General features: G+C 42.4%; 2 protein-coding genes and 2 long non-coding RNA genes across 6 annotated transcripts; 2 read left to right on the forward strand and 2 right to left on the reverse strand.

Annotated features, from left to right (window-relative positions):
* Nucleotides 1–32,695: 32,695 nt before the first annotated feature.
* Nucleotides 32,696–47,079, reverse strand: XRCC2 (X-ray repair cross complementing 2). Of its 2 annotated transcripts, XR_012658815.1 has the most exons (4): nt 46,972–47,079; nt 42,705–42,786; nt 35,742–36,943; nt 32,696–35,635 (listed from the first exon to the last, which is right to left on the reverse strand). XR_012658815.1 is itself a non-coding variant. In XM_075082344.1 (3 exons), the coding sequence occupies exons 1-3, from the start codon at nt 47,008–47,010 to the stop codon at nt 36,228–36,230; spliced, it is 837 nt and encodes a 278-aa protein (XP_074938445.1). In that variant the 5' UTR covers nt 47,011–47,079; the 3' UTR covers nt 34,397–36,227. The 2 variants fall into 2 exon arrangements, 1 of the variants encoding a protein (XP_074938445.1); XM_075082344.1 differs by having other exon boundaries at nt 34,397–36,943.
* A 38-nt stretch (nt 47,080–47,117) lies between these two features.
* On the forward strand, nt 47,118–59,134 carry LOC142052380 (uncharacterized). Its single transcript, XR_012658817.1, has 3 exons — nt 47,118–47,239; nt 50,031–50,120; nt 59,049–59,134. It is a non-coding gene; the product is annotated as an uncharacterized LOC142052380 (long non-coding RNA).
* LOC142052379 (uncharacterized) lies at nt 57,973–60,950 on the reverse strand. Its single transcript, XR_012658816.1, has 3 exons — nt 60,883–60,950; nt 58,537–58,582; nt 57,973–58,064 (listed from the first exon to the last, which is right to left on the reverse strand). It is a non-coding gene; the product is annotated as an uncharacterized LOC142052379 (long non-coding RNA).
* Nucleotides 60,951–69,224: 8,274 nt separating this feature from the next.
* Nucleotides 69,225–96,626, forward strand: ACTR3B (actin related protein 3B). Of its 2 annotated transcripts, none has more exons than XM_075082342.1 (12): nt 69,225–69,420; nt 76,609–76,664; nt 78,502–78,626; nt 80,422–80,532; nt 80,924–81,019; nt 81,173–81,280; nt 82,593–82,736; nt 83,341–83,514; nt 85,962–86,054; nt 94,442–94,567; nt 95,011–95,094; nt 95,669–96,626. In XM_075082342.1, the coding sequence occupies exons 1-12, from the start codon at nt 69,377–69,379 to the stop codon at nt 95,762–95,764; spliced, it is 1,257 nt and encodes a 418-aa protein (XP_074938443.1). In that variant the 5' UTR covers nt 69,225–69,376; the 3' UTR covers nt 95,765–96,626. The 2 variants fall into 2 exon arrangements, with proteins under 2 accessions (XP_074938443.1, XP_074938444.1); XM_075082343.1 differs by having other exon boundaries at nt 95,673–96,615.
* The last annotated feature ends 22,716 nt before the right edge of the window (nt 96,627–119,342 follow it).

The following is a 119,342-nucleotide window of genomic DNA, read 5'->3' on the forward strand; positions in this document are numbered from 1 at the left end:
AAAGTCATTCCTTAGGTGATAATATTGCATCCAGTCACCGTATGTGAGTGTGAATGGCATACTCGCTCCTTTCTTCCCTAACCTGTGTTCCGGCACGCTAAAGCAGAGGGTCTGTGTGCAAGCCATAGCCTGTTCCCTACTTTTCACTGCAGAGGAGTGCCTGCCTTGCAGCATTCAAGGTCATCAGTCAAAAGAAGATAATTTGCCGATAAATGCAAAGTAAGCTTGTGCATTTATTGTTAAATAAGTGAACACATAATTACAATCTAAGCATAAGGCAAAATGAGGGACGGTACTTCCACTGGAAAGAATGCACTAGAGTGGTGATAAGTTATCCCCCCAACTGGTAATCTCAGCGACATATTTTCTCATGTTTTTCATTTCCCACTTAGTTTCAGCCAGATCTGTTTTCTATTTATATTGTAAGTGTCAACACATAAATAATTTTCTCTGTTGTATTCCTCACTACTAAATTCTTTTTCTTGATGGACTAGCAAAAGTAATTACATTTATAAATGGAATGCCTGTTTTGCCTGAGTACCACATATAATTCCCTTCTCTAAGAGGGATTTTTATAATTCCTCAAAAAATGTCTTGGCAAGGATCAACCCACCAGTTGGTAGTGTGGATCCAGCTTTTAGGGACAGAACTCAGGATTCTGATCCCTTTGGCCAACAGGCAGGAGGGCACCACAGAAAAATGCTCTGGTTTGTTTGAGAGAATGGTGCTGATGTTAAATATGTGCGGTTATTAAGCACCCCAGAATGCGAATTCCCTGAGAGTTGCTTCCCACCTGCGGATTTCACTATTCAGCACAGAATTATTTTGGCAACTGAAGCATTCTCCATTGTGGATGGCTGTGGGAAGATATTAATCCTTCTCTTCAAGTAAGATACACTCACTGATCTAGTAGACCTGTTCCACCTCTACTGTATCACATTGTGAAAGGAAATCAAACACATCCCAGGTGAAAGGATGAGTAATCTCGAGTCCTTCTTATCCCCTTTCTACCTTCTTTTTCAGCTGCTTTCCACAGACAAGTTCAGATGTCCCTTGCGCAACAGGAGTAGAGCAGAGGGAGATCTGTTGGGAGCTCTGCATTAAGGGAAGTTCAGTTTTTCATCTCTGGGCAGTCCTTGAGAAAACCTCAATCAAAATCATTGTATGGGGTTGGTGAATGCTAGCCATGAACAGTTCACAGCTTGCTCGCTGGATGAAACAGCGACAGGCCTCCTGGAGCTGATCTGCACTACGGGAGGAGAAAATCATTATTTTCTTACTGGGTTGTGCCATCTATATGCGCATGTGTATTCTTTTATTATAGTTTCTCGAATATTTGCTTTGATGAAAGGTTATTCCAGGGTACCTACAAAGCAGTGAGACATTCTGTTCCTACAGATGTGGCAAGCTCAAGGAAGGTTGTGTTGGAGCATTCAAAACCCATGTCCTGTGTGGTTTGGGAGCTGCAAATGTAGGGGTCTGTGTGGAAGAGATGTGGCTGATATAAGACAAGAGGTCTTGGCCTGGTGAAAAGGGTGCCTAAACCTCTAGAGTCTCACAGGGTTTGATACAGGGCCCTGGAGTGTGCGTGGCATTTCCATGGGTACCAGTTCCTCAGCTGCTGGAGCTTCCATTACCTGGTTTTCACTGAATCTATAGTATGATCAGCAGAAGCAAACACATACTGCTCCTGAAGCTCAGCAGCTCCCAGTCTGGTATCTTTAACATAAATCAGTTTAAACTAACAGAGAAGTTTAATAGCCACATCAGTGACTCAGCAACTAGCACACATTTGCATCTGCCATTTCTGCGGGAAGGGGTGTTCCGCTAGAAAGGCAGGGATGTCACAGCTTCAGCCACTGCAATGAAATCCATAAGGGTAGTGAGCATGAGTCCCAGGAGCGCCTGTGCTGCAGTGGCCTAGTTTATGCAGATGCTTTGAACAAGCTAGCTCATGTACCTCCAACAGCGTTGTGCCAGCAGTGTCAGCTACGGAATCCGTCAAACTGGGTATGCTCCTGGGTGGTTAGCCCCAGCACTCCACGGCTCTATCGCTATCCTCCTAGTAAGTCTGACTTGGCTCCTTTAAAGCTCTGGCTACAAAAGCTGCAGCCTCTGAAGTACAGAGAAACCCAAGTCCGTTTCCCACTTCACTGTACATTAATCAGAGGCCTCTCAGATGTTTTAGACTGTGGTCTTTCCTTTTCTGTGTGTACTCTTGCTAAGGGTTCATGTTTATTTAAGATTTAACTTTATGAGAAGTTTTCCTTTATCTCAGTAATTCATATACACAGTACAAATTTGGTCTGTTCCCTCAGCTTTTGCATTCAGCTGGTTTGACTGATCTAACACTGCTGATTTACCGGTATAATTTAGCTTGTCTGAAAAGAAGGAAGATTGATGTTGGCTAAAATAAAAATCTGAGATGCCTATGGAGTTTTATTGCCCTAGAATTTTTGATTGCTATTTATTTTAAAAAGTAGACAGAACTCTGACTTTAGATTTTCAGGAATGCCTACATTATGTCAATGTTGCTAATTCTTTGAGTCAAGTCATTGTGGTTAGCCAATCTTATTTTCTGTCTCTGTGGTAAGATTTTAAATCCAGAAGGCTAACCTCAATGCTCCCCCAAGAAAGCAGGCAGAGATGACAATGCATTTCCTTCTTTGACCTCTGCAGTCGGGTTTTATAGAAAGATGGAATCTGTCAACTTAGACTTCACGCCAAATCACCTGCATGAGAATGAAGGGGTGAAACCCTGTTCCTGTAGCAATATATGGAACAAAACTGTACTGAAACATATGTTTTAAACTGATTTCTCTTTAAAAATGTTTTTTCTACTAAATTCAGACTATGAACTGTAAAATTCTGTCATGCTTGTGAGTTACAGCTGGCTATGTATCGCTTCAGAGTAAACTTGAGGTTATTTGGATTTCTGAATTCTGCATTTCAGTACTGCAACATTGTGCATATATACTTGTCTTGAATTTCTCAAGTTTGTAATGTTTTGGGAGGGAAAATTATAATATTCTGATTTCCTTACATAACTCTGGCTTAACATCATTTCTTTGGGGAAGATTCCGTATTCAATATAGGCTTCTGATACAGGGAGGGGAGGAGGAAGGTTTAAGGGACAACCTCCCCTGCATTAACTTCTGCCTTCGCCTCCTTTCCTAGTGCTGATACTAGTTCAGAGTGCAGAGTTACAGCTTCACATGAGCAGTGCCAATGTTGTGGCTGAAAGGGTGGGCAAAAACACACCTTGCAGAGGGCCTGGACAGCCCTGCTGCTTCACACTGAGCGTCGAGCCCGGGCTCTGATGCAGCCTGAGAAGCAGGTCTGCTCCTGCTGGGGCAGCGCTGGGCTGAATCACTTCTGCTGTGACGAAGGCCACATTGCAGACCCTCAGCACCTCCTCTCGGTTCACACTGGGGTTGTGTCTCGCCTTCCAATTAGCAACATAATCATCCATGAATATGAACTAAAGAATGCGGTCCCACCCTGATGGGACTGGAGCCTGTTTAATCAGTGGAAGATATATAATATCAGTATTATGTCATATAAAAAATTTTGGCTTGTCACCATGAAATTCACTTGCATACTCTGCTTGTACCACTAGGGCTGCGTAAAGCAGTTGAAGCGAACTGGCCATTTGGACCAGGCTTAACTCCTACTTTAAATCACAGGATTAGCATGACAGCAGGATTATTCGTTGTGCTGGAGCTGCCTCCTAACTGGCCACAGTGCGTTTTTCAGAACAGTGACAGATCAGAGCAATGACAGCAGGTGGGTGACCAAGAAACCTACCAACAACTCTTTGCAGGTGCTGAATGGGCTGGTGAGTACACCATTTCCTCTAACTGGAGGATTTCAAACAGTAAAAGCATGGTTTGGAAACTAACTCCAATAGTGGAGGGACAGCTTGCCACTTTGTCACCACTGCCACTTAGGCATTACTTAAGACTGACCTGAATTCTTGATCTGGCCAGTCTGTTGATCTATAATCATAGTGATCCATTAATTGCTTGCTTAATTACAGTTAATTTATCCTAGTGAAATGTTTAACTAGATGTAGATTTTTAAGTTTCCGTGTTATTCTTCACTGAGATAATTTTGAGGCAGAAATGACATAGCAAGCAATGCTTTATAACAACCTATTTCACAAAGAATGTGGAGCTTTACTGGTAAATTCTCAATGCAATATTCTTCACTCGTGCAGTAAATATTGTAGCTGTGAGAAACATCCTGTATTCTTCACACACACAACAGGGGATTAGAATCCCTCTCAATACCATTTCAGCCATGCACTTATGACCTGTACTTCCATAATACCTCTTTGCTGTGATATTAGCACCAGGTGTACCATCGGTACACCTACCTTTTCATGTTACGCCTGATAGAAAGATGCCGTTAACAAATGGCATCAGGTATTAATGCAGAAGTGACCTTTTAATGTCATGCACAGATACACAAAGAAAGAACTGCCACTGAAAACTTCTGATTAAAGATAAAAGCAGACAGCCTGTTAAAACATTAAGATAAAAAGTAAATCCATTTGCCCTAAGTTTCCCCTGCTATCCCACCTCCTACTCTAAAGTGATGTTGTCAGCACTCATGATTTTATCACAAGTCTTGTGATGTTTGATGTTTCACTTACACTCCAGCTACTAGAGTTGTGTAATGAGGTTAGAAGCTCAGCTTTCCTCTTTCTTTAATTTAAAGTAAGTGTCTAGTCCTAACGGTTAGAATATAAAGCTTGCAAATGTGACCCAGGTGCACCCTAACGGCTCAAAAACCAGAACACAAAGTAAAAGAGCTCCACATTTATCATTTTACAGACAGGCTTATGATTTTGAGGGTCAAACTGTAGTTCTTGAACATTTGGAGTTGGCAATAGTGGCTTGAAAAAAAAGTGCCTGAACAAAGTACCACAATATGTTGCATTTTCCAGGGAAGCGTAGTAGTCATTTTACCAACAGCGACAATTCTCTTTTCAGACATGCACATTAGGAAAATGTTAGGCAGCATCTCAGGGATCAGCCCCAGTCTGACTGGGCTGGAGAGGATCACACTGATGCGTAACCATACTGCTTAATGTTGGAGGGCTTGTACTGCTTGCTTGTGCTAACACAGAGGAAAAGTTTTGCAGCACTCCTTAGTCCCCTGGCACGTCTCTGCTTAATGACTGTAAAACCAGGAATGTTCTGACCTCCAGTCTCAGAAGGTGATCTGCCTTCTGGTCCAGCAAGAAACTAGGAATACCCCAACCCTGCCAATGCAGCATCAAAAGGCAAACAAACCAAGCAGATGCAAATATGTAAATACAGTAACATTGGAAACAGTTGGGTTGACTTCAGGAGCCCAAAATGTACCAAGTGTGGGTTTTGATGTATGGACCAAAAATACTCAGCTGTTGGTTTTGGGAAACAAAGCTCCCAACAGCAACAACTCAGAATTGAAGGAGGCAAAATATTTAAATGGATTTCCAAATTATCAAAGACTTAACAGTATGTCACTAAAAATGTGAATTATACCTAGACTGAATAGGTATCCAAAGCAGTGAGCAGAGTCTGAGTGTTGTATGGGCACATTGGTCAAAACTTCCCTGCAGTCCAGACTCGTGATCCCAAAGGTCCCGCTCTGCTTGCCCTAAATTATTGTGTAATCCGTTCTGGAGGTGACAAAATTGCAGATAATTGTGGAAGAGTCTAATTGCAAAGAAGAGGTGGAAGTCTCTGAGATCCAACTTCAACATGAGTGAACTGAATACACAGGGATGTTATGGTTCATAAATATAAACATGTGACAAATGAAAATTTGATATTTTTAAGTAGTATTTGAAACCGAACTAAAGAAGCTCAATCAATCCTATACTGACACTTGTTAATTTTGACCTTGAATTCAGCAGTAATTTCCATGTCATAATTTCCATGTGACTGCCACTTTGCTTCTAAACTGCTTCTCCTGTAGAAAGCTGAAGAAACTCCTGTTGAATCTTGATCACTTTGCTGAGTGTTTCAAAGGGCACTGAGCTGGTTTTGGCTGGGGTAGAGGTAACTTTCTTAACAGTAGCTAGTATGGGGCTGTGGTTTGGATCTGTGCTGAAAACAGTGTTGACAGTACAGGGATGTTTTCGTTATCGCTGAGCAGGGCTTACACAGAGTGAAGGCCTTTTCTGCCCCTCACCCCACCCTACCAGAGAGGAGGCTGGGGGGGGCACAAGGAGCTGGGAGGGGACACAGCTGGGACAGATGACCCCAACTGACCCAAGGGATGGCCCACACCATATGACATCATTCTCAGCATATAAAGCTGGGGGAAGAAGAAGGAAGGGGGGGACATTTGGAGTGATGGCGTTTGTCTTCCCAAGCCCCCATTATGCCTGATGGAGCCCTGCTTTCCTGGGGATGGCTGAACACCCGCCTGCCCATGTAGGGAGTGAATCCTTGTTTTGCTTTGGTTGTGTGCGCGGCTTTTGCTTTACCTGTTAAACTATCTTTATCTTTATCTCAGCCCACGAGTTTTCTCACTTTTACTCTTCTGATTCTCCCCCATCCCACCGGAGCAGGAGAGTGAGTGAGCAGCTGTGTGGGCCTTGGTTGCCAGCTGGGGTTAAACCACAACAGGCACGTACATTTTTGTTCATCGTGACCCACTTTATTTAAGGCTATGGACTTCTATTTTTTATCTCTATATTAAAGCACTGTGTGAAATCTGTGTCTTGCAAGAGGTATATTCTTCAGCCATAGGAACTTCTAAATAACCTGGAAAAGTAGATTGAAAATTCATCTCCAGGATATGCAAAACATTGGAAGGGTCTACATCTTTTCGTATGTTAGTTTCTGTGAAGAGAAACTGCACCTTCCCTTCATGCTCCCTCTCTTTCTTTGTAATCCGTTCCAGCTTCTTTCTAGCTCTATTGTCTCTAATTACTTTCAAATGTACCCTGTACTGAAATGAGCTGCCTCTTACTCTCAGCTACGCAGGCCTCTGCTGCTGTGATACCAAAGTCAGGTGTATTTCTAAAATCTAAAATGAGTAAGGTTTAAAGATTGTCCCCCCTGTATTGTTCCTGCTTCCACTGCAGTCTATGGCAGGACTGCTGTTGCTCTGGCAGGACAATTTAATGCTTGTGGTTGTTTTTTAAATAATGGAACGTGTACAAACTCCTTGTGATATAGCTCTGTGTAGATAAAGCTGCACTCAAGCCATTGATTTGAGTTTGAAACTCCACGACATATGAATTAAAATGCTAGAATTGCCGTCCTGTGTGTCCATCTCCTTTTCTGACTCACTAAGCATTAATTATTGTGGTCTCGACACTCTGTTCTGCCCTTTTTTTCTTTCCTCCTCCCCGCTCCCCACTGTCCTTCCCAATGGCTGGGGTGTCTTCCCAGTAAAGCAGTCCAGTTCATCTCCCAATAAAGGGCCATCAGCCAACACATTCTGGGCCTAAATTCATCTCATAGATATTGGTACAGGCTTAAATAAATGCAGTCCCTCAGTTAATGTACTAGATTTCAATGAAATTACATGGGGAATTAATTTTCTTCTGCTTGTAGTCTGAAAAACAATAAAATAGGGAGATGCTTAGAATCTATGGCTCGGCTTTCCAAACAGGTTGAAAGACTGGTTCCAGCATGTTGCCCATGAATGTAGACCATAGCAAGATATTCCTGATGTGCATGTCCTTTCCTTACAAACACATAATGTCTTAGGACTTACCGATAAAGACAAAAGCACCTCTAGTTGGCAACTGCATTGACAGTCAGCCTGTAGACCTGTACATGTAATGGCATGTATTTTAGTATCTGTCTGTAATTTCTGCTACATGTGATGACACCTATTTTTGTATGTTTACCTCTGGATAATAACAAGAGTTATCATTCATGTAGCACTTTACAAAGAAGTGTACCAACAGCCGTTGCAGGAATTATTCTGACGAGGTCCAGCAGGGCGGATACAGTTGGTCTGACATGTGCTGGCATATGTAATGCTTTGTTAACTCTGTGTGGCTTGTGACTCGCTGTAGTACCTAAGCGAAAAGCCAAATATCAGGATATTCTAGTGCAACTGGATGGGAAGACACACAAATAAAGAACTTGTGATTAACTTTTCAGCGAACACTTCATTCCCTTTCCTTTTTATTAGTCTTTTATTCCGTTCATTCATCCCCAGTCCTTTCTGTCTGCATATAATGCACTGTTCTCTTCCTTTACCATCTTTTCCCCCATTGCCCTGTGCCTTCATCCCTCTTTTCCCAGTCATTGCCCTTAGTAGTTTCTCTCCATGTAGTTCATAATTTCTCTCCCTCACTTCCTCCACGCATCCCGACATCTTGGGCAGGATTGATTGAAGCAATGGTTTCTGAAAGAGCAAACCATTCTCCAGAGTAGTGTTTCTCCCTCTAGAGAAACACTACAGATCATTATCTTTCTCTCTCTGTAATGGAGAAATGGAAAATGTGTAAAGTCAGTTGATAACATAGTAAATATGTAGATGAAAGTCCTTTTGCTGCAGGAGGTATCATAAATATAAGGTACCTACAGGTATCTGATCTGAGCAAAGTCTTCCTTGACCCTTAGTATTCTCACTCCATATCTAAGTATAGCTGATGTCTGTAGGAACACACTGAAAGTCCAGATCTATGCATTAATTAAATGAATGGGCTTTTAATATGGAAGATGCAGGAAAATATTGTTTTATTTCTTCCAGAATAGGCAGCACACTAATTGTTACCATGATAAAACCGAATCTACCCAAGAGCCTTTTGCTGCCTCTGCGTGGATCGGTTAGGTCTGTTCTCACAGTGAAAAGTGTTTGAACTGTAGCATTACCATTTCAAATTATTTTCTAGCTGCTCTCTGAAAATAGAAGAAACATAAGAATACAATAGTTGGGACCCCTTATAAAATCTTCCTAGAGGAGTCCAAGCATACTCACCATTGGTCTCAATGGAGCTTTCACACGTCCTTGAAAGGAATTCATTAAGCTGGAAAAGCTGGCTGGAAACCAGTCTTCCTATAATGTCTTCCATAATTTGCTTCAAGGGACACATTTACAGTCACTCAGCCTTTTTTATAGATCTTGTGCAAGATGAAGGGCTGGGTCACAATTGCAAGACTTTAATGAATAGATGTTTGTTGCATGCCACAGCCCAAATAATTTTTCAGGCATCTCAGCACAGTGCAGTCTTTTCAGTATGGGCTTTCCCAAGGATATGCAACAGGAGGATAGCTGCAGCCTCTGGAGTCACAATGATATAGTGACCGTTTTTGTCCCAGGTGCTCCTTCTTCCACGCTGACCCGTTCAGATGCAGAAAGAAAGCATCCAGCAACTGCAATTTCTACTCTTGATTTTTTTTCAAGGACTTGGAAGATTTCAGCTATTTCTTTTTATTCATATTAACGTCTCTACAGGCTTGTATGGAGACAGATTACAGTAGAAAGGCTCTTCCGATTAAAAAAAGTCACTGAAACTCTGAGTATCTATCAGACGTTGAATATCCATCAGACATAGCCGGATCTCAGGATCACATACTGCTTTTCAAAATACTCCTACGATCTTCTTCATTATGTATACTTAAATTATGGAAATTGTTTGTGATTTCCATTCCACCAAATGCTGCTATTGGATTATAATGATTAGAGAGGAAGGGAACAACAACAACAAAAAAGAGATGTTTTTTGTGTGTGAGGCTCACAGGATTTTTACAGTAAGGAAGCAGATTTGGCTGCTGACCTTTGATTAGCAAATACAAATTCGGTCAGAAACTTTTTATCTGAAGGTAGCCCAAGTTAAGAACTAGCTCCCTTCCTAATTCTCCTTATCTTTCTGAGAAAAATGGGCACATTGGCACTGGACTTTATTTCTGGACATTTTCCACCTGGTCACAACCATTGGAAGTTATGTCTTAGCAGGCTAAGCCAAGTAGCTATTGCACAAAGAAACACTGAATGCGTTTGTATATGGCAACAGAAACAGCCTTGAGTCACCATATTGGGAGACAAAGGATCACATAGGAAACTTTTTATTAGCAGCCAGGAATTTCTTTTGAAAATTATTCTTTTTCTTTGACATCCCTACATATGTGCTGAAAGATGCTGGTACAGTTCTCTTTCTATCAAAATAGGATATAATGTGTGACTGTGTTCTAGAAAAGTGTTACCTTTTTTAACAGATTTATAATTTTTTAATGTCAGACCGCCACAAAGCTTTCAAGCGATAGCTGCTGGCCTAAATTACATTAGGGAAGTGCACGTTATGCTCCATTTCCCCCAAGGAAGAGGAGGTAAACACAGGCAATCTGGACTGGGAAGGCCAGAGCAGAGGTAAGAAAGCGGCCGGCTCCCCAGCATCTTTGCTTTTATTGTACTCTTCCTAGGGTCTCTGCTGGATTGATCCATGGCAGTTTCAAAGAAAGATAACCGAGCCTTTCCTGAAATGATCAGAGCCCTTTGCTTTCATGCCGGTGTCTGTATTTAAGAAAAATTTGTCCGTTATTCAAGAGCAGTAGCTGGTCCTCAGCTTTCCAGGGCAGGCTTGTTAGGCTCTGTGCAGACAGACACAAGTTTCTTCTGCCCATGCCTTCTCAGCAGGCATATTAGCTTGGGCATTGAGCCACGCTAATATAGCTCTGTGGCTCCTAGACAGGGGCTGGCACAAGTCCGGCTGGCTGGGAGTACAGGCAGGGTGAGCTCACATCTGTCTGCACCTGTCTGTGCTGACAGAGTTAAAAATCAGGGTGGAAAAAAAAACCAGGAAAACCTAAATGAGCATCTCTGAATCCACCTTGCGTTAGCAGGCAGAGTGCTTGAAGTCAGGGGGATGCAGGGGTGCAGCCACACGCACAGCAGGAGCTGTTGGGGTGGATCTTGCCTCTGCAAGAGAGAGACAGGCTCTGGAGCCTTCTTGTTCCACATTGCCCGCAGGAACTCAGCAGGAACAACAGCTCTTGCTGAGTTTCTGCAGGCAGCCCATACACCGATTTCTTCCCAAAATGGCAATACAAAAGTAGCAGTACAAAATACTGAAGAAGGGATATTGTATTTTGCTGAATACCAGCTACTCCGCGGAATGGCCAACACAGTGGGATTGTTGCATCCTGAAGGAGAGACAGCGACGGCATCCATAAAGGGGGAAACAATATTTATGGTGAATTAGCACTGCTGACAGATGTACCTGGTGGATGGTGGATGCTGTTCCTTCAGTCTGCAGGGAAAAGCAATGCACTGTAAAGCTCAGTGGCATTTTGAAATACTTGTAAAATCTGTGCAGCACAACCTGAAACTATTATTACCCAGTTAGTCACAGTGCTGCTAATTGCAACAGTCACCTTATACCGGGGAAGCTGGGAGAAGGAACTGAGCTCAGGAAAAAAGACCACCTAATTTAGGTCCCCGTTAGTCATTGCAGAAGCTGAAATTATGGGACTGGCTCCAGCAGGACAAGCCAGGTCACCTGGATTAGGCATTTAGGCTTCATATGCAGGGAGTCAGTCAAAAAGCCGATCTGCTTTCCTAAGTGAAGGAAGAGTTGGTGGGATGTAGCCAGTGCTAAATGCTGCATTTGCCTTCGCTCCCCTCCCTTCCCCTCCCCGAAGCTCCAGCCCTTGCCTCGGGGCTGCCCATGGGAACTGCTGTCCTTTGGGCTCCCGGCCTTGGAGGAACTTCTTCCACTGGGTGCCAAACTGAGCCAGGTTCACTCTTTTTTAAGAAAAAGCCAGTGGCACTAGGCTGAGCAGAGCCTACAGTATGCTCTTCTTGCTTGCCGAGCCCATGTCCAAATTGCTATGAAAAAGATGGGAAGAGATTTCACCTTCATCACTGTGTTTCTGTTAGCATTTGTTGGCTTCTTCTGAGGATGCCCTTCCAGTCATCTCTCAGGTGATTTGTAGGATTTGGCCTAAATCTAGGTTGCAGAAGAGTTTAGGAGGGAGACTGACCAGGCTTTTAAGCTGAGCAGAAGGGTTCCTCAGGGATTAGGCAGTGATGGTGGCAGGCAGTGCTCCCTTTGGCTCCTCTGGAACTAAGGTGCCTAAATTCTGCCTAAATCCAGAGGGTAAGGAGCATGGATAATACTCTGAGTGCCTTGCTAAAAAAGCAGCCAATACATAAATTGCTTCTCCTGCCCACAGGCAGCCTGCATTGTTTGGTTCTGTGGCAGAAGGAAGCAGGGTCAGGTGTTTCTTTTGTGCTCACTGAAATGATATCTGTGTGCCCAGGAAGCTGGAAGGGATATCTGAGGTCACCGAGTTCAGCCCTTCACTACTGCAGACAAGCATGATGTAATCCCTTTCATTACATGAGCAAACTCCCATTCTAAAAGTAGTCAGTTCTGCTTGTTTTCCTTTTTTTCTCCACTTGTTTTGCTCTCCTCTCCTCCTGCAGTAAAGTTATGCCCAGCCTTACTTTTGATTTTTGAGCCTGTGTTTATCCAAGCTGGTTTTACCTGTTATACTCTCATGTCTAGCCCTTGTCTCCACAATTTTTGTATTTCTGGTGAGTGGAAGTGGAAGATTAAATCCACGGGAAAAGAGCTCAATATCACCGTGTTTGTGCATATGAGATACTTGGCCCACTAGTGCTTGATTAGACAATTTTTTTGAGATACAGGCAAATGATAATTGCATTGGTCACAACACATTTAACCGAGCATCTGAAGTAGCCATTAAAAAAGAAAACCCTTCTAAAACAAGAAGAACTTTTATTTTATTAAACAATTCGGTCATATGGTTCTTGAAGATACTTATAGTGAATTATAAAGTAGCTTATTTCACTTAGTGTCACTTTACATTTTACCAGCTGGAAGATCTGCAAAGCATCTCACAAGGCAGAGATAAGTCCCCTGGAACCTTCCAATTGCATCTGAAAAACTTGGGCTTCTTTGCTCTCCCTTAGACTTAGCACTTTCCAGCTACCATCGATGTACCAATCAGCCAGAGCCCCCACCAGCAATCTGGCACCTTTTTGCTCTTCATCTCTGTCGCATCAGACTTGAGACATGATTTGAAGCCAGTTTTGTCATGGAGGTAGAACAGAAAAGCATAGGCTTGGGAGCAAAATGATGAGGGTAGAAAAATGTTCGCTAACTGTGTGCAGGTGACTGTGGTTAAAAAGAAGTGTGAACATTTGCTGGCTTGCCTAGCACAACAGAACACTTCAAGCGGCCTTCCCTTGCGATACATTCAAGTCAATTTTATTTTGAATTCCTTTCCAAGTAAAATTTTAAACTTGTTTTTTGATCAGTTTAACACATTGGTCCCTGGGACATTCTGCTCAATGCCTGTAAGACTGCTTCTTCTTCCTGTCCGTCCTCAAAGCTTGGCTCTCCCCCATCAGCTATAAAATCTAAAAACTTGGATAGGTATAATCAGCAATACATTTATTGATTCACAATAATACAAGACCAGTTGGAATTTGTATATGTGCATAATCAGCACTACACTTATTGATTCACAATAACACAAAGCCAATATGAATTTATATATATGCATAATCAGCATTGCATGTATTGATTCACAATAATACAAAATCAATTTGCAAATATGTACGTACTCCTGAGCTGCACATAGCCATTTGGATGACTCGACTCATAGTTTGTGTGGAGTAGTCACTTCTGTAGGCCAGTGCTGTGCGTAGTTACATAGACACGTCCAGATCCTGGGTGCACCGAGAGCCTCTGCAAAGCCTCGGCCCCCCTGCGAGGGTTTGGCTGCTGGTGCTCAAGCCCAGCTCAGACCTGGCGCAGCTGCAACCTGGGAGCAGGCTGCTGGGAAAGGAGCTGCGTGAGATGAGCTGGGAGGGGCTCTGTCGGGGGCCAACCCCTTCGCTCGGGAGCTGCCTTTGCTCCGGTCCTCACCCCGGGTCCTCGCCTGGGCCATGCTGCAGCTACAGCCACGTCCCTCACAGCCCCTTGCCTTCCCGGCTTGATCGCGGAGCAGCCTCACCCCGTGCCCAGGCTGGTGCTCGCTGACCCTGCACACAGGGCAGTTCACGCAGACGAAGCCAAGAGACGTGCTTTCCTCGCCTGCACCAGGGCGGTACGTGGGCCGTGTGCTGGGGCAGGGGAAGCACAGGCTCATATTCCTCACATTCAGGATTAGCAGTACTGGGCCCTGTTCCTGAGCAGGCACCTGAGTGCTGTGGTCATGTATCTTTCTATAAATTATTACTTCACTTCATCACTCGCAGCCTCTTTTCATCACCTCTTTTCCTTCAGACTGATGACTGTTTTGGGATGGAGGGCTTTTTTCCTCTATAGCTGGACCAGGGCCATTCAATGGAGTGAGCAGCAGGAGGTACTGAAAGAGAGATACTGTTAGCACTGTTTCCACATACCCAAAGACTGATCTTTATGCAGCTGAGACTACAAGGGATATCCCTTAAAATAAAGGCCAGCTTATTACCCATCTTCTCCAACTCCTGTGGAACTAAATATCCTGAAGTTGAGAGGAGCTGCTGCACAAAGCTTCTTTATAGCTCTCAGTGTGCCTTCTTTGCTGGCTCCAGCTGCCCCTACACTCTGTTTTTCCTCAGTCTTTTCTTCAATATTTTTTCCAGTTGACTTAGTTATTACAGTACATGGACCAGACTGAGGAAAATACACTGAAGGTTGGAGCTGGCAGAGCAGGGAGAGCTGCGAGGGAAGTGCTTTTGCCATCCAATGACATCATCTGCGCGTTAATTGGTCACATTCCCGCGGATGGGAGGCACTGGCCAGCGTCCTTGGGCTTACTTCCGTGATACAGAACAGAGACGGTGCCTGTCTCCTGCCAGCCTCTTTCATTGCCAGCCTTCTGGCAAAGCTTAGGACATTTATAAAAACAGTACAGTACTTTATTTAGCCTCTAGTGAGAAAAAGTCACTTCACGGCTCCAGTTTAGGCACAAGGCACTAACAAGCAGGTTAAAAAAAAAATCCCTTACATAAAAACATTTCAAATGAATACATGAAAGTTGATTTGTATTCCAGATGACCTCGCAAATCAGGAGATTGAGCTGTGCCTTTTATCTACAGAGAAATGGGTTCAAATCCTGATTAGCCCATAGAGGAAATTCCATTTAATGGTCTAATTCTGGTGGGCTGAAAAGCCGTTCCCTGCCTAGAATCACCATCTATTATGGCATGATTGGCAGTCTGTGTTCAAGACAGAACAAGAACTTCACCTCATCTCTACTCGTATTACTTTATCCTGCCATCAGCTCGCGCTACCTAACCCTCCACTTCCAAAGAGCCTGAGAAAATAGACAGGGTCTGCAGCGGGAACAGAGTCATGGCAGCTGTGCCCAGGCAGAGCAGTGCATGCGTGCAGTTAATGGGGCTGTGGTGGTGCCAAGAGGAGAACGGCGAGGTGGCGGAGGAGAGCCTGAGAAAACAAGAAGGAAGCTGCTGGAGGAAAGTTTCAATGGAAGGAGATGGAAAGTAGACAAGAAGGAGAAAAATAGGGAATGAGGAGGGACAGGGAAAGGATGCGTGGACAAGCAAAGGGTGGGATGCAGGTATACCCGGAGCTGAAGGCAATAAACTGAAACAAGCATAACTCTGTCTAAATGGCAGAAAGAGACATCAGCTGTGGGAGGGAGTCTCTCAAGGTCACGTCATGGAATGGTCTCACTGTGTCTGGTGGTCCTGGTTGGTACAGACATGCCCTTAGCTTGTGCTGAGGACTGTGACAAAAAATATCTTAGCATTGTTGTTTTCCCAAGTCTTCATTCCTCAGAGCACGAAATACTGCGTTCTGCAGGGGAGCACAGGATCTGTGAGGTTGATCAGCAGCCAATCAGGTCTTCCATCGGATCTTTGCAGAAGCTACAGACTAAGAAATGCCCACTTCCAGTCTAATCAGTACAGTATTTCCAAGATGCTTGGTTGTATTTCTTCTAGCAGCATGAGAAGCTCGCGTGGTGTCCTGCTAGGTGTTCCCTACAGGCAAAGTGGAGGAAAGCAACAGAAATTTGTACTGTGACACTAGTGGGCCTTGTGACCCAGTTCTGTGCAGTGCTGTGAGCAGACACAAACATTGTCACTCTAAGGTGGCTGCAGAAGTGGATGAATACCTGTAGGTGATGACTATGAAGGTATTGCTGTCACATTAGGAGGGCATTTCAGCCAGGCCTCGCTGTTCTCTGCATCCTTTTCATAACCACCTTGAGTGTGAGAAGAGTGAATGTACTTAAAATGTTTGGGGTGGTCTTACTAGGGACAACAAAATCTGAATTTAGAATGGCATTGGGTAAAAATGTTACAAAATCAGCCTGATGAGTAAGAGCAAACTACTGCACTTTGGGAGGAGAAGTGCAAGAAGGGGACCTCCCGGCTGGGCAGCAGCACAGGGAGGGGCCGGGGGCACAGAGTGGACTAAATGCTGAATGTAAGGACGATATCAGACATCCTTTTCTGGCTGCGGTTACTCCAGCAGCAAAAGCTGCTGTCCATAACCCTGTTGCACATCATCTCCTCTCATCTGACGTTTTGGCTTCTTTATGCCTCCTTGCACCTCAGCCTTACCTGGCTCTGTTAAACTGATGATTTAAAAAGACCTGTTATTTGAATTATTGACTCTAACCTGGATCATTTACCCAGATTGTGTTAGGGAGCGATTATAAGGAAGCAATGCCTGTTGACCTGGGAGGGGGGGAGCCTGCAGCTGAGGGGTGGTGATTAGCAGCTGGAGTGGGTGAAAAGAAATAAACTCTTCACCCAGCTCAGCTGCAGGCAGAACAGGATGTGTGACTGCGACCTAAGACATAGGAGATAATTATTCTACTCCACTTGGCACCGGTAAGGCCTCAGCTGGAATATAGTGTCCAGTTTTGGGCACCGCACTGTAAGAAAAATGTAGACAAACTGGAGAGAGAGTAGACAGTAGACAAACTGTCCAGGAGAGAGACACTAGAAGTATCGGAGGCATAGAAGGAACAACCTAGGAGGAAACATTGAAAGGATTGTTTGTTTAGTCTGGGAAGAGCAGAGTCTAAAGAAGAGACATGATAAAAATCTTGCAATATGTTGAAGTTTATTGTAAGGAGGATAGTGATAAATCTTTCCCTATGGCCACGGGGGGATAGGGAAAGAAGGAACCAGCTTCATTTGCAGCTAATAAAATTTAGATTTGACATTTGGAAAAACTTGCTAGATAAGAGGGTGATGAAGTAAAGCTAGCGAGGGAGTGCACGGGTCTTGTTAAAATTCATAATAAAGGTGTTTTATTTAAATGATGAGCATCGAAATAATAAGGATGTTTCTTGTTTAAATCACCATTTTGGGCTAGCGCCTGGGACTGGACTTCCACATGTCGACAGTACAACCATGTGGATGCATGTGCGAGACCCAGCTCTTGGCCTGCAAGTTTCAGGGCAGATACTCTTTTTTTCACGATCAGCATGTACAAAACCCAGCATCTGGTGACTGATCTCTTATTGCGGAATCTCTACGTATTGCTGCAATACAAATAAGCCATCATGTAACACAAGGATTTGTATAAAATTTTACAAATACAGGAATAACCTTTCTCTCATTATTTCATTTCTGGCTCCACTCTATTTTTTTCCTTGCAGGTTCGTATCCTGTATCTCTAATCCCTTCTTTGTAGATTTGCTCTGTGTGTGCAGCTAGAGATATATCCACTGATTGCTGTTAATCTTTTGAGTGTTTTTACATTATACGGCATATGTCCAGTGAAAGTTCTGTCTTACGGTTTTGGCGATACTTGCTGATCCTCCAGTGACACTACCAGAAACAGAAAATTGCACCATGGCGTTTCCATCCCAGGAAGTTCCATCCAAGTGCAAGGTCCTGCACCTGGGTCGGGGCAACCCCCGGCATCAATACAGGCTGGGCGATGAGGGGATTGAGAGCAGCCCTGCGGAGAAGGACTTGCAGGTACTGGTGGATGAAACACTGGACATGAGCCAACAATGTGCGCTTGCAGCCCAGAAGGCCAATCATACCCTGGGCGGCATCAAAAGCAGCGTGGCCAGCAGGGTGAGGAAGGTGATTCTGCCCCTCTACTCTGCTCTGGTGTGACCCCACCTGCAGTGCTGCGTCCAGCTCTGGAGCCCCCAGCACAAGGACATGGAGCTGTTGGAGCGGGTCCAGGGGAGGCCACAAAAATGATCCATCCGAGGGCTGGAGCACCTCTACTGCGAGGCCAGGCTTGGAGAGTTGGGGTTGTTCAGCCTGGAGAAGAGGAGGCTGCGGGGAGACCTTTTTGTGGCCTTCCAGTACTTCAACGGGGACTATGGGAAAGATGGGGCAATCTCTTTAGCAAGGCCTGTTGTGACAGGGCAAGGGGTGATGGTTTTAAACTACAGGAGGGCAGATTTAGACTGGATATAAGGAAAAAATTTTTTACAATGAGGGTGGTGAAACACTGGCCCAGGTTGCCCAGAGAGGTGGTCGATGCCCCATCCCTGGAAACATTTAACGTCAGGCTGGACGGGGCTCTGAGCAACCTGATCTAGTGGAAGATGTCCCTGCTCACTGCAGGGGGGTTGGCCTAGATGATCCCTAAAGGTCCCTTCCAACCCAAAGCATTCTATGATTCTGTAAAGTTCTGAGGCTGTGAGCTGGGTTTTCTTCCACAGGGGAGAGTCAAAGGACCTCTTAATATTTTCAGAAATTCGGTTGAATGTGTTTGCAAACTTAGAAAAGAACCAGAAGGTTGGTCTAAAGTCCGGATGTGGAGGTAGGAAGTCAGCCCACAAAGGTTCCACGCCGGGTCTTTGGACTTGCCTGTGGCCTTGCAGAGATCCAAATCTATGGCTGTAGCAGGTCTAAATTTTTTCTTGAGATGATGAAATATGGATTTTTCTTATGAAATAAACTCTGCCAGAGAATATATTTGCTACAGAATGCACTTTCTAATCTTAACCTGTTCAGATTTTAAGTGTAACTTTAGCTATGAGGGCTTTGGATTTTCTGCTGTTTGGTTTTATTTTAGCTGCAAAAATCTGTTAGAAGTGTTTTACTTCAAATTCTCCATAAATGTGCTTAACCTTCATTCCACCTTGAGATAATTTACCTTTAAATGAACACTAATCAAGAAACCTGAAGTCATGGCTACTGTGGGATACTTCTAATATTTTGAAGATGTTTCTGAAGGTGATATTAAGCCTAAATCCCATTTAAAGAGTATATTCATTGGAGTACTAGCGCAGTACAGATCAGCAAAACAAAAAAGCCAGTTAAGCTGGGTGTACAGTTGCTTTGCTTTCCACAAAAGCACAAAGCACCCACAGGGCATCAGTTACCATATTAATTAATAATCTTTTTACGGTTCTTTGTGGACGATAGGTGTCTACAGCATCTGTTGTAAGAACCAGGAAGTGGTCAGTCACATCTATTAAAATAAGCTGGGAAAGGAAACGGTATCTCATGAACCTCCTCTTTGGGGTGTCACTGGGTCACAGGAGAACTTCTGGAGATGGTTCAAGCCCACAGCTCCACTGGGAGCCTTCTAGCCCCTAACTCTTGGTTGTTCTGCAGGGGATTAGGATAACCTTGCACTCCCCGGTCTTCCTGTTACAGCTGCAGCAACATGAAAGGTTTACGGGGATAGAAAGAGAAGACAGGAAAGGGGTGGAGGGAGGAGAGGGGGAACTCATCTGCCCTGATTTAGATATTGAACAACTGGACTTCAAAGACTGCGTTAGTCACCCCAGGCTCCACATACAGTCAGTGGAGAGGAAAAGGAACCCAGGAGAGATATTTGTCTCCTTTCAGGACAGGAAGTGCCTGTTTCTCTGCTGCCTGTATAAGACATCTAGGTATCTACCTACGTATATGTGAAGTTAGCTGGGATGACCTTGCGTGGCCTATTGGTTATGGCACTCTCCTGGGAGGAGAGAGCCTGGGCTCTGGCCGCTGCTTCAGGGGCTTCTGGTAGAGTGTGCAGATTACAGGTCACACAGGCACAAGCCATAACGAATGCACAGTCTCCCTCCTTCCTCCTGCCCAGGACAGCACATTATCACAGGGGGCGAGGTATTGCTGAGGGAAGTGGGAGATGTGCGCTTGAACATCCTCCCAAAGTAGAAGGAACTCAGTCCATGTGTCACTTCCCGCAGAGTGCTTTTACCATTAAGCAACTGCCTAAAAGTGGGAACCACCTCCTCTACAGTCCCTGCTCTGTCTGTGGGGCAGTAACGACTACCATTACCTTTTGTAAGGAGGAAGACTACCATTGAGGCCTTGCCATGAACCAGACGCCCTGACAGACTGGTCACTTTAGGGGGTTTAGACTGAAGAGCTATTTGAGAGGCCCAGATGGACTTGGGCGTGAGCTGGGTGCTGAACTTTTCAGGCTCGTCAGGCCTGAGGCTCTACTTAGGCAGGAGCATGTAACGTCACAGTTAAAAAGATGCCTCTTCACTCATCCATAGCCGACATCTAGGCAAAGCAAACCTGACATCTCTCTCACGAGGGTATCAAACCAAGCTCTTGCTGGCCTTCCCCTGGGTTTCTGACAGCCCTTGGATGATCCGTGGTAGATCACAGGGATGAGGCACCGGCTGAAGGGCTCTAGGTGACGGCTACTCCAGGGCACTGCTGTTTTTCCAAAGCCTTACAGCACGCCGCGGTAAGAGCCTTGCAGGCAGAAAGCTGTGCTGCGGGCCGGCGGGAGGGAGAGCGGGAGGAGGAACGACACAACGCATTACCGCCAGAGAAGAGAAAAGGATTCTGCTTCAAGGATTATGTAACTTTTGACATGTCCTATATATCATGATCCAGTACCAGGGAGCTAATGCTGTGCCGTGCCATGTTAGCAGTGCTTGCTTTAGACAGTTATTGTTAAACAACATTACCGTCTTGTCAGAGGTTCTCCAATTTCATGTCTACTATGTCTTTATGGGGCAGCTCCTTAGACAATGCCGGCTGTGCGGCACTAAGCCAGAGCCACATGCTGCAGGTGCCTGTGCCTGGACAGTGGCAAGGGAAGCCACTCTCACCTCCTGTTTCAGCTCCTTGCAGAAGGACAGAGGCTTGCGGACAAGCCTTTCACCCCACTGCAGACCAGCACCCATTAGGACCTGGTTTGCATTTAATTGCAGCACCAGAATGGGCACCCTCATATTTTGGGAAGTGAAAACCCTTGGCACTGTAACCAGAACAAGCCCATCTGTGCTGGCTTTATGGCCCCTGATAGCTTTTCCACATTTCACAAGGGACTGGGCTCTCAAATGCCTTTTACAAGTTTGACCAACTCCCTCCAGCCTCTGGAGGGGTTTGTTTTCCCACTGATATTTTGCTTATTCCAAATGAACTCCACACCTTGATTTATTTGCTTCTTTTTTTGCAGCAGCGGCAGCAGAGAAATGGGCAAGTGGAAGTGCATCACGTGTAACGTCTGGGAACAGCGCGGAGGCAGCCAGGCAGCCGTTGCAGGGGTTTGGCACCTCGCGCGGGAATGAGCACATGCAGGTAGAATGTTATTCCGCTGCTCCTGCTGAGCGCTCGGCAGTTTGCTCTCGGCTGAATCCTGAAGTCAAGCAAAAAACAGCTGGTTAAGGTGGAATTCGAAAATCAGTCATAAGATAAACAGGTTGCAACATTAAACACTCTCCAAGGGAAAAGCAGCGTGCGGCATATGTTCTTACTTTGGAAGATATTTAAAAAAAAACCTTTAATGGACCCTTTACTGGCTTATGCTAGTGGAGCTGTTAATTAATTAAATAACTATATGTGAGCGGCATCCATTGGGAAAGAGCCTCACAGCTTCCAGATGCCAGTTATTGGCCCCATTATGGGCCTAAAACTATTACGGTAAATCATTACGTGCTCCAAGATGAACTGGCACACGATTGCTGTGAGGAAGGATGGAGCTATTCTCACTCGTGCCATTTTGTGCCAGTTTTTATCTAGTGAGATTAATTAGTACTTTTAGAAGTGCAAGTCAGAGCTATAAAATATTAAAGGATATTCCGTCAATGGAATGGAGACTTGCTTAAGCAGGGCTTTTAAAACTTTTGGATGTTGACGGATAGATAGGAGTTGGAAGAGATAATGAGTAACATCTGATTTTGATTTTAATTTTTTGAAAAAGGTCAGATTTATAGCTAGCGGGACTGCATGAAGTCTCTTCTGTGTGCTGTGGGAATACTCAGAGGAGGACATTAAAGTTTATCACTGAAGTTCAGGTGCCAGGTAAGCAAACAGCGTCTCAGGCCAAAACCAATCATTTAAGGCAGTTATTCCAAATACAAAATCAACCAGAAAGTATTAAATAGCCTTTTAGCCTGGATCCTCCGCCAGGAGCGGAACATTTCCTGACATTGGATGGCAGCCTAGAATCTATGATCTGGCCTGGAAATGGCTTTTTTTTTTTCCTTTTTTAATTAATAAGCTATAAATTTTCACCCCAAATGACCACTGTGGACCTTTCTGTCTTCTTAGGCTGTGAGAGGTAAAACCACTGAGTCATCCCTTGCCCAGACAGGCTGTCCTTTGAAAGTCTTGTTGCCTGCTTGGTCTCTTTTGAGCCCAAAAGCTGAGTACTGAAGAGGCACTCCAGGGACTGTTTATACAGTTTACCCAATAATTAGTTCTTAGAGACATTAATTCATGGGCAGACACTTCCTCTGAGAAATTATTCCACAGCTGAAAGTCCTCCTGCAGCTGGACAAGGAAGGCTGAGCACAAGGGCCTGGAGATGTTACAGCCCCTCAGCCCGAGGCTGGGAGGCGCAGTGCCGAGGGGACCCCCGCCACTGCCCTCTTGCTCGGATCCCCCGTCCGGACCATGCACAAACTCGCTCTCCTGACTGCAGTAGTTCAAGGGGGCTATAGGGAGCCACAGCAGTGCCTTTGCTGCTGCTGACAACCAGCGATACCCCTCCCACACAGCCCTGCCGGGGCAGACTGCGAGATGCCATTGCTGATAGACCTCCGCCGCTTACCGCAACAACCTGTTTGCCCAGAAGGATGGACGAGACCTCCCACGGCTCAGTGAGAAAGCACCGCAGACTGCTCCGGCACAAAGAGCCTCCACATACACCCCCAGGACACGTACCAGGGGGTGGCAGAGGGGCTGTAGTGAAATGCAGCTCTGCTGCTTGGCCACTCGTATCCAGGTCAGGCCAATTGCTTCGAGGACAACATCCCTTTCCTACACCTTGGTGTATGGGACACAGTGTAGACCACGTGCCCAGTGACTCTTCACCATGGGTAGAAAAATTAGGTCTTTATTGGGTGTGAGGAGTCACAGGAGAATCGATATCTCAGGCAAACCAACCTCATCTCGCTGCTTCTCCTGAAGTGCAGGTAAGCCCACAGTCAGAAACCGCATTCACACAAATGCTACCGGGAAGTGTGACTTACTGTATGAGAAATACGTGACTAAGAGTTTACTGACTAACCCCTGGTTAAAGGAAATAAATTGATTTGTTATAAGAGCATGACAAATTGAGGCACCGGTCTTGCAAGTTGGTCTGTGTGAGCAAATCCCTGTGTCCACGTGGCTCTGATAGGGCCCAGGAAGGCTGAGAACTGGGTGTTGCAGTTGCTAAACCAGCAATATAGCTGGCTCGATAGCGAAAGTTTGGAAAGTTTGTGTTTATATTTTTCTGATGCGCCTGAGATTTGGGTGGGAGCCATGGAACCTACGGCACCAAAACTGAAGCACAAGGACAGACAGCTGCTTTGTCAGCAAGGCAGCCTTCCCCAGCACGTGTGCTAGTAAGAAAGCACTGCCCTTTCTGTTTTTAAATGAAAACAAATTGCCTTTAGGACCTTGGATCTGACAAGGGGAGTGTCACTATGTGTCCAACACAAACAAAAAACAGAGCTGAGCCAAGAGCAGCCCAGTGCTTGTCTCCCATTCCCTGGCTGTAACCACAAGAGACTCCTCTTGGCTTGTGTGAGAGTGGGAGGGAATGCAATCACCGAGCAAAAAATGTTGTTTCTACTTGATAGTTAAACGTTATGTAGGCAGCAGTTACGCTTTTCTACTGAGCACACTTTTCTACTCTACAGAGTCTTAGACTGGCCCATCTTTTGCAGCAGAGAAAATTAAACTGAGATAGGAAAAATGCAGGTACTTCTTTTCTGTGATACAGACTATTATTGTTTTGGTTGGTTGGTTTTTTTGGAGTGGAAGATTTATACCAGAAAGACCAGTGTGATGTTAAACCATCAACACGATGACCGATGTGTTTGACAGGAAAGGACTACAAGTGACCAAGGGCATGAATAGTACAGAGGAAGAGAAGCAAAAGATGTTTAGATCGTGGATTTTGATCCGGAACAAGGTGGAAGTGAGTGTGAGTCATCACAGTCTGGTAACGGGACACGAGCCTCCGTGCAGCGAGGCTGTGGGTACCTCTACAGGCCTCTGAGTTGCAATGGGGGAGACAGCGACTGTCAGCACAGCCTGCCTTCCTTCTCCAGTCATCACCAGCTGGCTCGGTGTGTGCGTGCGCTTTTCTAGCCTGCACAAGAATTTCTTCATGCCCCAGGTTCTGAGTATTTTGGGAGAGAAGCAGGAAAAAGGAAGCCAGCCATATGTGATGGTTGTGCAGCCAATGGTGGATTTCGACTTTCCAGTTGGAGGAATAATGGACCACTGTTACAAATCTGGTTCGGTTACGTGTGTTCTGGCAGACACAGCTGGAGAAAAGCTTTAGGTGTAGCTGCAAAGTCCAGTGTGACTCTGTAGAGATGTATGCGCACCCTTAACTTTAAAGATATTATTTTGCCCATTGACTTCCCTGGAACTATTCATGCATTAAAGATATGCATGAGCCTTTCTAGAAATAGGGAATATAAATGACACTACCAAAATAGTTAACCAGAAATACTTTCTGTACAATGAAATAGGAGAATTTACAGGAGCGTGCACGTAGGAGCTCTTAAGAACAGATAAAATCTAAGCCACATCATTGTTAACGGACAAGGCATTGTTGCTTATGTACGAGAGGGTGTTTCCAGCTACCCATAGTGCAGACTAGGGTACACTCTGCATTTGTTACATTAATTAAGCAGCTTACTGGAGTTGAGCACGTGGCAGGAGGCAACTTGAAATTGGGTTGTGCAGCTGAGATCCTTTCATTGTGCTGACGACCCCGAGTCGTGCCAGTGGAGCAGCACACCCAGTGACGCATTTCTGTTGGTGGCTTCTGGGCAAAGTCAAACTCAAACAATGCCACGAGGGCCTGACAAAGCGAATTGATAAAAATGAATGGGATCTACATTACTTAAGCAGTCTGTTGTAGGCAAGAGATCCAGAGTCCGGTGATAAGGAACAAGTCATCATTCAAAGAATAGCTTCTCTGGGCTAGTGAGACTTCTTCTATTAGTTATTAGCTTCTAATTTTTTTTTTTTATATTCACATGGGAAATATTTCCATTTTTATTTTCTGTATCTCCTTCTTCACATTGTTTTAGGTTTTCTCAAGAGGTTTATTGTTTAGCTTACGCTGTAGTCATTAGCATTTAGATCTATAGGTTGTTCTGGTGTTACCATGGCCTGTGTTCATGACTGTTAGCTACACAGACTGCCAGCAAATAAACAATACTGTGTCTGGAGCTAGTGGTTGGAGATGAACATGAGCCCAGCCTACAGCACTATCGAAGCCATTTTGTGGCTGAAGACCATTAGTTTTTTCAAAGCTGTGCTATACTCCGGCCTTTTAGATTTGCGTTTGCTAAATCATCTGAAAACAGACCTTTAAGCTTTGCTGTTCCATGGCAGAAGTTTTGGCAAGCTGCATTCTCAGCTATCTTCTACATTTCCTTTCATGCATTAAAAATGGGTGCTTGAACAAGGCATTCAGCTGCAAGTCTACAAAAAGGCAGCTCCTTATTCAGGAGTACTTAAGGCTTTTATACAATTGCACGGGACTGGGGGGGAGTTGATTCTTTGTATCAAGACTACACTGTGACCTCTCTTTTCTTCTGCATTCAAAACCCAATCCAGGATTATCAGGATCTGCTTTTGAGTATCAAAACCAATGAACTAGAGAGAAGACCTGTGGGGAAACAAGGCAAGTCCAAAATGAGATGAGGCTCCCGTCTCTACTCCAGTCTCTGCTCGTATTTATTGTGGTTTACAAAAGGCTTCTTTTGGCACGGGGGAGGTGCACTGCCCTGAGCTTTGGCACACTGTTGCAGACGGGGAGGAAATCGGGGACGGGAGACCACAGTGTAAGAAAATGCACCTTGCAGTCAGTTTTCATTAAACATGCCAAAGCTAAACCATTCCCTTTGAATGTTCTGATTTGTATCATGAAGGCTCTGCAAGATGAGATGCCTTCTGTCCTAGCTCTGTGTTGCTCTCATTCACAAGGATCCTAGAGGCATCTAAATGTATGTTTCAGTGTGGGGATGAATTAACATTTTAGTTTTAGTACATCCTACCCCATAATTATACTGAATGGCTTTTGGAAAGACAGTCTGAAAACCTACATGGTTCTCATGAATAATGGTTTTGGCTTCAAATAAACGGCAGGACAACAGTGACGCTGAAATGCTCCAGAGCAGAGATTAGCCAGTCACCAATTCTAATTACTGGGAACTCAGCACATTTTGAACTTTCACACTGGTATTTGGTGATCTCTTACCCTAATAGAAAGCACTTTCCTTTGTGTTACCTTTATTTTCCTAGAAGCTAGACCTTGCTCCTGGAGAAAACAGGTTGTAGATCAAAAGATCTAGAAAATCAGCCTTGTTGTTCTGTGTCTGCACGTTTCCATCTTCAGGCTCTAACTCGGCCGTGCTGTGTATGTAAAAGTACAAATTCAGAAGGAATAGTTCAACGTTTTAGTCTTGGCTTTCAGTCGCTGCAGAATTCTGTTCCTTATATCCAGCGCGTTCATTTAAATACCTCTGTCGGTAGCTCCGCCTGCACTGTCTTTCAGTACTCCCCCCTGCTTCTCCCATTGCCCATGGTATCTCTGGTCAATCCACAAGCAGAACACCACCGCTGCGTAACACACAGTCCAAACAGAAGTATGGCTTCAGTCCAGAAAATAAACGCAGAGACTGTAGACTGTGTCTCTTTCTTGCCTTTCTGTGGGTAGGATACCACACACACTATATGACCTACCAGAAAAGGAAGTATTGGGAAATTTTGTTTCCTGGAAGAGATATTAGTAGTGGCAATAAAAACCCAAACACAAAACTAAAAGCCTGTTTTGAAATCCTTACATTCTGTTATGCTGCTCTGACTTGTTAACATTCAGTTCATGGCCAGTACTGCAAGGGTAGGGTGAAGTGTCACCAAAACTGGAGGATACAACCTCTGTCCTTCATTCGAGCAGCAAAACCACTTGAGTTTCTTTACAAAACAAAAGTGACTTCAACACAAAACACAGGCACGTGATCCCACACAAGCAGAGCCACGTGTAGAGCTAAGGAATTTGAGCAACATGAGGGAAAGGGGTTTCCTTAGTGGTTTCCGTACTCCGGGACGGTGGTTAGGAGTCACCGCCACCACGGTCAAGCATTGTGCTCTAGCAGAGACGAGCCTGCTCGCCCCGTGCCAGGAGGAATGTCTCTCCAGGAGCTGTGCTGGACCTCCCAGCAGGCACCTCTGGGTGAAACACTCCTTCGGGCTGCGCTGCTAGTGATCAGTCATTGGGGTAAGTTTACTGATGTCAGCCTGAGTTGATCTGCAGCCAGCAAAGACCTGAGAAATGTCAGAAATTCCCATTTCCACCGCTGAGAAAGGCTCATTTGCTACTGTGGCAAACACGGTGAAAATGGGGCATGTTAGGATTTACTTTCTGAGTCCAGGGGGGTCCTACTTACACCCTTGCCATGGTGGGAGATGAAACCTTTGCTGAGTGTGCAGCAGCCAGCGGTGCCTTCGGGAGGCCGAGCAGCAGATCATGGGCGCTCGCTGAGAGGCCCCACGCAGCTGAGCCCTGCCTGCCTCCAGCGAGCTCCGACTGCTGTTTTACATAAGCATACTTTTGGGAGCGAAGGAGAAAGTTCAGCCAGTTGTTAGGATGCTTTTGGCATCCCAAAGGACACTCCCACAAAAAGTTGTGCTAGCAAATACTTTCGTGCATCTGCTCTGAGGGACAGGGATGTTTAAGTTTTAATCTTTAGCCAAGGTCTTCAGGCTTAATACGCTCAGAGCGCTCATGCAGGCCATTTCAATCAATGGGAAGGGCTGCGTAGCATCAGCCTGCAAGGTTTGTTGTGAAAAGGACTGCAGGATAGTCATATATTGAATGCCTCCCTGGTTTTTAAAGATGGTGAGCCCCTTCCTTTTACCGCACGGGCTATTCAAATACGTGGCTCTACGCTACTTCTGTAGCTTTGCTGCCCACAAAACTGGTCTGTATCATTTGCTTAGGTTATTCCTAAATTTTATTAATAGCATCTTTTTCTCTGACAGGTGAAAATACAAGCACCTGTATAATTTCACAAAATGTGACTTTATTGTCAGAAAAGTGCCACTGATACGTACGGTAATGGAAGTGCAAGCAGTGGCAGTAGTCTCACTGCAGAACCACAAAGGTAAGATGTTAAAATAAAGGATGAGGGGAAGTTCAGTCATGACCTTGTAAGAGAAAGCTGCCCACCACGGGGCAAGCCTGCTCCGCAGCCACGGGGACAGGGTGGCCTCCCACCAGCCTCCCACTTGCCAGAAGGGGTTGAACTGTGTCCCATCTCCAGCTGGAAGGAGCTGCGGTAGGAGCTCCAAGTGGCAATCTGCTGCTCCCACCAGGACAAGCTCAGAAGAGTCCAGAGGAGCAGAACTGCAGTTCTGGTGGCATGTCCTTTCCAACTGGGTTTTCCTCTTCATGATGGCCACTGGCTCCTCCAGAAACCTGTTTGCTGTTTCCAGCTAAGCCGTTCCTCACCGCTGTGGGCATTTTTCTACAGGCTTGAGCGAAACGGAGCCCTTTGCCAGCTTTTGATGACCAGGCAGCTTTCCTTTCTCCCATGCTTTGGCAAAGCCTCACGGAGTTCCCCAAACAGCTTCCCCTCTTCTTCCCTACTTCTCCCCTTCCCCTCACTTCCCTACTCAATCCAGGCAGTTGTTAACACCCGGCTTCTGGATGGTTTGGCTGTACAAGTTGGTAGCCTTGTTGGATGAGAAATTAATAAGCTCTTATTCGTTACTCAGCTTTGCAACAGACAATTTTTTTATAATATTCTTCACATTGAGTACTGTGTGCAGTTTTGGGCACCACAGGACATTAAGGATATAAAGCTACTAGAGAGTGTCCAGAGGAGGGCCACAGAGTTGGTGAAGGATTTAGAGGTGAAACCATCTCTTTTCTCTGGTGACCAACGCCAGGCCCCGAGGGGATGGCAGGGAGATGTGCCAGGGGAGGGTTAGGTTGGGTATCAGGAGAAGGTCCTTCCCCCCGAGGGTGGTGGAGCCCTGGAACAGGCTCCCCAGGGAGGCATCACGGCACCAGCCTGGGATATTCAAGAAGCACTTGGACAAGGCCCTCAGAGACACGGTGTGAATTTGGGGCTGTCCTGTGCAGGGACAGGAGTTGGACTTGGTGATCCCTGTGGGTCCCTTCCCACTCAGGACGTTCTATGATTCTATGATATTTTTATACCCCAGAGCCTCTTCCCACTTGCGCCATGGCTCTATCTTGGAGCCTCTTTGCCAGCTGCCCTTCCACGCATTTGGAACCTGGAGTTCACACCTCCATCGTTTCAGGGGTGGTATTAGGTGCCTGAGACAAGCTGGGTTGTTCCTCCACAGTATTGTACTTCACGTCAGTGAGGCAGTATGTGATCAGCCTTCAGATTAACTGGGTAGGGAACCTGCTGAGGGCCACTGAGGAAGTGTCATTATACTGCACTGCTACAGCCAATACGTTCCTTGGAGGGCATGTCCCTCTCCACGAACAAAAACAGAAGAGACGTGCTGCTTTTTTGAGGACGGCTAAGGGGAGCCCAGCAAGTAACACACCACTGGTATTCACTACACTAACACCTCCTGACGTTGTGTGCAGCTGGGATGGCACAACTGTTTTGGCTCATGTCACAGAATATCTCCAGTCGGAAGGGACCCATAAGGATCACTGAGTCCAAGTGCCACTGTGCAGAAGGTTCTCCTGGCCTTATATGTTGGGGCCATACTAGAGTCATTTCTGTACCAAAAAATCCCATTTTATATTCCCTGGGAAGATGGTAATTTTTTTGGTGCTGCTAATGTCATTTTACAGCAAGTTATGGGTCTCTCTGGGACTGATCTTATTTGTGCCCTGTGAACTGTGGTGTGCCGTGTGGTGCCTTGTTTACTTCTGCAGTTGTTCTTCAACAGATCACAAAAACACTCCGCTGTTATTTTGCACGTCAAAAGCAGCTTCAAAGTTTTTGAACTACGTGAGATTTTACTGAGCAGAAATCAACCTGCTTTGACGAGATCTCCACTAACATACCCTGATTTTCTAAACCCATTTATTGCATGGTCCAAAACACGGCGTATATTTGTCACACGACTGGGGGATAATAGCTCAAGTTGTGCACTTCTGTGGAAAGGGCTCTTTGTTGAACCTGGTGACCACACAGCACAAGAGAGAGGGTGCAACTGACGTGCTGACCGAGTCCGCAGGACGGGCGTGCAGTTGGTCTGGCCGTTCAGAGGCTGTGGACTTGCTATTGCATTTTCACTGACCAGTGTCATTGCAGGGGATATGCAGAAGACTCTTGAAGTTGGAAAGCGTGGCTCAAACCTGCCCTACATGACAATACCCAGCACCATCTACCAGTGCACGCAGCATTGCTACGCCCAGCAGAGGCAAATGCGATATTGTTCACTGATCTCTGCAGCACTGCTGTTTGTATTACAGAGGAGGCTGGGACTCCATGGAGACGTTGGGCTGGAGACAGAACTGTCAGTGACAGAGCTTGAACAGAGCTTTTGAGATGCAACTCAGAGGCAGTACTGCCCACCGCAGCATGGCCTTCTCTCTCAGCACTATGCTGAAGTGAGAGAATACAGGTATGTCCTAAATCAAAAATCCTGTTCACCTCTTCATAATGTGGAGACTTGGTAAAGGTGACATAGAGTCTGTCCCTTGATCTTCGCCAAGCCACCTTCAAGACCTTGATGCCTACCTGCCACTGCTGGGAACCTCAGGGCCCTACTTGGCCTCTTCTTTTAGCAATGACCTAGAAATCTTGTCCTTCTTATACTGGGAAACCAAGATTTCTTCTCTTTCATCTCTCCCCACAGGACTAGGAGGCCCTTAGCACAGGCCCTGCTAGATATATGAGAAAGCAGCCTGGCAAATGGTTTAAATTAAAAACTACAGAGATTGTGCCAACTCCCACAGTATGAGAGTGCCAAGATCCAGAACACGGCTGTTCACCAGCATTTGGCAAGGCAGTGACATCCCGTCACTGCTGTCCGTGAGCACCGAGGCCCACACAGGTACACCGACCAGTTGGTCGGGGCAGGATGCAAAGCAGCGTGGGAAAACAGAGGGAACACTGCCAAACTTTTCCTGAGGAAAGTCACAGCCACATTGCTTCAAAATCATCTACTCCAATGTGACACTACTCCTGACTGCAAACAGGGTGAAGTTTCCAAAGCTATTCACCAGTTACAATGATGTGTCACATGGGTTCATCGTTATATATTCCAGTATCCCACCCTGTGCTGGTAATAAAGAGTATATACATAACCTCTCAGCAAATGAGAAAACTATCCAATTCCAGTAAAGCGTGGTCCTGACACAGAAAGCTGGGAGACTGCTTTTGGAGCTGAGTGCCGACTGTGGGCAAGGCGCCTCGAGCTGGCGGGGGGGGGCAGGGGGTGGGACAACACACGACACCCAACATTGAAAAAGGAGTCTGTTTTTACATTTAGTTCCTCCTGGGCCCAGAGGAGCAGGGCTTCATATCTTCATTATAAATAAGCTACACAGCATCTACATAGTGGAATCCAGCACCAGTTTCAAACCTTGGTGGGAAGAACCTGCAGGTCAACTATGGCCAACTTTATATTTGCATTTGAAAGCATTACCATACTAGACATGTTAAGAGTTCAAGAATCCTTTTGTTGTACTACACGTTATTCATAGCTCAGTGCCACTCTGCTGTCTTCTTTCTGGCACAGGGACGGCCAGACCTCTAATTGCAGAGACTGCTGCAGGGCATCAAGAGTTTTCTATCCAGATCATGCAGGTGCATTGTACTGATGCGCCTTTCCCTGTCTGGAAGTTTTTTCCACTGCCAAAAGCCTCCAAGCTCTTCCAGTGTTTCCCCTTTACAAAATGCTCAAGTCTTATGCTATTCTATAGTTGTTGGAAACGTTAAAGCTGTCTGCAGCTTTTATGCAGGTGAGTGTTCACTGCAAGCCCAAGTTTGGTGGCATGGCACAGCTTTCTCCCGAGGTGGGCACCAAGTTTGGCGTAAGGCTTGCTGATCACACAGTGATGTTGCCCATTGCCCCCGCTACGATATCTGCATGTCAAAATACATTTGAATAAAGAGATTCAAGAGACAATTATAACTGCAGCCACAGAAAAGAACCAAAATGTCACATTCCTCTCCAAGACATAATCAAAGCCTTACGTCCAGCAGCCATCAGATAGGTATTGCCTTCTGCCTTTGTCCATTAGTCTCCAGTAAAAATACAACGGCAGGTACGTTTCCACATGAGAACCTTTCTCTTCTGCCGCTTCCAAACTCCATGGAAAATTAAGTGGCTGGCATCAGTTATGTAAGAAAAAGGAAACTTTAATTTTCTGTGCAAGCAGAAACTTAAACCAAGCGAAGTGTTACTTGTGTTTTATTTGCTCTGTTAAAAAGTCTAGGAATACAAAAAGCTTTTTTCTGAATATAAAAATGACATTTTCTTTCCAGGTGTCCATAGAAATACCAGTTTATTTAAAAATAAATATAAAACCTGCAAAATACCTTAATTTGGTTTTGCTAAAAAGCTGTCTCATTATAAAAAGGATGGGGGAAAAAAGGGCGAACTAGTTCCTCTTTATTTCAGGCTTGCTGCTTTAGTTCAATGTTGCATATGAAGCAACAAGCAGAAATTGTAAGGAATGTAGAAAGTTCCTGTGCGTACCAAAGCCTTACTAATACAACACCGAGCTAAAGGACAATGACAGCGGCATGAAAGGGTTTTAATTTGCAAGAAATACCTGGATAAATCAGAGTTTAGGAATACACGCGTTCTACCCTCACACTTAACGATACGCGGTGGCACTTATCGTGGCAGGGCCGACTTCCAGCAGCACAGACCTGCTAACCCAAAACACGCTTCCTCCCTGGGGGACTGAGCTGCAGCAGCGCCGGTCGCGCCAGGTTAGACAGTGGGCTGGAGACGGGCGGGAACTTGGTCTAGGTGAAAGAGAGACTTTGGATTTAATGTTATATACTAAATGTAATGCTATGTTTAATATACTGCTCCTGGCTCCTGAGGAGAAACTGCATTCTCCACCAACTACAATTTTATACGTAGTTTTAATGGAGAAAATTGTTCATTAAAAAAAATGGTTAAAACCATTTTTAATACCAACAGTTAATTAAGGTACAAACAAAATCGCTGCTTCCCAGGTTCTTTATCGCTGCATCTTTCTTAGATTTGTATCCTAAAGGTTCATTTTTTCAAATGGCATAATTTTGGCAGAGGATAAGGTCAGTGCGCTCCCAGATTGCATACTGCCTATCCCTCCTGCAGACTTACAGGGACGAAGATGAAGATGCTCAGCATCCCTGAAAGCTAGGTTTGCTATGCATCTAAAACATGTGCAGAGCACAAATACTACAATTACCAGAGAATTAAAAAAATCTGTCTGCATTCAAAGTAAAAATAAAACTGGGAAATTTCAAAATCTCCTGAGGTGTTCCTTTTGATCAATTAGAACTTTGGCTTCATTTCAATTTAGGCATTTATTTTATAATTCAATGCAAAGTGTAAACTACGCAGTGAATAATATAAAAGCTTTTTTTTCCAGACAGGAACGCCAGAACATTTCCATTGTTTTTTATCAAACATATTTCTTTGCAAGTATGATTTTACAAAGCAGTTAATCTTCAGTGGAACTGCATTCTCTGACAGAAAAGGGGATTTTTTTTTTTTGGGTACTAGAAATTATGTAGTCCTATAATTTTCACATTTTAGAGTTCTGTAGCTCTACTTGCATCTTCCCACTTTTTTACAAAAAAATGCAAGTATGTCCTTTACCATAATTCCCAGTGGAAGTGTCTACTCACGTTAAACCATCTAACTTGGGTCCAGTCTAGGCTGAATGGTTAAGCTGTGTTTTTCATGTTTATGGGTACTTATGCAAATTCTGAAATAAAATAAATATTGGTGTTGATGGAAGAGGAAGCAGAAATGAAATGACAGCCTATAAAATCATCACCTCTGAGAGATGTTGAAAAGGCAAAGTTCGCTCATGCCTCCCAGTAAAAGAACTGACAGCATGAACAATGATCAGATGGCAGGTTTAAAATGAGGGGGGCGGGGGGGAAAGGAAGCTTTCCCACAGAAAGACTAATTAAACTGAACTCATTGTGAAATGACATGGTGAGACCCAAGAGGATAAGTTAAAAATGGACTGGATGAATTCACGGAGGGCAGGTCTGATCAGTGGCCATCGAACACTGGTCTGACTGCAGGCGCTGGCCAGCAGCTCCCCAAGCCCCAGGCTGCGGGAGGCTGTGCCAGTGAAAATGGATTGTTCTCACACTCCTCCCACAACCTTTGGTACTGGCTGCTGTTAGAGGTAGGACACTCATCGGCTTTGCAGAAATCCAGCCAAATCACAGCGATACCAAACTGTATAAACAACAGTATAGATATACGCCCCTAGCTCTATATACAGGAGTCTGGGAAGCACGCCAAACTGCACACTGCTGGGAATCCAGGTAGACATTTGGCTTGAAAAAAGCTGGCTTCAGAAGTCAGGAAATGAAAAGGTAAATGTCTCACAATAGAGTTTTTTAAGCATCTTCCTCAAAAAGATACTGTGCTAGATACTACTTCTTAATATGCATTTTTGTTAATAATCTGTTCAATCTAAACTATAAAACGTGCTGTACAACATGACTGAACGAATATTGCTGTGAGAAATATTTCCCCCTTGTTTGAGTAATTTAAATTTGTAAGCTAATGTAAGTTTTTGTATTAAATAATGTACTGTGTGTAATTTTCTTTCTTGTAAAGCACTTCGAAGCTTTCAAAGGGCACTCTAGGTTAATAAATAATATGGCATTCCTTGCCAGAACTGTAGGGCATTTCCCATAAATTCTGAATCTCCTTTGCCAGAACTGCAACATGTTGCATGCCAAATCCTGCACACAAATGCTCTACATGTGGCAAATACATATTGGTAAAGACCAGAGGCATGGCATTCCTGGATTTCTTAGAGAGAGTGGGGGAAGGGAAAGAAGTGGGAGGGAATAATGAGGGATGGCAGAGAAGAAAATCCTGTCTCTGCAGAAATCTTAAAAAAGCAAACCAACAACCAAAAAACACCCCGACCTGAAACAACCCATAACCCACACTTCATTATTTTCCAAGACTAAGCTGTTTGCTGCGTGCAGCACAAACTCACAGGTACCCAGAGCTGGGTCTTTAGTTTGCCTTCAGTTATGGAAATCAGGCTTCCATTTCTGCAATAGCTGTAGATTCTTCAAACCCAGATGTTTGCAAGGGTCAAAACACCTGCAATCCTTGCTCTTCCAAGCAGATGCTAACATAAACAGAAAGGCTGTGAGCTGGGAGGAGGATGGTCAGGATTACCACTATTTACCAGGCTGTGAAAATGAATCCTCTTCTTCAGGCAAAGTCGTGAATGCATTTCATGTGCCCTAGGCTACTGGGAATAAACCAAGACCAATATTTATATACAGCGAACACTCGCCTTCTTGCAGTCTCCCCCACAGACAACTAGGCTCCTATTTCTGTAGCTTGGAAGAGGAGGAGTGGAAAGCAGTAAGACCCAGAAATGAAGTCAGTGCATTTGGCCGCATACCACATCGGTCAGATTACTGAAGGATACTAGGAGTTTAAGCTGACTTTGGTCATAATTTTCTTGATTTAATCTCTTTATGTATTAGGCACAAACACATAACTTCATCATTCCTCCAGTCCAGTTTGGACTGGATGTCTACAGTAATACAAAACTTTTACCATTTCCTGCCATTCACTAAATTTTAAGATGGGGACAAAAATTCTTGATCAACCAGCAACAACCAACTAGTTTAAAAGGTACTAAAAACTACTTAGACCTAATCAGGCCTTAAGCACCAGGATTTGCTACACGCTTAAAAAACAAACTGAAGTTAAAACTGAACTCCACATTCTGCAACACTAAACGAACGTTTTACTACATGGTTTCTTTTGAGGTGGCAAGAAATGACTGCAAAACCTTTGCTGTTGCCAGAATTGCATTGCTTAGAGAAAAATATCCTGTGAGTTACCATTTGCTGCCATGATTTACAAAGATAAGGTCTATAGTCTGTATCAGTTTCATGTGGAATTTTTAAAGGAAAAAAGCTTTCTGCAGAGTTTGTAGATTTCTGCATAAGTGTCTGTGTTGTTGCAAAGAGGGCTAGGTGATGCTCTCTCACAAGCTTTTCAAGAGAGTTAGCACATTTCTTCAGATTCATCTCCTGCAACTTAAGACTCTCCCCTCCATTGCTTCTGTCTATCCAATAAAAAGCTGATATGCTATCTAAAATCAAAAGGCAGAGAGAGGGGTGGGTGCAAAACATGTTTTCTAAAGAGTAGAGAGTGAGGAGTAACTGAGTGCTGCTACTGCAGTTCACAAGAAAAAGCCTTCCCAGGCATTGCTTTATCATCTCTTCCGTCCTTTGTGCCAACCTGTGCTCAAGAATGGTAACTAGACGAAGCATGTCAAAATGGTAGTCTGTATCAATGAACATGACTTCCACTTCCAGTCCTCCTCCCGATTTTGGAATGATGCAGCGGGCTACTAGGTGATAGAGCATTTCTGTTTTTCCTGTTCCTTCTGGACCATGGAATTCAATGACATCTCCTGTTCAAAAACAAAGCAGCAAGCTGTCAGGTGAGAGAATCTATACCTCATTATAACCAATAGTCACTATTCTGCTAATTGGAAAATGCATTTTTTACAAGTTTGATATTCATAGAATTCTTTAAATCCTGACGAACACCTACCAAGAGAAATTTCCATTTTCGAGAAAGGTTCTAAGCTGAAGAAAATCAACTGGGAACAAAGGTTGAAAAAAAAAAAAAACCCAAACCCTGCCAATACCATCTAGGACACAGATCTCAATAAAAGGTTGGCAACTGGATTTCATCTATCATTAGAGGTAGGTGGAGGCTGAAAAGGAAGCTGCTACACAAAAGTGGCTAAGAAGCCATCTATTACGTACAGAAAATGAAGAAAGAAATAAAGTAGAGGACAAGCAAACCAAAGCTGACATATTAGAGGTGCAAATCATGTTGGCACATCTATTTTTATAGCGCAGGCTGTCCTTCAGCATTTCATGACTGCTATATGCTCGTTCAGTATCTGCACGTGTCATAAAATACCACCAGGAATCTGTGAGCAGTAAAGAGAACACCAGTATATTTATTTAGCACTTATATTCGTCTGTGGTGATCACAATACAAAACTGCTTCTTTTGATGAGGGGGACTCACGGATTCCTTCAACTCCAGGCAACGACTCTACGGTCTGAGGCAAAGGATCTCTGTTCATAAACAGACAGCCTAACTGCCTGATCCACATGGGTTACTAAAATGCACAGCACAGAAATTTAAAATGTTAATTAATAAAAGCATTACACTTTTCTAGGAAACTAGTTCTTTTGTTGCATGTGAATGCAAGATTCTCTAAAGCCTTTTCCAAAGTCATCTTATGTCTTATATCACAGACTTGAAAAAAGTTACTAATTGCTCTTTATGAATTTCCAATTTAGGAAACCGGATCATTTCTTTATGACATTTTGGATTTTAGGCAGCAGGGTAAAGACATGCAGTAAGAAGAATCACACAACTGTAACTGCAGGAAGGTGAGAGATTTCTATGGCCTTGGCAAGTGCAAATGGCATAGCAGCTTTTCATAGGAGGGATGCAAGAGTAGAGAATTAATTGCAACTTTACTTAAACATGTTTGTACCTGAGATAACAGGGTTTTTCAAGTCATTATGTAACTTCCAGAGGATGTCCTTGTTCATAAGTGCATATAATGTCCAGATGCAGCATGGGATGAGGGGCGGAGGGAGGGTGGTGAAGAAACTAAGCTCTTACTTTACCCATTGCAAGCGCTGAAAGCCATTTACACTTGATGTGACAATTCTGTCCATTTCAGTGACACCCAGACTGCCCACCTCTCCATAATGAAATTCCCTGCTGCTCTACAACTGCAATTCTGTTTTTATGATTTTCTGGTACTTGGAAATTTATTAAAAAGCTTGATTGCCTCCCAAGCCCTTACTTATCTGTTCTGAACGGCTCTCCCTACTTTTGAGATGGAAGATGGCTACACTTCCTGTGACATAAATCTTCATTTTCTCTTCCTGTTCAGAGGCTGCACTGTCCACCTCTGCCACTTGCAGCCAGCAGCTGCTCTGCTGTCACACAGACCATGCAGTGACATACCCACACCCTGTTAGGATGAGATATCAGCTTGGGAGAACTCCTCCTAGATGTGGTGGGTAGGCCATTCCCTCATACTTCAAGTCTACTGAAATATTTAAAACAATTGTGCAGGGCACCTCTTGTTAAGGAACCAAGCGTATCTTCTGTCTGTCGCTGGCTTTGGCACAAGCCTTCTGCCACCCTGACTGGTCTTTCCGAGTCCAGACCAATAGCTGAGCTGGGCCAGTATGCAATGCAGGTTGCTTCACCTACCTTCACAGCAAAATATGACTTGTTTAACGAAAAACTCTGTATGGCCACTCAGACACAGCAGTGGGGAAACCTGAGTTACTGTTTGGTAATGATCCAAACAAATTGCAATAAACGCTTGACTTTATCTATTTGAAGACATTTTATCAGGTTGTCTGTGTGTTACCTCCTATAAAACTTTACATAAGGGAGCTGTAGTGCACAGAATAACACTGGATGAGCTTTTATTGGCAGAACTAACAAATTTAAGTAAAAATTGTAAGTTGAATGAAAAATCATTCTTAGGAGTTTTTGTGCTGGTGGTTTATAAATTTCAACAGCAAGGCAGCTAAGCACCCTTCAAAGCTTGTTCAATATTGCTGAACAAGACACACATCCGGGTTGGAGTTTGACCAAAACACGTAAGTTATCTGAAAAGAGTAACAGTTTGGACTGTAAGATAACCTCAAGAGAGCTGGGGATTTCTGTGCCTTCATAATTGTCAAAGAGGCTGCCCACAAGATGAACGGGTGCAAACAGAAGCCATTTATAGCAACGTCTATAAATGTGGGGTTACATTAAATTAGCAACCAGCCTGTTACAGTAAGATAAGAGGGGAAATTCATCGTTCTGGATAAGAGCAGACAAACCATGACACAGCGGAGGAGGAACTGCGGCCAGCAGTGTTTTCAAGAAGCCTTTGACACCCTCACAATAATTCATGGAAGAAACATAGTGATCACTACTAGCGTCATCCATTAATGTCAAAATACTTCAAAAGGAGGATTAGTAAAGGGATACTGTTATGGGATGGAAACAGTCTGAGAGGCAGAGCAGGAACAGACACCTGAAGGTGGAAGAAAGTTAATGGGAAACTGTCCTGTAAGAACTGGTGTTGCCCAATGTTAAAAATAGCCGATGACTGTTCCATTAGCTTGGCATAACGTGTAGAAGACAAATTAGGTTAACAAAGACTTAAGGCTGTGAAGATTTAACAGATCAAGATGGACGAGCAGAATGATTCCATATGAAATTCAGCACTGACAAATTCAAGCAGTACATTTTAAGGAGCAACATTATGCACTGCTTGGCTCACAGTAGCTTCAACTGGCCCACCATGGTCAGACTGAAGAGTACAACGGTCCACCGCTATGCACCGGCGTACAGGATAAACTAAATGATGTTGCATAAATTCATTAATTCAGTGTTATCTTTTGAATGAGAAAAGCTCAAGATTTGTCTGTAATCATTGCACTAGCCAATGTTGGTTAAACTTTGCTGCTGCTGCGTTATAAACAGGCTATTTGAATACTCTGCAATAGCTCTGAAGTTTTCCCATCATCAGATACCTGGAGGTAACTGGACCAGTAACTTACAATACTATGCAGAAGCTGTCATTAATATTTGTACCATTTGTAAATGAAGTAGAAAGGCCCAATATTTATCCCAAGTTAATGCTGGGTGTCATACTATTGCCGAACGCCAGCGCTTTACACCGACGCCCACACCTTCATGCCGGTGGCATAGGAGAAACACGACTGGCAATACTGGAAGATTATTTAAAGCTCGTGTCACTTTTACTCCATTCCAGAAGAGCTTAAATGGTATGTAATTAATACGCTTATTTGTTCTTAAATATACAAGTCCATCATAATTAGAAGGAGCGACTAGAGTATCACAGCAGTATCTATAATAGCTGTTCCTATTTTATAGTACCCTGACATATGTGTCATGAACACTTAATTATGATGTAACCTTTGGATAGTTTAATGAAGCTTCATATATATTTTTTGTTTGTTTCAAATACCATCAGGAAAAAAGAGTAATTTAGGTCCTTGCATTACTTTAATCATATCATTTTAGATTGAGAGCCGTTCAGTACGGACTTCACGGGCAACGTGTTACAGTATTCCACAGTGACCTACTAAAGTCAAGTTCATAACAAATGGAGAGTTAGGTCTTCAACAGGGATTTAAGACTGAATAACGAGAACACACATCAAAATAACACATGGCCTCACAGAAGTACTGCGGTATTAAAAGACAAAGCAGAAATGCAATAAAAGGTAAAGTCCATTTGTGTATATAAAGCTAAAGATCTGTGCTAATACGTTATGTAACTTCACTAATGTCAGCCAAAAAGCATGACCAATACAAATAATAATTGATGCCATTTGTTAAAAGCAGAAGAAAAATAGAAGTGCTTCAGAAGCTCAATGACCGTGTTGGCACAGAGAAACCAGTGACAAATTTAGGTTTCCAGCCATCTCAGAAACGAGGTTCTGGAACAGTCTTTGGGCAGACATGAACAAGCCAACATAACTTTAAGATCAAAGCTGATAATTTGATGAACGGAATTATGTAATACTGTGGACTGTGACGGCAAGGGCAATCACTGGCCACCAGGAAGGCTTCTCATAGTCTGTTCTACCAGAACACAGCCAGTTTAGTCTCCAACAATTGTTTCTTGGGTGTAAAGTTCATTAAAAAAACAGACTGAAAGACCAGCATTTGCAACTACTGCATTTTTTCAAAACAAAAATATCTCACCTTTAAAAAAACTGTTAAGATTTCAGGAGCCTTGTGAAGCATATACCAATTTCACCATGCTTCTTTATTCTTCTTTTGGGTAACAAAGCAGTTCAGAATTGCGAGTATTTAAATAATCATCTTTGCTCCATTTGCACTGGCTTACCAGTATTTCTCTGCCCTTTATCTTTGTTATATCACATTTGAAATGTTTAGGGGCAAGAATCATATATTGCTAAACCCCTAATGTATTCTCAAGTGCTGCAAAATAATACACAAATAGTCTCACAGTGACTGCCTTTGTAGACTAAGCATCATCCCTCATCCAATTATCTTGATTCTTTTTATTGCTTTTTCTGCTATTTCTTCTGAACCTTCTATAATTTGTGGGAATTCAAATTGCAGACAAGTATGTTGATAACCGCTGCGGCCACATACTTTTCATATGAAATCCATTCATTCATACATATGCTCAACAACTGCAGTACCTCACAGCACGATCCTTGCAGTCTGCCATTTGGACTCCTTTTTTCCTATGTATTTCTAGTTTTGTGGAATCAGAGTTGTCTCTTCCATTGTGATATCCATGAAATTTGACACAATCTGGAAAACTAGCCCGACTCCCTGAGTAATCAAGGAATGACTAAATGTGCACATTTCTGTTTATCTCAGCGATTTCTTTCATTAAGACATACGATCTTGATCTTAAACCTTGCTAGAAGAATCTACCTTAAACTTGTCATACCTGCCTCACTGGGAGGCAGCTCAATTTGAAAATTTGAAAATCTCATTTATTCACCAAAGGTCTGTTTAAGCCATTTTGATCCTAACATCATCCGCACTCCTTGAGCTGGTTTGTGCCTATGTTCATAATGGAATTGCTTCCAAAGTTCCTTCTAAGTATAACCAGGACTTTTGAGGCAAAGACTGAATGGCTTGATGACTTGGCTTTATTGAGAAATCCTGTTTGCTCATGCCCCTCTTCCTCACTGATCCAGACAACTCCATATCACCAAACTCTGCTATTTATTGAACCTCGAGTTCTTTGCAAATTTCTGTAGTTATGGCTTTGTGGTGGTTTTTTAGGCCACTGATTAAAAACAAAAAAAGTTAAATGACAGAATCCAGAACAAATTTCTGTAAAACTACTAGAAACAGACCAACGTGCTTGGTACTTACTCCCCTACACCTCTGTTTTGATACCTATAAAGTAGATATTTTAAGGTCCATTTAATAAGTTTGGAATGGTGACTGCATTATTTCATTTTATCTAGTTTGCATAAAACTACATCAACAATTAAAATTCTGAGTCCAGGGCAAAAAGATCTACTTGTATGCTTATCTCTGTCACATTGCTCTGAGAATACTTGTACATCAACATTTTTCCATAAATGGGATAAAGATACATTTTTACCATGAACAGGAGATCCTTCCTCAGCAAACAGATGAGGTTCAAGATTCTTCAGAGAACTCCTGCCCTCAAGTCGTGCAAGTAGCTTTAAAGAAAAGACCGAAGAGGCATGCTGTTAACTCAAAATAATAGACCTTGGGAATCAAATTTAAAGGATTCTGAGAACTGGGAGCTTTCCATGACAGCCCTATCAAAAGATTAGTTTGATTTTAAAAAACATTTTCGTAAATACGTATGGAAAACCATAGTCTGGACTACAGCAACAGAAGGTTCCACCCTGACAAACAATTAGCATACAGATTCAATGGCAATAAGGAGGGGATATAAAGCTGAAAAAAAAAAAGTAAGAAAAAGCTGCACAGGTAGACTAGCAAGAGGGGCCACCTCTGGTATACAGCAGTGCTGCCACTCGACAGAAAAAGGGAAAGAATATGATTTGTAATAATCATCACCTCCACAACAAACTACTGGTTGAGAGGTGAAACGTGACCCATTGTTAGTCTCCTGAGTCAGCCTCTTTGCGCATTTATAAGTAAAAAGACACACATTTCATCTCAGAAGTTATACAGGACTCTTCTAGGCCACAATCCTATTATATCATAGTTACTTGTTCAAACATAGTATGGATTAAGAATGATCAAAAATAATTAGCCACCAGTGGCTCTGCAAGAACCTTTCTAAAACAAGCTCGAATTTGTAAAGCGAGTCCACTGTACAACAAATTAGTCCAAAGTTCATGTAAAATTTCTTAAATTGACAGGTATTTGCATAGCAAGTAGACAGGTATTCACATAACTTGTGTTATTTGTAGTTCTGGCATACATTGCTAAACCAAGAACAAACATTTCACCCAGTGCTAGAGCTGTTATTCCCTACATGTATTAACACACGGGAAAGGACGCTATCAGGATGCTCAGAGCATTGCCACAGCATGTACCCTGGTGCCAAATATTTCACTCTCCAAGACACCCAGCTGTCATTTAAAGACCTAAAGAAAACAAATCCCATTCAGTTTTATCCTGTCCTTCTTAAAACCAGTCACCAAACAAGCAGTGAGCACACACCTTTAAACACACACTGCCTTATCTCTCTTTCTTCCCTGCCACGTCGATGAGCAACATTTGCTCTGAGTTGTCTTAAAAGTTGTTTGAACAGTTGTGTGTGTGTGTGTTTGCCTTTAATAGCAGAATAAAACTCCATTAAATGGCCCTGAATTTACTTCAGGTGGTCACAATGGGAATCTAAGCGTGACATTTTCATTGACATTTTAACATCCCCTTCCATTAACAAAATGTCAATGTGTTTGCCTTTGTCTGCCTGTTCACACAGAGTTTTTCTGCCACGTCCACTGAAGGGTCATCACAGACCCTACATGTGCAGCCCTCCCGTGCAAGCGGCCACCTGCGCCTGGCCCTGGCCCCTGGCAAGGAGAGGCTGCACCCACTGCGGAGAAGAGCTGGGAATCTCTCACCCCCTCGTCCAGCTGTGGAAGTCAAGAGGAACAGGAAAACCACTGCCGGCTGCTGCTTTCTGATGCTCTTCATTTCTTAGCAAAGGAAGCAACACTCTGACACTCGGTGATCACGGGGGCTCGATTATCAGCGCTGCTGGGGCTGGGAGTCACAACTATTGCTGGCCTAAATATATTTCTGCAGCCTCCTGTTCCCAAATTTATTTGTACATCAGTGAATACATCCTCTGCAGTTTATTTCTTCTGGAAACGATGAGTCCCCATCTCTTCTTAGATATCACCTCTTTAAGCTTACTGCTAGAGCTTGGTAAATACACAGTAGATTGATCACGATCGTTTAAATATGAATCTGTGGTTATTTAAATGACAATTTCATATATTCATTTTAAATAACTACAGATGCTTACTCTGAGCACTGCTCATGTAGGTAATTTATGGTAATTCACTGATGATAGCACACCTGTGTTTTTATCAAACTTATATTTACTTCCGAGTTCTGAAGCAGAATCTCCAAAGGCACTTGCCTCATTAGTGTCACGCTGGGAGCAACGGGGTTCCTGGCAGAAACAGCTAACAATTTTCCTTCACATCTAACAAAGGTTTGTCCACACTACAGCAGAAGTGACAGAAACAAAGCTGAGATGAGACACCAGACAGGCATCCCTCACCTCTGCTGACATTAAAGGCAGGGACAACATGGGTTTTTCAAAATTGGAAAAAGCCACCTTGGCTCTGCTTCAGGAGAAGCATTTTCATTTCTCTTCTCACACTTCCTTCTGTAAAATGAGGAGTGGGGGGAAATCTATAGTATTTAAAGGGTGATTTGGATGGCGGACATCAGGCGCCCGAGCTTTGTCACAGAGAGCATACAGAGCACAGCACTGCTGAAGAGAGCCTTTGAGTGGGAAGAGCTTGGAAAAAAAAACCCACCAAAACAATTTCAAGTTACAAATTAGAGACTTCAGATTCTCTAGTTTAACTGTAGATGATCATTTCTTCTTTCATAATGCTCTTTTTATCTTCGTTTACACAAAAACCCCCATGTTTTAGCAACCTGTTAGTGGTAGGTCTTTGCTCTCAGGTGTTCCTCAAAAGTGTAATTACACTAGCAAGAAACTGCACGTATGTGCAGTTACGTGTAGAGAACAAGCTATGCAGCAAGAGTTAGGCAATGGGTTAAATTTCATTAATGACAAGGCTGATGGGACTCAAATATTTCAACTATGTCCTTTATAATTTATCGATTTCATCTTTTTAATAAAGAAATATGCATATAAACAGTCCTACTGACTAATACATTATGCGCTTCTACTATATTGGTTTCCACGAAGTTATGCATAAATGTAAGCATACACATAGGTCTTGTCAGGAATGAGATATTACTTCATTAAAATGTTACAGAAATTTAAATTAAATACTCCAGCTCTGTTAGAGGCTGTTAGCTAACCTACAGGCTATTTACAAACACAAACCTATCTTGAGTATGACGCAAAATTTAATTTTCAACCACTATAACTACTCTGACTGAGCTTTTGTAAACTTTGGGCACGAAGACATATGCAAGCAATTTATCATTTATTTTATTGTGATATACCAAAGGTGTTTTGCGAGAAGTTCTGATTTGTTGTATGAATTATATTCAGTAATAAGAGTACAAGATTGTGTCCAACCCTCACTACAACCTGATCTGACACATGAGGCTATTTGGGGAAGTATTCTTTTAAATGAAGTATTTTCTGCTTCAAGGCCTTCTACCATTTTTTTCTGGACGATGTACTTATACGTTCACCTTTCTTAACCGATCAGTTATCAGTTCCTCCCTCGTTCAGGTTTGGTTATCCATTCTGTCACGGGCAGGTGCTGCCATGTGCATTCCCTACTGGCACCACTCACATGGACAAGTAAATGCACATCCCCACTTGCAGACAGAGCACAACTCACGCCCTGAATTTGTGTAGATTCGCTGAAAGGGGACACTGAAAAAGCATGGAGCTGTAACAAGAAATAAATATTCACCACCACACGTTTCTATGCTTTTGCGTGCACTACTCAGAATATTCTGGCACAGTTACACACAAATCTCCAGGTAATTAACTTGCTAATTGCAAGTAGAAGTCACTACAAATAAATCACCCAGCAGAGGGAAAAAAAAAAAAAACAAACAGCAAAACCCCCGAACTCAAAGGCCTTTCCTCCGAAGAACAGGAAAGCAATTCCACCTTCCAAACTGTTTATTTAAACCAAACCTTCCTCACAGCTCTTCCTCCTTAACGCATCCACGCCAACGTTTGGGAGGGAAAGCGCGAAGAAAACATTTGTAAAGGGATTACTGAGACCCCTGTAACCCCCCGCCGCGAGAACCCCCCACGCACAAAGGCGGGACGGAGACCCCCGCTGCCCCCGCCCCGGCCGCCTCAGCCAGAGCCCGGCCACCCACTGAAACCCGACCGCGTCCGGGCGGCTCAGCGCGTCGGGGCCCCGCAGCGACTCCCGCCGCCCCCGCAGCTCCCCTCGCACCGCCAGGCGCAGCCCCGGGGCCGTACTCCCACACCGGCTCCGAGGAGGCGGGGCCCCCCTGCCCCCTCACGCAGGGGAGGCGGCGGGCGGGGAAAGGGCGGCGGAGGCGGGAGGGCACGGCTCCCCCCCTCCTCCCCTCACACACCGCCCCCTTTGCCGGCTCCGCGGCCGCCGGGCGCTTCCCCTTTCCTTCCCACGGCTGTGACCTCGCCTCGCCCTCCCCGCCGGCTGAGGGGAGCCCGGGGAGGGGGATGGGGTGAGGGAGCGAAGGCAGCGCCTCACCTGAGCGCCCGACTCCGCCCTGTGGAACGCCTCATCCATGGCGCGGCGAGGGGCCGGCGGCGGCTACTGCGCAAGCGCGCTGCTCGCGGGCCCTGCCCCTCCCCGCCCAGCGGCTCTGCGCACGCGGCGTTCAGCCCCCGGGGAGAGGGGTGGGGTTTGCGTGCTTCCTTGTCGCAGGTTCGAGTCTCGCCTCGGGCGCCGTCGGCCCAGCACTGCTGTACATTCCCGAAGGACCAGTCACTGCAGAGAGGTTGTTTATTTTTAAAAGGTCTGTCTTTTTATAGGTTAGTGGTTTGGGTGGGGTCTTTTTCTGCTCCTGTTGAAATGGGGGCAGGTGGCTGGGTTGCCTGACTCAAGGGATGCTCCTCTGTGACATGGGGGTTGATGTGACTCAAGGGATGTTCATCTGTGCAGCTGTGATTAAGATCTTGACGCCTACGAAATTGCTCTTTGCAAAAGGCAGCTATCAATTATGGCTTGGATTAAAAGGGGTCTAGAATATCTTACATACATTGAATGAACCCAATTTGTGTGGCACGTGATGCTCCGGGGCAGGAGCCGGCCAGCCGGTGAGTCCCTCATGCAGGCAGCTGCGTGCCCATGGCCGGCAGCAGGACCTGCTCCTCCTGAGGACCACGGCCCGTCCGCTGCGGTTGGCAGCGAGACAAGCATCGGAGAATGTGGAGAACCTGTTTGTGTTTTCCATAGGCTAAATGCAAAAACAGTAGGCTAAGAATAGCAACTCCCCGTATCTGCATATCAAAGAGCAGTAATGATATCATCCCTTTGGGTTTAGTGAGGTTATTGGCAATACTGCACGTTCTTACAGTTAGGAGGAGAAACTGGTGGTGGAGTTCTTTGTTTCTTCAAAGAAATCATGTTCGCCTGTATAAAAAGAGTTTTTTCTAGCTTGGTCCTGAATACCCAACAAATCAGAAAAATCTAACCTCAGATGCAAGGCAGTGGCTTTGTTTACTCTTTCAACCCTCTTTCAGCCCAAAATATGCTGCTCCCTCTGTTCAAAACACCCTGTTGTTGCCACCTGACTCTACTCAAAGTTTTAGATGGATGCCACCTGCCTCTACAAGGTCAGTCAGATTTAACCCAACTCAAAACAGGATTTTAGTGTCAAGTTCTAATACTGCTCATTAAAGTGCAGGAAGACGATGGTCTCTTTGGGCAGCTGTAGTAGCCTTTCTTTTTCTCTGTGTATGGATACACATGCAAAATTATCAAGAGCATGGAAGCTGGTTCTTTAGTGACAAAGTCCCCCCTGGCTGCAGGGGGGACACATGGCACAAAAATGCAACTACAATACTATTGCTTTAATTTTATTGAAGGATGTTTCTGCCTCACACTTTCACAGAATCACAGAATGGCAGGGGTTGGATGGGACCTCTGGAGATCATCTCGTCCAACCCCTCTGCCTGAGCAGGCACACCTAGAGCAAGGAAGAAGCCAACATAAGGGACAACCTTAAGAGCTGCGTGTCTGTTGTTACAGTACCTTAGAGGTCCAGGCCATGTTCCCTGGAAGAGTTCAAAAGACTCATTAATTAGCAGTGATTGCTGTTGAAGCTGACTGGTGACTGAACACAACCCAAGAGTAGAGTGCGACTCGCTGTGACTTATGACAAAGACACTACTCACTGCATCAACCACATGATTTTGTTGTTTGTTTTAATTATAGGTTCTTTGTTGCTGTTCTCCTCTAATTAAAGCCATCACACTAATTTCTAAAAAGGGGTGGCTACTTGAATTCAGAGACATAAAATATACAGCACACATAAATGCCAGTTGACTGAAACCCACTCCTACCTCATCACTTACCACTGCCTATATCCCAGCAGGGTCCTAGGGGAGCTCTTCTGCATGGGTGAACACGGTTTTGGTATTACAATCTAACGCAGGATGAAGTATCACAGTTCAGTGGAGATCAAGCAACAAAGATTCAAAAGAGGGTAAAAACATGGAATTCACCTGAGCAGTGAAAAAATGGAAATTTAATTGCTTGACATATTTAGTAGGTAACAGAAACAGGTAAATCAAATACACTGGTCACCTTGATAGGCAGATTGCTGTAACCACCTCTCATATATTACCTTCGCATTCATTTGCTTCGTACAGCGTGGCTGGCATTATGAAGTTAGAAAATTGATACTTACTTTGACAGCACTCTGCCTTAATAAAGACTCACATTGTGCTTTTTAGATTTATTTGTCAGTACTATCATTTCTCTTCTTTGCAGATCAAAAGCTAGATTTAGGCAATGATGCACACTTCAAACTTTAACCCTAAACCCGCCTTACGTAGATCTTTGTCTTTCTAAACCCCTGCCCTCTGCACTTCAGCAATCAGCATCACGTTCTTTCATCTTTTTTCTGCAGTGTTTCTGAGTGATAGCATATGATCCAAGGGTGCAGGATCCTACCTGCTCCTTACTCTTCCCTCTGAAACAGCAGAAACCTCCTTAACACAGAATCCTCCTTAATGCAGTATAGCTATAAGTAGCTCATAGTATCCAGGGACTCTCTGCCCCAGCACTCCTGTTTCTACAGGCAGAAAATTAGTCTTCCTTTGTTTGGCATGTGGGGAGCCTGAGGGTGCCCCTTGAGCCACAGGCACTGTTTATGTAGCAATTCAGCAGCAAGAGCAATGACTTTCCTAATAGCAGAAAGATCAGACTCTAGGGGTATGCATCCCTATCTCCATGAAATGTGTATTACAGAGAAAATTCCTGTTTCCCAATCTTGATTTTGAGCATCTTCCACACTGAGATGCTGCGTTTTCTACTGCACATGTTTAAGACCTTCATCGTAGGGAGAGAGAATGACAGGGCAAGAGAGGAAAGTATTTTAATTGGAGTTGCAGGCCTGAGCAAAATTAATTTTTTACTATTTTTTGGAGCGTATTTGCTCATTCATATGTTCACCATTGCTAATTTCAGCCAACGGAAGGAAACTGGGCTGGGTTCTGCGGAAAGGAGGACAAGCCCAGGTGCCCCAGCGCTGCAGAGAACCAAGTGTACTGTTTATAAAACGATTTGGTTTTTTTTTTTAGGGAGCAATGTCCTAACTTTAAATTGCCAGTTGGTCTACAACAGAGATCCAGTCTAAAGAATTAACACCCTATCCTGGAACAAGGCCTGAGGTAAGAGCTTAAACAAAAGGGAAAAGCATGAGGAAAACCAATGTGGTGACAAGAAATTCAGCATGTGTGAGGATGTTTGCAAAAAATACATCAAACTTTTATATTTAATTAAGTAATAGCTAAATTAGAAACTGGAATGTAAATGTTTCCTCCTTTAAGCATTTATTTTTCAGCCACAGAGATTTTGTTCCAACATAAGCTTCATCATTTTGAGCGTATTGTCACTTAATGTTCCCTCGCAAGATTTGTGTGGGTGACATTCCAGCATAAACCAGCTCCAAACAGATCTTCTAGGTTGAAAACAGTTTGTCTCTGTTCGTATAGTTGAATTAAACTCTTTCAGTAAAGTCAGCTGTTGTTTTTCTAATTAACCTCTAGACTCTTAAACACCTTAAGTCCAAACGTGACAAATTGACTAACCAAAAAGTCATTAAACAGAAGAATCACTCCAAGAAACAAAATAGGAAGGTCTCGTTTTCTACTTCTAGTAGTAGTTTTTACTACTAGTAGTAGTGAAAATTAAGACTTATGGTAGATGTTGAATCTGCATGTGGCAAAACAAATGATGAACTGCCCGGTGGATTATTTGAACCTCTCTGTTGCATGACTCCTCTAGCTTCATGCAGCTCATTACAGCCCCACTGTTCCAAGTTTCTCTCAACGAGTGAAGTGATCTGTCACTGGGTTTTATTAGATTTTTTAGAGCAGATGGCTGATTCTTTTTACCAGGAGAGCTGCCACTTTCTTTAGATGTGTCTCAGTTTTATGGTAGTCTAATTTATCTGTTTACTTCAGAAATAAGTAACTTAAATTACAAGGGTGTTATTATTTCACTGACCTCAGAGGAAGTGATAGATTTGCTGTGCAACCTGGGGAAAAAAAATTTAGTCCATTGGTAGATGGACTGCTAGCCATCAAAAAAACAGCCCAGGTCATTACTAAGTTCTGGCATCTGTGATAGAGTTCTATTGCTGGTTGCTGGATATTCTGCTTTACATTTCAGCTTGCAGGGTTACATCAGGAGTAAACTTGCTCTGTGCAGTCATTCACCTGCATTTATGTCTAGATTTCTTATCTCTGCAGGTTGCCTTTTGTCAGCTTGGAGTTGGAATTACCCTTGGAGTTGGAATTACTCCTTGTTTGCTTGTACCACATTGTTCTTTTCCTGCTGTTTGTTCCATCCTGTCTGAATAATTCTGCACTGCCTCGTTGTAAAGCTGCCAGATACTCCTTACTCAGACGTTAATCACACAGATAAGGACTGGTATTGTATTGGTGACCTGGCCAGGGGTATTTTCTTGCTTGTCTTTGGGGCACAGTTTAAGGTTAGCAATAAACAGATAAATAAAGGCTTACAGAGAAGAGCACGTGATTTGTAAAGACACCTTCATAGCCAGCAGTGACTACAGATGAAGTTTCATTTTGAGTCCTTGAGCTCTGACCTGCAGCCCACAAGACCGGGAGGTCTTATCTTTGACCTTGTGAACCTCCATCACTGCTCGTACCCCACTGACAGGAATAATGCAAATTTTGCCCCCATAAAACATGCTTGTGAGAATGTTCTCCACCTTCTACAGAGCTGTTCAATGAAGTATGAATGATCTTTCTAAATTCTGCTCTTGTGAGTTCCCCTTTGCTTGAATGTTGATGCCCTTACAAGCCCCAGATTTTACAGACATGACCAAGAAGCCATGCAGGCAGTGTGACCTTGCTGAAAAATTAACACAAATCCTAGGCCTGTCAATAGTAATGAACCAGTGTTTTAATTAATTAGCTATGTATGCCACCCTGGGTACTCTGATAAAAGATGCATCCAGGTAGCTGGCACCGAGTCTACACTAACTGGTATTCCTTGGCAAAAGCAAATCAGAATTTGCCCCTGTGGTGCAGAGGACTAATGGTACACTTCAAGCGTGCATTTCTAACCATGAGATAAAGCCCAAGCAGAATAACTGTATAATCCAGGCCATTTCCCTTTTTTCTTTTTCTTTTTTTTTTGTTTTTTTAAACTGACCAGGGAATCCCCATTTTACCCTTTTTACACAGATTTAGCATTAAAGTTTCTGTTTTCTGTAATCCCCACAGACTTCCTGTCAGAGTGAAATATACTTCTATTTCTTTTCTTTTTGATCTCAACACTTGTAAGTAATAAATAATTGATTGCCAAAGGAATTCTGGGAATATATTCAGCCTTAAAATTGAGCACTAAACTATTTGCAAATGTGCTTAGGCACTAGCCCAAAAGATACATCAAAAGAATGTATATTGGATATTGGGAAGTGAAGTGCCATCGTATATTAGAATTAGGAAGCATAAAGTATAAGTAGAGAGATAACAGCTGTCAGATCTGCTACTGGTAGTAATAGAAAAAGGTATGTTTTAATAGAAGGCTCTAAAGTTTTGTTCAAGCTAGACCACACTTTCACCTCAGTGATGACACTCCAGACCCTGTTCAGGGAATGCCTTGGTTTTGACTGTTGTCTTGAAACTGGGGCTTGGCAGTGTATTCACCCAGGAGGTATCTACAACTTAGTCTGAATGGTCTGTGAAGTAAATTTATTAGAAAGAACCGGGGTATGTTTACTGCAGTGATTGGCCATCTTTGGTACTGATGACAGATTTACTATGGCAGTCTTGTTTCACCACGGCTATAAGCCCCAGTGTAAGCTTGGTCAGTAAAGCTATACTCTGTGCTGCTGTGGCCACACTGTAGGGTCTGGACTAACTTAAGCACACCTACACTGCTGCACTTGCAACAGGGTCATACCCAAACGTCTGGATATCTGTGAATAAAGTTAGATGTTGTATGGTGTTGGCCTTGGTGTTTGCCTTGCCACTGCAACTAAAGCTCAAGTATGCTCTTCATGGGGCACATCCTCTTGGAATCCATCTCCAAACATGCAAATGACAAGAAAGTAATGACAAAGAGTGCAGATGGATTTATTTACCAATGGTAAATCATGCTTGACCAAGCTGGTTGCTTTTTATGGTGAAATGGCTGGCTAAGAAGATTAAGGGAGAGTGATGGATGCAATGTATCTTGTATTCTGTAAAGTTTTTGACACCATAGCATTCTTATGTGGGAGCTGAGGAAGTATAGGTTAGATGAATAGACTGCTAGATCAGGTGAAAACTGCCTGGGACCATGAGGTTTAAAGGACAATTATCAACAGCCTGACGCCCAGTTGGTGGCTGGATAGTAGTTGTGTACCATGGGGTTGATACTGGGGCTGATATTGTTCAGCATTTTCATTGTGATCAGTGAGAACACACCTTCAGAAAACTTACGTGTGATGCTAAATTAGAGAAAATTACTAGGACACTGAATAATAGAGCTTCAGTCTAGAGGAATCTTGGAACACTTGTGGATTGCACCTTAAGACATGCAGTAAGGTGCGTGAAGCTTGGTACCTGGAGCAGAATAACCTCATGCAGCAATACAGACTGGGAACTTACTATGAGAACTGGAAACTGAGGGCAAATTTGAGGCCAAGGGCCACGGCTTGTACCTTTGGAGATTCAAACAGGACATTAGCAAAATTTCTTCAGCAGGAGGATAGTGCAGCACAGCACTGGAATATATTATTTGGAAGAGTTGTGGAATCTCAATCCTTTGGGGTTTTTGAGACTCAGCCAAATAAAGCCGTGGCAGGTTTGATTTAGAGCTGGTGATAATCTGGCTTTCAGTGGTAGGCTGGTTCAGATGGCTTTCAGGAGCTTATTTCAGTTTCTCTGATTCTGTAATCTTTGTTTCCACACAGCAGCTAGAAGAGTCACAAGTGAGTTTGCTTACAACCTTCCCAGATCTGTTAGGTTTTTCTTGCTTAGAAGTTTCTTATGCATCTGTGCAAACTGGACATCTGTGACCATGGGTGTAAATCAAAGATGCCTTTGCACTGGCTTTGTCAGAAGCCATTCTATCTTCTGGTAGTATGGAAAGCTATATCATCCTTGATGTATGTTACACCAGCCTCAGAGATTCTCTTGTGTAAGGCAACTTGCAGTAACTCTTACGAAGTTGCGAATGTGGAGTGTTGCAAGGAGAGCATGCTCCATCCACGTTCATCTCGCATACTCATGGTTCTTCTGCTACAATGATGGAAGATGGTCATGGTAGTGACATAGAATAGAGTCAGTCAGGAGTTTACTGATAGTAGTTTTCCTACCAGGGTATAGAGACTGGTGGAAAACAAAAAGGTTTTTTGGACTCTCTTCTGATTGAAGGAAATGGGTTGGATGGATTTCTCATCTTCAGAAGTTTCAGGGGAGGTTTTTAGAAAGATGTTGAGACATCATTGGTTAGCAATTTCAATGTGAAACTGTCTTGTGAAACGATTTTTCTCATAGATCTTAATTATACTAAGATATTTGAATGAAAAAGGGCCATAGTTAAAATGAAACATGTAAAAAAAAAGTTCATGTTGGCTCACTGGTGGATTAGAGGACAAGACTTTGCTCTTTTGATTTTGAAATCCTGAAACTCCCCTAGGATGGGAAACCTCTTCCTACTGTTGTGAAAGAAAATAGCCATCTGAGGTTATATTATGTTAGGGCAGCGCAAAATAGCCTTATCATGGCTTGGGAAAATCGTCCTGTATTTTGATGTCCTATATCCGGTGCATCCTGACACTAGTGCAAAATGCCACTTTGGGTAAGTAGCATTTCTCTGATTATTCCATGTATTCACTCTGCTTGTGTTCATACCTGTTTCAATGCTTGATTTTCTGCAAATGTTCTGACAATAAACTGCTGATGGGAATGTTCACTGAAGCACCAAATTCATATGTGAACATTCAAGTATATCTGCAGAAAATGAATTCTAAATATATATATATAAAACCCTCCATTTTTTCATCAACTGTGTGAGCTCTGCAATCACATCAGCAATGATGGACTGAATTTTCTGATGATGCATGTTTATAACAAACTTGCTGAGGGGCAGTTACAGAAAGAGACTTCTTACAGGAAAGTCTGAAAGTTAGAACTGAGATTTGCAATGGTAGTTTCTGGAGAAAAAAAAGTATATGATAACATTCTTTCTTTGCAAATGGGATAACATTCTCAGATTATGTAGAGCTTGAAAACATGGTCACCTCTTTCACTGCCCTAATCTTTGATAAGCCGTGCATTAGGGAACAGCAATGCGTTGAAAGACTAACTGCAAAAATTAAGCACTTCACCAAAATGAATCTAGTCACTTAAGATTTTTCAATGTGCAGGCTAAGGCTGCAATTGCCTGATTGCTTTAAAATGACATAAATTCAAACTGCTTCTGCAATACATGATCTCTTTCTGGGCTGCATGTTCTTGCTGCCTCCTTTGGGTTGTGCTGGTGGTTGTGTACTGAACCAGCTCAGCCCTGTGACCCAGCTGGGAGCTGATGGAGGTGAGAGGGAGGAGTCTGCCTTTGGTTTTGGTGCTCAGTTCCCTGATGGGGAGATGGCAACGTGAAGCCAGTGGTGAGAGCCGGCAGGACTGTCTCATGCTGGCAGCCTGTGTTTAGGTTAGCCAAAAGTGACTACAGAGCCAGTTGCGAGGAGACCTCAAAGAACTGGTTAATCTCAAAGGTTAATTTCTCCTCTGTGAAATTCTCCTCCAAAAAAAAAAAAACAAAAAACCAGCCTGGAATTCTGAAGCACAAAATGAAGCATCCAGAAGAAAAACCACTCTGTTGCTAGGCCATCCAGAGGTGATCCAAAACGTTTTTGTGCCTGACCCAACACAAGGCAGTTTCTGCTCTTTAATTTGTGAGGGGATTGCAATAGATGTGTAGGCTAAAATAACTTCTTTATAAATCCTCTGACGGCAGCAGAGTTTCAGCAAGAGTGATTTCACCCAAGGTAGCAACTACAGCCAGAAATGTGTTACAGTGCTTCCCAAAGACTTGTACTCAGGCGCTAGCTTGGAATTATTAAATGGTTGGTCAATAACAAAGAAGTTGATCTAAGACAACATGGAAAGTTGGGAAGTAGTAGCAGACCTGTGGGAGCTGCACACCCCATGACCATGGACTTCTGGGAACCTCTCCATGTCCATGTGGTGTTTCAGAAGTTACCTGCAATATTAAAAATTGCATGTATATTGATATATCAATGATACTGATAATTGATGCATAAAACCCTACGCATGAAAAGCAGGGTTTCTGACACAGTGTAGCCATCAGCAAAGGTCCCTGGATTTCTGAGAGACCATTACAGTTTCCAGCAAATCTCTCTGTTGCTGCTGGCCTCCCGCAAGCTGATTTGTGTCTATGTTAACTGGAAGATCTGCTTCTTAGGAAGAGATGGAGTTGTAGGAGGAAAGTGAAACATGGAAATGTCCGCAAAATATCTGTATCATTTAAGTGGAACCACTGGTTTGAGTGGTATTAGGGGTGCGGAGAACAGAGCACTAGGAAACAATAGGACTCGTTTGCAAGGAGAGAGGGGAAAATGCAGCTGATATGGTTAGGAGTGAGATTAACACCACAGCTTCTAATTGAACACAACAGCCACTAAAATTGGTGCATTTTTTTTCTGAGTTTAAGAATAATATGGATTATTTAGAGAGTGACAGTTATGGGGACCCAGAAAAGCTCTTCTCACCCAATAATCTGGAGTCTTCAGCTGACTGTCATGTTTGCCTGCTCTTCTGAAGTGAACCTAGTAGTTCCTTCAAAAAAAGCTTTAAATAAAATAACCAGATTCTTTCTCTCCATTCCCCTTTCCCTCTTGCCATAGGCAAACAAAGCCCCAACAGACAAAAGCCTTCACTAGTATAATCCCCAACTGCCAATATTAACTTAAAATGTATCATGGAGGTAAAAAAAATGGTATAATCTGGGCGATTTTACCCATTATTATAGCCTGAAGGCTGTATGAGGAAGTGTTCTCCTCTCCACCTTCGCAAGAAATGAGGTGTCTCAGGAATTAAAGCAAGCTAGATGGATGAGGAGGCTCAGGAGCAGTGAAAGGGAACACAAAAAAGGTCAGCTTGCCTTCCTTGCAAGGCAAGTTAAAACTTATGTTTTAACACAGACATAAGTTAGGGGCCTAGAGAAGGAAGGAGAAACAGTCCTGATAAGTTTGAGCGATTGTGGAAGTATCTTTTGGAGGCAGAACACTAGCTTTATCTGCATCTTCAATATTGTCCTTTTACTCTTGGGATTCCATCTTGGAAAAAAACATCCCATTTCACAATCCAATGTAATTACCCAACAACTGTGATTTAAATCTTTAATTACAATCATCTCTGCTTACATATGAAAAAGTATTGACCTCCTGTTCTACTGCTTTCTCGTAGCTTTTTATCACCTTTTATGATCAGTCTCTTCCATCCTGACGGCATGTTGTCTTGCTGTGCTTTGCCTGTAGGGTATTTCAAGCCAGGCAGCAGACACGCACTCCCCTCTTCACAGGCAGTTCTTTGCCTTGTATCCTTTCCCACCTGTGTGTTCGGTCCTCAGTGGCAGCAGTGACTTGGCACAGAAAACGATGGTTGGCAGATTATTATAACACTGTCTTCACAGGGACAGCCAGGTGTTGACCACAGCAAGAGAAATAAACGTTGATTTTCTTTTCTCAGGGTCATCCACTCCCTTTCAGTTACACAAGAAGTGAACCAGGCCCAGCCAGTGCTGAGATGTCTGCTGATGTTCTCCAGCTGTGCATTTATCATCTGCTTCTATTCTTTATTTCCTCCCCCTCTCCTTTTGCAGGATGAAAGTAATGACAATGTGGGATTCTAAATATATCCGAGCCGCTTGCAGGTTCTGTGATTGCGCTGTAGGCTGTGTGAAATCTGCAGGCAACAGTACGCCTGCTTGCAGTGTTGCTTTAGGGGAGAATCTGTTTAGTGCCCTAAAACAAAGTTAGAGACATACGAAGGCCCAAAGGCTAGCACGCTGAAGGAGATGTTGGCACCATTTGCCTGAAACCGTCTCTCTGTTAGCAGGTAGTGTCCCCACTGGAAAATAATGAGTGCATTCAGTGGTAGATCTTTGTTACAGTGAATTAGACACTCACTAGCACACAAAGATTCATCAAGTGAAGCATTTCAGGAAAAGAGCACATCCATCCTCACAAGGGCACCCTAAGAGTACTTGATCCCAGTGAGGCTGTTATTTTTTTAGGCTGTGGGCCTCAGACCTGCTGAAGCAGTTCCTTCTGCTCCCTCACCTCCTCCTACTTCCAGCCACTCCTTCCCACTCCCTTACTCCTTCTGCTATGCTGGCACAAGCATTTGGGCATGTGGTGAAGTGCAAAAGGAGAGTTAATCTGGCTGAAAAAATCCTGGCTGAAAAAGAATGGGGGGTAGGGGGGTTAGCCAGCCCTGCTCCCCTCCTCTGATTTATTTGCAGCAACCTAGGAGGTACAGGAGGAATGATGTAGGAACAGGCACTCCTTAAGCAGGCAGAGCTGCTGAAAATAATGCTCACTGGGCTATGATAGGGTTTCCTTTTTGTGATGACTTCTTCCTGTCACCTGCAAGGAGACAAGACAGCCCTGTTAGAGTTTGCTTGGAGAGGATGGGGAAGAAATTACGTGCTCACAAGTGCCGGACTCCAAACTAGGCATCGAAGGGGAATTTAGAAGAAACTATCAAGTGATGGTCAAGATCTTTTATATTCTTGTTTGTTCGGCATATAGTTCAGTTTAAAATAACAGTTTTTACTAGTGAAGCTCTGTCTGTTTTGAACCTCACTACCTCCAAACAGAGGAACTGCCACTTAGTTCAAAGCACTGATAAGAGAAATGAGCAGACCATTGGAGAATCAGCTACTGAAAGGGAAATGCCTCCTTGGTTTATAGCCAGGAGTACCTAATTTGTACTCAGAAACTTAATATTTAATTTAGAAAATATCTTTGATTTTTTTATAGTGATGTTAAATATTATCATGATGTTTATGTGCACATATACATATATACCCTCCCCTCTTCTGCTTTTCAGTCCTGCTTACCTCTTGGAACTGAAGAGATAACTGGAGGCTGTAGAGAGCGTTTTCAATGAGTCAGTTTGAAAGTTACTCTGAGGATCTGAGGTCGCACAAGTGCTTTAGAAAACACAACCAAAGACTCGAATATACCCACTAGCTTCAGGCACTGGGTTGAAGTGAAATAATGCTTCCAGACTAAGTCCTGGCCTTCAGGCAGTGATTCCAAGCACCTGACCCAAGTCCTGTGGGTCTCCACATAGTAAGTGAAGACAGAAAGTTCAGAAGCCATGTCAGTGTGCCTGAGGCAATACCTCTCTTTCTGTGCATAACGAACCTATGCGATGATGAAGCCTGTGGGCTGACGAAGAAGTTCTTGGGCTAGCCAATGGGAAGTGGTGGATGAAGATGTGTCTGAGACCAGGTGCCTGACTTGGGACTGCCTAGGGGATCTCCCTTACAGATCAAGAATACTGAGCTCTAGGAAGGTAAGTAATGATGGGTGGACTCTTAAATGGAAAAATACAAGCAGTCACTGAGTGAGAACGAGATTCCTGCCTTCTGGAGATGTGGAAAAAGAGAAGTTTGGGTCTTCAAGATCTTAGGAGTGTGCTGCAGGCACTGAGTTATGATACAAAAGGCTACCACCATCTTCTCTACCTGTGTTCTGCAATGAACCCCCATGTAAGACTCACTTGGATATACTAAAATAAACTACTTTTTCCCCCAGGGAGTTTTGCAGGAAGCCCAAAAGCTTCACAGCAATTTTGAGGCAGAATTTAGGGACTCAGCATGTTTCTTCTTTTTCAGACTGCAGGTAAGTTTGTATTCCAAAGTGATGACAACAGTTCACACACACACACACATAAAAATGTATACATTTAGTTCCTCTGGGAGCTGTTTGGCAATAGACTAAGTGCTGAGAATCACTATTTGAGAATGAGTTCCCCCAAGCTAACTGCTTTGCTGTCATGTAGGTGGGGAGGATCTGGCCTTCTAGCTGTGAAATCAGGCAGGAGGTTTTTTTGTTTGTTTTTATTTTGTTTTAGAAAACTAAATTGTGTTAGAGAAATACAATATAGAACAAGCACCTTGTGTTGTTCTTTTCTCTTTCCAGCAGGAATGACTGGGGGCAGGGGTATGGTGCACAGAGATGAGCCGTGTCTTTGTCATTAGAAAGTAAGTAAGGGTTTACAAAGTGATGACGCTGTGGCTGTGTTCTGGCAGTGTGCTGGGTAGATTGTGACTGCTGGGTAATCTTTAAACTATTGCCTCTCTCTAACTCCAAGATCCTGAATTACATTAGAATCCCATATTTCATCTGTAAAGCTGTGAAACAGATACATTTTTCAAACAGTAAGAAACATTTTTCTTTCCTCTTTTTTCTCATCCTGATTCCATACCTTTCCTGAGCGAGTTAGAGTGCCTGGCTAAGTGGAAAAGTACTAGTGGTGGGTCTGCAATAAATAGATAAGATGAAAAACTTGCGATATCGTAAAGGGTGCAGTTGCTTGATTGCATCTACTTATTTTGTCAGTGTGTGATATCCACTTTCTTGTTAGGCTTTGAGATTATTAGTACTGAATCTTCACCTCATTGCTTGCATCTACGGATAGACTTTCTTACTTCCAACCTCATGATGTGTTAGTCTCAGCTACTGTAATAATAGCTGACTTTATGCAAAAAAACCCCCACAAACAACAAAACAAAACCATCTAAGGAAAGGCACGGCGCCCACACAAGTACCACAAGAGTACTTCTTCCTTAGCTGCTCTGAAGAGTTGCTACAAACCTTAACATTTCTCCCAGTGGGATTATAGGCAAGAGGAAATTTGATATGCAAGGACTCACAGAACAGTGGAGTGGCCATGCATGTCTGCCTCAGTTGGAGGTTTGCTTGTAGTGTGTGTAAATACATTTGATTTAGCTGTGATCTACTTTGCTTGGGCAACAAGCAGGGTGAAGAGATCAGTGGAAGAGCCACCCACTTGGTTAATCATCCACAGCCCACTCCGTGCTGCTGCGTCGTCACTGCTACCCATAGCTGAGATACAGAGATTAGGAACAGTTTGCATATGTTTACAGGTGCTGCAACTGGGTTTTTTTCTTCCCAGTTGCCGAACAGACCTGCTGCTTTGTGGTGTACGTGAAGGCATTGCATGAAACCGAGTGTCCACAGACTTGAAAGTCTTTGTTTTCACAAATTCTGAAGTTATGATATAGGAGACTTGAACCATCGCGTTTTGCCTTTATGTAGGAGTAATATCAAAATACTTCACAAATTTCTATTCTTCAAGGAAAAGTCCTAGTTTGTCTATTAGTTGACGTATACTTCAGTCCCCAGAAACAAATGGAGCTGGATGCAGGGAAGTATTAGTGGAGACAGAGGAGCTGAGGGGGAAGAAGCAGCAAAGAGTATTTGAGAAAATTACCTTTTTCTATATAGCAGAAGATGAAAATACTACTTTGGGAAGATGGGTTTCCTTTGATATCTCATGTAGAGAAATATTAAGTTTTGATGGTGAATGTATAACTTAGAAATGCTGAGGCTGGCATAAACCTTTATGGTGCTTGGGGTAGAGCAGCAAAAAAAGTGTAAACTAATGGACAGTTGTCAACAGGACAACTACCACAGGTCTGAGCACTGTGCAGTCAGTGACAGCTGCTGAGTGTTGGGCGTGTGCGCTTAGAAACAAAACACTCCATACTCAGCATTTTTACTGCTAGATGGATGAACGCTTGCAGTGAGTTAAGCCAAGCTAGAGATTTTGGGGATTCTTGATCAGTTTTAATATGCAAATGCCCAATAAATATATATTTGCTTGAGTTAGAAGTAAGGTCCAGCTCCCAGTTTTTGTGAATCTTTTTGTGGGAAGGAAACAGCCCATTCCCCTGTTGGCAGAAAGAATATGCCAGGATTTTCATATTACTGAAGAGAATTAGTCCCTGGCCTCCATGGAAGGCTGCGCTTCCACCTCCAGGTACTGTGTGCCAGTACCAGCCTCAGAGCCCTTCTGGTGTGTGACTTGTTGCAACCTGAAAAATTCACAAGATTTTCTCCAAAAGCCTTTTTTAAAAAACAGTTCTGCTGCTTCAGAAAGTTAAACGCAGACTCAGAAAGATATATGGTATAAATAGCAGGGGTTTAGGAGCTGAGGAATGGCATGGTGCTTCAGAAAAGCTAATGCCCTACTCCTCTGGCAAGGCTTGGTCAGACCCCTTTTTGTGCCTCTAGGGTTGCTCCTGTCATGTGCAGTTTGGATCTCTGTGATTTCAGACAGCTGTATTCAGCTATAACAAATGTTTTCTTAAAGCCTGATTAGATCAAAATGATGTTTGTGTTGTGTGTGACAGCGCTTGTGGTGACTCGGAGAACCAAAGACTTCGTCTCCACAAAGAGGCTTCTTGATATCTCTGGTCTGGCTGATTAACAAATGCATTTGCTAACTGGAAAAATATGTTGCTGCTTTGTTGATATGTTGACTCATTTGATGTATTTTAAAAGAAAACAAACAACAAACTGATTTGCTTGTCCAAACGAGTCTAGCTGACATATCTGCAGAGGTAGGCTGGGCTGGAGGATGTCAAGATCATCTCTCATCAGATTATTGTGATCTCTTGTTTGTTTCATGGTCTGTGTGAAGAAATCAGTTCTGTATTACCATCAGCTCTTCTGGGCCTCAGATGGGGTTTCATATGGCATCATTGTGACAAACAGATCTACGCTTTATGAGCAGCATGTTAGGGGAAACTTATCAAACCATGAAACCTGAGAATGTTTGATATTGATAAAAACTACATTGCATAAAAGTTCTTTGAGTGGTATTTTAATGACTCAGTCAGACAGAAGAAAATATTCCATTCAGTGCACAGGAGACAAGATGTGCCGTTTCCAAGCTGGAGTAATAGAGGGTTAGTTCAATCTGCAGGCAATTTTGCTTAAGGATGGAAACCATTGGATAGGAGGTTCTGTACATACATATGTGTGCAGTTGCTTTTGAATGACGCACTTCTCCTAGTGGGGGTGGTTCTACAAAGTGTGGAGCCGGGTTATTGTTTGCATGCTGGAGTACCCCTGGAGGGACTTAAATCTGTCTCTCTTCTGGTGTGTCTAAACAGCCTGAATTGCTAGTTTTGGAACTGGCTGTAATGCATCTGTTTCCAACCAGATAAAGATTCGGGTGGCCGTACGTGCTCCAGCGATGACAAATTCATCACTGTATTGCTGCGTTCCGCGCCGTTCTGCTGGCTTTCTGTAGCGATTTCGGGCAACTTAAGGAAATAGTCCTTTAGATAGTGGCACCTGGGAAGCTGCCTCTGCCATGTTAATTTGTTGTTGTCTAATAATATAGCTGTGCTGATGCTACAGTCTCTCTGTGAGGGTGACATGGCCTTTCTCTGTAAGCTTCTTGGCTGTTTTCTTTACACAACTACTGGAAATGTTTACATCTTTCAGGCCTCTACCCTTGACTCAAGCTTGGTTGAAGTTGCCCAGTGAGTTCAAGTTGGAGGGAGGGAAAAAATTGTCAGATAATACAAACATTTTTCCGAAGAATACGAAACTGAAAACCCAAAGATGGAATTTGAAAGTGAATAGTAGACTTAATAGAAAAAGTTGACAAATACAACTGACTTTATGCTATTCCCATGTTCAATATGGGAAGCCTTTTTTTTTTCTCCCCTTGAATTTACAATTCATAAGTGTATCGCTGGTATTGTTTAGGAAGATAGGGATGATTGGAGTACTTCCGATCTTCCCTACCTACTAGCTAGACCTTCTGTCATTTTCCAGATTTCTTTAGAACTGCAGAGGTAAAATCCCCTGATGTAAAAACATAGCTTCTGGTGTATTATTTTGAAAATAAGAGGTGTAATGTTTGGCAAATTCCATGGTGCAGCATCACAAAGTACACAGAACTGAGTATATGGAACAAAATTTTGCGTTGTTTTAAAACCATGTAATGCAGTTATGTCATTGTATCTGTACATATACATGTATATATGCAGAGCTTTACTGTATAGTTAATAATAACCAGATTTCAAGGTAGACAGGTGCGTTAACATAGGTGAAAGTGAACATGAGAGTTTACTGCAAGTCTGCTGGCTTTGCTTGAGTTTGTGGAACTGCTGCTTTCATTAATTATGAACATTCTAAATCATAACATTTCTCTTAGAGAACTATCAAAATAAAAGTGTGTTATTTACATAGGTGTCAGAGTTACTGCAGTTGATATTCTCACTAAAACTGGGTCCTAAGTCACGTTGGACTGGCTTCAAATTTCAGACTGTTATTTGCAAAGTGCAAATGGGTAATTTCTCAGCTGGGGTAAGATGAAGTTGTTAGAATTCAATTTTAAAGGCAAAGAATCAGAGTGGTTTAAAATAAGCTTTGCATAGCCTCTACCTCAAAGATACTTTCTAAGGCATTCAGCTACCATGGTGATGAATGTGGTATAAATAGAAAATAGATTAGATAGAATCCAAAATGTTTCTGAGTAGATCTAAATTAACAGTGGCCATTCATGAAAGAGAGGTAGGAATTCACTGTGCAGAATTTAGGAAAATACACAGTAATAGTAAATCCAGACTGGTTTATAGAAAGAGGAAGGTAGGAAGCAGTTGGTAATACCATGGCTGGTAATAGAGTATCAACAGGAGTATTGGATTCTGTTTCTGTTCTACCCTAGCACAGAAAAAGCAGGCACAGGAGATGTTTTAGAAACTCGAGAAGCACAGAAAGATTTTTACCTGGGAGACAAAAACCTCTTTTGAACAGACAGGTGCTAGAAATGGCAACATTCCCCCATGTATCTCTGAAGCAAATAAGGGATCCCAGAACAGCAGGATACACAACTGGGAAACACACTCAGAAATGTCACCTATTCTGCAGAAGACATACACCTCTGTCCCTCGTCAACCAAGTCCTCTTTAACTTGTCTTGTCACATAAGACCCCAATATAATTTAAAGAGAGCAAGTACTACTTTTTAGGCTGTTTGCATAAGAAGCTTGTAGTTTTCTCCCACAGTATGTTAAGGTCAGCTGTTTTGGTAGGAATTAAAGCTTGTTTAGGCCCCAGTTTGCAGACTTATTTAAAGGACGTATAACTTCACGGACATGGATAATTCTGTTGTTTTCAGTGGGACTATTCATGTGCTTTAAACTGCAGGTGGACTGAAGTACCCTGCTGAAGAATGGTCTTAGAAATAGCTGTGTTCAGGTCTATGTAGGCATAAAGACTATACAATAGGTTAACGTGTGCCCTACAGATACATCTTTCTATGAATAGTCTGAACTGTGTTGCTCCTTTTTTTTTTGGCTTAGTTTTGTCTGCAGCCAAGGGGAAATCTTAGCTTCTCTAGCAATTTACTTTCCAGTGATTGAGTAATACTCTGTGATTGCTAGTGTGTGAACACCATTATTTGGTGACCTTTCCTAGTGATTGTATGATGACAACTGCGTAACAGCTGCCCTTAAAATAGCTTCATGTTTGAGATGATCAAGGGATTAAAGACCTGTCTTTCGTGCTGCTACTTTTTGAGCTTCTGAATTGAGTCTTTTTTATGCTGTCGTTGTTTCTGCTAGTTAGAAAACAAGTTGAGACCTCAGTCATGTATTTGTGACCAAGACATAAGCACTGTTCTTGGCTGGTCAGATGAACAAAATCAGAGGGTGTTGTTTATCTAACTCAGAAGTAATTCACTGAATATGCTCTGATAACAGTTCTCTACTACTTACCAAACATCAAAGTTTAAAGGAAGAGGGCCGACCAGCCGCTTATCTGGAGATTTAAATTTCAGATTTGACAGCAATTTTTTTAAAAATACATAGCTGAAATTATTTTCGATGGAGCATGACAGCTAGACAGAACAGAAACTTCAGGGGATGTGTGATAGCACTCCCTCACCCTCATGTTAGTCGAGTCAAGATTCTGATGATGTCCCTGTGAGGAAGCAGAGGTTCAGGAGAATGTTTTCGGGCCACTAAATGAGGAGTGATGGAAGAATACACCTTCACAACTATCCCTTTAACTAGAATTTGCCAAGAACATGCGGCCTGCAGGTAAGTTGTTTGGGGAATGTGAACCTTAGTGCCAGCAGTACAGTCCTTAGGTCTTATCAGTATGACTAAGATACACTAGTGCTTTTACAGATCAGCTCAGCAATGAAGAAAAGCTGACTGAAGCTGATCTCAAGCAGGGGAGAGGTTATGTAAACAAATAAAACCTTTTTTGTAATCCCATTTCTTTGAGGGTATGCAAACACAATTGATTAACTTGCTAATTAATTTGGTAATGTCCCTGGACTCTGAGCTGTCACTAAGCTTGTGCATGCATTTTGTTTAGGAACCCATCTCCTCCTGGCAGATTACATATGTAACCAAAGCTGGGTTTCCATTACCCCTTCTCTGAAATAGCAACATGATATATATGGGTATGACACTATCAGCTTTGGAGATGCATGATCTAGAACACAATGTGCGATTCATCTTAATAACACAAAGCTAGCATAAATGCATCAAAAGCACCCTCTTCTCGCATACTGGCTTCTCATAGCCAAGTGCAGGCTCGCTTTTTCAGAGTTATCTAAGAGTTTCTTGGGGGCTGCTGTGTTACTGTTGAATAAATTCTCACAGGAGTAAAGGGTTATCAAAATTTCAACACTTTCTACTTCTTTAGATTACCTTCTTTATTGTAAACATACAGTAGCATCAACAGTTTAAAATAAACCCCCTAAAATAAAAACCCAATCCTCTCCTGCCTACACAGTTCTCCCTTTGAGACCGAAATTAAAGCATGGCAGGTATCAGCCACATCACTTAACACATTCCTGGAAGGCATTTGGATGCTGTGGTGTGAAGGGGCGTAGACAAACCAACGTAAAACAGCATAGCTTCAGTTGTGCGGCTCATGGCAGGCTCTACAGCTACCTGTAGAGGTACAGCAAACTGAGACTGCGTACACTTCTTGGGTGTCCATTTCCATTTCAGTATAGCTTAAACTCAGCTAACTGTTGTGGCCTATCTGGTACAAAGGGTGGAAGGACACAACAATCCCTGTGGGCTTAAAGCATAAAACAACAATAACAATGGCTGTGTTCTGAGGGAGAGGCCATGATATCCTCCAAATACCACATGATGATGGTATCAGAAGAATCTATGATTCACTAAGCTGTATAAATCAGGTGTCTCCTCCTTCCTCTTCTACCTGAGGAATTAGTTATCATTATTGTAATTTAAATAATCATTAGATACTTGGTCTTTAGAATATCAGCAGGATGAATGAATGTTTTCACATTTGTCATTGCTGTAAGACCATCATCAGCTGATGTATGTATCATAGTTTCACAGCACAATTTTTGTTCCAGGTTCTCCAGGGACTTGTCTCTTTGTTACTTAGACTATGGACAGATGTCCTCTTCTGGATTCAGCTGGAACAGCTTGAGATGTTACTGTGCTTTACTCCCCCCTACACTTCTGCTAACAAAGCAACTTGTCTGAGGGTTCCCTAAACCCACTTCAGGCATAATCAAGTGAGTTAGCGTGTAGCTCCTATTTAAACTGTTTGAACTCTCTCAGCTGATTCTGCTTGAAGTGGCTTAGGGAGCTGGCACACAAACAGCTGGGAGAACTACAGGGGTAGTAATCAATGCCCGGGGGACCCTGATAAACAGCATGAGAAGAGAAGGGCATGACACAAACGTTTCAAACCTCTGCAGCTGTTTGCAAATTGAATGTCTACGTAGAGCCTGTAGGCTGCATGTGAGCTATGGCAATACCTCTGTTTCCAGATGAGGTGTTCTCCTCTGCTGTAACAGCTAGCAACTTCTTAAAAAAAGAGAAAAAAAAAGCTGAGAATTGTAAGAAAGTTTACAGTGATGAGCCCATATAGCATATGAACAGATGATCTCTGAGCCCAGCACAGCATATTGTGCAACAGCATGGGAGAGAGGAAATTTTGGACAGGAAAGTCAAAGCGTATTCTTTCTTTTATCTGCTGGATGCTAAAGCAGTGCTTTTCATGTGCTATTTTGATTTGACTGGCCTGAAAAGGGGGGCAGACAATTTCTATCGAGCTTCAATGCCTAGTCCCAGAGCCTACTTATTAGAGTCTGAGTGTCTGCTGTTTCAACTCACTGATAAGGGAGCCCTTTCAACAAACAAATTGGGCTGCCTTCCTCCACACTCTGTATCTTCCAAAATCTCCAAGGGGAATGGAGTGAACAAATACATCGAGCGAGTGTGCTCAGTTTGTGGTAAACGGCTGAACAACCCCCCCCGAGCATATGCACAGTCTAGAGCCATCACACCACTCTGGTCTGAGGACCAGAGGATACATCTCATTCATTTTCTTACACAAACCCTTGGTCTGCACGAGCATCTAGCATATCAGCGTGGAGCTGGGACAGGGCAATAGCAAACTAGACCCTCATGGGAAACACTTGTTCTCGTGGTTCATGCTTGGGCCCAGGCATCTGGAGGGTCTATTTCAGGCATTACCACGCACTTGCAGTATGACCAGGGCTGAGTCACAGATGAGACATCATTATCCTGTATGTAAATTAGGTATCAACAACTTTGCAGGTGATGTTTGTTGCAGCCTGTTTGTGGCCTTTTTTTTCCTCTCGATTTAAGTGTACTAATGTGTCGTATTCTTGACCTGTTTATGGCTAACCTGGAGGATCTGTGGGCTGTAGCATGGCCACCTGCACCCAGAGGAACACAGCTTTGTGTTTTTTTACAATTGGCTGGTTCAATGTTGGTGTTTTTTCCTGGGGCAAACCCCACCTTCACCGAAACGTGACCTGTGAGGCATCCCTCACTCAGAACAGCAGCAGCATCTGCACTGTTTGCTGGGGGGTGGCGAACCCTTTCTTCCTCTCTACACGCACTGTACCTTTTGTGGTCATACACGGCTTGTAAGAAGCTTTTAAGCTGATGAAATCCATCTTGGCCAGCATGCTGTGGTCAACCCTGGCTAACAGGCCCGAGGCACCGGCCCGGATGAAGGCGCCCCCCCTCAGAGAGCAGGGAGCTGAGTACGGCACGCAGGGCCCCGGACAAGCTCCTCTAGCGCCCAGGACAGCGTGCCAGGGCCACGCGCCCCGCGCTGCAGCGCTGTGCTGCACCAGCCCAAGATGGCCGCCAGCGAGCGGCGGGGGCGGCCGGCGGGAGGCCGCGTCACGTGTTGGTGGCGGACGGCGCATGCGCGCTGGGGGCGGCGCTGACAGGGGGCTGCATGGTGCCCGCCGCCTCTCCGCCGCCGGTGCGCTGAGGCCGCGCCGGGGGAGCCGGCGGCGGTGGCTGCCTGGATGGTGGGGTAGGTCCCGCATTGCCGGCTCCCCAGTATGGCGAGCTACCTGCCCCCCTGCGTGATAGACGGAGGCACTGGGTGAGTGCGGGGAGGAGGGGGGGACCGGCGCTGCCAGTCCCCGCTCTGGGGGGAGGGGGGTGATTCCACCGTGCCGGCGCCCCTCAGCCGCCTCCCGCAACGGGGAGTCCCTGTCCCTTTCACGGGGCCGGGCTCCTGCCGCGTGTCCCGGTCCCCTCTCGGCCTGTCCTCCGCCGACCACCCTCCTCCTCCTGCCCTTCCTCCCTGCTGGGAGCCTGGAGCGGGACAGCCCCGCCGTGCCCTCCGGGGATGGTGTGTTTCCATGCCCTCTTTCCTCTTCCCGGGTCCGATTTTTGTTCCCTGTTCTCTGCCTTTAAACTATTGCATGACTAAAATGCTCAAATTGTCCATGGCTTATTTCAATTGACTGCCTGGAGAGAGGGGACACGCTGGCTTTGCCCGGCAGCCACGGACGGGCGCTGACTCCGGCCCAGGGGCAGGTGAGGGGCGATCGCTGGGCTGCGGCGTCTCCTTCGCGCGCAGCTGCGGGACCGCAGCGGCCTTGCCCGGCTGCATCTGCCCGTGCCTCTAAATGGCACGTATTTGAACCTTTCCAGGTATTTCCTCCGGCCAGCAATGAGACGGCAGCTGGCTGTTTTATACTACTGGTGTTTTCTTGGTCGTTAGGTTATCACTTCTCTAACTTTGTCAGATTAGTGTGAGATTTATTCTACCTTTAGCCAAACCACAAGTTTTGTAACTCAAGTTTCTGAGGACTAAAATGAATCTAAATTGCAGGAGATGTGCTCAGGAGGTGTTTCAGGAGCAGGTAGGTCTTTTGTACTGGTCTGTGGCTGGAGGAGACCCATTCATCATCCAACAGACCAGTTCTGCTATGCCTCAGGAGTGGGAGGTGTCAGAGGGAGCTGTAATGAAGGTGATACTGAATATGTGGTGTGCTCTTGCTAATATCTTTCCTTTGGCCTGACAGTTATGGACAGCTCTGAGGAGGTACTGGTCCATGAGTGACTATTCAGCCAATAACTTTACTTGTCAGGCTGTGCCTCAGCGTCACTGATTGCATCAATTTATTGCAATAAAAATAGACCTTTCCTCTGCAGAGAATTTGCAGTATTATTTTCATTTATTCAATGCTTGGAAAATTGCCTTTCAAACTTCCAAACTCAGGCTTCTTAAAAAAAAACAAACCCCAGACAAACAAAAAACCCAAACCCCTAGATAACCAGGGGAAGCACTTTCTAATGATGTGGTGTCACACTGCCTTCTCCTGAGAAAGAGTTTCATATTTTGAAATATGTCTCTATTCAACTGTTACAAAACTTTCAGAAGTCTCTTGTCCTGTTTCTGTTTATACCTTATCTTAACAGAAATCAGCTGTGTCCCCTCAGTGGAGAATGCTGGAGCCCACAGCTGGAAACTTTGGGAGTAAATGGAGACTGGGTTGCACCTTGCATGTCATTCTGCCTGTGTATTAGATACTCCTTGGTAGTTCCCCAGAGTCCTTCCATTTATTTGCTAAAGATATTTTAAATATCTCTTCTCCACAGAAATGTTGGTGTTACAGGAATATTACTTGATAGTTCTGAAGAGTTTTTCAAGGGGAGAAATGTGAGCTCTATCCCATTAGGCATCCTAAAGGACCTGTGCGGATCCTTTAAAAAGGCTACAGTATAAACTACAAAATCCAGAAGATGCATTGGATGCAATGTCTGTCTCTTGCAGGAGACCTCCTTTGCTCTCAGTTTGTGAAATGATTCCAGCGTTGCACTAGCAATAGGTATTGCAGACCAACAGTTGTACAAAGTAAATAAGGACAGAAAGCAGTTTGCTCTGTCCTGTCAGAGAAATAATAAAGTAGAATTTCTAAAATCTGTTTAGCAATTGGGTGGGAAAAACTGGTGGAGCGTGCATGTGTGTGTGAGCATGTGCATCAGTTTGTTTCAGGAAGAGTTTGGATAGTTGGATGTGACTTTGGGTTTCCATGCCTCTAAATTATCTTAAGTCATGGGCGACAACATGGTGTCTCTGCTGGTGGGACTGCTGCTTGGCTTCGCTGCAGGGCACTGAAATGTGGAAGACTTTTCAGCAATGAGATTATTGAATTTGAAATAAGTAATCTTGCAGAATTCAAGAAGAAATAGGAGCGTGAACCAAAGCAGCCAGAAGAGGTAGCTTGCTTGACTCATTGATACGCAGTCTCTGGAATTTTCCTCCGTGTGGGCTGAAAACCTTCTTATTGTTAGAATGGATCTACTTTGGGTTACAAGCTTCAAACAATTCATTCAAATTATTAATGAAAAGTCTTTCAGATGAAAAACTTGGAAGAGTGTAGCGGAAAGGAAAAGGTATATGCAGTCATGTGCTGTGGAACATTATGGATATAAAACTTTTCTATTTGCATCTCTGGTACTGAATGAGGTGCTTTGTCCAGGCACTAATCCCTGTTCTTTTCGTGTAAGGGGATTTAAGAAGTTTCTTGTTTTGCATGTAAGGAGCCTGGTTTATTTTACTGTTGTTTGCAGCCATAGTCCTCAGTCCTGTAAAATGCTGGAATTTCTCAAAAAAAGTAACAACAGGTGTATAGAAAATAGCTACATGCTTTCAGTGAGAAACATATTGTCAGAGCAGGACAGGACAATGTTCCTTTTCTCTATTGGACAGGTGACTTGAACTTTCTTTGTAAATAAAGAGTGAACAGTTTATGGCAAATTTGGAGAAAGTGGTAATGCTATCTTTTTTGTTAGTATTTGCAAATGACTTGTCCTACTTTAGTTCTGATGCATGACGTCTTAATTTTCTTTGCATGAGATTTTCCTCGTGGTCAGTTTACACATTGCGATCGGTCCTTTTGTGGAGAAGGGTGTGCTATTTTTAGTTTCTTAGGGCTACCAGGCCTTTATGGTGTTGCTGTTTTAAGTAACTTTAAACTTCATAACTAGTTTTATTAACTGGCATTTAGCTGTGGACATCAGAATGCTAGTAGGTGGGTGTGTGAAACAAAGATGTCTTAAAATACCTCTCTCCTCTTCAGTGTGTGTTTTTGCAGACACTGAGGAATACTTCTATTTTGGGTGTATCTTATTGATGTCATTCCATTTTTCTTTCAGTAAAGAAATATTACTTTGGCAAAGTCTTACTGATGAGATTAGAGGTAAATACTTGATTTTTGGGAGAAGTTTAAGGTGTTTTTTGTTGTTGTTGCTGGACTATTGAAGATAGCTGGAACCCCAGAACATGTTATGTTTTCCCCCTTTTACTATATTTCTGATGCTAAAGGAGTTGCTGTAGCCAAGTATTACCTCTGCTCTTTACATGTGAGACTTGTGAACAGGCATTACTGTAATTGCTGTTCTGGGTCTGAGGAGCCCGACTTAATTAGCTGTTGTTTATAATCACAGGCTTCAGTCCTGTAAAGTGCTAAATCCTCAAAAAGACAAAAAAAGCATTGGCTCTAATGTACACTTTATACTTATAGTGCCTGCTGGTGCTCTTGGGTAGATTGTGCAGAAATAGTAGATTTCTTCCTGTTTGATATTTCCCCCTTCATTCCTTCCTTCTTCATTCCCATTCCTTCATCACATCGTCTTCCGTTTCTAAAGTCCCTTTCCACATCTTTATGAAGACTTTGTGTTGCAAGTTCCTCAGGCATATTGTAATAATTTTGATACTACAGTCTATTTATGGCAGCATGGCATCACAGGTGTTCTGGCAGTAATAACTGTTAGTTATTTAGCATCTTAGCTGTCACAGACAGCGCTGTTTACAGAGGGTATTTTTGTTTGTTTACAGGACTTTCTTAAAACACTTTGCTGTTTTCAATCACTTCCTATCTTTTCAGAGCTTTTTTTTTTTGTGGAGGTAACACATTGTTTTAAAGATCTGGACCAAAAAGCAAGGAGATGCTAAAATGTTCACAGCTGGGCCTTGGTCTTTTGCATACTTGTCCAGAGAAAAATTGAATGTCTTGTATTTTGAGATGGATAAAGCAACTGCCTGAGTTTGTGATTTTAAAATCCCTAACTTATGTTGTTCTCATGCTTTAGTAAGAATTTTCCAAAATATATATCTCTGTTCTTTGCAGTCATTTTTCTATGTATGTTTTTCTATCTTTCCTTGGAGACCTCAGAAGAGAAAAGTGTTAGGATGACCATTTCTTGTGCAAAAACTAGTCTGATTTGTGTAATAACTGATCACCTGGGAAAAATGGTATGTAGGAGACAACACTATTTTTAGAAACTGCTTGTTTCAACAATATATAATTTCCAGTGTTTTTTATTTTTTTTAAATGAGTAGTCCCTCCAAACCCCCTTGCGTGAAATAGCCTTAGTCTATTGGATCAGTTTTCTACTAATCTTTAATGCAGCCTCCAGTGTCCTATATTTTGGAGAGTTTCCAGTAGGTTCCTATCTCGCTGGCAATAAATCTGCTACTTTAAATGAAATTAAGTTGGAATACTGATTATCTACACATTCCCTAAAGCTGTCTCTAATTTGCAGATCACAAGGCATTGCATTGCCATTAGTCTGCTAGGCTGTAACCCAGGAGAAAGAAAACCATGTTTTAGATACTTAAATATTCATTGGAGGAGGGACTGGAGACCAGCTAACCTCTCTAACTGTTTAAGTCCAGAGTCTTTCAGGGCAATGAATATTTAAATATCTTGTATAAAAGGGAACAATCTCTGTAGGAGGTCCTAGAAGTGGGTCACTTCAGTGTACTCTTGGGTATGGCTCTGGAAGGTGGAATACGTTTGTGTCCTGCTGGGCAGAAGAAATATCTGGGACCAAGTCTGCCATGGCCTGAATGAGCAGGCTGCTGAATAAGAAGGGGCAGCACAACTGCAGTGTCTCTCTTCCTCAGTGGTTTTGAGAGTAGTTTGAGTTACCCTTCCATTTGGTTTTGTCAAAACACCTGAAATATGGCTGCTTGTTCGAGTCTGTCTCTTGTTTGATCCTAAATAGATATTTTTTTAACAGTATTTTTTTTACTTCCTTGCTTCAGCATTGAACTGGGAATTTAGTTGTTCTCATAGTTCTAGTATTTATCCTTCATGGATTAATGGCATGCAAAAGAAATCTTTCCAGACATTATCTCCTGTGAGATGTGTTCTTTGAAGAGAACTATTTTTCACTGATACTGAGAAATAAGCTTATCCTGTAGTTTTAACTGTAGTTAATTCAGCTACTGTAAAAAAAAAAAAAAAAATTCAATGAAATATTGAGCTATAGGCTTTCGGTAACATTGTAAGTTGTTCTAGTAGGGGGTTCTGGTTCCTACTTGAAGGGGAAGGTAAAGCTATTGCAGACTGATAGCCCAAGTTGACTTTTAGAGAGTGTTTTCTTTTTAATACTGTCAGTGGGTGTGAGTTTAGCATGTGGGGGTGGGGGCGATGGGAAACTGAATTTACCTCTCAGCAAGAGTTTAGTTTAAGAAATGAGTTGTGGTTATACTGCAGGAACCTTTTAATTTTATATATACATATATATATGTATATGCACACACATATATAAAAACTGTATAAAAAGTAGATATACATACTTACATGCTTAGTTATATGCATGTATATGTAGATATTGACTTTGGTTTTTGTCGCTGGGGCTTGAAAGGCTGTTTTCATGAGGTTGCTGCCTGCCATTTCTAAGTCTTAGAGCTAGGTTTCTTGAATCCAAAAATGGTTTCCTTGGTCCTCACTATGTGCTTTTGAGCAAAACCCATTTCAGAGAGAGAAACAAAGAGGAACTATCCTGTAATGCTTCTTAAATCATGGTGTAACTCCTGTTTTGCTTGTTATGTTTTAACAATATTCCCTAGGTAGGCCTCATTCTAAAATGTGAAGAAACTATGCAATAATAATCATAAAAAGAACTCTTACTAGTAATGGCCTTCTTTACAAATATGTCCTGATTATATTTTTTTGAGAGCCACAGAAAGTATGCGTAAACATTTTGGATTAGACTGAAAGCATATACCCATATAACGATTAAAAATACAACAAACCCTTGCCCTCAGAACACAGCCCATGTCTTTTTAGCCTTGGGGAAATTGGCTTTTTTAACTATTATTTGAAGTCTGCTGAAGCTATAGCTTTGAAGAGATGCTGAAAATATATTTAAATTCCAAGGTCATTGCTAATTCAGTTTTTATTTAATTCCTTTATCTAAGCAAACTGACTCTTAATGAGTGTTTTTATACCAAATACTTCATAAAGAGGAACTTACTGTTTAAGCTGTTAATGAAGAAGCGATCCTCTGCTTTGGCGTCGGCATAATATTGTTTGCAAATATTGAGAATAGGCTGTAGACAAAGACCATAAATTCACTTTAGGACATAGATTGTGATTGGTCTCATTTAAGAATGTCATGGTAAAATGGATGTGAGTAATGCTGGTTTCTCCTAAAATCATGCTATTATTGTACTTCTAGTCCAATCTAATGACAGTATTAGAGAAAAACTTTAGTCTCTGCAACCATTCAATATTTTTTTTTTCATTTTTTTTAAAACTGATTCTGGATCTGCACAACCCCCGCCCCACCCTCCCTGAGATTAGAGCTGTTTTTCATAGTCTGGGATGTTAATTATTTCTATTTGCTAAAGACCTGAACTAGCTTGCAGCCAGTAACACCATACACAGATTTTAGGTTTTGTGTAGAAATTCCTTTGTTTTTTTTTTTCTCCGAGACACCAGTTTCTTTTTTCTCTTGATCCTTTATTTGTTAAAATAGGTATTATATGTATATTGAAAGGGACGGACAATGCTTCATACCATCTGTTTGAACATGGTTTGTACTGAAGACATGCTTCTTTTTTTTCTGTGTTTGACAATACTAAATACGCAAAGTCTAATGACATCTTTGGTCATGGTAGCTTTCTGAAAGGTAAGATCTGCACAGCCCTTTTTTTACCCATGTGGCCTATCCATCTTTTGTCATAGCTGGTCAACAAGATGGAGAAGGAAGAGCTGAGTTTTCACATTTTGTAGTTTGGAAAAAATGCTACCAACATTTGTAAGCTGAAGGTATCTGGAAAGAAAAAAACCCAAACCTAAAATATTTACCACTTCTGGGTTTTCTTCTCAGCAGGATGGCACTTTGAAAGCATAAACTAGAAAGTGTACACATGGTATGCAGTTGTTTGGCCTTCACTTTAAGAATTGTAGTGAATTGAAAGTATTTTTTCTTTTTTTACACCTAAGTGCGTTTAATGACCTTGTGATCGTTCTTTTCCTAGGTATACGAAACTTGGCTATGCAGGAAATACAGAACCCCAGTTCATTATCCCATCATGTAAGTAATTTTTTCTCCTTCCAAATTCTAATATACACTGCTATTACTGAGCAGTTTCATGAGTAAATGGCTTGCTTTCCAACTCCCAACTCTGCCTTCACAGTCTCCTGTCCATCTGGGAAGCGATATTCATTGTGTTAGCATCTTTGGCTGGAGTGTAGCTAAACAGAACTCCATGTTTGCAGTTAGCTAGGACTGTTGCTCATTAAATCAGCTCTTGGTTGCTATGACAAAGATGAAGAGAACTCCAGTCCAATTTCCTTTTTATCTCCATTATTTTTCTGCCAGGACTCTTGAGTAGACAAAATGCAATTTACCTCCTGTCTACCTGACACCATGGTTACTGCCCGGATAATCTGGGGAAGGCTTCCAATCAAATTAAGTACTAAAGTGCAGGTGGTGTCTGCCTTATTTACATTGTCTGGGACTGTAGACAGTTTAATATTCAAAAAACTTGCTTCTATTAGAAAATGTTCTTTTTGGTTGTATGTTTACTAATTAAATTGGTTTTGCCCATTTAACATACTTTTGTTGAGCAGATTTACTCTTAATTTATTTGTATGTTAAACTTGTTTAAAATGTTATACCTTTCTGGTGTTGATTTTTAATTGTCGTCTTAATAGTTCATCTCAAATGCTATATATGTTTATAAATAGTAGCACTGACTACTTATTTATGCCTATAATGGCATCTATTATCTCGTGGTTATCTCCAATTATGTTAAACATTGCCTTTTACTTTTTGTCAACTTTGTCAATTAACTACTTATTAATGCATCTAGCCTGCCTTGTAGCTACTCACAGTAGAAGGTATAAAGGTAAAGAAATAATGAAGGTAATTGGGCCAAGAGGTGGAGGGGGACATGCTCTTTGCCAGATGTAGCTGCAGTACTGGTTATAGTCTAACTATTTTAAGTATTGTGAAAAAACTCAAAGTACTGGTAAAGATTTAAACATCTTGCATTAAAGAAGTGTGATAGCAAGAGTTTCCTGTGAATTTATTATAAATCTTGTTTTATAAAACTTGTTGGGACTTAGATGTGTTTCCAAAAGAATTGTTTGCCTATCAGTAAATTTTCGTGCTGATAGTGTTTGGCACATTTGTGGATGATGCCTGTCTACTCTGCACTTCCTACTGTATGTTATTTAGATCCTGATTATGATCTATTAAAAGAAAACTGTAAATAAATAAGGTTATGTTTTAAGAGTACTTTATTCCATTTTTATTTATAGCTTGCCCCAGATTTGTTTTTTGCTGCCTCATCTTCTTGCCTATAGCAGCCATCATCTAATAATTTTAGTGATAGTTGCAGCCCGCTAATGGGAAGCGCGAGTGTCTCCAAAGACGTCTCTGTAGCACTGCAAATTTTTTTTCTCCCCTCCCCCCTTCCTCCTTCTCACCAATGGGGATAATGACTCCAATACTTATTTCTGAAGTACATAGTTTATTTTCTTCTCCTCCTGTGTTCTTTCTCTTAATTCCCAGAGTTGAAACTCAGAAAATCATGTTGCTTACTGGTGTAAAGAGTATCTCTGGTGGAATGCTGTACTTGTGCAGGGTTAGTGACTGCTGTGGTCTGTAACAGAGCACATTTTTAAGCTTTTCTGAGTTATGATTTACACTGAGGGATGGATGACCAGAATCCTGTGTGATGCAGTGAGAATGAACTCTGCTGTATCGGCTTGTCAATAAGTCACATAACTTCTGCTTTCTGGAAACTATGCTTCCTATATCCCAGTATTTATTTCTAGAAAAGAATCCATAAGTGAATAAATATTCATGGCTTGGTATTTAGCGGTTTTAATTTTGTTTTTATTTGTTTGGGTTTTATTTTAAGGTATTGCAATCCGAGAATCAGCCAAAGTAGGTGACCAGGCTCAGAGGAGGGTAATGAAAGGTGTTGATGATCTGGACTTTTTCATAGGAGACGAAGCCATAGATAAACCTACCTATGCTACAAAGGTAAGCACTGAGTATTTTTAAGAGGTCTTTCTGAAGCTTTATGTTTTAATTATTATTTAATGTTCTGATCCTTTTTGGTAGCCATTTAAAACACACATTTCCCCTTTATAAAGTGTTTTTGTTACTTTTTAAAAACTGCATGATTTCATCATGGCTTTACCTTTTTTTAAATGTGTGTTTTACTAGTGCTGTCCTGTGTGATTGGTGCTTGAACGTTTTTGTAAATATTCGTTGATACAGAATCACAGAACGGCAGGGGTTGGAAGGGACCTCTGGAGATCATCTCGTCCAACCCCCCTGCTTGAGCAGGCAAACCCAGAGCAGGGAGCACAGGGACGTGTCCAGGCAGGGTGTGAATGTCTCCAGGGAAGGGACTCCACAGCCTCCCTGGGCAGCCTGTGCCACTGCTCTGGCACCTGCACAGGAAAGAAGTTTTTTCTCATATCGAGGTGGAATGTCCTGTGTCCAACTTGTGCCCACTGGCCCATGTCCTGTTATTGGGCACTAACGAAAAGAGCCTGGTCCCATCATCCTGACACCCACCCTTCAGATATTTATAGGTATTGATGAAATCCCGCCTCAGTCTTCTCCAGGCTAAACAAACCCAAGTCTCTCAACCTTTCCTCATATGGGAGATGGTCCGGCCCCCTGATCATCTTGGTAGCTCTCAGCTGGTTTCTTCGAGCAGTTCTCTGTCCTTCTTAAGCTGGGGGGCCCAGAACTGGACACAGGACTCCAAATGTGGTCTCACCAGGGCAGAGTAGAGGGGGATGATAACCTCATTTGCGTGACCTGCTGGCCACACTCCTTTTAATGCACTCCAGGATACTGTTGGCCTCCTTGGCCACGAGGGCACGGTGCTGGCTCACGGTCACCTCGCTGCCCACCAGTGATCCCAGGGCCTTCTCAGCAGAGCCGCTTTCCAGTAGTTCAGCCCCCAGCCTGTGCTGGTGCATGGGGTTGTTCCTCCTGAGGTGCAGAACCTTGCGCTTTGTCTTGTTGAATTTCATCAGGTTACCCTCGGCCTGGCAACAGTGCAGCTATTCAGTTTTCAAAATGATTAGGTATTAAAATAGTCATAAACACTGAGTATTTCACTTCTTGCTAAAAGTGTATCCTCATAACATGGCACGTGAACTGGGGAACGTGTTGAATACTTTTGCTTCAGGGCATGTCACAACTGTTTTGTGGAGGGCTGTCTTCAGTGCTGCTTTTCTGTGAATCATATTTTCCATACCCTAGTAGAGGACTTCTTGTACTTACAAAATGTTACCAGCTTATGAATTATGTGGGGGAAAAAAACCCATATTTTATACATCCTACTATATTACTTAAATGTCAACTGTGTTCTTAACATTGAACAAAATGTAAACATCATCCCCACCAGAATTTTGGTTGAAAAATATATAGCCTATATGGTCTTTATTTCTTTTCATAGGTTGGAAGGCATACTGAAGCCAAGTATGATTCTCAACTTTAAGTTTTAAAATTGATACAAAAAGAGATTAAAACACCGTGCTGCAGTAGAGCAATAGCAGTGTTAGGAATAGAGTATAGATTCTGGCTTCCAGTCCTGCAAGATAGAATTACAAGTTGAAGTACCTGGGAGCAGGAGATAACTTCAAATAGTGCCTCTAAATTAAAATTAGAATGGAGGATTTGATAAGGTAACTGTGAGTTGAGCTGTTCCCATTCTCACAGAAGATGTAATGGTTTGGGGACTTAGGCTGTTCCTATTCTGGGTTTGTTTATCCTTGGATCATCTAGAGTATTGGCCGAGTTTTTTTTGCTTCAGTGGCCTATACGACATGGTATTGTTGAAGACTGGGACCTCATGGAGAGATTCATGGAGCAGGTCATTTTTAAATACCTACGAGCTGAACCTGAGGATCACTATTTTTTAATGGTGAGTTAATGAGACTAGGTAAGAAAATATTTTTGTAAGAGGAAAGCTAAATAATGTTCCAAGCACAAGTAGTTCTGCTGGAGGATTTTTCTCTGTATCTGTCTTTTAATTTCTTCAGCAACCGCAGGGAGGGGGGGAGGAGAAGAAGGAAGAAAGTAATCTGTAAAGTTGCATTATAACTAAATTCTGTTAATTTTGTGATGCAGGCTACTGCAGATTGGATTTTGTTTTTGAAAAGCTTCAATCATGTTTAAACTAAATTCTGTTTGACATTTTCTATTTTGAATGCACTGAGAATTTTAGAAGTTTGATTGCCGTATGGAGCTAATCAATGCATGAACTGTTAGGGCTCTGAGGTGCTTTATCAAAACTTTTCTTATTATTTTTGCAGACAGAGCCTCCGCTGAACACACCAGAAAACAGAGAGTATCTTGCAGAAATCATGTTTGAATCATTTAACATACCAGGACTTTACATTGCTGTTCAGGTGAATAGAGTGAATATATACTTCTAAAGTACAGTATAGCTGCAGTATGTGTAGTCTTCTGTATGCACGTCTAAAATGTTTGAAACAGTATTTTCTGAGATTGTACATTAACACACTCTGCCTGCTTCTAAATATAAACTCTTTCTCATGTAGGCAGTGTTGGCCTTAGCTGCATCTTGGACGTCACGGCAGGTTGGAGAACGTACTTTGACTGGAATTGTCATCGATAGTGGTGATGGAGTGACCCATGTAATTCCTGTGGTACGTAGTGGGATGCAGTTGAAATTATCTGGGGTTTTGGACAAGTGCAGGGTTTCCTTACTCTAGGTTTAAATAAGTGTCAAACTAAATTTTGTTTTTAAATTTTTAGTGTTGCTTGGTTGTTTGGATTTTTTTCTCCCTTATGATTGTTTTGAAAAGTGTGTGTTTTATTATGCGAACTTTTTATGCAATTAATTTAGCTTGCAGACTATAGGAAGTTCACAGTAAGGAATTGTCAGACCATCTTTTAAAGGCTATTTCTGAGTAAAACTTTGCCTGTTATTGTGATGCCTCAGTTCTGTTTTAATATTAATGCTTATAATGGTTTTTGATCTCCTGCATGCCACCAATGTCTGAACTTTTTTTGATGTCCTGCATTTTGATTGTTTAATATAGCTGACAGCATGTGCTTTTAATATAATTTTATTGTATTTTAGAAGTTAGTGAACTCTGCTTGTGTGGAAACAACAATCTTGTATAAATAAATGCATGTTCGTACATGGTCCATCTCAAATGGCTTAATTATGTTAGGATGTTAAAAATATAGAATTATCTGTGCAATACTGACATCTGTTCCACTGATGTAATTTTGTGTATTTCTGAAGCACATAGTATGCTTGAATGATTAGTTATTTTAGAAATGAAAATTTTATTCCGTTTAACTTCATCTTGCATGTTGGTGTTAACCTGGTCGTCTTGGTGTCTTCTTTGTATGGGAAATGCTGGGAAAAACCAGAATTTATCATATTAAACGCTGAGAAGTGTTTAAAAAAGGGGGGGTGGTGGTGGGGGGGGAAGAGAAGAAATAATGTTGGCTCAGCAATACTAGCATTTTCAATAAATGCATCTTGAAAAAAACTTAGCAAGTAGATTTCTTTTTTATTGTGCTTGTCATTAGATACTATTTAATTTGATTTTTCTTGTCTGAGGATTTTAATACACATTACACTTTTTCCTATTCATTTTTCACGCTCAAACAGGACATGAGTGGTCTATTTACATTATGTTTGCTTTTCAGATCATGCCTAAAAGGAACCATCTGACCAGACTTTGTCTTCTAATTGCAAGATTTTTTTGTTGATCGCTTGTGTATCTTAGACAATCAGTATCTGTTTTTATGTGGTAATCCAGGTCTTTTTATTTAAGAATAATACCTACTTTGCACTGGGTTGCACATTTTTATAGTAATTTACAGTTTTAAGATTTTACTTTTAATTAAAAATCAAAATAATTATAAAAATGGATGTTTTGCTGTTAATTATTGATACACAGTAGTTTTTCCCTAAATATTTTTTCTTCTCCTCCTACATAGGCAGAAGGCTATGTAATTGGAAGTTGCATCAAACATATTCCTATTGCAGGTAGAGATATTACTTACTTTATTCAACAACTCCTAAGGGAAAGGGAGGTGGGAATTCCTCCTGAACAATCTCTGGAGACAGCAAAAGCCATAAAGGTACACCCTTCTTTATCTTGTAATACATAAATAAAACTCTTTGAGCTAATTTTTTGGCTTTAAGAAGTTGCCGGTGGCTCTCTTGAAAATGCAAATGTAGGCAGTGTATTGTAATTATGCAAGCTTCTGGTGGTTTATCCAATCAAGTGCGGGGGAAGGAGAAAGAGGAAGAAAATCTTCATGCTAGACTGTTTGCAGTGAGTATGTTCTGCAGGTTAAGTCAGCATTTTAAGCTTTAGATTTGTTTAAAATTTGGTTTTTAATTTAATGAAAAATAAATGTATGTAATGTCAGTAGGGTGATTGTGTGGGTCTGGTCTTGCAGTGAGAGCTCGCCATTGAACTTCTTTATTGTTGCAGACCTGATGGTTGTGATGTTTTCATTTTGAGACTAATGTAGATGAGTCAGTGTGCAGTCTCATTGAAACAGCTAGGCCATGTCATTGTCTTGTAGGGCTGAGTCTTCGGTAGTCATCTGGGTGAGAAATCTGTTGAACAGCTCCATCTGTAATAATGCTCACATTTTTGTTTTCTGATTGTTATACTTGAATTCAAGGGTAGAATAATTGCTTTGACAATTTTTAATACATGGTATTTCTTAACAGGAAAAATACTGTTACATTTGTCCTGACATAGTGAAAGAATTTGCCAAGTACGATGGAGATCCTCGAAAATGGATCAAACAGTATACTGGCATCAATGCAATCAACAAAACCAAGTTTGTTATAGATGTCGGTTATGAAAGGTTCCTTGGACCTGAAATATTCTTTCATCCTGAGGTAAGAATAGGAACTAGCAATATTAAGTTACGGAAACTTTACTGTGTGAGTGAAGAGAGCGGGGGAGGGAGATACTGTCATTTTTGGTGCCAGCGCGCCATCACGTGGAAGTAAGGTATCAGTAGGTCTCCTGACTGCAAGCCATGTACGGTCTCAGATGACGTAAGCGCAGAAGAACGTGAGTAGCATTGGATTGATAATATTTTAAATCACACACTGGCTTTTCTGTACTTTCTCTGTTGATTCTGAGTCAACTTAAAAAGCATGGATGCTAAATTTGTCGTTGAGGGAAGTCCATTGAAATCTGTGGTGCTGTGGTTATAAGTAACATGTACAATTCTGGGAAACATTACAACACCTAACCTTGTCTGGTTTTTGGTAGTTCAGTTTGAGCTTCAGGATATTGCAGGAGAGGAAGGAGTCAAGTTTTAATATGTTATGGTATAGCAGAGAAGGTCCGGTCCATTTCTATGCACTCCATTAAGTTTATTGCAGGTAACCATAGGCTGTAATACTGTTAACAAATTTAATCGAGATCCCTATTAACACTGGTGAAGTGTCCCTTTGTCTACCCGCTTCCTCTTGGAAGGATATTAAAAAACCTTATTCTCTCACCTTTTGTCTAAATTCCAGCCTTAATCTGTTTGTGGTCAGTTTGTAGCCATCTGATCTTGTGCCAGCATTAAACCTCTGGGCCAAATAGTTTCTCCTCCCCGCTGTTTACCCATGTGGTCTTACAGAGAGGCATTGAATCCCACGTCAGACATCATTTTAATAGCTCTTCGTTCCGTAGTTCTTTCAAAGACTGTTAGGAACAGGATAAAAGCCTAATTTCCATTTTCTTCATTTCTTGATAGTTTCTTGGCTCTGTATTTGAGAAAAAAAAAAAAGCCTGAGCCCACTTTGTAGACAAGAAAAACAAACTAGATGATACATACTGCATCCAAAGAGAATTTCTCGCTGGACTTCATTAACTCCTCACTTCAAAGGGTATCAAGTTAGCTAGGTAAAAGCTGCCTTTGGTAAAGTTGTCTTGTAATCTTTTCCTGTTTTCAGTTTATCTCCATCTTACAAAATTTGTTCTGAATATTTCATGCTCTTGAAGTTAGGCTTTGTGGTTTGTAGTTATCCAGATCATCTCCTCGCATCTTAAACTACGTGTTTTACTTGCTATTCTCCAGCCGTATGGTATTTGCTAGCGGACTGCAATTTCACATGTCAGTTCTCTAGTCCCTTTTCTGGGAGCAATTTATACTCTGCTTTGGATGCCATAACTCTCATTTCTCCTTACTCCTTTTGCCCTGCTCTGGTATCAGTGTCTTTATGGAGGGCTCAGGAGAAGTTTTCAGGCTGTAGCTTGGTCAGATGAGAACTCTCCATGTGAGGCAACACCGCTTCTTTCTTTTCTCTTACTTTATGTGGCTTCATGTTTTAGCTTCTTGCATGATTAATTCTTACTATGGAAATTAGCTTGAATTCTTGGGGATTTTTCACATCATTCTTATGGCTCTTGATCTCCAAGCTAACTTCCTTTGCTAATTTTTCTTTCAGTTCAATGTATACTTGTTGTGTTTTGGCTTTTGTTATTCATCCAGTTCAATACTTCATCTTGTGTAGGATGTAAGTCCCAAATAGTTTCAACACCTTTGGGAAAGTGTTAAATTTATATAATAATATATCTATAATAATATATTTATATATTTATTGATAATTCATTTACTTTCTCAAAGTTTAATCTGTGAAAGGGCAAAACCTAGCCTACGAACTGGTATGTTTTTGTGTGTGTGTCTGTTGGTTTTTTTTTTAAAGCTTGTGTTAAGTTTTAAGTGGAAAATCACAATTAGTCCAAGAATGTTTTTTAGCATTAGCAACTCTCTAGTATGCATAAATGCAGAAATTTACATTAGAACTGGATTGATGCTAGCATTGATGGGGATTTACACTCAAGACATTAGAGTTTTTATGCCTTTTTGACTATTAGAGATTTTGTGTGCTTGTTAATAAAAAAAAAAGACTTCTGGGTGGGAATTCAACGTAAGTATTGTAATAGGGTTGAAATTTTTTTACCGGGGAACATCCTGATTTGCACACTGACTTTCTAAATTTCACTTAAAAGGCACGACCATGTTACACAGTATCAGTATGTTTAATACGGCAGAACTGAAACTCATGTCACATGCAGTAGTAGGCCTGTAGTACATAAATTTTAAACAGTGAATTTATGACTAAGGAAGATAATCTGAATTTCTCTGCAGAAAAAGGAATTATTGTATAGAAGTGGATTTGTTATAATGTAGAATGATTGGTGAGCAGGAGTTAATAGTGATTTTTCCCACCAGCCCACTTCAAAAATACTATTACAAAATCTCTCTACAGTCTCACTGTTTGCCTCTTTGTTTCTCTGTTGTTGGGAGGAAATACCTAATGTCTGTACTATTTCATTGTAGTTTGCTAATCCTGATTTTATGGAATCCATTTCGGATGTAGTTGATGAAGTTATACAGAACTGTCCCATTGACGTCCGGCGTCCATTATATAAGGTATGGTCTTTCTGTTGTAAGATTAACTTAATTCATTTGAGGACAAATATCAACATCATCATGAAGCATATACGTAGCTACCACTTCCCCCCGCCCCCATGAGAAACGTGAACTTTGTTTAATTTCAACTTTATCTCTATTCAAAGTGCCACTTCTGAATGAAGGGTACTTGATATTTGCCGCTTTTTATTTCTGAAAGAAGGGTTATCTGTAGCAGTAGTTTGATACACAGGTAAGTATTGTCCCTAGGGAACTGAGGCAGAGAGACGTTATTTTTATCTGATACTTGTAATGTGAATTATTGTGCAAGAAGGTCTTTGGCTTTTGCCCATTTTAAGGGTTACATCGTGGTCTCACTCCTGCTCCGCCCTCTGCTTTATGAAGCAGTGGTTTCAAATACATAGTCTTTCTATAGTCTTGTCTTATATTTTCCCACTGTCTGCAGTTTTAGCCAGGTATTAAACCCAGTATTAAAACACATGAAGACTTAAAATCTTCCAGGATCCAATAATTATGCCTGCTTAAACTTGTCCAGAGAGTACCTTCAGTCACTAATTCTTTAAGAAATGATAAGGTATGAGAGGCATAGCCTGTAGTAAGCTCTCTTTATATTGGCAGCCCATCCTATGCTTCCTGGTTGGTTTCTGCTTGTGCAGCAGCAGTGCCTTTTGGGAAATAACAGCATAAAGTAATAGCATGGAGAAGTTTGCTTGCTCGTGGAAAAGGTGGTAGTTTTCTTCACCTATTAGAATGAGCGTTAAGTTCCAACTAAGTCATATCTCAGGGTAATTTGTAACTATTAAAATTTTGCAGTCTGTTTTGCTTGTCTAGTAAACATACTCTGTAATCTGCAATGAGACATCATGCTTCAGAGCAAATCTGTGGAGCAGGTTGAAACAGGAAATTAAACTACTTAAGATCATATGTGGAGTGAATTTTGCAGTAGATGTCCTCAAGCTTAAGAATGTTGCAGAAATCTTTAGGAAACTCTTAAGTGTCTGGTTGTGCTTAGTGTCTGTGGGTTTCTTTTCCCTGAGAGACCAAAGGTGCCATAGAGCAATAGCTTCATCACTTGGTAGGATAGGGATTAGTACTGACTTCTGGAGAGTGGTATTTAAAAATTGAGGTTAAGGTACTCTCTCCTCACTGTAATCAGCAGGCAAATAACTTTCCCTTGGCTGGCTTGCCACTGACTGAGACTCGGTTTTTCCATTTTCTGTTTTTCATTATACTTGATTAATTAAAATGATGTCACACAATTACCTATTGAATGTAATGATAGATGTCAGTAGTTATTAATACTAATACTTATGTAAGCAAGGTCACTGCAAAGGGGTGAACATCTCTGTTCTCATTGCTTAAAAGAGTGTATAGGTCCAGAAATCCACTCACAGTTTCTCTTAGTTTCTGTGGTTTATCAGTTTCACTTACCCACAGTGCTGCGTGGCGGCCAGCCAAGGCCCTGTGCTTTGGAGCCGGATTTCCAACAAATATATTTGGATTCTTAGTGTTCATGCAGAAAATACCTGCAAGTACCCTTCTTGGAGACTGTGTGTGGTATGTAGCCTTTGAAGCATTGTTTCACCACCCATTTTTTGATGTCCTGTGGTATTTATCTTTTTCAGTTTTATGGCCAGTATCCATATTTCCTAATCTGATCAGCATCTCTCTTACGAGGCCAGTTATTCTACCTTATGTTGGCGTTGGGACCAGCAGGACCTTTGTGAAACTGTTGTTCCGCAGCCAGATCCCATAGCTTGTAGCTGTTCAATGCCAACCACAAACATTCTTCTACATGTGAATGAAGCCTTTTTAATTGTGTAATGGTTGCCAGCAATGCACTGTTTTTTTCTTTAAATTCCCATGATCACACTGTCTTAATGTGACTGCTTGGAAAAATTGATTTATATTCTTATTCTGTCTCTCTCTGTGTCTCTAACACAGAGTTGAGAGCTCTGCATTGCTTGGGATGAGCTGCTTTCTGCTCAAGTGGAAGAAGATAAGTAGGCCGCTGGGTTTTGGACCAGAGGACTTGCATTAAAATTTGAAGAAATAAGGTGGATTTTTTTATTTTTTTAATTTTTTTAACAAACCCAAATCTTCAGAAAGCAGAATTACATTTTAAGTGAGTGCTCAGGTGAAATTAGGGAGAGTAATTTTGGATCTTACCACACGGCTGAAATCATCTGGCATCCTTGCTATGTTGATCATTGCTGTGTGTTGAATGCCATTGAAAAATGACCCATCCTGCGTGCAGCTAGAAACACGATCGTGCTTTTACAGGGCTCCATGAGGCATTGTGTCACACTTGGCATTTTTTGGGAAGGATGGTGTATAGTTTGTCTAGCTGTATTTTTTTGAGAGTTCTTTAGCGTCTTTTTTTCTTAAAATATGTTCCACAGCCTTTCCCTATACTTGCCTCCTATTTATATACCATATAACTGATATCACAGAAATGGGAGGGAGGGAGCAGTAGCACGATGGGGACTATCATCTGCAGAAAAATGTCCTTCTCCCAGCTTTCAGGTCGCTATGAGCGTACTACTAAACACAGTATAACTAATGCACACCCAGCTTGCATCAGTGGGAAACATCTGTTCTGTGGTATACCCACAACAGATGCTAGTGTTGGAGGTTTTCAATACTAGTTGCTATTTAAAAATCTGTTTTCAACCTAGAAATGCTCTGAAACTTGTCCTAACTTTCATCAGTTTTGGGCATGAGTTTTGACACTTAAGTGTCAAAAAGAGTAGCCGAATTTAACAGTCAGCTTGTGAATATAGTTATAATAACTTGAAAGGTGGACAAAGGACTTCCAGACATTCTAAAAACTGCTTAATATTCTAATAAATCTTATTTTTTGTTGGTAACAGGTTCAGAAGCTTTCACTCTTACTCCATACTCTACTTCATATTCCTTTTTTCCCATCCAGAGTCTCTCCACAGATAATTCCTGAGTTTAGGTGGTAGCAGGAGATGAGAAGAGTATTGATAGTTCTGCAGTCTGTGCCTTGTCCCAGTAGAAAGGATAGAAGTGTAGGGTCATTGGCTGCCCCAACAATTGATTTCTTTCAACTCTGCTGTGTTTTTGGCAGAAATATATGGATGCAAGAATTTAAGATAAGTGACATCTGAAATCAGGTGAATTCTGTCACAAATATCTCTGAAACATCCTAGTCAAACATGTTTAAATGGTTGTGATCCAAATGACGACAGATCAAGTTGTAACATCCTTGACCTCAAATATTTAAGCGAGCTTCTCAAGCTAAAAACATTTCATGAGGTGGGGACTGTTGTGTATTGGCAAGTGTGGTGTTTTAGCGTAGATAAATCATCCAGGTTTTCAGTGGAAATGCAGGTGCATGGGGACATGATTTTAATGATATTGGCTCTTTTCCTTAGAGTAGATGATTTTTTAGCTGAGTGTGCAGCTGTTGTGGAAAACAGTGAACTTAAGTTTGCTATACAATTTAAGATTTGGACTAGACTTGTATCAGCATTCTCTGGGAAGGTTAAACTGTTGACTGCCCAGCTCATAATGAACCATTCTCAAAGCCTGGAGAGATCTGGTGTGCAGGAGGCTAAGGGAGTGATAAACATCCCCTTAACATCACTTTAACTTGAAATGCTGGTTAATACATTGTGTGAAAACAGCTTCACATACGCTGTGTGGTGTGTAGATGGCGCTGTCAGACTGCTGTGCGGCACCCAGCTGGACGTCTGGGAGCTGCAGGGAGAAATACAGTCTGTGGTGGTGCCCAGCTTATTTGCTGCGTCAACACTATTCTTGCCTTTCCCCTCCAAAATTGTAGGTATCCTCAAGCACAAGACCAGATAGGGTTCAACTGACTTCTGCTTCTCCATGCTTCAGCAAAATGAGATGTTTGCTATTAATTACCAAGTGCAGAGCAGGGAGGCTCTGTGGGTGAGGTTAAGGCTGGAGAGACTACCAGGTCATTAGATCTGCATCGTATTGGCACTGATGATAAGACATGGGAAAGGAAAGGTATTCCTGCTACCTCACGTGGAAGCCCCAAGTGATCAACACTGTTAGCGTAGTGCAGGAGTACTGAAGAGAAACCCTGCTTATTCCTATCACAGCTGTGATTAAATTTATAACATTACCCAAGCTAGCTGGTTTAACAGTAACTCAATACATCTGCAGTATTTTGTGGTTGCTTTTGTGTCTGAGTGCAGGCATATTTCTGCAGAACCGCATGACCATAAGTCATGCTGAAATCTTATGCTATTACTCAGACTGTTAAATGAACACTGAAATTATGATCTTCAAGAAACAGAAATTGTTTCTTCATTATTAAAAGTCTTAATGTGTTTCTCACAATAAATCTACTTCTGTGTAATATTATACATATCAAACAAGAAATATATTTCTCCTTATACTTCCCATACAACATTTGCCAATATTGCCCTGTTTTAACTAAATTAAGAGGCGTGTAGCTTAATTGATTCATTTGCTCTTGAAGGACTTGGCTTCAGCTTGTGAACCTTCTAGTTTTTACCCATAATACCCACAATTTCTGTTAACAGTCAGATATTGCTCTCATTACACTGTCTCTGGTGGTGTGGTTGTGTTACGTTAAACGACTTTAATTTAGGCTGTGATTTGGAAGGAAGGGATACTGGGATGTGTTGTTGAAGTTCATATTTACCAGGAAAGCAGTGGATGCTTATCAGTTTGGTGCTGCAAAGTCTGAAGTGTCCAGCTGGGAGTGTGCTTCTACCATATTGCAAGGTGCAGCATACAGATCACAGAATCATTAACGTTGGAAAAGACCTCTAGGATCATCAAGTCCAACCATCAACCCAACACCACCATGTCTCCTAAACCATGCCCTGAAGTGCTGCATCTACACGTTGTTTAAATAGCCCCAGGGATATGATTCAACCACCTCTCTGGGCAGCCTGTGCCAATGCCTGACCACTCTTAAAGTGAAGAAATCTTTCCTGATATTCAATCTAAACCTCCCCTGATGCAGCTTGAAGCACTTTCCTCTCGTTCTATCACTAGTGACCTGGGAGAAGAGACCAACACCCACCTCACTACAACCTCCTTTCAGATGGTTGTAGAGAGTGATAAGGTCTCAGCCTCCCCTTCTCCAGACTAAACACCCCCAGCTCCCTCAGCCGCTCCTTGTAAGACCTGCTCTCCAGACCCTTGCCCAGCTTCGTTGCCCTTCTCTGGACACACTCCAGCACCTCAGTGTCCTCCTTGTACTGAGAGGCCCAAAACTGATCCCAGGATTCGAGGTGTGGCCTCACCAGTGCCAAGTACAGGGGCACGCAGATGCACAAACCAGTTCAGCACCTTGTGTTTGGTAGCATTGAGTTCTGCAGGAGCTAACTGAACTTTTTGGAATTTTTATGTAAACTTTATTTATATAGAGATTTCTGTTATTGCAACTATGTGGTTTTGTTAGGTAGCCTCGTTTCTCCACAGCATTGCACTGTACAGGCATGGTACCAGAAAGAAACATGGTACAGAGATAAACTTGGTATCCTATGGCTCGTAAGAGAGGCAGAGGTTATGGATGAGAGGTGAGACATTTGTTGCTAGCCCTCTGAGATGACTGGTGTTCACCCCCACTAGTTTCCTTCCAGAAATAGCCTACTTTTGTTATTTACTTGTTGTGGATAGCTTTTTCAGGTGCGTGGAAGGTCTTCATCCCTCTCTTCTGAAGGAGTACATTCTTTTGAAACAAACTTTCAACCATTTAGCTATAGAAGTAAAGGTCAGTGGGAGCTTCTTTTTGTCAGATGGTATGGTACTCAGTGTTAACTGTGAAACCTGTGGCCAGCTTAGAGTTGTTAAACCAGCCGAAGTGTGTTTTGAGCAGAGTAATATCAGAAGTCTTGCTTAAAGGAATCAGCTGGAAACAGACACTTAAATCCTAGCTGCCTTGATGTCTCTTTCTGGGAGGCTAGAGAATTCCCCAGCAGACTGAGAACCTAAACATAACTAGTAAGCTTTCTGCGCAGATGTACTTAGCTTGCTTCGTTGTTATGTTTTTCATCAGGTAGTTACTGGAATTGCTGTATTGTGTTACGCTCGGTTATTCTAAGGAAGGTATTTGCTGTAGGGGGTGGTTTCTTACTTGTTTTTGGTGTGGGGTTTAGTGGTTTGGTGTTTTTTTTTTTTTTTTCCCCACCTTCATTGGGTCCTTTGTAAGTGGTGGGTGTGTTGTTTGAGGGGAATGTATGGATTATGCTTTCATTGTGAGTGCCTGGCTTCTGACCTCCTTGCAGAAGACTGACCTGCTGAGTTGTGATAACTTACTGAAGCCCATAGGTGAGCAGTCTTCTACTAGAGTTAGCGCAGATTTGGCCCAGTGTTGACAAGAAGTGCAGGAAGCAGGGGAACTGTAGCAGTATACTTATAATTTTATAATGATTGTTGGTGTCACCTAGTTACTTACATCCAAAATTCTGCTTGGCCTGGCTTGTCCAGATATGCGATATGGAGATGACTCACCTTTTCAACAATTATACCCTAGCGCTTCTGTTATCCATGACCAGTATGATTGTTAAACTTCTTTCAGTGTGTAGAGGTACTTCAATAATCATAATCTGAGGAAGGCGTAACCTCTTAGCTTCTAACCCTGGCATGAAAAAACCCCTCCCAATGTTACTGCTAGTTCTGTGGGTGCGTGAGTTGGTCTCAGATGTATTCAAACAATTATTCCTAGGTGTATTCTGAAATCTATTTTTAGTGGTAGCATTGTCCACTTCATGGAACATACCTGAAGTTTAATTTGCTTTGAATAGAATTATTGCTTTCACTGTCTTCGCCAACTTCATTATCTCCAGGTAGTATTTTCTGATGGCATCTTTTTAATTGCTATTTCATCACTCAGGTTAGTTGTTGTCTTTTTATTCCCCATTAGCAATTTTCTTCTCCCATGTGGAGCGTGTGACCACTTTGAGGCAGGGGAAGAGTTGTTCCTGTGTATGGGGGGAGCAGGGGGAATCTCCTTCCTGTTTAATTTTAGGACCAACTGTGGCTTCTAGCTCCTGCTTATACGTATGTCTCCTTTCATCTTCTCTGTCCTCTTTCATTTGGGAAATGTTTCAGTAATGTTATGGGGATGTGTGCTTTTCTTTTAAGTACACTTGCCTTGCTATGCACTCTTTTATACTGTAGATAATCTGAAGCTGTGAAGAAATGAGGTTTCCTACTGTAGTGGTTTTTGCAATGTGCAGAGATTTTTTTTTTTTTCCATGAATAAACAAACAGCTCTCTTCTCGCTTTACAAGTTACAAACAAGATTTTCCTTGTTATCTGTTGCTTGAAATCCAAGCAGTTACTTCTGTACCCTGCAAGTGTGAACACTTACTATCATGTCTTTGACTCTTCAGATCTGTGTACAGGCTTCCTGGCTGAAAAAGGTGGTTCGGGGATTCCTTCATTACGTGCACGGTCTTGGTCTCCAGTGCCGAAAACTATTACTGAGAGAAAATCCTTTGACCCTGTGTATAACGAACTCTTGATCTCGGTTGAGCTCTTTGTGGACCTCTGTCTAAGGCATATAAGTAGTTTTAGTAAGCACTGATTGGCACTTTGGTTTGCAGTTGCAGCAGTGTGTAAGGGCACTCATGCAGCTCTGTCATACAGAGGTCATTTTTCTGGCTAGGAAACGCGTTTTTGCTGCCACCACTGTTCTAGGGTTCCTGTTTTGAATCCCTCCACTTTTGAAATGACTTTTGCATTAGTCTATGACCCTGCAAAATTATCAGGATTAAAGACATGACATTCTAAACTCCCTATTTGGAATCCAAGTACAAGTCCAGGCTCAGAGGCTCTTGGTTCTGCTCTGAAAACTAAGTAATACCAGGCAAGTGGGTATAGGTAAGAAAAGTGAAGGGCATTGTATCTTTCTCTGTACTGCAGTCCTCTTCAGAGGTGTGATACCTCTTTGAAGAATCATCAGACTTGCTGGTTGCTATGTTTAGAAGTTTAGCTCTTTAAAAAAAAGTGAGTTCTAGGTAACTTTAGAGCTTTTGGAAAGACACTAACAGTAATATGATAAGGGTACAGCCTTATTTGGTATCAGGGCTGAAACTGTTCACTATGAGCATCCCTGGGAAACTTTTTGATGTAGTGTCCGCTGCCCTGCACATGTAGGGTACTAGCTCAGCATTTTAATTGAATCCTTCTCTTCTGTAATAACCTATTCGGCAAAAAACCCCTTCTTTAAAAGGAGGGGCGAAAAAGAAAGAAGGGGACCATGGAAATTGAGCAATACTTGGTGTTCTGTGTAGCTTGTAAGCTTCCTAATGATGTTAACATCCAAATAGTTACATCTGCATGTTGGCTTTTGGGAAACTTGCTTCAAGACGGATTTAAAGAATGTGTCTTTAATTTCTGCACAGAATGTGGTCCTTTCAGGAGGATCCACGATGTTCAGGGACTTTGGACGGCGACTGCAAAGGGATTTGAAGAGAGTAGTGGACGCGAGGTTGCGACTTAGTGAGGAACTCAGTGGTGGTCGGATAAAAGTAAGTAAGAATTTCAAGTGCATTGATTACACGGGTAGTGAAAGAAAGTTTAGAATTTTCACCTCACTAGTGAAAATGCAGTGTTGTAAAATGAGTAGTATATGTGCGTGGTGCTAAACATGTTGGTAGCCTTGCAAAATATGACATGTCTTTACAGGAATCTTTAAGTTGCTGTGAGCAGTCTCTAAGGGCCTTTCTGGTTTTCCTTCTAAGAGATACGTGATCTTAGCAGTAGGCAAGAGGGGTTTAACTGTGTCCCCTTTGCATACTAATTGTGGAGAGTTTTTTTGACTTGGTCTTGTAGGGAACATGGTAGACTGAATAGTAAGTGTGAGGTAGTGATGTGAATGGGAGGGGTGAAGATGTCTGGGTCTGAGCATTTACTTTGTAAGGATCTTGCCAGAAAATGTAAACCAACTAAATGCAAACTGTTTTTCTCTTAGCCCAAACCAGTTGAAGTTCAAGTGATAACACATCACATGCAGCGTTATGCAGTTTGGTTCGGAGGTTCCATGCTGGCTTCAACAGTAAGTCTTTATCAAAATAGTTCTGTTTTTTTATTGCATATTGTCTTCTGGCTATATTTGATCTGAGCACTAAGTTTTAAGCCTTCTCATTATGACAGCCTAAATTGTGTCATGTTCTGGAATTCTTACACAAACCTGCACAGGGCAAGCGGGAGCTTTACTTGAGTGAGGATATTGTGATTTGACATAATTCTGAAATATTTATGTGATGGTGGCAATATAGTCCCTTTATTCTTAAAGCTGGTGCCAGAGATTAGTTAGGACTTCAGGAATACAGGATCCAAATCAATGGTCGTAAACTCAAGAGGGAAGCAAATACAGGAAAATGCAAGCAATTCCTGTCTCCAAAATGGGATTTTGTATCACTGGGTTTAAAAGCAGTCTTCTGTCCGGACAAACCTTTCTTGATTAATTGTATTCATATACTAATATTTCTAGTTTTACTGTTTCAAAAATGTAATACCACATCATAAAGCTGAAATCTACAAAAATGTTAATGAATTAGTTTATTTGTTGGTTTTCCTGCTTGATATATTCTTACGCTTTTGAGGGGATTTGTTTTATATTTTCATAGCCAGAGTTTTTCCAAGTATGTCACACCAAGAAAGACTATGAAGAATATGGCCCTAGTATTTGTCGTCATAATCCTGTTTTTGGAGTCATGTCATAATGCTCGTCTAATGGAAACAAGATCTCTGATATCTTGCTGGTGAAGAAACTCATGTGATGCAGATGAAGGCAGCAGATACTGTAAATACTGAAGCAGGATGTGGTTATCTCTTGGAAGCGTTTGGATCACCATGGTGCACTAAAGCACAACTTACAGCCCCAAGTCATTTCAGTAAAAGCCATTTCTCTGCTGACTACTTCAAAGCCTATCCTTCTTTCTTCCTAAATGTGAGGTAATTGAAAATAGGTGAGTCTCGATTTAGGAGGTTGTGCAAATACTACTGAAACTGAATCTAGAAGAATAAGGCAGTGCTTTTACTGCTTGTGGAAAGACTTCAAGCTTTCCCGCTTGTGCCCTGATTCTGCAATCAAATCTTTAGCAATGGAGCACTAAATACCACATTGCCTTCAGGGGAGTTGGAATGGCTGCAGGTACCTGCCCAAATGGATTAGATTGCAGGATTGGGACTGTACTTTGTAAATGTAGGTTTTTCATATAATTTTGTATTTTATGATATTGGTAGGGTGAATTGATGACTAGTTCTAAGCACGAACAACTATCAATGTCATGGAGTGATGTTACGCATTTCCAGGTGTGAGGCATGTATTGGAGTTGTGCTGGTATTTTTTTTTTGGCCAAAAAAAAAAAGCGCCACGTATGCTAGAAACTGATTTGTTCTTGTTTGGATGACAAACTAAGTGATTTACAGTATTGTATGAAGCTTATTATAGCCACTGTTACTTTGTTTTGAAATTTCTGAAACTGTTTTATAGAAGATGATGTTTTGTTTTGATGTTGGTGAGTGGTGGATGACACATGGGCCTTGCACCAGTGAAATAAAAGCTGTTAACATCTTTATGAATCTTTTTTGTAGTCATGATTTACATACTTGTCCATTTTGTTTCACAAGGTTAGCTTTCCATTATATGTCAACGTACATGGAATCATAGTAACACTGAAGTTGGAAGGGACCTCTGGAGATTTCTGTTCCAGACTCCTGCTCAGCGCAGGGCTCACTTCAAAGTCACATCTGGTTGCTCAGGGGTGAATGGAGGTTCCTTAATGTCTCTGGCAACCTGTTCCAGGGCATAACTACCCTGTTACGGGTACACGTTCTTGTGCTGCGGACATGGTGTGGGTTCTTCTATGGTTTAAATCTAAATAGAGTAGGAAATCTTACTTACTCTGTCTTTGGTGATACTTATCTCTGTCAGCAGAGAATTTGTAACAGTTTGTCTAGCCCAATAAGAATTTTGCAAGACACATCAATTTCCTCTTAACTGGCATGGAGGAATTGAGACCAAGCAATTACTTGTTCAGCATAAATTAGAAATTAAACAAAGTGGGTCTCCATGATGCAAGCCTGGTTTTGAACGCTTTTGAACTTAAAACGTAGCTCTCAGGGGAAGCACTTTGAAGCTTTGCTCAATCCTCTTGCTGAGAAAGAAATGGGTAATCTAATAGTGTGTACTGTTTCAGCTTGTTCCAGTGTTACATCAGCTCATCTATGTTTAAATCTGTTTCAAGTTTGCCACTGCACTGCTGGCTGCTTGGGTTCTTGGCCGGTACAGCAGAATCCAGAACCACGGGTACAACATGGCTGGAGTCAGGCTTCAGAGGAAGATTTACCTGTTTAGTAGGTTGAGCAGTGTGGACTGAAACACTGGCACACTCACTTGGTGCTACCAAATAGGGAATGCTGGGCATGTGGCATAGTTACATGGGGCCTGCAACCAGTTTTAGCCAGGTATTGAGATATCTTAGAGTTAGCAAGAGGTGGTATTTTTGCTCCACACTTCTGACATAAGGCATGGGCACCTGTTTTTTGGGGGAGGGAAAACTTCTTTCAAAATGCAAGCAAGATGCACTTTGAAAACAAATGAGGAAATGTGCTGCTCATGTTTAGTCTTTATAATAAAAATAGTAAGAAAACATACAAGGTGTTCAAATGTCCTGGAGCTGAAGAGCAGAGTTCCCCTGTTCTTTGACTTTGTGGGAGACCTACCTATCACAGTACAGACTATGTGAGTTTAAAACAGTCACTGGGCTTAATGAGATGTGTCAGAGGACAAATGCAAGTGTGAGTTGTCAACTGCTTTTCTTCTGTCTTGTTGACTGCTGTTGGGCTAATTTATGCTTGTTAGCAAGTAAGCTTGCCTTTTCAGTTGGGTTTTATGGATTCCTTGCAAATAGTTAATGAATAACCACAAGGGTCTGTGAACACCAAGTTGAAAATTGATTCCCTAACCTGCTGTTTTGGGCGTTCACCTGAGAAGGAGCACATGCATGGGGTTTGAATCCTCTCAGACGGAGGAAGGAACTGAACCCGAGACTTAAAGCCAGAAGGGCCAGCAGGCCCAGACACTTACTCACCAGTTACTGGTGCACTCCTGCAAAGTGGGATTTCTTATGGAGTGCTCTCTAAACCTAATGCATCAGGGCAGATGTCTGGAGCCTGGTGAGGGTAATAGTTTGCTGCTCTAATAGCTTGCTGTTGCTGAGGGGTTGTGGTACTGCTTTGTCCCTGGAGCAGGCTCTGCTGATCACAGGACACTTTGTGAGATGACTTGATATGCTAACCTTGCAGAAAACTCTCCCTGCTCCTGTTTTCTTGAATGCAATGATCTGTTAAATTGGCTCACCATGTTTGGTGAAACGGCAAGTTTACTGAATAGAACAATGAACCGGGACCTGAAATGGTCTTGAGCTTTGCTGCTGATCGCTTAATGAGTCTTGTGAAGTTGGTTCCTCTGTTTTGTTCTTTCTTTATTGGCTTGTAAAATGCCTTGAATATCTATTGAAAAGCACGATAAAGATCTAGGTCAACAGCATTGCTTCAGTGGTGGGACTGCATGGAGACAGAGTGGAGGTAAACCAAACTGCAGCAAGTTTAGTTTGATCTGCATAGTTATAATTGGGGCTTCTGACTTTGTTGAGGGTGTATGATACCATGTGCCCATTAGGAAAGGGGGTTACCTGTCCCCATCAACCAATCAGTAGATGATGTGTTTTAGCCTTGATTACCTTTGACCTGATCTGAGTCCATGCTCTGAAAGTGGAAGTGCTACCGATCCTCTGAGCCTTCTCCTTTGTTTTCAGTAGTACTTAAAAGCACTTAAGGCTTTTATGAACCTGAAGAGAATTGTGCATATGTTCATTGTGGTACTTTCAATTAACTATAATTAGTGAAGTCTTGACGTGAGCTGGAGTACTGATCTCTCTGTAAATAATTCATTCTTTATGATCACTAGGTTCTCCCTCATCTGGAAAAATTACTGTTGTGCCAAACAAGTGTTGGAGATGGAACAAGTGAAAAGCTTATTTAAAACCACCAGGGATACTGAGCAGGGATATGCAGCCTCCTGCTTAATTGAAAAGTGCATTGCATAATAAGTGCTGTGTGGTGGCTGTCAGATAGTTACAGTGAATGAAAGCTCAGGTAAAACTATGGCAAGGAATAGCCACTTGCCTCATTTTCATACGCCGGTCTTTAGCAAGAGCTTTTTTGCAAAAGGTGAAAACCCACAAACAAGTAGTGAAGGGGAGTGTCCATAAAACTTTTCAACTTCTTACGTTTCTTTTATGCAAGCTGAATGTATGTGGTGGAAGAAAGAGGCAGAATTGTACATATTCACAGCTTGCTTAGGTGGCCGCTTTTGTTTTTAACGTTGCAGATCTGATGATTCTCCTGTAAATGCTCAGGGCCTGGCCCAAGGTCAGTGGAAAAGACTTCCCTTTGGCATTACTGATCCTGTCATGTTCTAGGTTCCTTTTCATTTCTTACTGCCACCTACCATGTCAGTCTTGACCATACTGCAGCATTTTGGGCAAGTCACTTCATTTCTGTATGCTTTTTCCTGATCTTTTCCTAGGTACTGCTAGGAATTGTCTATTGTCTTAGATAATATCTTCACATTTGTCCGCTCTGATATAACTATCAAATCCTTGTAATATCCTGCAAGGAAGTCGTCTCATCCTAGGATATGCATCTAAAACAGGTTTGTTGACTCATCCTTTGGCAGTGCTTTCTCCATTCAGTTGACTATAAAAATCTGTGACGTCTAGCACAGTTGTTGCAGCTAATTCTTAAAGGCTCAAAGTTAGAGGAAAAAAAATCCCACCCTGACCTTAGTCTCTGGGCACTACTGATGGTACACACTAAACTGGTGTGGTGAGGGAGCAGGCTCGCTGAGGAGGAGGGCTGACACAGTTCACTGCACCATACCCGTGAAGAGTGGTGAAGGATGAGTGCTCTGCTGCTTTAGTTTCCAAATCACTTGAGGATTTTTTACCTTAATAGTATTTAAATGAACCTCTGGGGTCCTGCTTGTATGTTCACAGCTTAAGTCTAACTGTGCCAACCTGTTATGTGTTAGTTGCACTTTTTGCCTGTTTTTGCAAATGGCTTAAGAGTAACTCCTGTAAACTGCAGTTTATTCACGTGTAAGGTAAGGCTGCGCTAGCACGGCAGTTTTCACGTGCCCCAGGAAACACTGTCTAACAGCTGCTGTGCTGCATCCTCGTGGCGTTCAGCATAGAGCTCCTGTGGGGCAATGGCTTTCTCGTGTGTACCACAACCTGTCACACTGTTGAAGAAGGACATCTTGTGCACTCTGCATGCAGTGCATTCGTGTCTTGCAGCACTCTCCTGCCAGGCAGATGAAAGGCTCTGGAGCCAGCCTGCGAATCTGTCTGCTGCCTTCAGCTATTGTTGAAGTAGAGGTCAAGCTAAATCAGGATGTTTGGATTATTTTTCAGCTTGCCTCTGGTGAAATTGGGAAGAAGAGGGAGCACTTTTTTATTCCTTAGGGATTTAAATGAGACTCTCATTTTTTACCAATACATTAGAATAAAAGCGAGGTGTCATACTGAGGAGAGGCATGGGGTTCCTAAGTACGTGCAAATAATTAAACTCCCTGTCACCTTTCCTGCTTCTCTAGTGCTATTTCCCTTTAAGTTCTCTTGAGTTCAGCTGATGAACGTAACTAGGTTACATTAGTCATTGTTTCTTTCTTGCATCTAGTTTGGAGTTTGGTGCTGCTTTGCTTGTTTTCCCTGGAGCCTGTTACACCTTCCTAGTTACATCAGCTGTTCTAAAATTAAAGATCTTACATTTCCCAACAAACACGGCATCATGTGTTTATAAATGAATATATGGAAAATCACAATGGAATTTTTTCCTCATTTTCAATTTATCTTTGTAGTTAGGGCAAGGAAGTGACAGAGCTGCCAGTAATTGGAGGTGTTTAAGCCTTTGCATGGGAAACAAAATAAGCAGATTTGAAAGGTCAGAAAATAGAGGGTATTTATGAGGATGATCGCCGCCATACATCTTGAGTTTCTGATGCCTTTGCAATCATGTGCATCTCCCCTTTTAAGTGTGCCGTATTAGTCAGTTATACATCAGTAAATAAAGGAGCAGTGCAGTTTAAGTGGGAGGCTGCATTCATCTCAAGCAATTTTCAGCACTTTGTGCTATTGTTTTTCTAACACCCTATGGGGTAATGACAAGAGTTGCAGCCACTTCTACAAAGGGGAAATTGTTCACTGCCTTTGACAGGTGGTAGATACTATATGTGAAAGAGAAATATATTTTTAATGTAAACCTGTATTGCTCGTAATTCTGTTGCTACTGGTAATCTGTAGTTTGGTGCAAAGACAGATGGTTTGGGTCAGTTCCAATAAGGATGTACTCAAAACAAAACAGAAGATACGTTGCTGAGGTGCTGGACATCTCCCTGGCCCACAGAGTAGCACAGAATTGGCAACTGGATGATAAAGGTCCCCTGATCTGGACTTAGGGTGACTGAAGTTAGTTTATGAGCAGGGACAGAGCCAGCATCTAGAAAATACTAGGCATGAGTGGGCTCTAATTCTTGTCGTTTCTCTGGAGCATCAAAGTGCTTCAGGGACCCTTTGGATCCAGAAACAGGATGGATTTTGAGAGGAGGTTGCATTACCCTCCTTCAGAGTTCTCTAACTTGGCAGGGTTCAGCCTTTTCAAAGTGGCAGGTGATGCCTGCCTGTAAGGTACCAAACTTGTGGTAGGAATGGCTGCTGAGGAAACTTCTCATCAGGTTGAAGTGGTCTGTCCTACTTTTGAAGTCTTTTAGACTAGGAGAGAATGAGAGGCTGGATCTGGCACCCAGGACTGGAGCAGCCAAGTTCTACTTTCTACATTTGAACTGTTTATGTATTTGTAGTAGTAATCACTGGTTAAAAATGCAAGTAACTCTTGGATCCACCAAGAGATTCTTGAACGCTGCACTACCTGCCTGCAGATAATAGCTAGGCTCCAAATTGTTTCCTTTTAGGCTTTTTCTTTCTGGCCCCATATGCTGTATATGCTTTTAGGCTGTAGGTAATCAAAAGGTTTAAGCAAACTCTTTCAACTTCCTTGGCTCTTCTTTTCCAGCGTAAAATCAAAATATTGACAATGTTAATGTGGAGAATATAAATAAGAGATGACCAGAAGAACAGTCCTTAGTAGCACTTGCATGTATGGTCTGTTGTGGTTTCCTTCCATTTTGGACAGGGTCAGCATCTACTGCAGTGTCTCGTAACTTCTTGTCAAAGAATTGCTAGGGAACTATTTTTGTCCTTTGCTTGATGGTTGATTGACATAAGTGGCAATTTATGACCAATTTCTTTCAGTAGTTTTAATTTGTGCATCTGCTGAGGTACTTCTTGAAGACCAACTATTGGTGCAACAAATATGCAAAGGGACAGTAGAAATCCTGATGTTTCTAGGCTGCATATTCTGATGCTTATTAATCGTGCTTCTTGTTTAATAGCGTGCATCCCTGGCTATGCTATCGCCTTTACTGTGGCTTGCTTGCAGAGTGTTTTAGTACATTCGTTCATCTAGTCATATGGTATGTCTATAATGCATTAGATGATATTGGCAATTAAAGGATTACAGCTAGGATATAATTATAGCCCTGTGGAATAAAGTTCTCAAATTATTCTGGTGCAGTCTATAATTATACTGTGAGTGCCCTGATGCCAAGGATTAATAGGGGGATTACAAACTGTTTTCCCGTAACATGCAGTTCACGGATATGCCGTTTACAATTCACTGGCTTTAAGGAGCTAGTGACCTCTCATGGGAAATGTTATTAAAGGATACTGTCCAGTGGAATGTTTCTGTGTTATACTTGTTTCCCTCTCTCACCCTGAGTTTATCATGCGGTGACTAGTCAGAGTGGCTCAGATCTTGAGTAGACAACCTTTAAATTGGAGTATTAAGGAAGTGAAAACAGCCAAGCTTCAGTAGACACCCTTGCACTGTTAAATTCACTCCTTTGGTGTGAAGGAAAAGTGCAAAGGAGACATCTCAGATGCTCTGGATTCTCTGTCTTTGTGGAATGGAGATGGGCTCCTTCATGATATATTTTTACATACTACACAAGTTGTAGGATTTAAACATTTTATTTGTGTGTATCTGAAAATGATTTACTCTAAGAATGTCTGCAATCAACCCTTCTTTGAAGAACTGCAGTTTTTAGTTGTAATGAAGATAAACCAATGTTGATGCTATTTAAAATGGATGAGAATCTAACTAAGGATCGTCTTTGAAGTAGCAAAATAGCACTGAACCCTTAGTTGAATCCTCAAATGGGAAACGTAAGCTTCTTTCTGCCAGATTACAAGTAAACTAAATGCCATTTAATTTTCTGTGAACTTGGATGATTCTCTTCAAAGGTAGTATCAAACCTTTTATTAACTTCAAAATGCAACATCTTGCTTCCCATGTCAGTTCTGAGTGGTTATAGGAATGCTTGTAAACTAAACGTGCTCAAAACCCTTCTTTGGCACCAAGACCCACCTGCATGAAACAGCCTGTTCTTAATAAAGGCTCCTGGCTTTGCCGGTAAAGTGACCACGTGTGGACAGCCTTTTGGGATGGTCTCTGACCTGTGCTAATTCCTGTGCTCTGCTGTTAGTTGGCTCAGTGACAGTTGGCCATGACCAAAATGGTACTATGGATCACGCTTACAACTGAACACTGTAGTCGATGGGACTCCATTGCCTGGGAATGTTCCTTCGCACCGTTGAACTTACAGCATAAATTGAACTTGTGTATTTTCTGTGGCAGAGTGATGCCAAGCATTTCAAACGGGCTATTTTATTTTCTGAAGGCACCAGATCTTTGTCATACACTTCTTTACATGAATCTGATTTATGTTTTAGGAGAAAGATTCTTCTATAGTTGTTGAAGAAATGTGAACCTTGGGCTGTCAGATAACAGTGACAAAGACTCTCCAGTTTGTTTTGAAAAAAGTTCATAATTTTTAAGCCAGTGTTACAGTTCTTAATGGCAGAATAATATTTAAATGTGTAAGTTGTACATATGCACAGGTCAGCTTATACACGTAACTTTCTGTAGGGTGGGGTGGTGAGTTTTGCAGTTTTTCATAGTTGGCATAGTCTTTTCATTTCACTCTTTTGCATGAGTTACCATCACGTAACCTCAGTAAGGCTCTCAGATTAGAGAGGTATCTAACATCTAATTTGTCTTTGAGAATCTTTCCTCCTGATGGGAGCATGTGAGAAGGAAAAAGAACCCCGCTTGACTTTTATATTTCTCTGGATGGCTTTACGGAACTATAAATCGAACAATTTGTTCTGGAGTATTGCCACAAATAAGGCCTGGCAGCTGGAACTAGCCTGATATGTGCATTGCATGAACATTAAAGCTCTTCTGTCTTTCTCTTCAAGCAGAAGCTGCTTTGAAATCGTTGTCAAAATTATTTTTTTCTGTTCATGTTTGTATGGTGTTTTCCCTGTTCTCCCAACCCAGTTTTCTTCCATCTCAGACCTATGAAACTTGCATGGATATTTTGATTAAATTATTAAATTAACAAAAAAGAATGGCCCTTTTCAGTGAAAAAGGGAAGCTCATTGAGCAGCTCTGCTAGGAATAGTTTCTTTGCATAGTAATTTTTCAGAACAAGGAAGACCATTCCCAGTATTTGGCAGGATGCAGTCTTTAGAACCTGTGTGTTCCCAAATGGATCAAAGTTAATGAAATTGTAAAGCAGAATTAAATACGCTGCTAGATGCAGTTGCCATTGTGGTTTGCATAGCAGCAGAATAGCACTACAAATAAATTGTTAATATTAGCAGAAGATGAGTTTAGTGGTGTCATTTCTTTCAAAGCCAAGCATTGCTTTCTCTTTCCTAGGCTAGGCTGTATGTTCATAACAAAAACCAAAGAAAGCAAATCTCACACAGAATAGTAATTTAAATCTATTCTGTGAGTTAAAGACACTGAGTCATGAGTACTCTAAAGTTCTTAATAACTGAAGGTAACACTGAAATTAATTCCCCTTTCCTCTTCTGGGGCTAAATGTAATCAGACAACAGATCAGGACTATCATCAGACCGCACAGATAAAAATAGCCAAAAAATTACACTAAATAAATTGCAGCAAAGCTAACTCAGTTCTTTCCCAAGGGAAGGTCTGCGTGTTCCAATGATGATTTGTGCCACAGGCTTTTATAGCAGGACTGCAAAAATCTTATAAAAATTGTATTAGAGTAGGATCAGTCACCCTTAAACATATTCGGCCTTCCAGCTGTGAGCAAATTTGTCCCAGAAGCCCAGGGAGTTTTGTGAGAGATTCCTAATTTTCTTAAAATCTTTCTTTAATGGTGTCTATTATTAAAGCTATTTCTTCCTGCTAGGGGTGTACAGAGAAACAAGTGACTCGTGATTAAACGCATGTTGGTGTCCTGGCCATAGCACTTACTGATTCATGAGCCGTTGTGTCTTCAGAAGCAAAAAGACAATTGCACTCCAGAGAGCACACTTTAATTGTTCAAATAGGTACATTAAACTTTTACACTTGAATAATAAATTTTGTGGAAGTAGATCTGCATCTTTGCAGCTACTTTTTATCTGTTCCAGCCGCCACCAGAAACTACCAGGCAGATCAGCAGCCCGCTGAGACCGTTCAGGTACCTTCTGACCATGTCCTGTCAGCTGGTGCCCTCAGGTTGCCTTTTTCAGTATTGCTGCCTTCAGAGGGATAGTTCTGTAGCTTCTTGGAGTGAGATGCCCTGAATTAAGCATTAATGGTTTTTAAAATGCATATAAGAAAAGGGCTACCTGGAGTGGAAAAAAAATAGCATTGGAAAGGGCTTGGTTGCTGTATTTTATGATCAGGCAGAAGTGTAATCAGGCACAGCGCTCATGAGCTGGAGAATGATCATAACAGGCAAGAGCACACAGGCAGTGGACGTCAAAGTAAGTCGCTTTTTTTTTTTGAGGCAAGTCTAAAATAAATTAGAATAAACCATTTTCCTAATTTACCACACTCTGGGCTCTGCTGAAGTTCCCAATAACATATCTAAGCAGTGTCAACTATGAGGATGACTTCTGGGTTGGCACAACTGGGAGCTAAACTGGGATCAGTCAGGCTATGGGAAAGGCACCATCCTTAAGCAGAACCCCATTAGCTGTGGCTGTCCCAAAGTGGTACCAGTTTAGTGAACGAGACTTAAGGAGGATTCATGACGGGTTGCCTGGCATTTTCTCAGCCAAATTAGGTTAGTCCAAAAAAACGTTTTTGATTAAGCACTTTCATGAAAAAGTAGTGGGGTTTTTTGTGTGTGGAAAATAAAGCATTTCAATCCCCAAACTGAACTTGTTTTTTTCCAAATGTTGCTAATGTAAGTATTATAAATCAGGTACCACTGTTAAGCTGCACTTTCACTACAGATTGGCTCTGGTTGGCATTTTCCTTTCCTTTGGGACTACAGGCAAGTGCTTCCAGGATTTCTCACTTCCCCCCCTCCCCATGTTTGTTTTGAGAGTAAGTTCTCATTTCATGTGAGAAGTCTTCTCAAAAGAGTTTGGTCAAAGTGCTCTTTTGGTTTTGTGGGCAAAACTCCAATAAACCTAATATTTTGACAAATTTTACGTACTGTCAGAGATTCGCTCAGCATGCTACCAGGCCTTCACAGCAATAATTAACAGCAGATACTAATTTTCATCAATCCAGATGATCACTGATTTTTATCATGGAAAGGATGAGTGCTGACTAGGAGGACAAACATATGGTAGCCTGGCATGCTGGGTCAACACTAGCATCTCTTGCTCTAGATTGATCAATCTCTTTTTTTCTTTTTTTTTTTTTTTTTTCTTCTTTTTTGTCTTGTTAACCACGCTGTCTCAGTTTTTCAGCTCTCTGGGCAGCTCTTTGAAGGGCAGCGGAATGAAGATAGATGTGAGCAAATCCACCTGGAAAGGGATGTATTATGAAAAACTTGTTACTTTACAACCATTCTTTCTCCTGAAGGTGTCATCTTTCACGTGAGGAAAACAGTCCTCACGTTTGATATTCTCAATTCCTTAGCGGATGTTCAAGTAATTCACTGTTGCGTGCTGAGAAAATGGGGTTATAATCCTGAGACGAGGTGCTATTTTTTAGGACAGAATTCATCTGTTCCACTTTTTGATTCTCAAAGATACCTAAATCTGAGCTCATCAGTTTTGGCTCCCTTTATAATCCAAGGAGAGAAGTATGTGCCTGCAAGTGCAATTCACACAGGTCTGAAATAGGTCAGATGAATGACTCTGGCACTGCCTGTTTCTTTCCATGAAGTTTGATCAAGTTACACAGCTGAACTTAGGTGAGAAGAGTTTTCTTCCCAGAAGCTCAAATCTGTGTCACAAGCTTGGGCTCAACTTGTCTGGTGGTATAGCCAGTCTCTGACAAGAACAGACATCTGCTGATCCTTCTTCAGAAACATTGGACTTTTTCCTGAGTCTGAGAGCATCAGGTTAGGACTAAAACCTCTGAAAGGGTGAGAAAACGTGTTTACTCCCAGAAGCAGTGAAAGACTCTGCATTTCTTAATGACATTTCTGGTAATGTTTTCATGTTGTCCTGAATTTGAGGTTATAGAGACATCTATTTACCAATTACCAGCTGATAGTAGCACTAAATTGAGTGTAACAGTCACGATCAGATAAACTGTGTTTATTCTTTCCATGCATCCTTTCTACATTTTCCAGTTGTACTTTGTGATAGTGTATTTTGACTGCCCTGTGTAATTTGTGGGAGTCTGAATATTACATGTTTTCGAAGGTGCCAGCTTGATGTGCAGTGTCAGAGCTGAGAAGGTTTGTTTCACATTGCTGCTGTACTGCTTATGCTTAAAGATTTCTTTTGACATCTCTGAAATCATCTTACTCCTGGACTGTAGTTGTTCTTGGGGCCTTGTTTGTCTTTCGTGATTCTGCTTTTAAAGTTATTTTTCTTATCTGCACTAAGCTATCGAAATCTCTTCGTCCTAACAAGCAGTGCAGCAATGACTAGCTGTATTGTGGTTTATCAAGTGCGAGGGAGATCAACCAAGGCATTTATTGTAGCTTTGTAGTTCAATAACAGGGAGTTCAGATTCCAGGATTCTGTCTTATTATCCTAAAGGCAGCTGTTAGTTCATCACTGATTGTAACTCCCATTCCTGGGTCAGCATCTGTTGCCACTGAAGGCAAAGACCAAACTCCTCAATAGCTTTATGAATTTATTTCATATCATTTAGGATTGGTTTAACCTTTTCCAAAAACAAGAACCAGATCTTCTAAGAAAAAGCAGACAGAAGAAGAGGAGGAGAGCAATGTGTTTAAATTCTAACGTGTGCACAGTGAAAAAATATGGGGACTAAAAGCCTGAGCAATCCTGTGGTGGCGAGAAAGGCAGCCAGCTCTCCGGCAGAGCCTGTTTTATCAGTGTTTGTTTGTTAAATGGATACAAGGGTGGAAGGTGCCATAGGGTTGAAGTGGCACTGTTATCTGGTGCCTGGTCTTTTGTTTTATTTTAATCTTAATGGGAATTATGAGACAGCCATGCTGTGGCTTTGCTGCGTGCAGCCTTTTCAATGGCTGCCTGCTCTTTTTGACATCTCTCGTTGCCTATGGTATTGATGAAGAACGTGACTAGTATTGACAGGGCTTTGAATGATAATACCCGGCTCAGTGGTCCTTCTCATGTTCTTCCACAAAACAGATGATGTGGTGCTGAATGTCTTGGTAAAAAAGCTGTGCTCTGGTTCCTGTGGTGTTGGCTAAAGTCCCTGTGTGATCTGTTAGCTGTTGATAAAGCACAAGCAGAAGTAAAGAACTCGGAAGTCCCAACTATTCCCTTCACATAAATTTTAAATGAATGACTGGTGCCAAATTCGTTGGCCAACAGTTCAAAAATAACTTTTCACCAGTCTGAAGCAACACCTGTGGTTAGCTTAGCACTTGCCTTTCAGGACAATTGGACAACTACAGCTCAGTTGTGTTTTCAATGTTGCTGTAAAACTGAATGCAGTGTTTCCATTCCCTGCTCTCAGCTGCCATATGATATTTGTTATTATACAGTGGCCATCTATCATTCAAGCTGTTCAGCTGCACAATATCCTGCTATGTGTCTTGCATTGAAAATTACTGCCAAGCATCCTGTTGTTTCAGCCATGTTTGCTTCTCGTAAGGTCATTACCTGTCTGATCCACTTACATTCTATAGTGAACAACAGCAATTGCCGTTGACATCAAAGTGCTGTTAGTCAATCATCTTTGAATTTTGAGGACCCCCCCCCAAGTTCCTCATCACAACACAATTCAAATGGTGAAGGTAAGCTAACCCATTAAGAATGACTCCGAAGAAGCAGAATGCATGTGCTGTTACCTACGCTTATTTGTACCATTATACCTGCTCTTCAAACCACATTGTGAACTGTATGGTTAAAAAGAGTGTGCTCGTAACAGAGAACAATATATTCCATGTCACAGGAATAACGCCCTCCAATTGCATGTGGGTTTCCTTTTTGCAAGTCAAGAATTCTGCAAGGTGGCTAAATATTTTTATGGCCTCTCCACAGATGAAGGAACAAAGGGGAGGACAGTAAATGACTTGCTGTAGAGCATACAAAGGATCAGTGGCTGTGCCTGGATTAGAGCATTTTGCCTGCTTACACACAGGGCTCTTAATATTCTCTCGCTGTGGGCTGCCGTTGTACTAGGACGTTACTCTGAGGATAAGCTTCTAATTAAATTGTTTACAGATGAGTGATTTGCTGGACTACTGACATGGCCTCTTAATAAAACTGGCTTTCCTGAGGGCGTGGGATGTTACGATAAGAGGTATTTCAGCTGCATTGATCGGGAGTGCTGGGCACATCACGGGGCTTTTAGGTCCATCGCAGGAAAATTTTCCCTGTGAATGCACCAGGGGAAGTGTAGCAGCTCAGCCTGCACTCGCTCTTTCTGAATGATTGACAGAAGCCACACAAGCAGCTCAAATGTTGGGCCTTGTATGCTATATTGACGCTTTTCAGGACACTGTTTTCTTCATCTGGACACCTGGAAATCCATCACGTGTATTTCCTGTGTGCTGTAATGGTGTCTTTTGAAACCGTACCTTGTCTATGGGATGCCAGTGGTTGTAGCAGACCAGTACTTCATGGGTGAAAGTTCTTGAATAATGTTCATTTATTTGGTGTTTCTTGGCAGCTTTAGAGCAAAGTTTGTGAGACACCAGCACGCACACAGGGGCAAATATCTCTTACCTCCTTGTCTGGGAAGGATCTTGACAATAGAGGTTTCTGGCAGCAAAGTGGAGCTCTGGAGTGCTTAGGAAGGAGTCACCTGTAGAAAATGTGCAGTGGGGAGAAGGTAGCAGCCAGGATCATGCAACTGTTGTTTTTTTCAGGCTAAAAATAGAAGAGCAACAACAGTGGCTGCAGGTAGGATCTCCTATCACTCACTGCTACTGGCAAAGGTGCTTCAGTTTATCCTCTTGCTTGGGAGCACAGTGCAATTCTGTTGATCAAGCTGTTACAGTATGTCAGGTGTAACTAAGAGCTTCCTTAGGGAGTCAAAAATAGTGTTAATTCACTCAAATGGCTGCAGTACTCTGGATTGTGTTGACTTTTGAACACAAAGAGCTGTGGGGCACAGAGGGACAGGGAGGAGGGTTGTGCTGACATTTAGTATAAGCCTGTGGTCAGCTGATGCTGTTTGCTCTGCATGGCTTTCCTCCACAGGTACGGGTGTCCATCTTCTTTTGGAGAGTGCTGGGTTTATAGTAGCATTATATTTTGTCCTGCTAATGACTGCTGTACTTCTCATAGTCCTAAGCAAGAACCTGAGCTGGTGTGCAAGTTCATAACATGGTAGGGGACACACTGATTTATCCCATGTGATTACTAGGGAAGTATTTTTATTGCTTCGTAATTTTCTCTAGGGAAGCCGCTGGAAGATCAAATGCTTTAAAAAAATGATTCATTTTTGCCTATTTGTTGTCGTTGTGCTTCACTTGAATAAGAATTTGAAAACAATTCACTTTCTTAATTATGATGAAAAAAGTTTATATGAAAAATTTCCCAACTGCCGTCCACCACCACCACCATCTTCAACAGTGTCTGTTAAGCTGTCGGCTCCTGCTTTCTAGACAGTTTTAAATCCTTGTTGTAGTGTTAAGATCCTGACATTCACTTGATAATTTAAAAAAAAATAAAATCCAAGCTTCTGGCCAGTTCATTGCATGAAGTTTTAACAGACACAAACTCTTCGGCTAATGTTTGTATAAGCACAACTAAATTAGACCACAATGGTTAGTCTACAAGGTGCAAAGCCATAGCTGTTGGGCAGCAAATTCCTTCATTGCTCTGATTTTTGTATAGGTAAAGTACTTCTAGTATATTGCCAGCAGTTTTTTTCAAGGACATTTCTGTTAAATCATTGTACTGCTTAATTCTGCTGCTGCTCTCCCTCAGCTGAATTACAAGTCTCTGTATGCTGTAACTGTATCTTTTGAAATCACACCTTAGTTATACTTTACAGAATGGTGAAATGGCCAGGTATTAATAGGGGTGCTTTTTCAAGGGTTTTGAAGATGTTAAAAAAATCTGTCATTCACCCAAGTGCTTTTTGCTGAAATTTAACTGGGACACCTGATGGAAGTGTGGAGGTAGCCCAACAGCCTGGACTTGATTTACTTTTTCCATTTCAGAAGTGAGTGGGAATCAGTAGAGGAGAGCTTTCAGGCAATGTTGTTAATTGTGAATCTGATGGACAGATTTTGCTATTCTTATGTGTCCTTTATCCAGACAAAATGTGTGTCTCATCAGTCTTAGCAGAATCCCCAGCTCTCAGTAATGATTCCACCTAGCACCGTGCAGTGCTTCCCATCCCACTGGAGATCAAGTACAGAAAATAATGTTCAGCAATGAGTTAAACAAGGCTGCTTGTTCCTCACCTTCTATTTTTGTCATCTGTAGAAGAGCATAGTTTAGGTGAGGTGGTGGGGTAGGGAGGGTTCAATATCCAAGGGGATCTTTCAGCTTATTTGGGGGAGAGTGGTCTCAGTTCTTCTCTGCTGCCTTTATAGGATCCTCAGCCTGGCAGGTGTAAATAGCAGCTTCTGGTGAGTACAATCAGGAGGAGCTAGAACACAATCCAGTGTTTGATGCGTAGCAACAATTTATATCCCATTTAGGTCACATATACAGTCACACTGTGTGCATGCATAGAAATGTGATGGATCACATAGCCTGCTGTACCTTTTCCCAGCCATAAAAATGGCTGCATAGCTATTAACACCTATAATTAACATTTATGGCTTTGGTTAAAACAAATCTGGTAAGAAAACCCTTCATTAAAGTAGTTAGAGGTGGCAGGGTGTGTGTTGTGCTTTCTCCAGAAAGCTATTTAGAAAAATTCATAATTCTGCAGCCAAGATGAGGAACATTAGGGTGAGCAGCACCAAACGATCAGGGTGAAATAGCCCAATAAACTGGTAGAACAGCATATTTTAGTTCTGCCTGCTTGTACTGACCAACAGCTCTTACTTACACCTGCCTTAGAGTCCGTGAGTCTGTGCCACAGACAAAACATGCTGTCCACTGTGATTAACAGCCTTTCTGTTGTTTTGTGCATGTGTTCATCCTGTGTCAGCCCACAAACCACACTCACTAACATCTCATTAGCATCCACCTGCCCAGGCTGAGGGGACTTCTGTCCCAAGAAAGGTATGATGGTTGCCATTACAGTCAGAATTGTGCTGACTTCCCTTCTAAGAATCCCTCTGTCTTTCAGTAAAACCAGGTAACTTTGGGAAAGCTGCTGAGTGCCAGCAGGAGTTTTCCATTGGCTTTGCTGGGCTGGGTAGGGAAAGAGTGACAGGAGGGAAAAACAGAGTTAGCATGAGTTTGTATATAGGATCACAGAATCATAGAATGGTTTGGGTCGGAAGGAACCTTTAGAGGCCATCTAGTCCAACCCCCCTGCAGTGAGCAGGGACACCTTCAACTAGATCAGGTTGCTCAGGGCCCCGTCCAGCCTGACGTTAAATGTTTCCAGGGATGGGGCATCGACCACCTCTCTGGGCAACCTGGGCCAGTGTTTCACCACCCTCATTGTAAAAAATTTTTTCCTTATATCCAGTCTAAATCTGCCCTCCTGTAGTTTAAAACCATCACCCCTTGCCCTGTCACAACAGGCCTTGTTAAAGAGATTGCCCCATCTTTCCTATAGTCCCCGTTGAAGTACTGGAAGGCCACAATAAGGTCTCCCCGCAGCCTTCTCTTCTCCAGGCTGAACAACCCCAACTCTCCCAGCCTGACCTCGCAGTAGAGGTGCTCCAGCCCTCGGATCATTTTTGTGGCCTCCCCTGGACCTGCTCCAACAGCTGCGTGTCCTTCTTGTGCTGGGGGCTCCAGAGCTGGATGCAGCACTGCAGGTGGGGTCACACCAGAGCAGAGTAGAGGGGCAGAATCACCTTCCTCGCCCTGCTGGCCACACTGCTTTTGATGCCGCCCAGGGTATGATTGGCCTTCTGGGCTGCAAGTGCACATTGTTGGCTCATGTCCACTTTTTGTTCACCAGTACCCCCAAGTCCTCCTCCACAGGGCTGTGCTCAATCCCCTCATCGCCCAGCCTGTATTAATGCCAGGGGTTACCCCGACCCAGGTGCAGGACCTTGCACTTGACCTTGTTGAACCTCATGGGGTTCTCACAGGCCCACCTCTCCAGCTTGTCTAGGTCTCTGGATGACATCCCATCTTTCTGGTGTGCCAGCTGCACCGCTCAGCTTGGTGTCATCTGCAGACTTGCTGAGGGTGTACTCAATCCCACTATGTCATTAATGAAGATATTAAACAGCGCTGGTCCCAGTACAGACCCCTGCGGGACACCACTCATCACTGATCTCCATCTGGACATCGAGCCATTGAGCACTACCCTCTGGATGCAACCATCCAGCCAGTTTGTCATCCACTGAACAGTCCACCCATCAAATCCTTCTCTCTCCACTTTAAAGAGAAGGATGTTGTGAGGGACTATGTCAAAGGCCTTACAGAAGTCCAGACAGATGACATCTGTAGCTCTTCCCTTGTCCACTGATGTAGTCACTCCATCATAGGAGGTCAGTAGGTTGGTCAGGCAGGATTTGCCATTGGTGAAGTTTTACTCTTAGGGTCCTTGGCAGTTTGGGCTGGGCTTGGTTACCAAACATGGTCTCCTCTTACTGCGTTGAATCCAAACAGGAGGCTGTGAAGCCAAACACGGCATAAGCCGTGTCAGGTCACCTCAGCAGTCATGAACCCAATCTTCCCTTACAGTGGGAGGGGCTTTATCCCCCTGGTCTCCGTCCTGCATCTATTGGCTTGGGAGGGGTGAGGAGAGAGGTTACGAGTGAAGACTGAAGTAAAAGAGTTGAGTACCTCAGCCTTCTCTTTGTCTGGTGGTACTAGGCCACCATTCTTGTTCATTGGGGGGGGGTGTGTGTGTACACCTTCTTTGACTTTCCTTTTCTGGTTGATGTTCCTGTAGAAGCCCTTCTTACTATTCTTTGCATCCCTTGCCAAGTTCAGCTCCAGCCACGCCTTGGCCCTCCTGACCCCATCCCTACACAACAGGGATACCTGTCCCTGCTTGCACTGCCTGTGCAGTTCCTCTTGTTCTTTAGTTTGACCAGCATGCCTTGACTCAGCCATGCCAGTCTCTTCCCTTGCTTGCCTGATTTCTTACATCTGGGTATCAAGAGCTCTTGTGCTTTATGGACCACATCCTTAAAGATCTGGCAGCTCCTTCTGTTCCCTTGTCCCTGAGGACCGATTCCCAGGGGGTCCTGCTGACCAACTCCGTGAAGAGCTGGAAGCCTGTTTTCCTAACATTTAGGGTCCTGACTATACTCCTAGATTTTTATATTCCAGTTTCTAATTTGCATTTTATAAGTTCAACTTTTTTGTAGTTTGGTACTCAGGGAGGACATGTGATGCCGGATGGTAATTTAGTGTTGAAGCTTCTTATCATGGAATAATGAAGAAACTTTAGATTTTGATCTAACTGAAGACAGGCAGGAAAGCATGTGTGAACTACAGCCTGGCAGGGGTGAGATTTCACATCATCATACCCTATCCTTCAGCTGTCCCTTCTGCCCAGCTTATGCTATGTTTGGCTTTACAGCCTTCTGTTTGGATTCAGTGCAGAAAAAGAGACTGTGTTTGGTAACCAAATCCAGCCCAAATTGCCAAAGAACCCTAAGAGTAAAGCAGAGGTATTCACAAAAGCCCCCTTGTATATTTGGATTGGTTTTACAGCAGACATATTCTTTGCAAAACATTTTTACTATCTTTCACCTACTACTTTTGTCCTCTAACCAGAAGTATCCTGGCCCCCCAGGTGATGACGGTAAAGGGCTTAGTTTCACAACAGAACTATGGCACGTAGCAGTGTTTGGACATTACTGCAACACAGTGTTTTAGCCAGTCGGCCACCTGCTCCTTGGTAGGTAGGGGCTAGCATCCCTGTGACTCTGTGAATTAAAATAAACTAGGAGCCAGTACTAGTTTGTTAGTTATGGAAAGGCAATTATTGTACTAATTGGAAAGGGTGTGCATAAATTTGACTGGCATGAGTAGGAAACGCCTGAGGAAGCTGACAATCCATCTCTACAATGTTGTTCCTCAGAAAATCTAATTAGAGATAGCAATTGGGTTCTTCTAATTTTTTTCCATGTGCACTCCAAGCAACATGAAACCAATTAACTTTCTTATTGCGTCTATGCATTACTTTATGTACAGACCATAGTGATAGAAGACATTTCTATCTGAATTCTTGCCTTTTGGCCTTTAATAGAAAATCAGATAGTTGCAGTTTATTAGACTATAACACAGTATATAGGAAGGCAAATTTTTATCTTTTTTTTTTTTCTGCCAGAAAGGAAATCCTAAACCTTTCTACTTCTACAAACCTTTTTGTACAGTGCTTGTGATTTTTCTGCAATTTTCTAAAACTTGATAAGGCTGCACATTAATTAAGTTTAGAAGAAGGAAACTTCTTTGCAGTTAATCTCTAAAGTCCAACTGCTATTCTGTACGTAAAGCTGTCCTTGACTATGAGTAGGTATTTAACCAGGGCATTTGTTTTGCGGCAAGGAAACATGCAAGTTTAAGTCTGAGGACTGTGCACATTCTTACAGAGGATGAGCTTTAAGTAAAAATAAGTGTCTTGGTACAGTTTGGGATGATTAATAGATTTAACTTTTCCTGTCTTTCTTCTCTTTAGGTAGAACATATTTCTCAGGCTAAGTTATATAAAGCTATAGGCTGAAGTCTTGCGGTGATTCTAATTACTTGGTTACGTGTTGTCCTAACAAAGAGAAATACTGAACTGAGCCTGGTGAGGGGTTGGGAAGAGGCAGACACAGACAATTTCTCAAGACATTGTTTTCCTCTAAGCCCTACTTCCATTTACTTTTTTTATCGCTTCTTCCTTCATGGCTCATAAATCAATAAGAACAAACATGATGACTTCTGAGAAACTGTATTTGGGGACACTCAGTGAAGGGTGAAAATTGGCAGAGACTGAAGTACCGGGCACTGTCTAGGTGTAGATTTACAGTGTTACAGACCTCCAACCACCCCCCACCATGGCCTCCTGTGGTGCTGCCTGTGCTCCGTGATGCAGGAGGAGGAAGAGGCTGTCTGCTCCTGATGTAGGATCCTCCCCAGTCTTTAACACAGCTCTATCCAGCTCTGAGAGACACCCAGCTCTCTGTTCAGACATAACCCCCAGATAGGTGCAGTTGACTGATTAACCAGTTTCTCTATTCCTCAGTAAAGCAATACAGGGAAGCAGTACTTTATTTTCCTCATAACTGTGCTGATGTCCTCGGCAGAGGTTTAAAGCATGATGAGTCCTCATTATTTGCAGCAGCGTGATCCAACTGTTGCAAGTGCTAGATTTGGGGAGTGTGACCCCCTGATCTTTCTCTCCAGGGATGTAACCCTCTTTGCTCCCGGGAAAATCAGCTGGTTTGATCTCCTTTCCTACCTCCCCTTCCCCTCCAGCAGCCATTGCAGCCAGTCTTTGGTACCTACCTTGTACCTGAGGATGGGGAGAGGAAAGTGGGGCAGGGTGGGGTGGTTGCTGCTACCTAACACGTGGTGCGGGGATGTTGCTGCTGGGCATGTGTCTGTTCAAGAAGCAGTGACAGTAACTCAGACCACTGCTGAGTCTGTGCAGGCTCAGGAAGAGGTGTTAGGACAGTCAAGCTGCTTGAAGACCTGTGCCCCATCTCCGCTGGGGACAAGGCAGCAGGTCAGTGAGTAGGCTGTCTCATGGCCCAGGTGGAATAAGTGGAATCAGCCTTTTTGGAAATGCAAAATTATGTTAATTAGCATGGCTGCAGTGAGTGTAGGCGCTGCCTTCATTAGGTTCCCCTGAGTCTGTTTTGCTGGAGGAGTACTTGTCCCTTTCTCCTGGCCAGTAAGTAGCTGCGTATCACAATTAATCTGTTCCCAGTGTGCTGGTTACTGGGCGAATGCTGAGTCTCCACATTTGCTTTCTAAAAATGTGAACCATCCTTTGGCTAGTGCTGCCAGATGCATTTGAAGAAGTCTTGCCTTGTCTCCCTAAAATAGCTGTGTTTCAGAGGTAATTGAACAATTTCTGCTTAGCCATCTCCTCCCAGTGAACCGGGAGAGAAAACAGCAGCTGCATTACACAAATTGACATAACAATATTGAGAGCTGTGATTTTTTTTTTGGTCAGGTGCCGAGAGAGTTACAAGAAGTGGCAAAAACTCTTTTAAGCCAGATTGGATTGAACATTAAGGAAATAACCTCGGAAGTGACATCTCAGGAAGCTGAACTTAATGGCTTACTTGTTCATATTTATTGCTGTTCTCTAACCCGGGGGGTGATGAGAAATAGACTTTCATACTGCGTATACACTATACTGCAATACTTTCTGTAAAGTACGACTTGCGTACCTGCAGTGTTGCTCTGTGGTGCAAGAAATAGTTCTGTGCTACTGAACACTATTTGATTAGCTAGAGGGAGCTCTTTGTCTAAGATATATGCTGTTTCAGTCCTGCTTTTTTCCTTGTTAGACTAATTTTAATATCACCAGCCTGTCATGACTGTTGTTTTTCAAACTAATTTTGAAATGATAATTAAAGATTTGGGATAGGTTTTTTGTATAAGAAACTGCTTTTTGCTGGGTTTGTTTGTTATTTGGTCACCCTGATAAGGGAATTTTTCAGCTTCCCTTGTGAAGAATTCCTGCTACAGTGGAAAGACAAATAACTTGATATCTGGTTTTTTTTTTTTAAAAAAATCTCCTATTTAATATCTGAAGTTGGTAGAGCTGTATGTAAGTGGTGTTTTCCAGTGAGAAGCACGTTTGCTCACGGGACGCTCATGTGTTCACATGCTTATCCTTAACAGCCTGATCCAAAGCTCTGTGCTGTCTGTGGGATGACACTCATTGACTTCAACAGCTTGACCCCAATTGTTTTCTGCTGGAGTTGTGGCGTCAGACAGGAAGGGTTCTGTGTCTGTTTTCTTTCAAAGTTTGTGAAGACTCTGTAGGTTGTAACAGTGTCTACCTCCTCTCACGTTTGGATTAGGTAAAAAGGTTTTGGTGCTTTCTGAATCTTAAATTAGCACTTTTCTGTGTTCAGATCATCTTGCAGCTATTAATGAAATAAACCCTACAACATCACACCAGCCCAGCAATGCTGGTGTTCCCAGTTTACAGGTGGAAGAGCTGAGGTGCAGCATGAGCCAACAGTGTACATCGAGGCGTGCAGGATTTCTGTGGCAAAGGCATTGAGCCCCCAAACCTTCCCATTTTCCTGCCTTTACTGTGTGCCCTGGATTACAGTGCTTGCAGGCTTTTAGATGTTTGCACATGTGTCAAGAGTGCAACTTAAGACCTTTTCTGGTCAAGGCTTTTGCTGTTTTATTTCTGAATTTCAGTACCTCCATGAAATTCACTGTGCCAGAGACAACACAAACTGCCTGACTGCCCCATACCTCAAAATCCAGTTTGTTGAACTAGAGGAATAGTGAGATGTCTCAGGTGCGTGTGGTGAATTTGTATCTGTACAACTTTTACAGCAAGCTTGTAACTTGATCCAAAAATGTAATGTCTTAAAACTGGACTATTGGCCTTTGTAATTCAAGGCTGCAGGATACGTTTTTGAGGGTGGATATAATCGGTATCAAGTCTAAAAAACTCCTGCACAAAAGCAGCACTAAAATCAAGCAAAGCATGGAGTACTTTTCAGTGCAG

Source organism: Phalacrocorax aristotelis, chromosome 2 (assembly GCF_949628215.1).
Source record: "Phalacrocorax aristotelis chromosome 2, bGulAri2.1, whole genome shotgun sequence".
In the NCBI taxonomy this organism is placed as follows: Eukaryota; Metazoa; Chordata; class Aves; order Suliformes; family Phalacrocoracidae; genus Phalacrocorax; species Phalacrocorax aristotelis.

Coding starts and splice junctions, on each gene's coding strand:
- XRCC2 (XM_075082344.1), bottom strand. CDS start 47,010: ATGGATGAGGCGTTCCACAGGGCGGAGTCGGGCGCTCAG. Junction 42,787..46,971: donor GGGCGGAGTCGGGCGCTCAG/GTGAGGCGCTGC, acceptor TTTTCTTTAAAG/CTACTTGCACGACTTGAGGG. Junction 36,944..42,704: donor GGAAGGATCTCCTGTTCATG/GTAAAAATGTAT, acceptor GTTTTTGAACAG/GAGATGTCATTGAATTCCAT.
- ACTR3B (XM_075082343.1), top strand. CDS start 69,377: ATGGCGAGCTACCTGCCCCCCTGCGTGATAGACGGAGGCACTGG. Junction 82,737..83,340: donor AGACAGCAAAAGCCATAAAG/GTACACCCTTCT, acceptor ATTTCTTAACAG/GAAAAATACTGTTACATTTG. Junction 94,568..95,010: donor TCAGTGGTGGTCGGATAAAA/GTAAGTAAGAAT, acceptor TTTTTCTCTTAG/CCCAAACCAGTTGAAGTTCA.